This window comes from Pipistrellus kuhlii, unplaced genomic scaffold, assembly GCF_014108245.1.
Source record: "Pipistrellus kuhlii isolate mPipKuh1 unplaced genomic scaffold, mPipKuh1.p scaffold_m20_p_3, whole genome shotgun sequence".
Taxonomy (NCBI): Eukaryota; Metazoa; Chordata; class Mammalia; order Chiroptera; family Vespertilionidae; genus Pipistrellus; species Pipistrellus kuhlii.
The window spans coordinates 54,334,574-54,478,752 of NW_023425529.1; the positions used below are offsets into that span (position 1 = coordinate 54,334,574).

The 144,179-nt window shown below is 40.3% G+C and overlaps 1 protein-coding gene across 1 annotated transcript; it reads right to left on the reverse strand.

Moving 5' to 3' along the window:
- Positions 1-20,004: 20,004 nt before the first annotated feature.
- WIF1 (WNT inhibitory factor 1) lies at positions 20,005-96,327 on the reverse strand. The gene is made up of 10 exons (XM_036457458.2): positions 95,844-96,327; positions 95,224-95,363; positions 51,627-51,735; positions 40,003-40,143; positions 38,983-39,078; positions 37,883-37,978; positions 33,505-33,600; positions 25,211-25,306; positions 24,344-24,439; positions 20,005-20,852 (listed from the first exon to the last, which is right to left on the reverse strand). The coding sequence occupies exons 1-10, from the start codon at positions 95,989-95,991 to the stop codon at positions 20,731-20,733; spliced, it is 1,140 nt and encodes a 379-aa protein (XP_036313351.1). The 5' UTR covers positions 95,992-96,327; the 3' UTR covers positions 20,005-20,730.
- Positions 96,328-144,179: the final 47,852 nt, after the last annotated feature.

Sequence of the window (144,179 nt, forward strand, 5' to 3'; positions counted from 1 at the left end):
AATGTGCTGCCCATAATTTAAGGTAGTAGGGGAGAGGATTCCTTTGTATTGTGCTTCTGAAGGCTGGAATAAGTTCTGATGGATGCTTTTGCAAATAATACTGTAGTTCTTAATTTCTCAACTTGCTGGAGCTTGTCAGAGCAGTACACCTAGGATGAAGTTGGTTTGTGTCTTTCTAATTTACAAGAACAATCATGAATGAAAGAGCACCGTTTTGGGAACTGCAGATGTGGGCACCTGCCACTGATAACTTGTGTACCTGTAAGTAAATCAGATAGCATCTCTGGGTCTGCTTTCTAATCCATAAAATAAAGGTGTTGGGTTGGATGATCTTTCAAAACTCTCAATTCTATAAGTGCCTTCAAATTAAATATTCTGTAACTTTAAATTTATTTTATTCCTTCCTATGGACATAACTCTTAGTCATCCTTTCTTAAGATTCTTTTTAAAGGAAAAACCTCATGTAGAATATTTCCTACATAGTGAAATACTTCAGAATACACGACCCCAAAACATGCCGCATATTAATTAGAGAAGCATCGATCAGACCATCAAACCTAGAGGGAAGGCAGGGGAAGGTGGGGGGCAGGGGGAGAGATCAAAGGACTTGTATGCATGCATATAAGCATAACAATGGACACAGATACTAGGGGGGGTGAGGGCACGAGTGGGGAGGTGGGGGGCACTGGGAGGATAAGGACACATGTAATACCTTAATAAAGAAAAAAAAAAATAAAAGCACTTGAAAAACAGCAGATGCAAGAAGGGCCCTGTGACCATTTTTCTTTCTAAAAGCAAGAGAGGAAACTCCTATATGGAAGATGTCCTCCATATACCAAGGAGGAAAGAAACATTCTTATCACCAGGAATGAGGAGTTGAGGCCAAGAGAAATCTGTGCTAACAAACCTTGTTATACCAATTATTATCTTCCACTTCCCCATAACTAACCACCCTAGCCCAAGCACCTTGGCCTTGACACATTTTCACAATTCACTACTCTTTGTCCAACTTAGTGCATAAAAGCATTAGACTCTAGTTGCTTCTTTGGGTCTTCATTTTTCTTGTGAGGGTTCCAATGTACATATAAACAATAATTAAAACTTCGGTGCTTTCCCCTTGTCAGTCTGTTTTCTGTAAGTTTAATTCTTAGACCCATCTGGAGACCCTACGAGGGAAAAGGAGAAATTTTTCTTTCCTTACAATGGCAATAGGTGTCTCTAGTTTCTATTTGCTAAATGCATTTGGCATACATGATTGCCATTTGATGAGCATTCTCCTTTCTGCCTTTCTTTGGGGGAAAGTCCTCTTTCTTTCTGTTTTTCATATGATTGCAAGTGATGAGGCCCAAGTAGAAACTTTAAAAACTATACAGAGTGAGAGGAAAAAGGAAGGAAAGGAAGAGAAGAGTGAAAAGGAAAGTCTAGCCAACATGCGAGGAAAAGGAAGAGGACATGAGTAAGAGTTCGGTGAGGCAAGAAACTACAGCCTCTGTGAGGAATGGACTTTGTCCTGGGCAACCCTCAAAATGAGAGAGCTCAGCTTCTGGCTTCAACAGCCCCCTATTGCTCAAAATTTCCTAAAAAGAAATAACACTAAGAAACTAGAGATCTTCAACTGGCCTCATTGGAAATATACACCTATTTCCTCTTGAGCTCTATGGGTCTTCCTATTATACAAATAACAGAGCCCTTGAGCTCAACAGTCTTAGGCACAGAAGAGGAATCCATGGACACAGAGGAGCAGTGCCACCAGGAAAATTTGGGGAGCATTCTTTACAGCCTGTGAAAGAATGAGGCTGGGCTCCTTTGGATCACACAAGCTCATTAATCACCTAAAAATCACACAAGCCCATTAAAGGTCCATTGGACCCATGGATAAAGCTCACCATACCTCTCCACTCACTTTCCCAGCCCAAATAGCTCACATGCTCAGGGTTGCTACAAGGCCTTTGTGGGAGAGGGACAAAGGCAGTATCCTGCCATGTTGCACTTGCTCTGACAAAAGGGACCAGGCTGGATTTCAGCAGGGGCTCCCTCCTGGCAGCCAAACTCAGCAGCTCTGCTCAAACTCTCATGTGGGAATTATTGTCCAGCTTCATGCCAGGCAAGGCTCAAGTTGTCATCCACTAGTCAGCAACTCCAGCACTATGGGGAAGCAGACTAGCTCCCTGCACAGAAATGCTGTTAGCACTGTGTGACCCTGGTCCCCAGGATGAGAAGCTCTTCTGGAAGAACCAATAGTACTTAATTTTCCTCCTGTATTTAAACATTTTAAAATTATTTTTAAAAATTATTAATTTTTTTTCTTATTGATTAAGATATTACATATGTGTCTTTATCCTCACATTGCCCCCCCCCATACCCTCAATCCTGCCCCCTGCCTCCCCCACCACCACCGGTGTCTATGTCCAATCGTTAGGCTTATATGCATGCATACAAGTCCTTTGGTTGATCTCTCCCTTACCCCCACCCTCCCTTACCTTCCCTCTGAGGTTTGATGGTCTGATCAATGCTTCTCTGTCTCTGGATCTGTTTTTGTTCATCAGTTTATGTTGTTGATTATATTCCACAAATGAGTGAGATCATGTGAAATTTATTTTTCTCTGACTGGCTTATTTTGCTTAGCATAATGCTCTCCAGTTCCATCCATGCTGTTGAAAATGGTAAAAATTCCTTTTTTATCCTTGGCATAGTATTCCATTGTGTAGATATACACAGTTTTCTAATCCACTCATCTGCTGATGGGCACTTAAGCTGTTTCCAAATCTTAGCTATTGTAAATTGTGCTGCTATGAACATAGGAATGCATATATCCTTTATGATTGGTGTTTCTCATTTCTTGGGATATATTCCTAGAAGTGGGATCACTGGGTCAAAAGGAAGTTTCATTTTTAGTTTTTTGAGGAAACTCCATACTGTTCTCCACAATGGCTGCACCAGCAGTGCACAAGAGTTTAAATTTTTATTTTAAAATAATTTTTATTATAGTTTATACATAATATTAGATTTGTTTCAGGTGTACAACCCAGTGATTAGACATTTATAGAACTCAGGAAATGATCACCCTGATATTTTTCCTCCTTGAAATCTCCTTTGAACTTCTTCTGGCAAAACCAACCCTGGGGGTCAGAAGTAGTGGTAGTGATTGAAAATAGCAACATGGCTCCTGGGTGCTGGTTACACAGGCGTGTTGGGTTTGTGAAAATTCACTGTGTGCTTTGTGTGTGTGTATGTTACTGTTCAACTTTAAAAAGTTGTCTTTAAAAAGTTCCTTAGCTTGGCTGGTGTGGCTTAGTGGGTGAGCATCAACCTATGAACCAGGAGGTCATAGTTCTCCCAGTCAGGGCACATGCCCAGGTTGCGAGCTCAATCCCCAGTGTGGGGCATGCAGGAAGCAGCCTATCAATGATTCTCTCTCATCATTGATGTTTCTATCTCTCTCCCTCTCCCTCCTTCTCTGAAATCAATTGTAAAAAAAGACAATTTTTTTAGAAGTGTTCTTGTACCCTGGCTTGTGTGGCTCAGTTGGTTGGACATTGTCTAGGGCACCAAAAGGTCTCAGTTCAATTCCCTGTCAGGTCACATACCCAGGTTGAGGGATACCTGGTTGGTGCACCTGTGGGAGGCAACCAATCAATGTTTATCTCTGTCTCTTTCCTCCTTTCCTCTCTCTCTCAAAAAAAAAAATTTAAAAAGCGCCATGGGCTTTCCTTGAGGAGAGAGATTGTGTTTTTATTCACAACTCTATTCCCTACTCTAGATACAACATTTGCCTCATAATAAGTACTTAATATTTATTCAATCAAAAAGGAAAGAATGGCTTTCCAGCACCAACCATTTGTCGTCCTTCAGAAGTGAGAAACAGCTTCCACCCACTTCACAGATGTCAGCTGGTGGCAGCATCTCAGTGCTGCTCTGGCAGGGAAGCTCAGTGGACAAGGGCCTGGCCTTTTTGTGATTTAAGTTCTTTTAAGCATAGGATGGATTTTCAAGCCTGGGGAAACCATGCTAATAAGTGTGGCTCATCTGGGACAAAAGCTCCATGGCAGAGAGAAAATCAAACAGGTGGCTTTGGAAGAAACAAAAGATCTCCCCCCACCTCCGGGATTCTCTCTTGTCCCAGTTGATAGAACAACAGACACCCCAACGTTTCCAGGACAGCCTTCTTGTCGGGTATTTTGTTGTCACCGGAGGATGTATTTGTCCTGGCATTTAAAAAAATACTTGAAATTTCTCTTATACAATCATAAACTTACAGAAAGATAGATAGCCACTGTGCTATAAAAACATTTCTTCTGAACTATGTAAGAGTAAGTTGCCCACCTGATGCCCCTCATCACTGAATTATCCCTGTGGATTGAACACATGAGGACTTTTTCCTACATAGCCACAGAACAACCATCAGATTCAGGAAGTTAACTGAAAGGCTCCACGGCCATCGAAACTGCAGTCTCCTTCAGAGTGTCACAATCCTGTGCGGTCTCAGTAATGCTCTTTACGGGACACAGACACAGTTCACAGCCATGCTTTGCCTTTAGTTGTCATGTCTCTTCAGTTTCCTTCTGTGGGCAGCAGTTCTTCTGTCTTTCCTTGACTTCCATGGCCTTCACACTTTAAAAGATTGCAGGCCATTTATTTAGTAGACGTTCCCTCAATTTATGTTTCTCTGTTGCTTTCTCATTAGATTTTGGTTACTTGTTTTTGGCAGCGAAACCACAGAAGTGAGGCTGTGTTCCTCTCGTTGCCTCCTATCAGTTGTGTAGGACTTTAATTTGTCCCATGACTGGAAATGTTCCCTTTGATTACTTGATTAAGGTGGTGTGTGCCTGGTTTCTCCACTGTATAGTTACTTACAATTATAGTTATTTGGGGGGAAGGCAATTGGAAACTATGTAAATATTCCATTCATCATCAAACTTTTAGTTTATTCATTTATTAAGTCTGTATGGACTCATGGTTTCTTCCTCTTTATTTAGTGGGCTATGTGTGTGTTGGATTACTATCATTATTTCTTCAGATGCTCTAATTGTCCCTCAATTTGGTCAGTGGACCCCCTTCAAGTTGGCTTCTGTGTCTTATGACAAATCTTCATCATTCTTTGAGAACTTCTTTGTTTCCTGGAATAACATATTCCAGACTCATATATGCGCGCTTGCATGTGTGCACACACACAAACACACCTTTATTTCTATGACTTACTTTGTATATAGAAAACTACAAGTTCATATCCATACCTTTTACTCTTGTCCAACACCAACATCACAGGGCTTATATGTGTATCTTCCTTTTCTGATAATGAGAGACATTATTATCCCTAATATGTTTGCTTATTTGATCTATCACCTTGAACATAACTGATATCCCTTCTCTTCTCTCCCTCCCTCCCCGCCATCATCCCCTCTTCTGTAGGGCCATCCCCCCCACCCTCACACCCTCCTTTGGATGGCCCCTCCTGTGGTCTTTCCTCACCCTGATTGGACTCTGATATCCATGCTGGACTACTGCCTGTTGGGTACCCTGCTTATCTGCTCTTGTCTCTGGCCATCTGTGTTGCCCATCCTTTACAAGGCTCTGACACTCTGTGTGCTTGACTATCCCTGCACATGGCTCCCTCCTTCCCTTATCTGGACTCGTGACACCCTGTTGTTGCTGTTTCCACGTATGGACCCCTTCTTATCCTACCTGGACTCAGGCACTCTGCTCTGTGCCCTGCAGCTCCCTTCCCTCTCCTATTGCCGGTATAGAAGCCCATCTCGGTCAATCCCCAATAGGTTTAGGGTTGAATTTGGGGGGAAAGAAGGAAAAGAGAAAGGGAGGAGTGAAATAGGGGGAAGAAGAGTTTCTTTGAACTTTTGGCCCAGAAAAATGTATTTAGCATAATTTTTTAAGAATTTATGATATACAGTTAAGATATACAGTTAAGATAATTCACCTGTATCTTTAAAATTGAGAAAGGTTTATGATATACAGTTTAGATAAATCACCTGTATCTTTAAATTTAATTCACCTGTATCTTTAAAATTCAGACTAGTAAGGAGAAATATCTGATTTTTTGTATCATAGTTCTCAGGAAAGTGTTCACCATGTAAATCTTATTACAATTTCCAGTAACCCTGGGCTAATCCATAAAATTGAAGACTGGGTAACAATTTTAGTTAGAACAGAAGACTGCCTTTAAATTGTAGCTACAATAAAAAGAATCACCCTTCCTTCTACCAAAGGGATCTTGGTCTCAAGGCAATCAAGACCTGTCTACATTGTTATTGTGGAGAGGGGTGGGATGAGGGAGCACTTGGGTTCTATTTCATTAACACCAAGCTGGCCTAGAGGGCATTCCCGTGGTACTGCCTTCCCATCACACCCATATCACTGCTCTGTTTTTCCCAGGATCCTTGATCTTTTTCCACCTCAGAAAGACCCTACCCACCTGAAGGCACTCCCAGGGGTTTGAGGCCAGTTTTGGGCCTCTTTTCCTGGTTGAGATGCTTAATTCAGGATCCTAAAACACAAGCATCTGTTGCAATGTCATTATCTACATTCATCCAGAACTTGAAGTTCTCTTGGAGCTTGTGCTGGTAAACCAGAGGACCCCACTGTTTTCTGTAATTTTCTCTAAATTTAAAATAATTGCTTGTTAACCAATGTCACCCCAATAAATTTAATAAAAAATAAAATCTATTTTAAAAGATCCAGAAATAAGATAATAAGATTCTAGTATTCAATAATAACAGTCATGAAAAAACACAGGTAGAATAAGTTTATCATAATGATTTTATTAGTGCTTATTTGTTTCTTCATTTCTTTCTATTTAAGCCTAGACATAAATAAAAATGGGATTCTTAACCATTTTTCTGGATTTTACTTACACATTGCTATGGATCATCCCATCTCCGAATAAGGTTGAGTCCATCACCCTGGTCTTGTTATATAGAGCTTACCCAGTTATAGTTAATTACTCCTACAATTGTTTATTTAATTGCTGTTTTTCACTAGACTTTAGGCTCCTTGAGGACATGAATTTTATCAGGCTCAAATAACCCAGAGCTTAACACAGTGCTTAGCACATAAAGCTTAAACATATTTAAATGAATGAATTCATATTTCCTGAACACCCATTCTGATGTCATTGACCTCACATTATTTGATCTTAATAATAACCACTTTTATTGATTGGGAGACAAGATCTGAGAAATTAAGGAACTTGTGCACATATGCATAGATTTTTGTATGCATAGATTTTTAAAGGGTAGACCCTGATTTCAAACCCATATAGAGAAAGAATAACCTGTAATGGTTAAGAGCATAGGTTTTGAAGCCAACTCCCTATATTCAGGAGTTTTGTAGGCTGTTATGAGGACTGAGCAACTTCATGAAGGCAAAGCACTTAGAGTAGAACTTGTCACAAAGTCAACACTTGGGCAACATTAGGAATTAATATCTCTTATGCCTTTCAACCTGTGTCCTTTCTACACTATCATGTTGTCTCTTCTCTTATTAACTAAACATCTTCCCTCATTATCTAAAACAATGAATTAAAATTAATGTAAATTAGTGCTAGTATACCGCTGTGGATTATGATTTTAAAAATATATCGAAGTCCAGTGCAGAGCTAGAAGATGAAAGGAGAGTGGGCCCCTGAGTCACTCTATAGATGAAAGCTGCTCAGCTACAGGAAGGCACAACCAGAAATTATCTCATTTGGATAAGTCTCTAAATTTGGGGGGTTTTAGTTATAGCAGCTAGTGATACCCTAAATATCACATATTTTTTTAAAGAAAAAGCTGAGTGGGTAAACTTGACAACAGTTGCTTTTTATTTATTATATCTATCTCCTTTATCTTTGCTTCAGCTTCTTTCTCTTGGAAAACACACTTGAATATTATTTAGATTTTGGAGAAAATGGGCAAAGAAAACAAGAAGTCCTATTTAAACTTCCACATCTAAATAAGCATTTTGCTGGGGTATTGGGACTTGCATAGATACTAATAAAGTGGGATTTTGTTGCAGTTTGTCTGTTATTTCCTATGAGTACAGAAATTCTGTGATGAGAAGGGTGGTGGACAGGAAAGGATTTGGAATTCCTAGATCTGTATTAGTTACATGATTATAGTAGCCCCAAAAGCTCACCTCTGAGCTCTGCAGGGAGAGAATGTATTGTCTCTTAATTCAAAAGAGGGAATTTAATATAAAAGCTTGCTGCTTTTTGTTTCAATTAACTGTTCCTTTAAGAATCTTAGCTGTTTGAAAAAAATATGAGATGATCTTGCTTACAGGCTAAACACCCAGTTTCAGACCTTTGGAGTGTAAGATTTATTATCTCCGACTGGTGAAATACAAGAACTTCATGCTTAGCATGCATTACATTTATAATTAGAGGGAAAAGCTGTTTTCATAAAAATAAAACAACACCAATAACAATAAAAACCAGCAGTTTCAGGCTTATTTGTGGAATGTTTTATGTTAGACACTATAAAAACTATCCCATCACCCCCCTTTCCACCTGTCTAACTTGTTTAGGAATTAACTTGAGGCATTTCCTGTAGAAGGAAATTTAGCCACCCTAGCTCAGGCCTCTTCATTGTGTGCCCACAGCACCCTCTGCTCTACAGAAGGCTAATAAATTACCTGCTTTCCCTCCCAAACGATTCACTTCTTAATGTAGGGACCCATTCATCTTTACACTTGGCACATGGTAGAAACTCAGTGAATATCTGTTACATGATTAAGTAAATGAGCAACAATTTAATTCCGAAGCCACCTTTGCCGGTGAGACACGTCCGATTTGAAGATTAGATTGTATAAGGAAGGGAGTTGTACCAGTTCCTCAGGACATGGAACCTTCCCTTTAGGGAGGAAGCAAATATCTGGGAGCTTTTTAAATGTGTCTTGGGAATCCTACTTTTGGTTTTCTTTAGGACTCTTTCTTTGTTCATCACTCCATATACCTAACGAACCAATTTACCACATTTTTTCCTGGTGGTTCAATATATTCTTGGTGACAGAAGGCTGGAATCCTGCTAAAATTTGAGCCTTCTGGAACTTAAAAGGAGATAGATCTCATGGGAAACCTCTTCTTGGCTTGCCTTACCTGAGACTCAGGCATCTGAAGACATCAGACCCAGACACCCAAATGGCAAGGAGCTCCCAGGAGGGGGATGGGACTCCTCAGATCCAAATGAGCAGTCAATTGAGTCCAATGAGGGTGCTAATGAGCTGTTTTACATGGTTCTGGCAGACTCACCCCGCACCCCTAATTTTCTCTCAAGGTATCATTAAAATCAAATGATTCCCTTATTTTGGGTATCCATTTACACTGTAATTATTTTGGTCTTTTGCAGTGACTTTCATGATTAAATTAGGCAATTCTCTTGCCTGTGTAGATAATGTAATGGCTTTTTAATCATTTGTTTTTTACTGGCCAAATTGTTTCCATGATCCCATTAGAAATTCTTCTGTAGTGATTCCAATGGATTTATTGAACTACTGGTGACAGCCACACTGATGAACTGCAGGCCGCTAAATTCAGCCAACGAATATAAAATACCTTCTATTTTCCAAGAAACCCAGGAAATATCTAATAATTTTGATCAATGGACATATTTGCTGACATTTACTGTTAAGTTCACAAAGAATATTTTGTGGTTATGGAGGTATTTTAAAATTGCATTTGTTCTGATTATAAAAGTAATACATTAATATTATTATAGAAAATTCAAAAGTATAACAAATACTATTAAAACACCTATAATTTTACCACTTACTTAAAATTATTTCATATTTGATGGTATTTCATTATGGTTTTCATCTATTTCTTTTCCTATTACCTATCTATCTATCCATCTCTCTATCCAAAATGGGAGCCATAACTTTCAGGTAATTTTTTAATTATTTTCATTTGCTATGTATGATAAACATTTCCCTTCTCACTAAATATTCTTTGAAGTTATAACTTTAATAGTTGTATAATATTCCATTATATTCATTTGTTCTTTAGTAAATATTTTTTGAGCTTCTATGGTGAACAAGCACAGGATTTACTGTAATGTAATTAGATATTTCCCTATTGTTTGAACATTTGGATCCTTTAAAAATATGTCACATCATGGTCCTCTGCTCCAAAGCCTGTTTTGCTAAGAGTGAAAGCTTAAGTCCTTTGAGGCCCTTCACAACTACCCCCAAATTACCTGTGTGGTCTCTCTATTCATCTCCTATTCCTTTCAATTCTCAGGCCATTTCAGATATACTAAACTCCATATTATCATTCTAATTGCCAGGAAGATTTGTACCCCTGAGTCTTTGCACCCCTGTTCTTCCTTACTGGAATGCCCAAGGACCTTCTACCCAGATATCTCACCTCCTTCAAATCTTTACTCAAGTGTTATCTGTTTAATGAAGAAACATGCTTCTCTTCATCTTGCCTCCAGCCACTTCTGCTGTCCCATATCTTGCTTTGCTTTAATTTTTTTCCAACATCATCTGTTATTTTCTCATGCATTATTTTACATTAGTTATTTACTAAATTTTCAATTTATTTTCTCTTCTTCCCTCTATAATGTAAATTCCAGGAGGGTAGATATTTTTGTTAATTTTGTTCACCAACATATTGCAGGTCCCAAAACACTATAATAGGTACTCAACTAATATTGTCAAATGAATGGATAAATGTTTTGAATTTTTGACTATTGTGAACAATGCTGTATTGAGTCTAAATCTTTGACTAAATATTTTGTGATATTTTTTTTGATACTGATTTAAAAGAACAAATTTTAAGGCTTCCTAATAAATATCATTAAATAGCTTTTTAGAAAGTTATCTGGCAATACTGCAGAGTATAACTATGTCCACCTCATCACATTAATACATGTATTAAGTATTATTAAAAAAATATCTTTGCCAATCTGATAGATGAAAATGCTGCTCATTAAAAAACTATTTTAAAAAATTTACAACGATCTAATTAGTAAATTTGAAGATTTAAAAATCAGTACATTAGTCATTGATATCTCTTCTTTTGGGGATTAAACTGATCAAATTCTTTATTGATTTTTCTATTGTGAATTATGACTTATTTTCATTTTAACTAGAAATAATTTATACATGCCAGGAAACATATTTAGAGAAATAAACACTCCTGAACCTACCACCCAGCTTCAGAAATAGGATGCCACCATTTTTATTTTTATTTTTGAAACTCCATGGGTGCCTCCCAGTCTCATTCCTCAGCATCTTCAAAAAGGAACCATTGTCTTTTTGTGTCCCCAAATGGCATGAAAATAGAATCATACTGTGTGTAGTCTTCATTTCAACTTTGTATTTCTAAAACTCACCAATGTTCGATTTCTACAGCTGTAGTTCATTAGTTTTTACCGCTGTACAGTATCCTCTTATGTGTATCATATATACTACCATTTATTCATCTAGTGTCTGTTGGAAAGTTGGGCTGTTTCTAACATCCTGGTATTATAAACAACATTGTGACAAACATTCTTGCTCGTGATTCCTGAGACATTATATGTAACTGGGGGTGGAATTGCTGGGTCATAGAGGATGGGTATGCTCAACTTTTCAAGATAATATGAAACTCTTTTCCAACTCGGTTGTATCAGCCTATGTCCCCATAGCAGCGGTTGGGCGTCCCTGTTGCTCACATTTTTTCTAACTCTTGGTACTGTGCTGGAGTAACTAAAAAAATGGAATCCTGTTTTTTGTTTAAATTTGCATTTACCTGGGTGCTAACTAAGGAGACTGAATGTCCTTTCAAATGATTATTAGTTATTTACCTTTCCTCCTCTTTTTCTTTAAAGAGTAATAACCACCATTATCACAATCATTTATTAGGTGCTACTTGGTATGTGTCAATCCCTGCACATAACATGTTATCCCTTCATCAGTCTTATGAAATAGTTACCATCATGTTTTTGGGCCCCAGAGAGGTTGTTATCAGAGTATACCAGTATGTTACAAATGGTGTTTCTCCAAATGATGTCCTTTACTCTTTATAACATGTGACTTGAGACTCAAGACTAATCTGTAATCCTGATAAACTGCAATTTTTACATAGGTATCTAATTTCTGAAGTCTATCCTAAGGTCTTTCTGAGATTAAAAAAAAAATCACTGATAGTTGTATGAAAGAAAAATTTCTAGGGCTTATCTCCATGGCCATGTTCTTGTTACTTTAGCAGAAAGGCCAATGCCAGTGACATTCTGGCTCTTGTGAAGCCACTATGCACATGTGAGTGTCAGCTGGAGCAAGCACTCACCTTCTCGCAGAGAGGTTGTCTCCTGAAGAAACCCAGTAGCATTTGTTCAATAAATGATTTTCCCTGTTGGATTTCAGAATCCAGGAAGAGTTGGCTGGTGATTATATGAGTCTGGAATTTTAGGAAAAGGGAATGTAGTTATTAGTTTTTAGAATGAACCAATCTAATATGCATTAATTTTGAGTCTGCTTTGTACAAAACCCCAAGACACAGATTTATGAAAGAACAAGAGGATATCATTTCTGTCTCCACTCTGTTTCCTGTTAAGTTGGGAGGTTTCAAACTTTGTTTTGTGTACCCTGGTGTATGGTCATTAAGCTGGGGTTAGGTTAGAGTGCCAGATCTCTAAATACATGGAAACACCATTTTAAGAAATGTTTTCAACAATGTTAATACATAGGGGGAAAAGAGGCCAATTACCAAAAGCCAACTGACTTACTATTTAAAAACGGAAGTCTCTGCCCTTGCTGGTTTAGCTCAGTGGATAGAGCATTGGCCTGAGGACTAAAGGGGCCCAAGTTCGATTCCAGTCAAGGGCACATGCTCAGGTTGTGGGCGCGGTCCCCAGTAGGTGGCCTGCAGGAGGCAGCCAATCAATGATTCTCTCATCATTGATGTTTCAAGCTTTCTCTCCTCCCTTCCTCTCTGAAATCAATAAAAATATGTATATTTAAAAATAATAAAATGGAAGTTCTTTGTGTTGCAAATTACAAGCTCCCATTTTCCTTGAACTAGATTGCATTTAATTTTTTAAGAAAAAGAAGAAAAAAGGATGTAGTAAAGCTCCAGCTTCAGAGACCTGGTTATTCTAGGTCTATGTTCCCCAATGTGTGCTATGTGGAATTTTATTCTTGGGAAATACTTTAGGGTAAAAATTCTCTTTGATCAAGTTAGGTTTGGGGAATGCTGAATGTCAGTGCCCTCTTTGAGATATACAAGGTGCAGTCGCGTGGAAAAGGCTCTGAGTGGTGCTCCTGTGAAGACATCTTCCTCACTTAGTGTTAACTCCGTGTCTCTTAGACTTCCCAGAACCTCATTTTCATATAATACCTATTAATACCTCCAGCAACTAGTATTCTCCAGGACATGAGTTTGGAATCCCCACACCAGGGTGATTACTGCTTCTAAACTGTTTTGTGATTTCCACATCCTGTGCTGTTTCTCCTTTGAATGAACAACCCCCTCTCAGATGCTGTGACCTGGAATTTCCACAGAAGGGTTCTCTAAAAGCTTTGGGAGGCTACTTCTGTGTTGGGCTAATGCTTGCTACCGGAAAGCCACCTTCCTGGTTCTGTTACTCCCTCTGCTAGGACTCTCACTGAGGTACCTCCCTAAGGTCTCAGTTTCTGGTTGGCACACATGGAAAAGCTCGGACACTTGGCAAAGCCAGGGGAGCTACAACTTGCTTCAATTTCAACGTGATGGTCTGTTTCAAAGGTCATATTTTTCTTCTAAAGGCGCAACCGCTGTAGTAATTTCCTTTCGTATGTTTTTAGCCATTTAGCTGGAGACAAGTTGTCATGGAATAACCTGTGTTCACATCATTTCAAGGGTGGCTTACATGTGGAGCCAGGACGGCTGCAGCCTGAAGGCTTACCTCGGCTCGTTGCTCTGAAGCTGCCTTCTCAAGTCTGGTTTTGGTTTAGAAACAAAGTAGTACGTAATCCAAATAAACAAGCCAGGGCAGACCATCCAACTGACTGAGAAGCAAAGCAACTTTCAAACTCCAGTAGGGTTTACCTCTTGTGACATAAGCCAAGGATTCATTATTCACCAAGGTGCCCGGGGGATGGGGAGCTGCTGGCTAGCTGGCTTCCTCAGAGGCAGCACTTGCTCCTTCCCAAAGTGTGTTGTGTTGTGTTGTGTTGTGTTGTAGGCAAAGATGCAGACTCTGAGCAAATATTCATCTTTGCAGAATAGAAAAAAGGTAACATATTTGCTTTTTTGTTTGGGGTGTTTCCTCGAAGTGAGACAAAACTCATTTGGATTTGGGGTTTCTGGAGAGCATCGCAAGGCTCTTCATTAAATCAAGCTTCCATGGGTGGGGATAAACTTTGTTTCTGTCACAGGCTTAAGCTTCCTACTCCAGCCAGTTTCTGCCTTTCTGTCTCCTAATAAAAAACAGCAGTTATAAGTAGGAATGACCCAAGCTTATCTTTGTGGTTAAAATGGATTTTTCACAGAATTCTGAAAACTATCTCTCCCTTGTGAGCTATAAACTTAAAGCTACAAATTCTTTCTTTCTAACACAGGAATTGAGGTTCAAATGACCTGACTGGATTGAAGCAGAAGACAGTAAATTGTGTCCCCTTAATTTGCCCTCTACTTTCTCTCTTATTTTTTTGTTTGCCATGCTAAGAGCAGGAGAAATTCGGTAAATGGTCACTGACTTAGCTGGTTTGCTGGTTAATGATTCTTTCATTGTCAAAGCTTGGGTTGTGACAGTCTGCCATGAGGCTGGAATTGAGAGAGGGAAAGGCAAGGGAAGAGCTCATTTGGCCAGTGCCTGAAGAGGCAGATGTTTTTACCTGAACTTCCTTGTCCATGAACCTGAGAACATACTCCTTGACAAGGCCAACTTCATAGGTATGTGGCATGGGCAGCTGCACAGGGCCTGGCACTAGGATGACCTCCAGGCTTCGTTTGATGCTCTGTCACCTTCTTAAAATTCTTAATACATTTAGAACAAGGGCCCCACATTTAAACTTTTCTCTGGGCCCCTCAAATTATATCGCTGGTGGTTCTCCTGGGTTATAGCTGCCCAGCCATGGTCCCGATCCAGCCTCAAGACCATGCTCAAGGCTGCACTGTCTAGTGTCCTGTCCCTGGGAGCAGGGTGCAGGGTGCTGGGCATTCAGCCCACAGTGAGTCAAGTTTGATTGATCCTTCTGTGGATTTGATGGATGATTTGTCATTACAAAGTAGCTTTTTCTTGCTTTGGACTTCAAGAAATGCCTGGTAATTTCAACAGTTGTGCAAATTGAACACGATTAGGAAGGCAAATGTATTTCCAAGGAAAAACCGTGCAATGCCAATGCTTAATAAAAATTAGTTTTCATTTGTAATGTGTATACTCTTATTGACAATCAACCAGTAAACAGCTGCAAAATCCATTTACATTTGGAGTTTTCATTAGAATTTTAAGAAATCTTACTGAACACCTGAATACTTGGTTTTATGGTATCAGTTTCCTGAATGTGGTTTCCATTTTGTATAGAAATCCATATGGAGGACATTTATTCAATATGCTTATTGAAGCTTTATATTTGTACCACTTGCATAAACCATCTAAAAATTATGACGACGACACTCCTGTCCTTGAACAGTCTTTTTTTTTCCTTCTTTTTATTGCCCCACGAAATTCTCCTAAAATGGCCATGTTTCTCATTTACAACATTAAAAATTGCTCACCTCACAACATCCCTTTCCTCTCCCCAACTTTGGTAGAAATGTTTTTATTAAACTGCACTTCACTGTGATGATGTGTGCCTTCTTCAAGAACATGAGAATAGTCCTATCTGTGATTGCTCCCTGCTATGAAGAGCACTCTCAGCTCTTTCTGGGCACCCACCAGGAACACTGCTCTCTGCTCTCAATTAGAACAGAATAAAGACTTCATCTTCGGCTATGCCTCAGCATATCGGGCTAAAATTGTGTTATAAGGCTCAATGGACTTGGAATGAGATGGTAAAACAATTAGTTCCCCCAATTTTTTTTTTTTTAGAAGAAGTACTGCATATGGTTAGAGGGAATACTTTGAGAAGCCACTTGGAGGGGATGTTAAGAATTTCAAGGAGCTTGCTCAAGTAACAATATGCTTAATGAACTTCCCTCTGAGTAGCTTGGCTGGATTTAACTGGAGAGTTTTCGTTGGCTGGGTGGGGCACAGGATTTTTGAGTCAGAGACAAATTTCCTGAGATGGTGGATGAGAATCTGAACTCTGTTAGTCACATTTGTTTTTTATTTTTAACCTCTTATTCATGTAGCTCCTCTATAAATAAATGTGGAAGAGTTTATTTTGAAGGCTCTCAAATGGAAGGGATGCCAAGAAGTAGCTTTCCCGTTGACCCTTATGTCTTGATCCAGCCCAAATTTTAAGTTCTTTGTATAGTTTAACTTCTTCTGAGCAACTAGTTTTTGTGTCTATGGTCTTTGCTAACTGAAATGCGGCATGACTTCCCATTTGAGGTGGCTGGAGCAGAACTTAGAGCTAAATATTGTATGTGGTGCACATCTCACAAGTGTGCAGGGATCTCCTCTGGGCCCATTTTGTGGTCTAACCATGATTTCCTTTAGCCTCATTTTCCACTCATTTTATCTTAGCAAAGAGTATACATCTTTGTAGACTGCCTTCACTTCTTGCTACTTTAACTTTTAAATTATTATTTAGAGGTATTTTAAATATTCTCTTTCTCCTCTTTCTCATTCCTCTTCCTCCCCCTCTTCCTCTTCTGTGGTATAACTCCATATGAGTAATAATTATTTCATGTCCCAAATTAGTGGCATTTGTTTCAAGAGCTGATCTCTCACTGTTGTGATTCTACATAAAGTGATAACACAGCGAAAGGGTATATCTTGGAAAAAACTCATAATATATATGGTTATGCGGAGAGGGGAGGAATGAAGTGCTCAATGAGTTTGCCAAAGAGTGAAGTCCGCACTGTTACATAAAGATATACATAGGTAAGCAGTAAGGGATGTTTACTATATGTGGAGTCTAAAAACACAAGTAAAGCCTACTGCATTTCACCAAAGCCATTATATATATATATTTTTTTTTTTAAGTAATTCAACATATAATTAGTATTATTCATTAATAATCTAAATAATCCTTAATAAAGTATTAGCCTAACCTTCTTACTGTATTTTCAAGACACTTCCCACTAAGATGTCCTAAAGGAACATCAACATCTAAACTCAACATCTTCAAAACTGAACTCATATCTCTGGAAGCCCACACCATTCCTCCCTAGTGAATAGCATGGCTGTCCAGGTTCCTCTCTCTTCTTAACCCCTGGACTCCCAGTCATTTATTCCCCTGCTTAGATGTGAACACTCTGCTGAGTCCAAACTCTCCTCTCTGACACTAACACCATTTCAGATTCTATTATCTCTCCCCTTTACCAGAGGTCTCCTTTTGGGGGGAAGGGGGGTGTACTCCAGGGTGTACACCAAACCATCTTTTGGGTAAGTGAAGAAAATATTAGAGCTTCTATTTATATTTTTCTCTCTTCACTTTAACATTTCTGGCTCTTATACAGTATGTATACATTATATATTCATATATACATGACTTTGTGCTCAACTATTTATAATGGGTTATGTAATCAGAATGGTCTGGGGATGACCAACCTAGTCTATTACAGTTTGCCACCCTGCCTCTGGTCTAACTTCCCACCATCCTATTTTTTGTCTATGAGCTTACAACTAAAGTGCTGAGACTAAACTAAGCACTATATAAATGTTATCTCTGTTATTATTATAATTACTAGAGGCCCAGTGCATGAAATTCGTGCATGGGGTTGTGTGTTCCTCAGTCCAGCCTGCACCCTCTCCAATCTGGGACCCCTCAAGGGATGTCCAACTGCCCATTTAGGCCTGATCCAGGTTAGGGATATCCGACTGCCGTTTAGGCCCGATCCCAATCTGGATTGGGCCTAAACAGGCAGTCAGACATCCCTCTCACAATCCAAGACTGCTGTCTTCCAACTGCTTACCTGCTTGCCTTCCTGATTGCTCCTAACTGCTTCTGCCTGCCAGCCTGATTACCCCCTATCCACTACCCTGTGAGATGACTGATGCCTAACTGCTCCCCTGCCAGCCTGATTGCCCCTAACTGCCCTCCCCTGCAGGCCTGGTTACCTGTAACTGCCATCCCCTGCAGGCCTAGGTTCTCCCCCACCCCCCCAACTGCCCTTCCCTGCAGGCCTGGTTGCCCCCAACTTTCCTCCTCTGCCAGCCTGGTCACCCCTAACTTCCCTCTCTTGCAGGCTTGATCACCCCCAACTGCCCTCCCTTGCAGGCCTGGTCCCTCCCAACTACCCTCCCCTACTGGCCATCTTGTGGCAGCCATCTTTGACCACAAGGGGGCAGTCATCTTGTGTGTTGGAGTGACAGTCAATCTGCATATTACTCTTTTATTATTAATAGATAAGATAGAGGCCTGGTGCATGTGTGGGGGCCAGCTGATTTGCCCTGAAAGGTATCCCAAATCAGGGTGGGGTTCCCCTGGGATGTGGTGTGGCCTGGGCAAGGAGCCTCCCAGCAACCCAAACAGAGGCCCTAATATCTGGGATTTATTTATCTTCTATAATTGAAACTTTGTAGCCTTGAGTGGGGTTCAGGGTATGCAGAAAGCTTGGCTTCTTCCTTCGCCAGAGGAAACTCGAGCCTCCCGCTATCTTCAGTTCTGTGGCTGCTGTCATTTTTGTTGGAATTTATTTATCTTCTATCATTGAGACTCTGTAGCCTTTGGGTCAGGGTGGCAAGGAAACCTGACTTTCTCCATTGCCGGGGAAACTCAAGTCTGCTTGCTGCAGTTAGTGGCCACAGCCATCTTGGGTTAATTTGCATACTCACTCCTGGATGGCTGGTGGGCGTGGCTTGTGGGTATAGTGGAGGTATGGTCAATTTGCATATTGTTCTTTTATTAGATAGGATTATCATCCTATCCCCAAATTTAATTTTCTGCCACTTACGTCCTTATTGTCATGTAATTGGATTTTTACTTAAAAGTCTTAAATAAATAAGTTGATTCTCATGTTAGGATCCCAAGGTTAGCTTCCTGCTGCTGGTAAGCTCTGTGTGACCCCAGGCTGACACTCTGGGCTCTGGCTAGTTAGAAGAGAAAGACTGCCAAGGTCCAGTGCCATAACAAGGGATGTTCCTCTGCTGCCACCTCTGCCTGGACCACCTCTGTAACAGACGCTTCCCTAAGTCCCACAGCTGATCATTGCCACTCCCTAACATAGGAAAACTGGTAGACTTTAGAATATCTGTAAAATAAAGTTCACATTTCCTTGGGAGAATAAAATATGTTGGAAAGTTGCTACCTAGGATTTGTGGAGTTTTGCCTTTTACTGTATTTGCTGAGAGAAAGGAAGGAGAAATGACAGTAGAGTCTAAGGCTCCAGAGTCAGATGCAAGGATTGAAACCTGTCCCTATCATTTGAAACCATTTTCTACCATGTGTGATCTTGGTAAATTTCTTCTTGTCACCATGATTCGGTTTTTTTTTTAATCTGTAAAAATGCACAATGATACCTGTCCTAGGATTGTAAGATAACACACATAATGTTTGTGGGAATAACAGGTTTTTAATTATGATAGCTCTTTTCATTGATACCATTCTGACACTTTCAGAAAGGCTTCCACAGATGGATATTTGACCCATTCTAGTTGGGAAAGACCTCTTGAAAGACACAACTGAGCTGAGAACAGGCATAAGTCAGAGTGCTGCAGGCAGTGACAACAGGGTGCTGTGTAGAGAGAGCGAGTTGGGAGGGAGAGACGAGGATAGAGACTAGGACAGGGTCTGAGGATGGAATAGCATATCTCTTTTTTAAAAATTTCTTTATTGATTAAGGTGTTACCATCAAACCTTAGAGGGAAGGTAGGGGAGGATGGAGGTAAGGGGGAGAGCTTATCTTCTTAAGAGTGCTGGAGTTTCAACTACCACTCAACTGTAACCAACTTTATTTCCATAAGATAGCACATGCAAAGATCACTCCATAAAACAGTCTGAAAACTAAAGCAGCACCTTTATTTTATACATACAAACAGTATAAAATGTTTATTATGTAAGAGCTGTGTTTTGTTTACAATATATTATATTGCTTCAAGCCAATGCCAAAAGTTCATACATTATATTCCCTATTTTATTGTGTTCACAATATATTATATTGTTTAAATGCCACTCCCACAGTGTTACTTCTTTTCTTTTTTTAATAGTGAATTCTCTGGAATCATGGTAAGGTCAAATATATTGTATTGAGAGTTTAAAAAGAAGGACAATTAAAAATGACAAATGTCTAAATACATGACAGTAAAATTTGAAATGCTATAACTTCACGATTAACTGTTTCATCCAAACCCTTGTGATTTATGCTTGTTTGTTCCACTTACCTTCTCTAACATACCCCAACCCCTCCACATCATGGATGCATTGTGATTTTGGAAATTACCTGTCAACTACACACTGAAAAGACAAAATGTTAACCTGATCAACTGCCATAATATAAAATCTGTCCCAAAGCACTGAAACTAGAAAATTGATACCATTATGCTACAGATGTACTTAGAAAACTTAAAAGGAAGAGTAAATATCAGCTCAGTGATTTATAATGAAGCTAATAAAATTCAGGCCAGTATTCTTAACTGTAATGAACATTATTTGAACATTCAACACATGAAAGGTTAACAAAGGCTATGAACTTGGTGTAACTTAAAACGTTTCAGATGTCGGAGTTCACCAGATGTAATTGGATTCAGGTGGATCCTGCCGCTCCTCAGCCTTTTTAGGTGAAGGCGTGTGCTGCCTGAGCCCTGTGCCTGCTGGCCTCAGGGCATGCATGAGGTTGGCTCCGTACCCTGCAAAATTATTCACAGCTTAAAAGAAAAGAAACTATAAAAACAGGCTCTTTAGATTCATTATTAACCATTCATATGAAATTCATTTTCCCTTTTCAACACAGAATGGAAGACCACAGCAACCACAAAAAGCTACCTGAAGGAAGAGATGCTACGTGTTCAAAATCCCTGTTAAAAGAAATCGATTTTACTAACTTCATCAACTCCGGCTTCCATGGAATGTCTGACTCACTATGTATTATGGCCATGCAGAAACTCCTGATGCAAAGTTTGGATGAATATGATTGAATGGAAGGATCTTCTCCACCCAAGAGCTGGGAATGAGGTAGCACAGATCTCCAATGTAGGGAGACTTTGCAGAAGGTTTGACTATTGATTCTTTTTATGCATAAACTAGCCTAGATTATATTGTTCGACTCTTCATATTCACTAACACAAAATAGGAATTTTGTAAAAATTAAGGACTTCCGTTGCACATTTAAAGAAAGGATTGTGATTTGAACTAATTCCTTACCAGTGGGTATTTATGAGTTTAGTCAAGGTGGGCATGTATCTATTTCCAGCTCAGTTATTGTTACGTAGAGTGCAGCACTGAGTTACACAACTTGAGACCTTCCTTGCTCTTATTTGCAACTTTTAGAGGTGCTAAGCACCGGTTCGTTTCTACAGATTTCCTAAAACTGATCCAAGATAGCAATCACATTGTGAAAATCTGCCTCCATTTTCCTTTGCATTAGAGTCAAGTTCGGCATTTCATTTGTTCCTCTTGGTTTTTAAATGCAAGCATGCCATTAAATATGTTCTGCGAACAGAATACTTTGTGCCTGAATGTGTTTCTTGAATTGTCAGTATGCAGGCTAGTAGCTCTGGGACAGCCAAAACATGAGCCAACAATGTGCTGGAGGAAATCCCTACCCTGCCTCTCGCCCTGCCACCCATGAAGCCCTAACCTCCCTGCTGGTGAGGGTGAGCCTAAGCAGAGAAGTCTGTCTCCAGTATCCTCCTTCCCACCGAGATGCCTGGGTGCCGGGACCTCCCAACATGTCACCCCACTGGGAATCTGTTCACAGAAGAACTCTGCCTTACAGCTTCCTTGTTACACCCTCTAGTCGAAATAAACTTCCTTCTTTTTGCCTTGATTCTTTTAGCTAATGTATAAAATAGTTGTGTGGCCTCTCCCAAACACATATTTCATTTTAATTACCCATATTTTCTGGCGTATAAGACGACCTTTGAAACGAAAAAACGTCAACCGAAAATCGGGGGCAAAAGACCAAAATTGCACAAAAATTACCTGCAGATCTTGACGGCAAAGTAAGTCTTTTCTTTGAAATGGGGGGTAGTCTTATACAGCGAATATAGGCCTAAACCTATGTTTTAACTGTAAAATTAGGGGGTCGTCTTATACGCCAGAAAATACGGTAAGCACCAGAGCATCTTCTGGGTGTGCAGTGCCTTGCCCAGAGGAGGTAGTTTTCGGCAGCACAGTCTACAAGTGAGGTGCTATCTGAAGTTGGCAGACCTGTCAGAATTGCTCATCTGTACACCACGACGCCCCTTTTTGGAAGAGTGCCAGGAGTGTCAGCAGGACAGTGCCCCTCATGCTGTCTTCCCATCACTCAGGGGCCGCCAGGCTCCAGATGTGAATCCCAAAGGACCTTTGTAGTTGAATCCTGGGATAGGTGGCCTGACCTCATTCCTAGGACTTCTAAAAAGGTAATTTGATTTTGGGACAAGCCTCAAGGTTTGTATCCAGTTTAGGGTCGAACAAAGGGTTTGGTTTCCTCTTTCCTAAAATAGCTCTAGAAAAGGTTAGCTTTCTATAGGCCTTTTGGTCCAAAGAAGGTTTCCTTGTATGTATGTGCTAACAGGGATACCATTCAACCATTCCCACCTGGGTAAAGGGCTCTTTCCCAGAGGAGCCACATTTCTTTTTAAACTTTGCCCACTGGAAGCCAATTCAGTCTACCATCCAATCAATTCAGTAGGTGAAAAAGAGTGAAGTCAATCTATTAGTATAGCATAGACCAGACCCAACTACCTTAAAATAAACATGTGCACCTACATATTAGTGTATTACACATTCATAAGAATAATATAATGTGAGCATTTTAAAATCTGCACAAAAATAAATTTGAGGTTGAAAATAGAAATACTTATGTTACCTATTTATATTAGAATAAATAAAATAATATCAGATATATTTTTAAATGAATATATTTTTCTCAGCACCTCAGTTGATCATTTTCACATTTACTGGGCTACATGCTTCATCCTTTAGAGACCCTTGATCTAGAAAAACATCTGACCTGTAAATGATGTATTCAGTTGTATCCATTATTTTGGAGACACGATATGCTAAACCAGCGATTTTCAACCAGTGTGCCACAAGAATTTTTAAAACATGAAATATCTGACTAGTCAGGGACACTGACCTCTTTTCCCTTAGATTGTCAAATAAAAAATGACAACAGTCAACACAACTATAGCATCTGGTGTGAATGAATCAAAATTCTACCTACTTTCTTTTTTTTCTTTTTGGGCAAAATATGATGTGCTGCAGAATATTAGTAATTAGTCCGGGTGCACTATGAGATGAAAAAGGTTGGACATGGCTGTGCTAGACACATGTGGACTTCTGTTATCGCAGGGTGTCATAGGCTAAAGTCTTCCTCTCCTGGAAGCAGAGTAGACAGTGGGCACAGCTTAGGAGACTGAGCTGTAGCTGCCAACCACACTGAATCTGCATTGTTTCTGTGTTTCACTTGCAAATTGCCTATCCCTCCCACCAGAACCTGGGCTCCACCCAGCAGAGCCTCCTCTCCCTGTTCACTGGGATGTCCCCAGTGCCCAGATTCATGCTTAGCACAGGAAGATATCAACCACAATGAAACAGTTGCTTTTAGTAAGTTTCATTTTTTGTATAAAACAGGCCAATGGTTTATTATCTAAATAGCTAGTTTGTTTCTGATCATCAGTAAATTGGGGGGAAAAACCACCTCAACTCCACCATAGAATCTCTCCCATACTTCTTAACCCTTTCTCTCCCTCAAAAGAACTTCATTTAAAACATACCATACCAGTACAATTTTTAAAGATTATAAACAGCAGAACTCTCTATGTTAGCTATGCTAGTTGATAAATCTTGAATGGTAAAATCAGAGCCACGAATATACAATTCTATATTTGATTTAAAAAATCTTACTTTTACTTGTCATTGCTTCCATATTTAATAGACCCATATTTCCAAATCAACCTGTTTTACTAATTTAATAATCTAGGAAATCTTTGTGGTGATATTGTACAATGAGGCATTCCCTTTACACTCCCAAGCTTAGACTCAAGTGTAGAGAGCTGCAGGCTGCAGGAGGAAGCATGGGAGAGAAGAGGCAAAGAAGTTGCTTTAATGAGATGGAAAGCAGGCTGAGTTATGAGTTCTCTTTCAGTCTTTGAAGCCAAGGAACAGACGTAAAAGAGGCCATCTCACTCACTTTTATTGCAGTGTCTTCCATGCCAGCCTTCCTGACACTGGCATTTGTTGGGCTCATGGCAGGTTCCGTGTGTCCCACAGCCAGGCTCACAGACAGCTAGAATCAAAGGAGATAAAAAGGATGTTTCCTGAGCTTTCATTTCTCAACAGAAATACACAGCTGTTTTCCTTGCTGTGCTTTAGGATGTGTTAGTGTTGGCTTCATCCCCTCATTTCTTTTTTTTCCTGTCAATCTTCAGCTCCAAGTTGGTTTGGGACTTATTGAGAAGATCCTGAGAATGATCTTAAACTAAGTTTGACATTTCTCATTCACAAGAGACGCTCGACAAGACTCCAAAGCTGCTGGGCAATGGAAGTTTATTTCCCTTAAGAAAACTCCTCAAAGGTTAAAAAGCTCATTTGTATGTGTGAATGTGTCTAATTTCACAGGATATTTTTAGTCTACATAAAGGAAACCTATACTGAGTGGCCAGATTATTATGATCTCTGAACACATAAAAATCTGGCCACTCAGTATATGTATCTATATCTTAGCGGCCTGGTGCATGAATTTATGCATGGATGGGGTCTTGCCAGCCTGGCCAGGGGGAGGGGACATGGGCGATAGGCCAGCCTGCCTGTTGGTTGAACTCCTCCTGGTCAAAGGGACAATTTGCATATTAGCCTTTTATTATATAGGACATACACTGAGTGGCCAGAGTATTATACATTCAGAGACCATAATAATCTGGCCACTTAGTATATATATATATCAGGAAAGAAAGGCTCATGTCTAGGTAACATGCAGCAGGCACAGAAATTAATGCAGAATAAGACTAGGGTTACTTCCATAATCCCTTACCCAGACCCATGTGTACGGGGTACTCACGCTTTGAACAGAGGTCTCCTTGGTAACCTTTGGAGCACTTACATTTGCTTTTACCAATGCATTTACCTCCATTTCGACAAGGTTGTGGGCATTTGCCTGAAACAAAGAAGAATGCAAATAAGCAAGGAATTCCATATTTCGTTCAGAGGTAATTACATTTCTCAAACTGCCAGGCTTTAGGTGGATAAAGCTACTAAATGGCAGTTATTTCCATTTATTTCAGATTTAATCTGGCTTTGATTCTGTTTGAATTTCATTTTTGGAACAATCAGGCTAGTATTTTTTTTTTTTAAATCAATCTTTATTGTTCAAATTGTTACAAAGGTTCCTCATTTCTTCCCCCCTCCACCAGGTTCCCATCCCACCCTCCGCCCCCTCCCCATCCCCCATTGTCCTCATCCATAGGTGCAGTTTATGTTCAGTCTCTTCCTCCCTCCCTTTCCCCGATAGTAAATCCCTTTTCAGATAGTAAAATCAGTTACTTAGCATTTTCTCATATCAATAATACGACCACATGCCCAATGATACATTTCACACAAAAGACATTTCTAAATAGGTCAACCAGCCTCATCCAGGCCCCACCCAAGGCACTCACAGATCAACACCCCAGCCCTATATTAACTCAACACATCCAGATCTAAGCCTTCATCACTTGATTCAGCAGACCCTCAAGTTCCCACAAAAGTTTCCAGCCATGTCTGAGAGGCTGCCGTGGGGCAGGGGCAGGCGAAGAGCGAGCTGTTCCGGGCCTGGCTGTTCCGGGCCTGGCCTCTGTTGCTCTGGTTCGTTCCACAACCAGCTGCTCCGGGTCTGGTCACCGCCGCTCCCGACCTAGTTGCTCTGGACCTGGCTGCTGCTGCTCCGGGCCTGGCCGCACCAGACCCGGCTGCTCCGGGCCTGGCCGCTCCCAGCCTGGCAGCCGCTGCTCCGGGCCTGGCCGCTCCCAGCCTGGCAGCCGCTGCTCCGGGCCTGGCCGCACCAGACCCGGCTGTTCCGGGCCTGGCCGCTCCCAGCCTGGCAGCCGCTGCTCCGGGCCTGGCCACACCAGACCCGGCTGCTCTGGGCCTGGCCGCTCCCAGCCTGGCAGCCGCTGCTCCGGGCCTGGCCGCACCAGACCCGGCTGCTCCGGGCCTGGCCGCTCCCAGCCTGGCAGCCGCTGCTCTGGGCCTGGCCGCTCCCAGCCTGGCAGCCGCTGCTCCGGGCCTGGCCGCACCAGACCCGGCTGCTTCGGGCCTGGCCACTCCCAGCCTGGCAGCCGCTGCTCTGGGCCTGGCCGCACGAGACCCAGCTGCTCTGGGCCCGGCTGCCCCGGGCCCGGCCTCTCCGAGTCTGGCCGCTCCCAGCCTGGATGCTCCGGGCTTGGCTACTGCTGTTCTTGACCTGGCTGCTCTGGGCCCGGCTTCTTCAGGCCCGGCCACTCCGGGTCTTGGTGTTCCTGGACTGGCCTCCCTGGGCTTGGCTGCCTCCGCCTCAGGCCTGGCTGCCACTGCCCCAGGTCTGGCTGCTCCAGTGCTGGTTGTTGTTGCTCTGGTTCTGGCTGCTGCTGCTCTGGGGCCTGGCCGTTGCTGCTCCGGGCCCGGTTGCCATTGCTTTGTGCCTGGGCACTCTAGGCCTGGCTGCCATTGTTCCAACATTCTGTCCTTTTTTTTTTTTTTTTTTTTTAAACGCATTTATGTTGCAATGTTGGCTGGTGAGTTGAGTTCTGACTTAGTCTTTGAATTTTCAAGATCTTCTTTGTGTTCTTTCTTAAGTAATTTTACTATCTTTTGCTCTCACTTGATGTCTTCACATTGAGAACTTTGGTTTCTTCCTCCTGTCTTGGGAGCTCAGCAGGTTGGCCTGTGCCACCCCTTTGTTCTCCGCGGGCTCCTGTGCTGCTCCAGCCTGTTGCCGGGGTCAGCGCCGCCCAGGAAGCAGCCCCCGGCCTTGGCTCTGTTGCCTGCGCTCAGAGGTCGATGGCTCAGGGGCACCCCCACCCCTGGGGGCCCCGTCGCCCGGCTCCCTGCTGGCGCCCGGCTGGCTGGTGTCCGGCAGGGGCTCCTGCTCCCTGTCGCATTCCTCCAGTCTGGAGCTTTTTTTTTTCTTCCTGCTAGGGGAGTCCAGGATCAGAGTCAACAGACTGTCCTCTGCGCGCAGTGCGCGCGACTCTGGGGGCTCCGCTTTTTGCCACTCCCCTGGGATTCCGCCTCACAGCCCCGTCTCCCCCTGCTCGAGCCTGGGTCCCCAGGGTCTGGTCCAGGACTGGGGTTCAGAGCAGTCCGGACTGAGGCACAGCGCCGCCGGAGGCTTTGTTTCTTCACGTTAGGGTAATCCTGCATCAAAGTCAACATTCAGTCCTCTGCGCACAATGTGCGCGTGACTCCGGGGGCCCTGCTTTTTGCTGCTCGCTTGGGATTCCGCCTCACAGCCCCGTCTCCCCCTGCCGGAGCCTGGGTCCCCAGGGTCTGGCTCATAACTGGGGGTCAGCGCTGCCGGTTCGGGGGTTTAGCCCAGGCTGGGGGTTTTATTTCCTTCCTGCTAGGGAACGCCAGGCAGCACCCAGCCCTCTCCTCCTCTCCGGCTGCGACCTCTCAGCACGCGCGTGCGCGTGCGTACGAGCGCGCAGCATGTCTCCGTACCTTAGGCTTTTTTTCAGCTTCTCTGATTTTCCTTCTGGTTTTCTCTTTCCTTCTTGTTGTAGAATTTTCAGTCAGTCGACTACCTGTAGCTCTGGGCGATGTCCACTCTACATTTTAGTTGTATTTCATTTAAATTGTTGTGTGCTGCTGCGGTTAGGTGTCTACCCGAGCAGCCATCTTGGATCCTCTTCCAGGCTAGTATTTTTACTTATAATTTTGAATATATATCTTTTGCATTGCTCAAATACTATCTGTATATTACTTTTTCATAAACAATATTTTAATTGATTCATAAGCCCTTATAGTTCAATATATACTAACAGCTGAGATGTGATATCCTTGTAAATGATCTTTTCTTTGCGTTCTGATTTTTGAGTATCACTTTTTCTGAAAGCAGGCTGACACCTGTACTTGACAGCATCTGTCTTAGCCTAAGATTCTCCAGAAAGGAGGGCTTCCATGCTCATAGTTTACTTGGGGAAGCGATCCTAGGCAACAGGAATGGGGAAAAGGAAGAGTGAAACAGGAGGGAAAACCAACACAAAAGTATGTGTGTGAGTGGGTCATCACTATGGCAATTGGATTCTACCCTACTATATCCTGCTGAGAAGCCCTGTAGGTGGCACCTTCAAGAAGGGAGAGGGGAGCATCTATTCATCAGCACCTGTGTCCCACTGGTCAAGAGTCACCCCATAGGATAACTGCCTTGTGCTTCTATTCTGCAACTGTATGAATACAGGCCATATATTTTAGGACTCAGAGGAATGTGAGTAGAAAGCAAGAGAACTACGGAACAACTAAGATAAAGTACAATCAGGTTATTCGTGTGAAAATCAGGTTGTCTCAATAGTGGCTGGAGTGAAAGGCTGGCTGAAAAGGATGTCAGAGGTGCACAAAAGGTACCTAATACCACACCTGTGCATTTTTCTGCAATGTCTCAGATCCTAATGACACATCATTTTTTTTTAAATCTATTTGCCAAATGAGTATTGCTAAAGTTTTCACAGATCTTTGAATCACAGGATTTTAGAGCTGAATAGGGCCTTAGATGTAAAAACTACATACAATAATTTTCTTCTTATTCCAGAAGCTACTTATTATCCCTCTGCAACCTAGAATTTTCCATCCTAAGGCTGAATTCTTTGAAGAAGTACAAGAGAAAGGTTTGTCCATCCAGAGCTGAAAGCACACCCTGTAACTGGCACAATGATGTTGCAAAGAGAGCAAACAGCCAGTAGATCTTGGTAGTGGAGGAGTTTGGATAACGTATTTTTTGTTATTGTTGTTATTCTTTTCCACTTTAGCAGAATACTCACTGGAAATGCCTCAATACATACGGAGAAGAAATTAAATCTTTATCCTAAAATAACAACCCACCTTTCCTTCTCTTAAGATCTTTTATGGTCAAATGAAGCTTTGAAACAAGTGAACTACTATATTAGTTTACCGGCAAGCACTATGCTTAACAAACATGAAGTGAATTCCATTATGAAAATCATTTTGCTAAAAACACACTTTACTTTTTCTTTTATTTATCAAAAAGAACTTTTTTTTTTTACATATAAGCCAAATGAAGCAGCATTTGGTCATGGTGAGACAATATAGACTTAATGTTGAGATGTTAAAATTTCTCAAAAACCTAGGATGCCATTAGACTTTTAGATTTTTCTGATGCATGAGGTGTTCCAGAAACAGGAAAAACCTTAATTATTAAAACAACCTTAATAATAGATTACCATCTTATCAATGACCACTAAAAACCCAAAAGGGTCCTTTTTTGCTAAGCTTGGATACAAAGAATAGCACTTACTGTTTGGTTAAGATCCTAACCCTTCCCTAAAGAAAAGGAGTACCTAACTCAGAATTTCTGTTTGCATTTTTAAAAATCTGACTCTATCGTATGCACAAAATTGGATCATATCACAGTGTTCTGCAGTGCACTGGGGTTTTTCAAGAAAGCAAGATGTGGGACAATAATTATATGGCAGAAAAGATCTAGTACTTATTGTGAAATACTTGGCAAGCCCAACTTTCCCCATGTCCTATGAGAAGTGAACGTGGTCACACACAGAATGATTGGTGGAGAGAACTTTTTCATGGGCTCCTCGGGTCTTATGTTTCCTTGGCAAGAGGTCCCCTGCAGTCAGGAAGAGGACGTTCTCTCCTGGTTATCACACACCAGAAACGTGACTGCAGGCGACCGGTAGAAGGCCACTCCTAGATCAAATCTCATGAAGCCAAAATCTCATAAAGATTGATGGTTTTAAAACTCAGAGGCCATAAGTATCTTTAATATTGACTTATTTTTCCTGAAAATATTTTATAACCAAATTCTATCCATTACAGTGGAAAATTGAGTCAACTTCAGAGATTACCAAAAAGAGGCCAAGGATTGCTGGAGACAAACAGATCTGATTAAGTTTGAACAGTTAGCATTTTTAGTGGATGAGTCTGGTGAGGACAATGAAATATTAAAAAGCATTCAACGTCCTCCACCTCCACTTCACATTAGAAAGGTTTACAATAACTACCAACAGTCATCATCTCTGGGTTTTAGGATTATGGGTGATTTGTAATTATTTCATTCACTCTAAAATTTTTACAGAGAACTTTTATAATCATAAGAATCCATGAGGTTATTTTAAAAACCCATTTACCATACAGTATAAATAATTTGTGTGGTCTTTTTAATTGAAGGTTCATTAAAAAATTTAGGGAAATCTATACACCTTCAATAATAATGCTAAATATATATTACATCCTGATACCTCTACTTGTGGTCTTATTTGGTAACCTACAAATGTTTCTCATAATCAAGTCAGAATGAAATTTGAGAAGAGATCAATCCTAATAGAGGTCAGAAAAATAGAAAATATAGATAGCATCAATATATATTTTCACTTAAAAAGGACCATAAATAACAAGTATTGGCAAGGATATCGAGAAATTGAAACCCTTGTCCTTACAGAGGGAATGTAAAATGGCACAGCCTCTTTAGAAAATAGTTTGGCAGCTCCTCAAAATAAATATAGAGTTAACATACAGTCTGGCAATTCTATTCCTAGAGACCCAAAAGACCTGAAAACATACGTTACACAAAACTTATACATGAATGTTCATAGCAGCATTCTTCATAATAGCCCCAAAGAGGAAACAAACAAATGTTTATCAATTGATGAATTGGTAAACAAAATGAGGTTGGTATATCCATACAATGGAATATTATCCGCAATTAAAAGGAAGCATGATATATGCTACAGTATGGAGGAACCTTGAAAATATCATGCTAAGTGAAAGAAGTCAGACACAAATGGCCATATGTTATATGATTATACTTATATGAGTAGGAATAGAAAAATCCATACACAGAATAGGAAAATCTGAAGATGGAGAATGTAGATTAGTGGTTTCCAGGGTCTTGAGAAGAGGGAAATAAGTAGTGACTGCTAATGGGTACAGGGTTTCTTTTCAGGGTGATGGCATGTTTTGGTATTAGCTAGAAGTGCTGCATGATTTTATGAATATACCGAATTGCATACTTTACAATGGTAAATTTTATATCTCAATTAAAAAGAATACATAAAATAATAGCATTATTTAACTCAAGGAACTGTTTCATCAATGGCCCAGCTATGAGAGAATACTCCAGAATTCAAAGAATTACAAAAGATTGTAAAGCAGTTATTATAGTTGGAAGTTATTTCTTTTATTTGCTTTTAAAATTTCTCTTAATTTCTCCTTTATTTTCTGAGGTATACCATAAAACACAGGTTGTTTTTTAAAACAAAACAAAACAAACAAACAAAAAAACATAATTAAGCCGAAACTGGTTTGGCTCAGTGGATAGAGCATTGGTCTGTGGACTGAAAGGTCCCAGATTCGATTCTGGTCAAGGGCATGTACCTTGGTTGCGGGCACATCCCCAGTAAAGGGTGTGCAAGAGGCAGCTGATCGATGATTCTGTCTCATCGATGTTTCTAACTCTCCATCCCTCTCTCTTCCTCTCTGTAAAAAATCAATAAAATATATTTTTAAAAAATACATAATTAAAATTTTTGTCTCTAATGAGACCTATTTCCACCTTTTTTTTTTTAATGTGGCTCCTGTGATTGAGACAGAAATTTTCCTAAAAAGATTTGAATATGATTTATGATAGGGATAATCAGAAGCTTTCAAAAGCCCACGTTTTTGGTGCAAATAGAGGGAAAGATAAAATAAGAATAGAAAACACTGTCACTGCCAATGGAAAGGTCGTAAAGCTGAGCATATGAAAGGGAACACTTATATGAAGAGAAATGAGGCCATAAACAAAGATCCATAAACATGAACCAACTAATTATGCTAAAGCCTGAGAGTCAGTACAACGCAAAATTTAGGGGAATGAGCTCACAGATATCTGTATCAGGGCCGGGTCACTAATAAGAACAGAACCACATCCTGACAGTTAATTACATGTTCTATGGAAACTTCAGAGGTATTTCATGTGAACTCTATAAAAAATGGTTACTTCATCTAGTACTCATTAAAGTACAAAAACCCACAAATAAATCAGAGGTTGAAAGCTAAAATAGGAAGTCGGTTTTATTAAATTTGAACCCACAACTTCAGAAGCTATGACTGTACCAGGCGCGGTGGTGTTCCACAGACTTAATGCGGCTGGAAATGAAAACACCGTGTTCCAGAACCTCCAGAAAGGCAGGGACATGCTCGCCTTGCTTTTGCGTCTTCCTCAGCAGAGCTCCCACGTTACCTGCCTTATGGGCCATAAAGTCACCTAGAACGGGGGTCAGCTCATTTCTGAGTTTAATAAAAAATGTCAGTGACTTGCTGAGGGTTACATGGATGGTAGGTGGCAAAGCCAAGGACAGGCAGTTTGATATCCTGATTCCCAAAGCAATGATTATTTACCACATTCTACTTGTAAATTTTTACTTTTCTTTTTTTGTATTGGAGCAGAGCTAATACATAGTGAAGGCATAACATACCCCAATCTTAAGTTTACAGCTCAACTACTTTTTTTTTTTTTTACATAAGTAAAACACTCATGTGACACTTCATCAATCAAGATACAGTGTGTTTTTGGCAGCCCATCAAGTTTCTTTGTGCTCTAACTACTACCCTGGTTTCTTCCATCATCCATTAGTTTTGCCTGTTCTTGAACTTCATAAAAATGAAATCATGCAGTATGAATGTTTTTGTGTCTAGCTCCTTTTACTTAACATCGGTGGGATTCATTCCAGTTGTGGTGTGTGTATTGGTTTGTTCTTTATTGCTGGGCACCCTTATTTCTCCTTCTTCTTGAGTCTGCCCTTTTCTCTTAGATGGGCTACTCAGCTCGGGGACCTATCTAACTATGATAGTAGGCTGAACTACAGGCTCTGCACATGCGAGGGGGACAAAATCACCAAGAACAACGCAACATGCGGGACCACCACGCCCAGACGTAACTGAGTCAGAGAGCCTTTGCTCTGAGTCATCTGAGCTGAGCTATGTCACTCTGCTCCCTCCTTTAGCCAAGTGAATGGGGGCTGAGTACAGTGAGAATAAACCACTGGCCTGAGACCTTGGACAAGCAATTCATTGTCTCTGGGCTTCAGATTGCTCATTGATAAAAGGGTTAGATGGAGTTGCTAAGGTCCCTGAAAAGAAAAGAGAAGGCAGAAGGCCAATACTCACTTATTTCACATTGTTCTCCCTCTAGTCCTGGAGGGCAAATACACTTTCCAGGGTAGAAACAGGTCCCTCCATTAAAGCAGGTAGTTGAGCAGTTCGCTGTGAGAATGAATAACAGGGTATTGCGTTAGACGGTAGGTTAAATCTAAAGAAGAAAACACTTCACTCAGAGTTAGGTGATACTTTGGAGGCATCTGCTTCTCACCCACCACTTTTCAAACACAGGAATTGGAACCAACTGCCTGACCATATGCAGACTCCGACAGCACAATAGAACACCATGTATGCTGTGTAGTACCCACCCCAAGCGGTTACATCTTAGTGGAAAGAGGTACAGTGTGTAAAAATAATGTTTTTTATTTTCTTATAAACATCTATACCCTTAAAAGAAAACCACTATAAGTCCCCCACATTTTTTTTAGAAATGAAAACATTGCTTTTTTGTAAAATAGGCATGATTCTATATGGATATGATAGAAATTTTGCATGATGTTTAAAGGTAAAATATAACCCTTCAAAGAATCTTCAGCCTTCACCCTGCTCAAACCCAATTTATGTCACCTCCTCTCCAGTTAAGGTGACACTCAGTGGACCTTTGTAAAGCTCTTCACTTATATTCTTGAGCCAGATTTGCCTTAAAAGCTGTTTGGGATAGTGAAAGGGGAAAATACAATGTCTAAAGGGAAGTAATGTCCTGCTTCCACATAATGCTTCATGGAAACCCCCCCCCCCCTTCCTTTTTTAAGCTAAATGAAGAGGCAAATGGAGAAAATTTTCAAAGGTGAAATAGGTAAAAGAAAGTGAAGCCCTAAGTGTTCAGACCCAACAGAGGAAAAAACAACTTTTTTTTTCTCTTCAGAATAAGCACAGATTCATCTTATATAAAAGGAATTTTTTAAAAACTTGACTTTTTATGGTGTTTGGGAGAAAGGATCACTGTACTCAGGCAGAGACAGCTTGCCGGCCCTCATGAGGCCCCAAGTAGTAGCAGCATGAGCCAGGGATGAAGCGCTTGGGTATATTATTGTGGGCGTCCAGTTCACTGGGCCATCCAGGTAAAAATCGACTGTGTGGGGTTCACACTAAACCCTCTCTCAGTGTTAACATCTGAAATTTGACTGTTCACTGGCACCTAAAATAGAGGGCTGATAGAAATGGGGATAAGGGTGGAGGGGGAGGGAAGGAGCAAATATCTAAAAATACACAAGTTGGCTCATTCTATAAAAGATTAAAATAAAAGCTTGGATTCTCAGACTCTCAGCAATTCCAATTATATGGCCTATTTGTTCTTGTCCTATATAAAACAGGCCAACGTTGGCTATAGATGAACAAAAGCTGAAGTAACCTTCAGAAAGGCAATCCAAAAGTCATAAGTGTGTGCTTTCTTTGTGAAAAAAAAAAAAAAAAAGTCCAACTAGAATGTTCTATGAATATCTTAAATGAGAAGCGTTTTTGTTTCAAATCCTAAGTATCTCTCAGCTTAGGACAATGATGTACTCATTTAGGCAAAATCAAGCCTCCTGACATAGAGGCAGGAGAGGGTGGGGAGTGGGGAGAAAGGGAGCAGCAGCATTTGGGTATAGGATTCAGAATTTGGATTTAGGAGAACCAGCTCTTTGAGTTTCCCCTTTGCTACTTGGTGCTAGGATTGTTAGGGCTGCAAGTTAAGTCTGGTTCCAGTTTCTCCTGGGGATAGCACGATGTGAAAATTTTAGGATCAATGCGCAGTTGGCCGAAGCCCTCTGGGCACTGTCCCTTATTAACATGTAGAATGCAGTGAACCTGGGAGCTTATTTGAAAGTTATAGAATATGACAAAGCTGGTCACAGAGTCTGGCCGCACTCTTAGTATTTGTATAATATGCTACTGTCCTGACCAAGCTCATCTATATTTCTGCTATGCGATCATTCTTGAGCAGAAAAAGAACCTCAGACACTAAGTGACTTTCACAGGCGCAGAGTGTAAGCAGGCCAATACTTAACTACTCAGTTCCTGAAGTTTGTGCCTGACGTCCCAAGAGCCAATGAAAATTACTCTGTAATGTTTCTCTAAGTATGCGGAGCTAAGATCTAGCTCCACGCCAGCAACTACACCATTTTTCAGAAGCTCTATACTCCCTTTAAACAATAAAAGCATTTTTTGTTGAGGGAGTAAAAGAATGTTTTTTAATGTTCCCTGGTCTCTAGTGAGACCAAATGAAATTTCAACAGACTGACTTTCTAAAAGAATTTAAAAAATTATGTGGAATCTAACAAGGAGGAAAATGTTCATTTAAAGATAAAGTATTGCCAAGTGTAGAAAGTACTGGAATACAGATATTTTCCTTCAACAGTGAGCATGTAGTGTTTATGAACCCATTCCGATAGAAAAAGCAATGCCAATGTCACGCCACTGAGCAGCCGACATCAATAACAGCCGTTTCTGGGTAAGCAGGGCTTGCAGATGTTCTTGTTAAACCGGTTAATGCCTGCGTTCCTCATCCAAATCTCTGAAGGATTTGATTTATTTCCTAATAGTTTTGATATAACATGAATTTAATTCAGCTTCAAAAAAATGCCCAATTTTGAAGTAGCCGAGATGCTGAATGAAAAATTTAGACAAGTAAAAAACAACAAAGATTCACGATAAAGAATTTTACCCACTGACTGTTAATTATTATCAGTGTCATCAGTGCTTAATTTTTATGAATACAACATTTTAAAATTGTTTTGAACCCACTGCTCTGCTTTTAAAAGATTATTTAAAAATAAAAGGTAGTGACAGTCTCATATTATCTCAGTTAGCTGTGGAGTGGGGAGATCAGGGGTCAGTGATTAATTTCCAGTTTAGGAATGGGAAAAGCAGGACCCACAGAGAGACTGAGATATTTGCCCAGATCCAGAGTGACTCCTGGAGGAACCAGGACCCGAAACAGGTGGCCTGAGTGTCAACATGGTACAGTGGAAGACGGGAATCTGGACCAAGCCTTTCTACCCCTGAAAACCTCCTTTAACTGGGAATGTGATAGGTAACATTTTACATGGGTTGTTGGAAATAAAATTAGATAATTGTATGAAAGTACTCTGTACCAGAAAATAGCAGGCAATTTTTATTCTGACTCATGCTCTTTCCGTTAGTTTTTCTTTCTTTTATTATTTATTTTTGTAAAGCTGCTCATTTCAGTCTTAATTGGTGCTAACTGCATTATCACTGAAGAGACATTTCTAAAAAATAACACTAATTTTATTTTAAACATATATTTATTTTAAAAATAGTGCTCTACTCATGCAACCATCACTTTTGACACAAGGACAAGTTCATTAAATGCATACCCTTTGCAGCATATTATTTAATCTTTTTCCATAAAAGATGTGAACGGGGCAAAACAGACAGGTATCTTGTAAAGAGTATAAATAATTCAGTAATAGGACTGAGTTTGAGCTGTGATGCTGCATTATAGGAAGAGGAACCTGATCGCTCAGGGCTGTGATCTAGTAACAGAGCATTGAACTGGGGGTCAGTGGACTGCTAGGTCAGGCAATTTGGAGCAGGTTGTTTCATCTCCATCCTAAAAACTAATTAGGACCTACCAAACCCATGTGGCAGGGACAGGTAGTTGTTCCCAGAAAGCCAGCTCCCCTCCCATACAGTTGTCAGTGGAAGACAGCTGTTCTGGCAGGGATGACATTTCTCCTGCCTGCATCTAGGGAGAACCTTGGGGTTAATTCCTACCTATGGGATAGGTGTGGAACTTCTGTGGGTCACTACTGAGCCAGGTTTGTGTGTGTGTATGTTTTGTTTTTAAGCAGTGCCTGCTCCAATCTCCCTTTCTCTGCTTGTTGGCTGGATCCAAGCTCTACAGAGGACAACAGATGCAAGGCCCCCACGTCCCTGAGTCCACTGCAAGGAGCCAAGCTGCCTTGCCCACTGACCAGGTAGGTAATCCCTGCACAGGGGCATTCTGTGGGTGAAAATAAACTGTGTTAAGCTACACTAAAAGTTGGGGTTAAAGTTTTTACAGCAGCCAGCTGAGTGATACACACTGTTATTATGAGTGATGATATATTAAATATGTCTTTCATTAAACATTTAAAAAGTAAAGATAGAGGCCTGGCCAGTATGCTAAGTGGTTAGAGCATCACCCTGTGCACCGAGGGGTCAAGAGTTTGATTCCCCATTAAGGGCAACTACCTGGGTTGTAGGCTCGAGCCCCAGCCCTGTTGGGGCATGTGTGGGAAGGAACCAATTTGTGTGTCTCTCTCACATCCAGGTTTCTCTCTGTGTCTCTCACCCTCCCTCCCTCCCATTCTCTCTAAAAGTCAATGGAAAAAATATCCTTGGGTGAGGATCAACAACAAAAAGCAGAAAGGTCCTTGTTCTTAAAAGCAACAACACTTGTTACCTTTATCACAATTGACTCCGTAGAATCCAGGTGGGCAGATGCAGAAACCAGGAGTAACACAAAGCCCGCCATTCATACACCGTGGTGTGCAAAGGGCTAGTAGGGAGAGAGAGCTCTGATTAAGGCCAAGTAGGATTTGGGGGCAGCAGCATTTTAAAAATGTCAATGCCATAACAGGTCTACATTTTCAAGTTTGGTGGTTGACTAAAAATTGTCACTCTTAAGAGATGTAAGTTCTCTAAATTAAAATTTATTTTTGTGCTATAAATCAGACAATATTTTTTCACATCAGACTATTTTTTAAACCATTCTCATGGAAGAGAATTTTGGAATTATTCTCTTTTAATGATTGATGAAAATTTGCCCTAGATTACTATTTCAACTAAGATGTGGCCTTAAGACTATAAATATATTTTCCAGCTCTATTTCCTTGATTTTTCTAAAATAAAATGCAAACAAAGACAAATTCTTATTTCTTGAAAAGAAAAACATTTAGTATTTTGGTCAAATAAGCTCATAGTATTTAAGTATATTGTGGTTAATAGACATTTTCTCTTTTTTATCTCTTTTTTCATATAATTTACTTAATAGTGATTTCACTTAAATGGATGTACTCACTATACAAATGATATTCATCTTTTTTATTTTTTGCCTTATAGAAACTTCATAACTCAGGTATACACTTAATTGTTAATTAAGTTACTTTTAATTGGAGAAGAAACTTTCAAATCAATCAGAATACTAGCTTTTAAAATGCAATGTAGGTAGAGTGAAAAAAACCTCAAAACTTTTATAAGATAATGTCAAAGCACAGTGCACATAATTGTTAATATTTTTCAGAGTCGGGGCAAGGGCAGAGTGGCCACAAAACAATGTAGATGTTGTACCAGAGTTCTCTGACCCTGTCACCACATATTTGTATTCAACAGAAAACCATCCCTAGATGAAATAATTTCCAATCGCTCTTCTGTGGCTTTTTAAAGATTTTATTAACCCTTATAATGTGACCAGAAAATAATTTCAGGGGATGGTTTAAAGTCCATGTGGGGCTCCTGTGTGACCTCCATGTCCTTAGGGAGCAAGCCAGGGAAGCGCTTTACCTTTCTCACAGTGAGGGCCGTAGAACCCGTCAGGGCACTCACAGACACGCCTCTCGTTACAAAACCCTCCATTTCGGCACCCTCCTGGGCATTCAGCTTCACCAAAGAGAAAGAAACAAGATTAAGTGGACACCTTTGAAATCGTGTTGGGTGAACTACAGTGATCATGAAGAGGGAGTGGTCATTTTTCCACAGTGCACCAATGATCATAATTCAAATAATATTTCTACCCCTTTCTCTCTGTACCACTGGATTTCATCAAGTCATCTTCAAAATAAGATTGTGTACCTCTCAATCTGACTTTGAACAGTAGGGGACTCATGGAAGACGGCAAAAGAAGCCTTATTTTGCCATCATCCCCACTTATCAATCTATTGTACCTCCTTAACTTCAGGCTGAAATGGAATGAATGACTGTGCTCTCAATACTCATTTTCAGAGGGTGGAATGACCTCTTGGTGTATCTTTACAGCACGGAAAGTTTCCAGAGCATACATTCTATGCTGGAAAAGTTTGTACCAGGAAGGGAAAGGAGCCAGACCTTCGTGCTTAAGTGGGCATCCATGAGGTGCCTTTGCCTGGTGGAGATAGCTAGCATAATGGTGGCACCCTGTCCTCCATGGAAGTCAGCGGCACCAAGCTTTGGGCAGGGGAGTGGGGAGTGTTGCCTTGACAGGTGGCAGTTGCTGCTATGACTGTAAACCTTGCTATGAGGATCCAGGACAAGAAAAGGGGGAAAGTCATGACCATAGGTGAGATACCCCTGAAGACTCCCAAAGATTGCACTGGACGAGGAGAAGGAGGGAGGTAGAAGGCAGGGCATTTTGAAGGAGGTGTTCGAGTTCCTAAGATATGAGTAGGGTCGAAGCAGGTACTGTTATTGGCCCCTGTGTGTATCCCCTCTCCTCCCATTGGTCTGATTACAATTACACAAACACATCTACCTACCTACCTATAATTTTGACCCAAACCACATGTGGAAGCCTTATGAGCTTTCTCTTAAATCACCATCACTGATTACCTTGTTGACACGTTTTAAAGAAGATAGCATTCTGAGGCGTTTGTAGGATGGTGTTGCCTTCAGAATTCATTACAATCACATTCACTTCAAATGCTGCCACTCCGTCTTGTTTTCCAAGGCATGGGAAACCAACTTGAACAACTAAAAAAAAAGAAAGTATTGAGAAGTTGTTTATCCATTCCGTTCCAGTTTCACAGAAATCCTGGTAAGAGAGACAGAGAACAAGGCAATAATGATCACATTTCATTATTTGACAACCTTGTACCTCCACTGGCGTAGGGAGTGCATTTTGATCATCTGGACATTCTCCACAGACCTTGTACATGATGCTGGGTGGAGAAAGAATGAATTACCCTACTAAAAATATCCTTGGGGATATTTTGTTTGTAGTCTGGCAAGTACTATCCCAAAAAGATTTTAACTGAAAAGTAAAGGTACAGATAGGCAGCATAAATTAATTAGTCAGGGGGAGAAATTTTGTGGGTATCTTCACCAGCTTCCATATAATCCAAAAATACAACTAAGACAGTATTTCAGAATCCATTAAATAAATCTTTATAAGCAATACCCCACTAGTTTACTCTGTGTGCTTGAAAGTGACAAAGTACTTTCTTTGGAAATATTCTGTAAATCAGACTAGACTCCAATCATTGGAGTGAGTTAATGAAGTTAATGTTTTCTCAGGCTATCCTATTAAATAAAGAAGTAATATGCAAATTGACCATCACTCCCTTATGTGGATACAAGATGGCCGCCACAAGATGTCAGCAGAGGAGGGCAGTTGGGGGCAACTGGGTCTGCAGGGGACCAGGCCTGCAGGGGAGGGCAGTTGGGGGTGACCAGGCTGGCAGAAGAGGGCAGTTAGGGGCAATGGGCCTGCAGGGGAGGGCAGTTGCGGGGGGACCAGACCTGCAGAGGAGAGCAGTTGCAGGGGGGACCAGGCCTGCAGGGGAGGGTAGTTAGGGGTCTAGGGAAGGGCAGTTAGGGCTAACCAGGCCTGCAGGGGAAGGCAGTTGGGAGGGGGGGTGGGCACCAGGCCTGCAGGGGAGGGCAGTTGGGGGTGACACCAGGCCAGAAGGGAAGGGCAGTTAGGGGCAATTGGGCCAGCAAGGGAGCAGTTAGGCATCAATCAGGCTGCAGGGGAGTGGTTAGGGGGTGATCAGGCTGGCAGGAAGAAGTGGTTAGGAGCAGGCAGGCAGGCAGGCAAGTGGTTAAGAGCCAGCAGTCCTGGATTGTGAGAGCGATGTTGGCTATTCAACTTGAGGGGTCCCAGATTGGAGAAGGTGCAGGCTGGGCTGATGGACCACCCCCCACCCCCATGCACAAATTTTGTGCATCAGGCCTTTAGTCCTATTTAATAATCAGGGAATATGCTAATTGACCATCACCCCCCCCCCCCAAAGATGGCAGCACCCACAGCCAATAAGGAGGGAATATGCTAATGGATTGCCATGCCCTCAAAGATGGCAGCACCCAGTCCCTTTAGTCCTCCAGCCACCCAGGGCTGGACTGAGGGGCAACCAAAAGACTGAACAAGCAGGCTGTGTGGGGCAACCAGGCCGGCAGGGGGGCCATGAGGGGTGACCAAGCTGGCAGAGTGGGCAATTGGGGGGTGACCAGGCCCAGCAGGGTGTGCTTTTGGGGGCGACCAGGCTGGTGGGGGTGGGGGTGGGGCAGTGAGGGGTGATTTGGCCAGTGGGGGGGGAGGGCAGTTGGGGGTGACCTAGCCAGCAGGGTGGGGCAGTTAGGGGTGACCAGGCCGGCAGAGGGAGGTAATTGGGGGTGACTAGGCTGATGGTGGGGAGACAGGAGCAACCAGGCCAGCAGGGAGGGGGCAGTTAGAGGCAATCAGGCCAGCAGAGGGTGGCAGTTAGACCAGGCAGGCAGGCATGTGAGCAATTAGGAGCCAGCGGTCCAGGATTGTGAGAGGGATGTTCCATTTTGGAGAGGGTGCAGGCTGGGCTAAGGGGATTCCCTCTCCCTCGTGCAAGAATTTTATGCACCTGGCCTCTAGTTGGTTAATATTAAGAAGTGCCCATATCTTGGGGAATCTAGAAGAGAGGTTGGTGTGATTAAAATAATCTCACGATAGTTTTATTTCTAATGGTTTAGATTCCTAAAGAGGAAGCCACTTCCATTTTGTGAGTCTAGTTATCATTTAGGGTATGTATGTGCTGACCTAGGAACAAATGATGCTGTACAGAGAGGGCGAGAAGGCCACCAATGGTGGGAAATGGCTCAAGTCACTGGCTGAGAGACTGATCATGTAAACTTCTAAAAGCCACCTGATTTTCATAACATATCTACTGGGACTGATCTAGCTGATCCATTAGACCTGAGTTCTTCCTTAGAAATAGGGGAAAATATGGCTGAGAGATATATATATGAAATTTTGCTTCACTTTGTTTTTGTGTGGCAGGTAATAGCTACTGCCAAGTTTGGGAAAGGTATACCAAGCCAAGAAAAATCCTTTCCCTTTAGAGTTTTCATAAGCCTTTCCCTTAAGTTTATAAGAAAAAATGCACTGGAAATTGGTCTCTCTTTTCCATACGGCACTGCACACAAGCTGGTCATACAATCTTCTTAACGTGCTTTGGCAACCAACACTCCTCGCAAGGTTTTGGCATTGTCAGTGTTCATTACTGTGCCAATCTCACAATAACAGGGATTCCAGTTCTTCTGAACCTTAAGATGTTAGCATTGCAAATAATCAATTATGTGATGAAAGGATATACAAACATTTTAACAGAAATAAAGAGAGAAAAAGCTAAAGGTGCGTCTGAAGTTCTAAAGTAAAATTGTCCCCATTGAAAGCCTTGGTTTCATAGAAACATAAACAGACTGTGAACCTCAGAGGGAGGGTGGGTGAGAAGAGGTCAATCAATGAACTTGTATGCATATATGCATAACCTGTGGACACAGACAATATGTTGGTGAGGGCGAGGGGGGGGCAGGCGGAAGCAGGCTGGAAGAGGTTAATGGGAAGAAAAGGAGAACTATGTAATACTTTCAACAGTAAAGATAGGAAGAAGGGAGGGAGGGAGAGAGGGTGCGAAGCTTTGGTTTAATGAAATCTTATATATGAAAACGCCAGTTTACAAAACATAAAAATCCATTGTGGGTATTTTCACTTCAGAGGGAAGAAAAGGAGCTTATGAAGGATTTCTTTTACCTGTTAACTGCTATAATTTTCATTTTGTTCAATTATAAACTTTTATTTATCTTGCTCATGAATATTTTTGCTTGTTTATTATTATTAATTAAATATATTGGGATAACATTGGCTAATAAAGTTACATAGGTTTCAAGTGTACACTTCTATAATACATCATTTGTATAGGACATTGTGTGCCCACCACCAAAGTCAAACCTTCCATCACCTTCAACTAGCTTTAGCTTAGTGGATCCTTTGAGTCAAGTCTATTCTCATGAATCCTCAGCATGGATAGGCAGGCCAATAATTACCTCAAGGGTAAAAATAAAAGGGGGGGGGGGGTGGAAGAACCTGAAAGGAAACTTAAAGATAGAACTTTTAGAATCTTCCTCACCACATGTCATTATCCACACTATTGTGTTCCAGGTGTATCTTTTTCCTGGACCTTATTCAGCCTCCACTTTGCAGCCCTCCCAATTCTTTCAAAGAGGCTTTCAAGTTTTATTTTAGCTTTCAGAATATTGGTATGCAAGAGATGTTTGTAAGTAAATGCTTCATTTCTGTTTATCAGCACTATTAAGAACTATTAGTTTGTCCATATTTTCAGATGTGCTAAAAGCAAACCATTTTCAAATCGGGATAAGGTATGATTGCATGTTCACACGCTCCCATCACCTGAGGGTGCTTCATCTAGAGGGTTTAGAGTGCTCGCGTGAAAGTGTGTGGTTTGCTAACCTGGCCTCTAAGTCCGTCAAAGTGAAGAGATGTACAGAGAGCTCCGGCCTGGGGTTCTAAAACATATGAATCACCCCAGGGGAGAAAAACCAGGATGTAAAATCCAATAGAAACTTCAGGGAGGAAGACACCACAAGTAATTTTTTTTAGGGTTTTCAAGATGAATTTTCCCTCTATGGTTAAATACAGGTTTGAGTCAAAATACATACCAATTCATTGAACAGATGGAGCTTTACTGGATAATTACTATAATTGGTATGCCAGTCACTGTTCTAAACACTGAGGATACTTTAGTGGGAAAGACAAATGAAAACCCCTGCTCTTTTCGGTGATTATGTTTCAGTGATTTATTTTGAAGACATTTTATGATAGTAAAATATTTTAATCATTTAAAAACTCTGGAGAAATCTCTATTCATTGATAGACACTTAGGTTTCTATGGCTTGGCTATTGTAAATAATGCTGCTTTAAACCTTATAGTTTATTTTCAGGTGTGCTAAAAGCAACGTGTGGGTGTAGATATCTTTTTGAGTTAATGTCTTCATTTCCTTTGGGTATTTCCTAGAAGTCGAATTGCTGGATCCTATAGTAGTTTATTTTTTTTATTTTTGAGGAACCTCCATACTGTTTTTGCCTAGTAGCTGCACCAAATTACTTTCCCACCAACAGGGCAGAAATGAGCCCTTTCTCCACATCCATGCCATCATTTGTTGTCTGTTGTCTTTCGATAATAGCCATTCTAACAGGCATGAGGTGATGTCTCATTGTCATTATTTTTTTTTCTTTTTAATTTATCTTTATTGTTGAAAGTACTAGTATTACAGATGTCCCCCTCTTTTTCCACCTTGACTCTCTCTACCCAGCACCTACCCCTCCCAGGCTTTCACCACACCATTGCATATATGTATGTAAGTTCCCTGGTTAATCTCTCCCTACCCATCCACTCCCCACCCCTGCCTTCCTTCTGAGATTTGTGAAAGAGTCTGTACCATGCTTCTATGTCTCTGGATCTATTTTGTTCATCAGTTTATTTGGTTCATAAAATTCCACATATGAGTGAGATTATGTGATACTTATCTTCCTCTGACTGGTTTATTTTGCTTTCATTGTGGTTTTAATTTGCATTCATCTAATGATTCATAATGTTGAGCATCTTTTCATGTACCTGTTGGCCTTTCATATTTCTTTGGAGAAATGTCTACTCAGGTTCTTGGCATTTTTAAATTATTTTCTTTCTGCTATTGAATTGTATGAGTTCTTTATATATTTTGGATATTAAACCTTATCAGGTATGTGGTTTGCAAATACTTATTCCCATGCCATAGGTTTTCTTTTCACTTTGTTGATAGTTTCCTTTGCTAAGCAGAAGCGTTTTAGTTTGATGTAGTCCCACTTGTTTCTTGTTTATATTTTTGCTTGTGCTTTAGGTGTCATATCCAAAAGTTACTACCAAGACCTATGTCAGGGAGCTTTATGCCTATGTTTTCTTCTAGGAGTTTCATGGTTTTAGGTTGTACATTTAAGTCTTTAATCCATTTTGAGTTCCTTTTTGTGAGTGGTGGATATGTTAGCCTCATCTCAGCAACTGACTCTACCCAGGCTAGATCACTTTCAGTTCCCAAAGATGTGGGCAGGGGCCCTGACTGCACGCCCACCTGCTACGTGGAGTGTTCTTTCTCCTCTTTTCTATTTAAAAATATATATATATTTTATTGAGTTTTTTACAGAGAGGAAGGGAGAGGGGTAGAGAGTTAGAAACATCGATAACTGCCTCCTGCACACCTCCTACTGGGGATGTGCCAGCAACCAAGGTATCTACATGCCTTTGACTGGAATCGAACCCGGGACCTTTCAGTCCGCAGGCCAACACTCTATCCACTGAGCCAAACCGGTCAGGACTCTTCTCCTCTTTTCCGCCCAGTGTCCTTCCACTCACCTTTCAAGATGCAAATTAAACTGCACCTGCTCTCTGTAGCCTTTCCAAATACCCCCTGCCTATGTCACACCTCTCTCCATGATTGCATGACTTAATTATGCGGCATGATAATTATTAAATCATTACATCATGATTTAGTTATGATCTGCATCCTTTGCTAGATCTGAGATCCTCAAAGGCAAGGACCATATCTTATTTGTAATCTAAGCATCAAGTATTTGTCTGTCACAAACTAGCACTGACAGACACAAAGATATATCTCATGGGAGACACACCAATATACTTTTATACACACAGGCATACACTTTCACATATACACATGCACACTCACACTGCCCAGAAAAAGACAAGAATTCACCACAGACAATGGGAGATAGAATATTAACAATGTGGACCCTGAAAAACACATGTACAAAGAGAACGAGACATTGAAAGCAGAAAAATCATAGTCTCCACTTCCAAAGAACAGTAGAAATGTGAAAATTACGTTGTGCTTTTACAACAATAATGAACAGAGAGCCATTTTTACTAAAAGCTAGATGGAATTAGACCAGATGTTGTAAAATCCAATGTGGTCTAGGTCAGTGTTTTTCAACCTTTTTTGGGCAAAGGCACACTTGTTTCATGAAAAAAATCACGAGGCACACCTCCATTAGAAAATGTTAAAAAATTTAACTCTGTGCCTATATTGACTATATATAAAGTAATTCTCTTGAATAGGAATCAAATAAACACAAAGAAAGTATTTTATAATTACTTTATTATGAAATATTAAGTAAACAAAATAGTGAAAAATTATAAAATTCTTGTCTTGTCTGCACCTACGGCACACCAGGCAACATCTCTAGTGTGCCGCGGAACAGCGGTTGAAAAACGCTGGTCTAGGTTGTATAAATGAAACTGAGGCAAATGAAAACAACTCAGAAAAACTAAAGCAGATTGAACATAACTCACATGGCTTCAAGAACACACTGATGTGCGATTGATTGCATGTAAACAACCTCTTTTACAGAAGTAAACAACAAACGTGTTCTGATGAAATTCCTCTTCCACGCTGAAATGAGCCTGGTGCTCATGCAGCCTCAGCCTCCAGCCACAGGAGCCACTGCCCTCACAGGGGTGAAGGGGAGAAAGGGGGAAGAGAGCTCGTTCTCAGCACCATGTGAGTATACGCTGCTCCGGGATTATAAACCATCCACACAAACAGTCCTCGGTGCTCGGAGCTGTGCTGACAGCCATTCATTCTCTCAACAAATACTGAGCATCTCCTCTGGACTTCACTTTCTGCTAAGGACTGGGCCACCAAGAAGATGGTCCTCCCAGCCTCAGCACCTATTAAAAAGTTTCTAGACATTGGATTCCTGAAAGTCTTGATTGAGAAACGCCACTGCTCTCTTGGTTTCCTGGTACGACACAGACAGGGTGTTCAAAGAGGCAAAGCCTGGACTTTATGGAAACTTCATGTTTTTTGTTATTCAACTCCGTTATTTTACGGAACCACCCTGCAGTTTGTATTTCCTGTTTTTGATCCCTGCAGATGCCAGAGGCAGGCACTTCATAACTGTTAAAGATCAAGAGTTTTCTTTTTCAATGGGTAGGCATATAAGGAATCAGTGGGATAAAAGAATGGCTTAGCAGCTTGAGGGTATAAAATAGGCCAGTAGAATAATGAACACTACCTGAATGCTTGGGAGCAAAGACACGCTGATTTGGTTACTTTTTAATAATTCAAGGTACCCTCACCGCTCCTACTGTGGGGACTGGGCTAATGAGGCTAATGAATAACTGCCCTGCAATGGACTGAAATTCCCATAAACTTCTTGCACCTGCGTTTTTTGCAAACAAATCCTACATCTGCCTCCAAACCTATTGTGTGGGGGAGTTGTACATGCAAAGTGTGTGTGTGTGTGTGTGTGTGTGTGTGTGTGTGTACAGGTCACCTGGTCCTAGAAGGTTTGTTCTTTTTCAAGTCTCCTTGCCCAAAGCATCATCCATTTCCCCCCCTCTAAACTTTATTACGTACAAAGATTCTAAATTATTAGAACATGATGTTGTATCTAAACATGATCTATTAAAATATTCTCACATCATATGTTCAAACTCTTACTGTTTCAATATCCCAAGAAGTAGAATTTCAGTAAGCTTTTTTTACTACAAAAAGTGAATAAAGCTGGGATGATTTAAGATTCAAGCATTAAATTATAAATTATAAATTAAAAAAATTAAGACTTATTGGAATTGAGCAGGTGTAACTGTGTAATTAATGTAATTATGCATTTTAGGCTTGGCTGGCGTAGCTCAGTGGTTGAGCTTTGCCCTATGAACCAGGAGGTCATGGTTCGATTCCCAGTCAGGGCACAAGCCCGGGTTGCAGGCTCCATCCCCAGTTGAGGACGTGCAGGAAGCAGCCAATCAATGATTACCATCATTGATGTTTCTATCTCTCTAATCCTCTCTGAAATCAATAAAAAAATCTATTTAAAATAACATGATATGAGACACATGACATGGCCAAATTCCAGAGTGTCTTCTGTGTCTCCATGAAATAGTAAAGCCCCAGAAATGCCATTTGAGTGGAATTAGGATATCCTTGTCTCTGGGGTGGGCTATCCCTGCCCCTGCAGCTGCATATCACAGGCTAATGAATCTCCGGAACCCAGGCCACATTCGTTCAGATGGGCTTTCGAGAACCTCAAGCCCATTAGACTGGAAGCAGATCCTTTGGGTGGGCTGCTTGTCACGCTGCAGCACTGGGATGACCCAAGAGAAACACAAATTCACTCTTCCTGTCTACACTCACACTGGCACTATGCCAGGAAATTAGTCCCCAGCTCTTATGCTGGGATATGGCAATACTGAGCCATTGGAAATAGTAGATAACTGTAAATGGATTTCCCAATTATTTAATTGATTTAAATTATCTCCTAATGAGATCTTCATTTGACATATGAAAAAGTCTAACATCTCTAGAAGAAGAGTAATTAAAAAGGTTATGTTATCAATTATTTTAAAAATATTATTAAACTACAAATAATACCATATTAGAATAAACAGTATGCTCTAAAACAACCCCTATGTATAAAAGAAATTAATCCTATGTAATAAAGAGGTAATATGCAAAATGATCATCACGACCTCATAAGATGGCTGCCTCTGACCAGACTGGCAGGGGGGTTAGTGAGGGATGACCAAATGACTGAACAGTTTATGTGGGGTGACCAGGTCTGCAGGGGCGGGGGGGGGGGGCGCATGAGGGGCAACCAGGCCGGTGAGGGAGCAGTGGGGACAGCCAGCATCGGGGGGGCAGTTGGGGCAATCAGGCCAGCAGGGGGGGCAGTGAAGGGAAAACAGGCCATGGGGGGGGGAGAGGCAGTTAGGGGCAACCAGGCAGGCAGGCAGGGATTGGGCCTAAACCGGCAATCAGACATCCTCCAAGGGGTCCTGGATTGGAGAGGGTTCAGGCTGAGCTGAGGGGACACCCTATGCATGAATTTCGTGCACTGGGCCTCTAGTATAAAATAAAGAGGATATCATGAATTCAACATCTCAAATTGGTAAAGTTGATGACTCAGAAAAATAATTCAGGTGGCAGCCTTACCTCATAAATTGCCAAAATAAATTTATATAAAACATTAGAAGCACGTCAAGTTATCACTTACCTGCTCTTTAGAAGAATTAATTTCCAAGCATAAAAGTAATTTTAAAAACCACAAAGAAAAGATAGGTTTGACCACGTAGAGTTTTAAAAACCCTGAAAACTCTACCTCCCTCAAAAAATATAAAAATAATATATTAAATAAGTATTGCACTAATTTGAAAGAATATACACACCCTTACTATGTTCATTGTAGTGTTGTTTACAATAGCCACGCTATAGAAGGAATCCAAGTGTCCATCAGTAGATGAATGGATACAAAAGCTGTAGTACATATTTACACAATGGGATACTACTCAGCCATAAAAATAAAAAATAAAAAGAAGGATCTCTTTATGACAGCATAGAGGAACCTGGAGATGATTATGCTAAGCGAAATAAGCCAGTCAGAGAAAGATAAGTGCCATATGATCTCACTCATATATGGAGTCAAATGCACAAAATAAACTAACAGCCTGGTCAGTGTTGCTCAGTGGTTGAGTGTCGATCTATGAACCAAAAGGTCACAGTTCGATTCCACACCAGGGCACATGCCTGGGTTGCAGGCTTGATCCCCAGTGTGGGTTGTGCAGGAGGCAGCCAGTCAATGGTTCTCTCTCATCTTTGATATTTCTATCTCTCTCCCCTCTCTCTTCCTCTCTGAAATAAAAAAAAAAAATGTATTTAAACCAACTAACAAACAAAATAGAGATAGACTTATAGATAGAGAACAGACTGGAGTCATAGGGGAGGGGCATGGTGAACAAAGGTGAAGGGATTAAGAAAAACAACTCATAGACAAAGATAACAGTATAGTGATTACCAGAGGGAAAAGGGGAGATAAATGGTGATGAAAGGAGACATGATTTGAGTTGGTGAACACACAATACAATATACAGATGATGTAGTGTAGAATTGTACACCTGAAACCTATATAATTTTATTAACCAATGTCACTCCAATACATTCAGTAAAAAAGAAAAGAATTGCATTAAAGGATAAATATAGTTAGCATATAGGGAGCTTTGCAAACCAATAAGAACGCTTATCGTTTCAGTGTAAAAATGAGGATGTAAAATTCAGTGTAAAATTGTCTGTTAGACAAATGTCTAATAGATAAAAATAAATGTTCTACCTCAGTAAGAATTTTTAAAAGTCAAATTAAAAGAACACTGAGAAACCACTTTTCACTTTTTTTAAGTCAGCCAAGCAGTTAAGATGATTAATAACCCATGTTGAGAGGTTACATGCAGTAAGCCAGGCACTCTCCCACGCTGTTAGCCAGGGTACAAATGGGGGCAATCTTGGTGGAAAGTAATTGCATTTTGACAATTTGTTCTAAGAGTCTTTTAAAAAGTGCATAGTTCATATCCTTTGACATAATAATTCTACTTCTAAGAATCTATTTTACCAAAATAATGAGACGAGCACCAAGATTTTGACACGCACATTAATCAATGAGTGTTTTCTGAATGCACACTCTGTGCTGGGCCCTGTGTTGGCAGTTGCAGTGAATAAAACACAACTCCTGCCCAGTGACTGTCTGCGACTTAGAAGGATGTGTATTGTGATATTTCTAGATGCAGACCCTGATAACAATCTAAGTAGCACATAATAAAGGAATGAGTAAATAAATAATGTCAGTTTCATTAAATGGAATATTATAAGGGCATTAAAAACAACTTTTGGGGAAATCCATGAAACAGGAAAATGCTTATGTTAAAATGTTAAAAGAAAAAAAAGTATTGATGTAAAACCAAAGTTATAATTTTACTACAACTATGAAAATATGCTCATAGCCGAGACCGGTTTGGCTCAGTGGATAGAGCATCGGCCTGCGGACTGATAGGTCCCGGGTTCGATTCTGGTCAAGGGCATGTACCTCGGTTGCAGGCACATCCCCAGTGGGGGGTGTGCAAGAGGCAGCTGGTCGGTGTTTCTCTCTCATCGATGTTTCTAACTCTCTATCTCTCTTAATTCCTCTCTGTGTAAAATTAATAAAATATATTTTAAAAAAAAGAAAATATGCTCATAGAAAAAAGATTGGAAGAAAATATTTGAACATGTTAACATAAGTGATCTGTATTTTTCTAAAAGTCATAAAACCTGGGTTCTAGTCTCAGTTCCATTGCTTATTACCAATATATGATTTTGAGACCACCCACCTGAGGCCTTGTGCGGCACTGTTCCCAGCAGCGGGACATTGACGGTTGGATCTGCCATGATGCCTTTATCCAGAGAGCGCAAGGACAGGAATTCATAGAAGTATTCTGCCTACAAAAAAAAATAAAAAATAAAATAAAAGGCATGACAGCACCATGAAAACCACAGAGAATGAGAAGGCATTTCTCAACTCATCCCCGGAGGGAGAGTGACATTTTCTCTACAGGATCTCGGAGCACACAGCCACTTAAAATTGCGTATCATGAATTACTTCTCCCATCTACACTTCCCTTACACTTTACTGATAATGTTTATCACTTAACATTTTGTTCCTAAACGTATTTTCGTTGGTTTTATGAACAGATTGAGTGCTGGATGCACTAATATTTAATAACTTTGGATTATTTATATTTCCAAGTACAATAATAACAACTACTGACAATGACAATGATACAACAAACGTTCTTGTATGCATACCATGTGCCATGACTTATTCTAAACATTTGTATTAACAGTACATATAACAATGGAAAAAGATTGCATGGATGGAGTACAAACACTCTGGGGGGAAAAAAGCATTTCAGTGGCTATATTGTTTCCAATACCCTCTAATAAATTATCATTTGCTGCTCCATAATTATATATACTCTAGCTTTATCACATTCAAAATTAAATCTATGTTTATATGGCTGGTATATTTAAAATTACAATTATAAAAACATAATTTCAATAAGTTTTAAAAACTAATGGGGTGACATTTATTAATAAGATTATATGAGTTTCAAGTGTATGATTCTATAAATACATCACTGTATATTACTTCTGTGCTCACCACCCAATGTGACCATATATCTGACCCTTTTAACCTTCTTCACCCTCCCCTCAGCCCCCTTCCCCTCTGGTAACCTTCATACTGTTGTCTGTGCCTATGAGCTTTTTGTTTCGTCTGTTCATTTGTTGCTTTCCGTTTTATATCCCACATGAGTGAAATCATATGGCTCTTGTCCTTTTCCATCTGACTTATTTCACTTAGCATGATATTCTCAAGCGGAATCCATATTGTTGCAAATGGAAGTATTTCATTTTTTCTTATGGCTGAGTAGTATTCCAGTGTATATTTGTACCCAGTAATTTATAAAAATCATTCAATGTGTTAATAAGAAAAAGGATGGAAAATTAGATAAACGTTAAAACAATGATAGTGTATGATAAATAACTTTTTTTTCCTTCTCTCTATTTTTAAATTTTTTTACATGAAGTTCCATACCTTTTTTAGTGAAATAAATACATTTATTTAAAAGCAAACATTAATCATGTACCCATCTGATCATCGATTAAATATTCTTCTTGGACTTCTATTTAGTGTGGCTGTGCTCACATAACAATCTCATTTAAAACTCTTGCATGTCTCTTTGAAAGTGTGCTTCAAGAAAACAATACTCACTTAAAAAATATTTATTCTTGGAAGTATTTACATATGTCCCCTTGCTCCCCGCATTGATCCCTTCTAGCCCACCCCAACCCTTCACTCACTATTAAAGTCGCTTCTGAATGTCTATTCCAGAAACTGCTGATGATGTTCAAAGAATGCGGAACTGAAAGAATTTCACTCAGAGTCCAGAAACAACTCCGTTAGAGCAGTGATTTTCAACCTTTCTCATATCATAACACATAAACTACTAAAATTCTGCGGCAGACCAAAAAATATATTTTTTGCCAACCTGGCAAAAAAGGGTATAATTTTAATTTATTCACACCAGACAGCTATTGTGATGGCTGTTGTCATCTTTATATGACATAAATAAAATGGTATCATAAATTACTTCTCCCAGCTACACTTCCCTTTACACTTTACTGATAATGTTTGGGGTAAAAGAAAACCTAACTTCTATGCCAAAGAGAATAGAGCCAGCCTTAAAGTTTGGGAACAAGCTGCACAAATTCTAGGGAAAAGAGGTCAGTGCCTCTGACTAAATAGATATTGCATGTTTTAAAAATTCTTTCAGCATACCAGTGTGTTGTGGCACACTGGTTGAAAATCACTGCATAGAGCATTTGGGTCTCCTGTTGTAGCTTTTGAGTACGGCCACATTAGGAGGCTGAGAAGCATGGAACCCACTGTATTCAATATCAGGGAGTTGGCATGACCATTCAACATGATGCATTTAGGCTTGAGATGGGCTTCTCTGGACTGCCAATACTCTGATCTTATCAATAACAAATTTCACACTACAAAGGCTTTAGGGTGATTTCTTTGAGAATCCGTCTATGTGCTAAGACTTATCACAGGTCAAGAACTGATTCAAACAATTTCTTACTTGGATCTTATCAGCAAAGGCATTTGCCAGAGTCAACATTTTTGTTTGTTTGTCTGTCTTGTAGAAGATGATAGTGTTTCATAATCTCTGAAATATATAATTTTCTTTATACTTAGCATATTTTTTTAAAAAGTGGTTTGCTTGTGTATTGTTTTCATTGCCTTATTAAGAATTCTAACTTGAAAACCACTTAGAGATTGACTAACCCTTTGTCTCTGATTTTGACACTGATTTCTTTTAAAGTTTCACTTTGTCATTATAAAGAGATCTATCTACCAAAACCACCAATACCATATAAATATTTCCACACACAATCATCACCATGAGGCAGAGATGAAATATATTACTCATTTAACTTACTCATTCCCTCAATGTTATAGAAAATGGTCGATGAAATAAGCAATAGATTTGTTATGTCATATTCTAACTTCTGGACAGAACTTTGTTTATAATATAATAAATATTCTTAATCCCAAATCTCTTCACTGGAAAAACGATTTGGGGTCAAAGAAAACCTACGTAACTTCTATGCCAAAGAGAACAGAGAGCCAGCCTTAAAGTTTAGGAACAAGTTTCACAAATTGTAGATTTACTACTTAGATAAAAGGAAGTCAGAGCAGGAACTGTAATAGGGAGGTGGCATATTGGAGAGCATGAAACTTCTTTTAGGAAAAAGTACATTTTGTTTCATTAAATGACACTAGTGGAAACTCAGGTAGAGGCATGGAGAGTGCTTATTTGGGAAACACATGAAAGATTGCCTTATATTCAAACGAAGAATGGGCCTATTGAAGAGAATAATTCACTTCTAAATTAAATGGCTGAAAAATCATGCTGGCCTGGTTTGCATGCAGTAAATTTTCTTTTCATGAAGAAATATAAAAGACACACAAACTTTATCAAGAGAGGAATGCAGGAGGCCATTTAACTTGTTCCTAAGAGACTTGGCTGAATATTGGGGCTGTTCTTTTCAGAAGTGATAAAGATATCATTTAAACAGCAAAATGGGACAACTCACACAACCTTCATTCTGGCGCGCTTTCTTTGGGTAGACAAAGAGAACAGAGAATTGCATTAACCATTGGGAGGAATGGAGAAAACCAGTATTTCTTTTCCACCTTTGAAGTTCTGAGTTTATGGTGTATATTTAATCTAATAAGCACAATAATTGCAGGATCCTCCAAGTTAAGAATCAAAGTTTCTTCATAAAACCATGAAGGCTCTCAAAGAGGCGCTCAAACCTCTTTTAATTTCATGCATCCTGATGCTGAGCTAAGTGCTCATGGGAAAACACCAAAACAATTTGTCCCAAATAAACTTTTTGTCCCCCAAAAAAATATTTGTCCCAAAGAAACTTTCAGGTAGTTTAGAGATACAAAACATAGAGATGCCTTAAGGTTTAAAATGTGAGAACTAATTTTTATTGAGTCTCTCTTCATTTCATTCTCACAGCAGCCTATTATTTTTATAGCATAGATGTATGTCCAGATTAGCAGCACAGGGAGTTTGAGAATTATTAAAAGGTTATGGAATAGCTCCTACAATGTGTGTGAAAGGCAAGAAGAAATCTACCAAAATGACGAAGAGAGGAAAATAGTTCAATGTGAAAGTCTCAAACGTATAAGCATGCCCAATGCTTAAAATAACCTGACGCCTGAATGTCTAGACCAGAAATTTTCAGATCTCACATTCTCCCTCAGCATTCTTCTTGTCACCTCTCTGTAAAATTTCGTCCTGCAAACTCAAAACGCATTCTCCTTGGATTCTGTGACACTCAGCTGACTCTCCTCCCAGGTCCCACGTTTCCGACATTTCCTCATTAACTCTTCTCCTCTCATCTCTTGATCACAGAAAATCACTAAGACTCGGGCCTCGGCTCCTCTCTCTTTATATTCTCTCATAAAATTCATGCACTCTCACAATTGGAACTATTTCCTTTCAGGCAGTGATGCTGGATGTGAACCGTTGGCACTGCCTTGTGGCCATGCTTGCCTCGTGGAGTCTAATTATTGTCATCCCAAACCAGCTTCCCCTCCTGATTTCTTTAAGTCTGTCAAGAGTATTATCGTTTTCCCTATCACAGACTTGTCATTGTTTCTTGCCTCTACTTCATCTCCTGATAGCCAGACATCAAAATCTTATCCTTTCTCATTATCTAGCTTTTGTTTTTGTCCCTTCCTTTCATTCCCATGGTTTCCATCTTAACCCAGTCTTTATTTCTTCTTTGGCATTATCATAACATTTTCTGAAATATCTATCTTGTCTTCCTCTTTAACATATATGCCATAATATAAACCAAGATATCTAATTAAAACATAACTTTTTAAAAACATGTCATAATCCTTTCCTGTCTCCCTTATCTCCAAGATAAGGCCTTTGGCCTAAGGGTCCTCCAAATTTTATTTCTTTATTTTTTTTACTTTAATTTATCAATAACAGTTTACTTTCAATACTATTTTGTATTGGTTTCAGGTATGCAGCATAGTGGTTAGAGACAATCATTTCCCCCTTCTCCCCCCCCCCCCAATATTCCCAGTACCCACCTGGCACCATACATGGTTATTACAATATTATTGACTATATTCCCTCTGCTGTACTTTACATCCCTGTGACCATGTTAAACTACCAATCTGTACTTCTCAATTTTTTCACCTCTTTCACCCAGTTCCCCTCTCCCCTTCCCTCTGGCAACCACAAGTCCACTCGTGGTGTCTGAGTCTGTTTCAATTGCGTTTGTTTGCTAATTTTCTTCATTAGATTACTACTCTCCAACAGGGGTCTTCTGCAACCCACCTGGCTTGCTCTGAATATAACACAGCCATGTTCTCTATCTCAGTGTTTGCATCTGTACTGACCAGTGATAGGACTTAAATCAGCTCAGCCTTTAAACATATCCCACCATGCATTATTATTAAAATTTTCACAGGTATAGGTCATGTATCATCATATACATTTTGAATTATCTGTGGTTAACAATGAGGGTGCATTTTCCCCCAGCATTCTATCGGCAGTTATGCAGCATTGTGCACAAGCAAGGTATTTAATGAGTATGTGCTGGGTGAATGAATGATCTACTGAGAAGTATCCAGATGCATAAGCCAGGGCATCCCTGAATACCTTGTTGTGATGAAATGACATTAGCCTCTGATTCCACTGACAAGCAGCAGCTTTTCTGTTCTGAAAATTGCTAAATTACTTTTACGGGTCAAAAGATTATCTTTTTACACATCTATTGAACTTATTGGGGTGATATTGGTTAATAAAACCATACAGGTTTCAAGCGTACAACTCTATAACACATCATCTGAATGCTTCGTCATGCGTTCACCACCCTAAGTCTCTTTCTGTCACCATTTATCCACCCTTTACCCTCTTTCACCTACCTCACTCCCTTTTCCCTCTTGTAATCACCATACTGTTGACTGTATCTATGTGTGCTTTTTTATTAATCCCTTCATCTTTTTCACCCAGCCCCCACAAACCACTTCCTTTCTGACAGTTGTCAGTCTATCCTATGTATCTCTGATGCTATTTTGTTTGTTAGCTTATTTTGTTCATTAGATTCCACATGTAAGTGAAGTCATACGTTATTTGTCTTTCTCTGACTGGCTTATTTCACTTAGCATAATACCCTCCAGGTGTCTCCATGTTGTAACAAAAGGTAAATTTCCTTCTTTTTTATAGCCTGGTAGTATTCCATTGTATAAATGTGCCACAGCTTTTTTTAATCCACTCATCCACTGATGGGCTCTTGGGTCCAGATCTTGGCTATTGTAAATAATGCTGCAATGAAGAACAGAGGGGCTCATATATTCTTTCTGATTGGTGTTTTGGAAATCTTAGGATACATTCCCAGAAGTGGAATTGCTGGGTCTTAAGGCAGTTCCATCTCTTTTACTTTGCTGTATGGCTAGTCACCACAGCATACATAGAGAACATTTTTGAGAAAAATAGCAATCGAAGGAACATTGACATTTGAGATCCAGCCAGTCTGTGTGTAGTTTATAATTGTTTTATAGTTGTTATGGGACAAAACCTAGGCAATGGGGCCCCCAGAAAGAATGTGAGCAAACAAGGCCCAGTTCTGAAACTGACTTTGTCCAATGAAGTTTATGTTTTGTAAAACTTTATAAGTTTTGCCTTCTATAAATTACAATAATTACAACATCATGCAGAAATTGAAATATCAATAACTTTTTTCCTGACTTCTTTGAAACTGGCTCTAAGAAGAACTTGTTTCAGAAGCAAAAAGGAACGGTCCCTTCTCTTGCAGAGTAGTTAATTTTTTCACTGGTCTTGGCTTAAACTGACATTTAAATGAACATTGTTTAAAGAGAGAATCTCAATCTATCCTGGTAATCATCTTTATACACATTAGACCACAGTCAGAGGGCTGGGTGGAGGGAGTAAAGTTATTGGAATATAATGGTAATGTTAAAACTTTAAGTCCAAGTAAACACATCCAGGATGAGAGTTTTGTAAACTAAAACTGGCAGGAGATCACACAGTTTGGCTTCACATAAATCTGAAATATCTAAAACATTTCCATTTTTTTCCTCCTTCAGTTTGGAATCACCATTGCTCATGCAAACCAGAAACAGACCAGGATATCTGACAAATCATTGGCTAGTCATTCTCTTTTAAGATATAAAAGCAATGTATTCATATTAGATATGAATTCAAAATTAGATAAAACCCAAAGCTACAGTGTTTTATTTGTTAATGTGGAGGGAGAGGTAAAAAAAAAAAAAAAAAAAAAAAAAAAAGAAAGAAAGAAAGAAAATAGAAAACCAGAGCATTGGGGAATGGAAAAGTTTTATTTTTACGTTCTTAAAGACTGGGGTGGGGGAAAGGTATATCAGTATAAACACATAGTAAGCTCTAAACAGTACAATGCTTTCCATAGAAAGGGCAATGTAGGCAGCAGTGGAGCTTCTGAAAACTTCATTCCTCATTATTTCTCAAGGTTTCTGGGATAGTGGCCTGCCCTAATTCAAGCATTTCACAGTTATGGGTCAATGCCAACCTAACAATTGGGCACCGAGAAGAATGATAGTCAGTATTGGGCAATCGTGGGTGGGGTAACGTAAGGGACCAAAGGAGAAAAGGGTTCATTACAAGTGGCACAGCTGGGGACAATCCAACTAGAAGGTGTGGGAAAGGAAACAGTGTGGAGGCCCTTGGGAGCACGACTCTAAGTTTCTTCTGGATACTAAGATGGAATAATTATTGAAAAATATGAATGAGCTAATGAATGCAGGTGTTCTGGAAGAGATGAGAGAAGGAGGTTTCATTTCTGAAAAAAGAAATGGGATTACCTTTTCTATTTTTTCTTGTCATATCAAGATTTATCTTTTTTAGTTTTTTAACATGTTTTTATTGATTTTTATATATAAAGGGAGAGGGAGAGATAGAAACATTGATTAGAAACACTGATTGGCTGTCTCCCACATGCCCCCTACTGGGGACTGCAACCCAGGCATGTGCCCTGACTGAGAATCAAACCAATGACCTCTTAGTGCCTCGGACAGCACTCAATCCACTGGGCCACACTGGCTAGACAAGATTTATATTTGAATATTTCTTTTTTTTTTTTAATATATTTCATTGATTTTTTTACAGAGAGGAAGGGAGAGAGAGAGAGAGCCAGAAACGTCGATGAGAGAGAAACATTGACCAGCTGCCTTCTGCACACCCCCTACCGGAGATGTGCCCGCAACCAACGTACATACCCCTGACCGGAATCAAACCTGGGACCTTTCAGTCCACAGACCAATGCTCTACCACTGAGCCAAACCGGTTTCGGCTGAATATTTCTTATATCTTCAAAAGCAGTAGTCATTGGATATTTGTTTATAAGGGGGAGAGAGAGAATTTCCAAGAGTTATTTCTTGAACAATAATTTTAAAACTGAACCATTATTCTTACAGCTCATGAGGTACATTTATTCTTCATCAGCATCTCATCCCCTTGTTATCTTTTCTTCATGCAAGTAACATGGCAATGTATTTCAACACACTACATTTTAAAACACAGAACAGCATTTATAAAATATACAAACAAATTTGGGTAGCACAGACACGTAGCTCAAAGGAGGCAAAATTAATGTCCCATTTCTTTCAGAGTTCTGTATAATGTATCATTATCTCTAGGGCTATAATTTTACTTTACTGATAAAAGGTGAGTGAAAATTTTTAGCTGTCATAGAAATGTCAGGAGATATTCCCAATGATGGCTTTCAAATGATTTAACATTAGGCCATATTTTTCTTAGTTTTAGCCTTAGGTAGTTTTCTGAAATTCCTTGGTGTATTTTTTCATTGAATCCACATGGACATTATTAACTTACTTTTTTATGAAAACCAGGAAAAAAACCCAGACTTTTCTCTTTAACTTTATGTTTTGGAAAAAGGCATTAAACTACTTTGGTAAAGGTTATGAAATATGCCTTAATTTGACTTCTTTGTTCATATAGTTGCAATTTCATGTATCAGAATACTGCATTACAAGATACATCTAGTTGTTCCATTCCAATCCAAGAGCCAAACAGGAAAAAAAAAAAAAAAAAAAAAAAAAAAAAAAAAAAAAAAAGTCTGTAACTTCAATGTTACAGATTTTCAAAGTCCAAAATTTAGGGAATAAGTCTTGATAACACAAGATTCAACTCATAGTTATCACTATAAGTTTTTCCATAGGCCCTAGATCATGCAGCATAGCCTTTTTAATTTTCTAAGCTCCTCTGTATATTTGCACCATTCAACCTCCTCAAGAAAAAGAGAAACTGAGGCAGAACAGAAGCAATTTTCTGGATAACACTGATGATGAAAATCCATAATCTGAGGACTGGTTAAATCTATGTGGCCAACTTCAATTGCCCCCTAAAACCCCTGAGCAATTCTTTTTAACATTACTAGTCTCTCCTTTCTCCTACACATAACAATTCCATAGATTCACCAAAGTCCTCCACCCCATTCCTGCTATCTTCACTCAACTGATTACCTCAAAGAAAAGATTTTGCTAGTGGTGAATTCTCTCAAGTTTTTCTCCATCCACCTACAAAAAGACTACAGCCACATTCATTCCTGCTTCCTTCCCATATCCTTTGAGATTGGTTCCCTAAAGAATGTCATCTTTCCTCATATATATTAATGTGTGAAAAGATTAAGAACCAAACACTGTCTCTACCAAGCTATCTTCCTTCCTTCCTGACATTACAATGCGTCTATAATCATGGCCTCAGTTTTCTTGCCCATAATCTTCAGCTTCCTACAGTATGGCTTTTGCCCCCATTACTATTGAAATGTTTTGATGAAAGGTCACTGATGATGTCCAAGTTATATATCCATTGAACACTTTTCCACCTTAATCTCTCCTGTATTTTCTGAAATTTTTATTACAATTAACTTCTCTTTCTCTTCTTTTTTGACCTATATATAGCAACAACCGTGTCTCTGAGTTTTCCTATTCCTTCTATGATCAGTCTATCGCATCTTTTTATATAACTGCACCTTGCAAAGCATTCTGGATGTGGGCTCAATGCACCCTTAGGAAGCCACAGCTTTTGTGTTCATATGTATATGACTCAGGGGACAGCAGAACTCAGCTCTTCCATCTCATTCTCAGAGTCCATAACTCTCAGGGTTCTTATCTGTTTCCATAACTTCAATTCACACTTTCATTTCAGTGACCTCCCATTTGTATTTCCAGTTTCACCCTTCTTCCGAGCTCTAGATTCATATCAATAGCTGTCTACCAGATATCTCCACCTTGGACTTAACATGTCTGAACCAAACTCATTACCTTCCCAATGAACCTGTTTACTTATCTTCTTTAAACAGCAAGCACTATGTACCTGACTGCCCAAGAAATAAACTTGGCAATCTTTCTAGACTAACTTTTCTTTTATCAAACATCTCCATAAGCTTTCATTGATTTCTCAGATCTATTTTATTCTCTTGCTTTCTATTGTTACAAAATTCAGACATTTCTCACTGGTTCTGCCCATTTACCTGCCTCTTCTCTCATGTCTTCCTTTCCAGTCCTTGACCCAGCCACAACAAGCTTTGAGTCCACCCATCCACCACACTTTCTTACTTTATGCATGGAATGTCTACTTCTTGCAAAACTGACTTCCTGCTCCAGGCTCAGGTGAAATGTCACCTCTTTGTAAAGCTTTCCTGCTCCATATGCTTATTTCCTGTACTTTCCCTTATATTTACTATTATACTTCCTTGAGGCCCAGGGCATGGATTTGTGCACATTGAAAGTTAATTAGAAGGTGGCCCATGGGGCAAAATTGGGCAAGATGGGCCAGACACACCCTGGAGCCAACCTTCCAGGGTCTCTCTTGGCCCGGCTGCACGTAAGGCAGTTTCCCGTGGCTCAAAGAGCATCTGCAGAGTAAGTGGGATCCCTCCAGCAGGTGAGGTCCCCTGGCCTGGCCTGGCCTGACCTGGCCTGCAGGGATCAGGCCAAAACTGGCAGTCCAATATCTCAAGGGTCCCAGAGTGCAAGAGGGCGCTCTGCTAAGTTGCTGTTGCTCAGCAGCTCCTGCGTTGAGTGTCTTCCCCCTGGTGGTCATTGTGCATCATAGCTAACCAACAGTTGGTGGTCATTGGTTGGCTGGTTGGTGGTCACTTAGGCTTTTATATATATAGATAGTAACAACCTATTTACTTCTCTTTCCCATTAAACTTTCATCTCCGGAGGGGACTCGTTGTTTATTTGAATCCCCAGGGACTAGCATATTCTTTGTGGCTCAAAAACTGTTTATAAAAAATGAATATAAGTGTTAAGACAAATTAGTGATAGCCGCTCAAAAAATAGGTGAATCATGTCTTACTGTGTCTACCATGGCTACTCCAACTCATGAAATTTCTGACATTAAATGAAAAAGAAACCCAAGTATACGAGTAAAGCCTTGACTGAGAGAGGTAAACATTGGCATCCCAATCACAGGTCAGCAAGAAATGGATGATACCCAGCCATGCACAGGAGACTAACTAAGCTGGCCCTGATCTGGCTCTCCACAGAGTCACCTAACAGTCCAAACAACAGCACGCACGGGCAGGGTGAACTGAGGTAAAATCAGGGCTACAGTCAGACCAAGTTGGCTTGAATTCTAATTCCACTACTTACCAGCTGGCCTTGGGCAAAGCCTTTGCCTTTTATTCATTGAGTGTGTCAAGCACTAGGCATTGTGTATGCCCACAATTGCAAGGTTGAATAAAAAGAGATCTAATATTTGTCATTATGGAGAAATCTGTCTAACTTGTAGGCTGGACAAAAGTTGATCATTAATCAAATAATTATAAAATTAATACTGTGGTAAAGTGCTTCAGAGGAGAAGTATGTTGTACTTGGGAGAATATGTAATTGGATTTAGCTAGGGGATCAAAAAAGGCTTGCCTGAGAAAGAAGGCAAAACTGAGATCTGCTAGATAAAGTTAGCCAGGTGAAAGAGAGGGAAGCATTTTCAGCAGAAGGAAGGTCAGGGTATAAGCTCTGACATGACTTCAGCAAGCTTAAAGCACTAAAGAGAGGCCAGCACCTACTTGATAGCATTGCTGAGAGGATTAAAGAACGTGTAAAGGCCAGGACCGGTTTGGCTCAGTGGATAGAGCATCGGCCTGCGGAATTGAAGGGTCCCGGGTTCGATTCTGGTCAAGGGCATGTACCTTGGTTGCAGGCACATCCCCAGTGGGGGATGTGCAGGAGGCAGCTGGTCGATGTTTCTCTCTCATCGATGTTTCTAACTCTCTGTCCCTCTCAATTCCTCTCTGTGTGAAATCAATAAAATATATTAAATTTAAAAAAAAGAACGTGTAAAGTAGGTAGCAAATGTTGATACACAATAAGCATTGAACAAATTGTGGTCATTATTAACAGGACTAGAGGCCTGATGTATGAAGATTCATGCAAGAATGGGACTTCCTTCCTCTGGGTGCTGGCACCACTTTTGCTCAGGCCCTAGAGCTGCCTTTCTGCCTTCCCATGCTGCCCAGAGGCCCAGAGTGTCTGAGGCAGTGCAGAACACCTGTGTCATTGCCATGGCAACAATGCAAGCACCTTGCCCCTGGCTGCTGGGTCCTGTGTATTCAAATTAACCCACCATATTTATTGGGTTAATTTGCATACTCATGCCTGATTGGCTGGTGGGCATTGTGAAGGTACAGTCAATTTGCATCTTTCTCTTTTATTAGCGTAGATTAATGCACAAGTAGAACACCCACTCTTGTTGGAGGAATGTGGCAGAAGTTTCTAGACAGTGGGGGAACCTGTAAGTAGGAAGGAGCAGTCTTTGTATTTCTGGGTGTTTGGGGCTGGAGGAGGGTGATCAAGGGCACTCTCACATTCCTGAAGGATATCAGCCATGTGCTGTGTGTATTGGGAGAAGAGTTCAAAGAGGAGTAGGGGCTATGAAAACAGTCTAAAAATTCTCTTCCTTTTCTGCTTATGGCAGATGTGAGTTTACAGTTCAGGTTAGTATATATAGTTGAAATTACAATTATCTTATTTCTTTTTTAAAAAAAATATGTTTTTATTGATTTCTTAAAGAGAGAGAGGAAGGGAGAGGACAGAAAGATAGAAACATCAGTGAGAGAGGAACATTATTAATTGGCTTCCTCTTGCATGGCCCCTTCTGGGGAATAAGCCTGCAACCATGGTCCATGCCCTTGACTGGAATTAGAACTTGGGACCCTTCAGTCTGCAGGCTGATGCTCTATCCAATGAGCAAAACGAGCTTGGGCACCTTATTTATTTATTTTTTTTAGATTGAAAACAAATTAGAAATGTCTTACTGAACTATTAATTTACAGGAAATTTAAAGGACAGAAAACAAGAAAACTACCCTATGAAGATGTAATCAGCAAAATCGAGGCAAGGAAAGTTTGTAGGCCAAAACCGTTTACTCAACAAAAAATTGTAGGAATGAAAAATGCGAGGTGGATGGGAAACCCACAGACTAAAAGACCTAAAGACCGATCAACCAGTCATAACGTGCGAACCTTTCCTGGGCTCTCAGTCAGATACACAGACCTTTTAAAGTATGTGACATTAAAATATTTGTTAAAAAGTATGACATTTATGAGAGACAGTTGACAATTTAACTGGATATTCAATTATATTAAATAATTTCTAATTGGTTTAAGGGTATTTTAAAAATATATATATATTTTTTATTGATTTCAGAGAGGAAGGGAGAAGGAGAGAGAAAGATTAGTATCAATGATGACAGAGATTCGTCAATCTGCTGCCTCCTGTATGCCCCCTATTGGGGATCATACCCACAACCTAGGCATGTGCCCTGACCAGGAATTGAACCAGACCTCCAGGTTCATAGGTCAGTGTGGCTGAGCCACACTGGCAGGACTGAGGTTTTTTTAAAGTTATCTTTTATACAATAGATACATAAGAGTTTCTCAAAGATAAGGACAGACTGTGGCACCCACCTTACCTAACACTGTACTAGACAATATAGGCAATAAATATTATTGACTTGAAACCAGTATTTCTTAAAAACATATTATGTGTTTTTGTCTTCATCAGAAAAGTTTCTATAGCCATTCAGATAGAGGGATATGAGTGTTAGAAAACTTGTAAATAGCCGAAACCGGTTTGGCTCAGTGGATAGAGCGTCGGCCTGTGGACTGAAAGGTCCCAGGTTCTATTCCGGTCAAAGACATGTTCCTTGGTTGCGGGCACATCCCCAGAAGGGGGTGTGCAAGAGGCAGCTAATTGATGTTTCTCTCTCATAGATATTTCTAACTCTCTATCCCTCTCTCTTCCTCTCTGTAAAAAAAAATCAATAAAATATATTTTAAAAAAGGAAAAAGAAAACTTGTAAATAACTGAACAAATACCAGGGACTAAACCACTACAGTAGAAGGAATAGTTGGTGTCAAGTACCCCAGATGGGATGGCCCCTGCAATGATCAGGAAATAGAAGGGAGGCCAGTGTGGCAAGACCAGAGTGCGTGAGGCCCTGTGGTTCTCAATATGTGGCCAGAGGGGAAGCACTGCCCTGTGACAGGCAAAGGATCAGATGCTCCTAGCACAGGAGCCCTGGAAAGGACCCGTAATAACAAGATCTAGCTCCACACATCCTCTGAGGCGAGAGGTAAACCCTGCGGGCAATCTCAACGCCCTGCTTCTTACCTCTTGTCTCTCTCTATCCCAAGCCCCCTACCTGCACACTGGCCTTCAGCCCTGCAGGAGCTGGAGGTACAATCTAGGGAGAAAAGGCAGCCATAGTGCCTTCTAGGCCGCAGCTAAGGATGGGGAGGAGTTTTAACTATTATATGAATAAAAATCAGAATTTTAGCTACTACAGAGGGGTAGGTATTTTAATTACTGAGATGAGAATAAGCTTAGCACTAAAGTCATCAGAAGACAATTTATTACCTCTGGCTGTCTAGAGAAGTCCAGGGAGGAAGGAACCTGCATGGTAGGTCTGTGGGGCTTTGTGAGAAAGTAAAGATGCTGATTTGTATAATAGCTTTAGGCTCTTAGATCCTTATTAGGATTTGAAGAGCCAAGGAGGGAGGGCAGCATATTTTCCATTGAAACCAACTTCACTTAAAGCATCCCTGAATATTAGGACAAATCCGAACTCTCCTTTATTACTTTTTAATTACTGTCTGTTACATACAGCTTTCTCATTTCTAAGAATTATTTTCAGTACATGTTTGAGTGCTTGCCATTCCCCTTCCTAGATGTAAACCTAGTTAATGGCCATCGGTCTGTGCCGCGAGCACTGTGAATGACAGGACTTTATAGTTAAAATAAATGGTTACGGAGCAGATGTGAGCAGACACCATGGTTAGTCAGGCTGATTCATTTTTTTTAAAGGCACATTAAAGCTGAATCAACTGTCATCTTTTAGTGATGACTGTTGATCTGATGTGATGAGAGGAAGTCCACGCACGTGGATGGGCTGATTCAGCTCCCGGATGGTTGGGACGTCGTTAACTCATACGGACTGATCCTGCTCCTGCTTCAAACTTCTAAGCCTTTGTTCTCCGGGCTCAGAGGACAGCTTTGAAGTTCGGGATAAAGCTCTTCTAACACACCATTACCAAAGAATAACCTTTTGATTATGATCTCATGAAAGTATAATCAATAACTTACATACGTTAAAACCATGGCAAACAGTGACGGTCCTGTAATTGGACCTCTATGAATCCCATATGTAACAATCTCTGTACTCGCTAGCAGTCTTGCATAATACATAGAGCTCTTCCCCAAACATAGCCGTTGAACTTTCTCAAAAGGCTATGAAACTTTTCACAGCTACTGTCAGCCTCGAACTGTTCATGCCCTTAAGTTAATGTGTAGGGACCTAATGGACAGAATTTTTGGAAAGCTTAAAAAAAATATTTCCCCCCGAATCCATTTGATGCTCATTTGTGTAAAGCAATTTAATAGAAGCCAGTAACTTTTTGCTTAACTGCATGGCTTGTGTGCTTTAAAAATATACAGCATCCTGGAAAAGAAAAGACTTTTCCAACAAATCATTGTTAAAAGCATAAGTGGAACGTATATTCATTTAGCAAAGGCATGTTCTCGTGTCAAGTTCTCAAATGACTGGGACCTGGTTAGGAAGCCATTATGTCATTACCTACATTACCTAACATTTATATTTCCCTCCCTCCCTTTCTCCCTCCCCCGCTCCATCCCTCCCTCCATCCCTCCATCTCTTCCTCCCTCTCTCCCTCCCCCGCTCCATCCCTCCCTTCCTCCATCCCTCCCTTCCTCCATCCCTCCCTCCCTCCATCTCTCCCTCCCTCCCTTGCTTCCCTCCCTCCCAGTTAAATTATATTATTACTCAATTTAAAAACGTAGGTGTTCAATGTAACTTAATTGGCTTCATTTTGGGAATAAAGGCAGTAAGCTTACAGAGAATATTTGGGAGGAAAAATACCCAACCCAGCCCATAGCAGTTAAGAAACAAGACAAAAACCCCAGAGTTTTCTGATCTAAGAGGACAAAGAAGTCTGAATTGAAGGGACACTTAACGACAGAATAAGCGATGTCCAAAAAAGATTAGTCTCATCTTTTCGGACTAAACACCCAATCTTTAAGTGAGATGCGTTGACAAAGACAAAACCAATAAGCAGTAAAGGGGCTCCTGAAAGCAGTATTTTTGCATGCTGCCTCCTTCCTCACAACCATACCACCCACGCCATTGTCACCTGATTGTTTTGTTAGCTGTATCAGGATTGTTTTTCTTTTGGAACATATTCAAAAGTTGTCAAAGCTAATTTCCAGCAAATTGATGTACATTTAGATTTTTTTAGTTCAAAATATCACTGTTAAAGTAATCTTTGTGACACTACTGCTGCTATATAGAACTTCTTCACATGAAAATAGCTTTCAAATTAAAATTTTAATTATAACTGACTCCATTCATTGTAATTATCTACATTTTTTTAAAGTGATATTTGGCCCCATATCTCCTCTATTCAATTATAATTCCTAAAGACAGAGACATATACATTGGTAAATAACAATTTGCCCATCTGTTTTCAGTTGTCCAATTTTATCTTATAAAAGTAATCTCAAATGAATTGCACACACACCAAAGAAGGGATGATGATCAAAGAAGACCAGTAACACCAATGGGGAGAAGGCTCAGCTTAACTAATTGTTCTTTAAGAAAATATCAGTGAACTGGTTTTGGTCTCCTGTTGTGACGGAGGATAACAGACTACATAAAGTGGAAAAGAAATAGGCCAATGGGAAAACTGGGTGTGTGCAAATGAGCAGGGCTAATATCAGCTAAATCATGATTTGTGTGAATGTATGGAAGCTCAAAGGCACTGGGAATTTTTCTTTATTTTATTTTTTTTGCACGCACACACACACACACACACACACACAAAGATAGATGGCTCTGGAAATTGTAGACCAGACAGCATCAGCATCTGTTTTCATGTCTTTTTTAATACCTAGAGGAATAACCTAGACAGCAATATAGGGTCACAAGAAGCAAACAGTGCCTGACAGAACTGTTCTTACTGAGAAGAGAGAATAAGAAGCAATAGAAAGAGACTACCTCTATTTCAAAATCACTACTGACTCCTTCCCTCAATGAGAATTCCCATCTTTACCATTCTATGGATGGCTAAACAAGGCACTTAAGAGCCACACCCAAAGCATAAACCTGTGTCAGCCTGGAATACATACTGGGTGGTGTTTCATTCAGATTGGTCTTGAGAACCAATCTATTAGATATTCTGATTAGTGACTTTTATAAACAAAATGTGAGGATACCCACAAAAGCTGCAGACTTTTTAAAACTAATCAGGTTTTAATTCTCTGAAAGAATTATCCAAAAATTCTTAACTAATTAAATATGACAACATTAAAACTAGAATTAAAATTTTCAGGCTTAAAAAGTCAACCACAGAATGGGTTGCATAATGGGAAGCATAATGAGACAACTGAGACTAGGCAAATCGGATTTGGAAAATCATAGTTTACCGTAAGATGAATATGAGTTAGAAATATTATGTTATATGAAAAAAGTGAACTTGTCTGTAAAATTCTTCCTTTATTCTGGCCAGCATGGCTTCGTGGTTGAATGTTGACCCATGCACCAAGAGGTCCCTGGTTAGGGCACATGCCTGGGTCGGGGGCTCTATCCCCAGTGGGTAGTACGCAGGAGGCAGCTGATCAATGTTTTTCTCTCATTGATGTTTCTATCTCTGTCTCCCTTCCTCTCTCTCTAAAGTCAATAAAAAATATTTTTTAAAAATTCTTCCTCCATCTATGCATTAGATATAATACTAGTATCTATTTTAAATTATATGAATGAATTAGATTCAGAAAAACATATCAAAATTTATGAAACTATTTAAAAAGTCTTATGAAGAACTTTTTTTTTAAATTAAGTATTCAGATTAATCACTTTACCAAGTTAATTGTTGTCTATAGTTCTTGAATTTCTGTCTATTGTTCTAAAGCCCTGAAAGGTATAACAAAAAGAATTAAGACTTCATTGTACCAAGGAAGATTCTCGATGGAGATAAAGTGTAGGCAATCAAAATATTGAAACTCCAACCCAGTGGCTCAGTGGTTGAGCATTGACATATGAACTAGGAAGTCAAGGTTCGATTCCTGGTCAGGATACCTGGGGTGTGCAGGAGGCAGCTGACCAATGATTGTCTCTTATCAGTGATGTTTCTATCTCTCTCTTCTCCTCTGAAATCAATTTAAAAAATTCTTTTTAAATGTTGAAACTCTGAATAGCCAAAGTTATGGCTGGGTTCTTATGGAAGGTAGTTAAAGGTCTGCCCTATATGCTTCCTGTTAGCAGAGATCCCTTCCTACTCTGCTAATCTATTGTTGATCTTCAAAAACTGTTGTGGTTGCTGTTTTGTTTTGTTTATTTGTTCAGTTTATTTTTGAACAAACTGATGGTTGCCAGAGGGAAGGGCAGTGGGGGAAATGGTGAGAAAGTGAGGGGGACTGAAAGGCACAAACTTCTAGTTATAAAATAAATAAGTCACAGGGATGTAAAGTACAGCATATAGAATACAGTCAGTAATATTGTAATAACTTAGTATGGTGACAGATGGCTATTAGACTTACCATGGTAATCATTTTGTAAGGTATATAGTAGTTAAGTCACTGTGTTGTATACCTGAAAATAATATGATGTTGTATGGCAACTATTTTTTTTTTTTTAAATACTTGAATTCACAAGTGGTCTTCCTGCCAACAATCCCTCCTCACTTTTCTGCTCTGTACTGGTCCACTGTCTACTTCTTTTTCTACTTTTACCACTCCCAAGTTTTATCATTTGCTTATGCTATTCTATACTACTCTTCCAAATCCAAAATTACTTTGTTCCAAAAAGTCAAATTCTTCCCTAACAATTATTTCTAAACTAGAGGCCCAGTGCACAAAATTTGTGCATGGGGTGTGTGTGTGGGTGGGGGTGGGGGGGTATCTCAGCCTGGCCTGCACCCTCTCCAATCTGAGATCTCTCTCATAATCCAGGACTGCTGGCTCCCAACTGCTCGCCTGCCTGCCTTCATGATTGCCCCTAACCACTTCTGCCTGCCAGCCTGATCACCTCCTAACCACTCCCATGCCAGCCTGATTGATGTCTAACTACTCCCCTATCAGCCTCTTTGCCCCCAACTTTCCTCCTCTGCCAGCCTGGTCACCCCTAACTGCCCTCCCCTGCAGGGTTGATCACCCCCAACTGCCCTCCCTTGCAGACCTGGTCCCCCCCCAACTGCCCTCCCCTGCAGGCCTGATCCCCCGTAACTGCTCTCCCTTGCAGACCTGGTCCCTCTCAACTGCCCTCCCTTGCAGGCCTGGTCCCTCCCAATTGCCCTCCGCTACTGGCCATCTTGTGGTGGCCATCTTGTGTCCACATGGGGCAGGATGTTTAACCACATGGGGGCAGCCATCCTGTGTGTTGGAGTGATGGTCAATCTGCATATAACTCTTTTATTAGATAGGATTATCTTCTTCCTAGAGAGTAAATATTTACATAGAGCTCTTTCTTTTTTAACATTTTGTTTTTTAATAACAGTTTATATCCAGTATTATTTTGTACTAGAGGCCTGATGCACGAAATTCTGCAAGAATAGGCCTTTGCAGCCACAGTGGCTACTTCAATCCCTCCCTCACAGCTACAGCAGCTGCCTCAGTCCCTCCTGTGGCTGAAGTCCTGGCTTCCTCCAGAAGGTCCTTTGAAGGACATCTGGGAAGTTGTTCAGCTGATTTGCATATTAAGCTTTTATTATTATAGATTACTTTCAGGGGTACAGCATAGTGGTTAGATAATCATGTACTTTACACAATAGCCCCCCTGATATTTCACTAGCTCCATATATAGTTATTACAATGTTATTGTCTATATTCCCTATACTGTACTTTACATCCCCATGACTATTTTGTGACCACAAATCTGTCACAAAATAATATTAATCCCTTAACTATCTTTACCCAGTCCCCAACCTGCCTCCCCTCTGGCAACCATCAGTCTGATGTCTGTGTCTATGAGTCTGTTTTTGTTTTGTTTACTTTGCTTTTTAGATTCCACATATAAGTAAAATCATATGGTATTTGTATATCTCTCTCTGACTTATTTCACTTGGCATAATACCATTTAGGTCCACTCATGCCGTTACAAATACTATGGTTTCATTCTTTTTTATGGCTAAGTAATATTTCATTGTATGGGTGTACCACCACTTTTTTATCCACTTGTATACTGAAGGGCACTTGTGTTGCTTCCATATCTTGACTATTGTAAATAGCACTACAGTAAATATAGGGGTGCATATAGTCTTTCAAAATAGTGTTTTGATTTCTTCAGATAGATACCCAGAAGTGGAATTGCTGGGTCATAAGGAAGTTTCATTTTTAATATTTTGAGGAACCTCCATACTATTTTCCAAAATGTTTGCACCAATCTGCATTCCCACCACAGTGCATGAGGGTTCTCTTTTCTCCACATCCTCACCAACATTTGTTGTTTGTTAATTTATTGATGATTTCCCCATCAGCCTTTTTTAGAATCAACTTGAAATTATCTCTCATGTATTTCTGTCCTTATTGGTTTTCCTCAGTTTTCTTTTGTGCCACATCAGCCACATCACTTTGGGTAAAATTATTAAAGGAAATAAAAGTAACAGAAATTCTAGTACCATGGGGGGTGGGAGGGAATCATGCTTATTAAATGAAAGAAGGAAGGAAAGGGAGAAGGGTTATAATGCTAGTTTGGTGGATTCTGAGGTAAAGAATTCATTTCCAAAAAAGAGCCAACATTCTAACATGAATCAAGAAAAGGACAACAGAACATAAGACACATTGTGTCTTTCTTCCTCCATCAGCAGTGGATAAAAGACAAAGTCAATCTATGAACTCTGCTCTTAGAAACAGGTTAGCACAGAGTCAGGACAACTTTTCAAAGTTATTTAAAAACAATGTTATTTTAAAATATATATAGTCTCTGACTATTAAATACTTTCCAGCTTTTGTAGAAAAATCTGTATATGTAGTTCCTTATGATGCTCCTGAAATTTCCACCATAAGGGATCTCAGAGAGCTCTGTGAATAAGTTAGTCTTCCCAAAGATCCTCCAAGCTAAAATGGCCAAACAAGACACTTTCAAGCTGGAAAAATTCTAGGAGAGCATGTGGGGGACCTGCAGGCCAGGGAGGTGGTTATATTCCAAGTCCCATCCATCAGGACTGGTTCAGCGCGCTTTTCATGATACCATATTGCCACCCTACCAGCCATTTCCATTGTGCTAATGCTGAAGTTAAAGGGAGGAACCCAACACTGACATTAGCCTGAGATGTAGGGACCACTATTGTCAAATATCTACCATGTCCTAGGGACAAACCAGGTGAAATGCATCAAGCAGAACTGCAATGCCTTAATCACCCCTCTAGCTATTTGAGAGAGGGAGGGGGGAGGGGAGGAGAGAGAGAAGAGGAGGAGGAGAAGGAAGGAGGGTAGGAGGGTGGAAGGGAGGGAGGGAGAGAGAGACAGATTATTAGACTGGATAACGGACTTCGTTACACTCCATTCTGGGAGAAAAATTGTAGGCAGTTCTTCCGTTCCACTTTATGGGACCTTTGAATTGTGATGTAGTGGTGATGTGGAGAGCTCGGCTCTGGCTGCGAGAAGATACTCGCTCTTTTGTCAGCTCTGTTGCCAGTTCTCTCTGTGATCCTCAGAGAGTTGGTCATTATCTCAGGTCCTCAGTTCTCCCATCTGAAAAATTAGGTGGTTGAAGGAATAAGATTCCTTCTATTCTAAGAGTTTATGATTCTAAGTGGAGGCCCTTGACAAATTCATCTAAGGGTTAACATACAGTCCTGAGTATCTGTGAAGAATACAATTCATTCTGCTTAGATAACTAGGTGGAGGATCCGGCTCAGTAAAGAGTTAGTTCTTAATATAATATTAAAGTCTCAGTATATTAGTTCAGTGCTTTTAATGATCTAAGACCTAATAAGTAACCTTTTCCAATACATACACACCTGGAAATTGCTGCACAGATATCCTTGGGTGCACATTTTGCCTTTATCAGATTTCTGGTGTTTTAGAAATGCAGAGATACATTTTAATAACCAGTTGATGAGATCACTCAGACTGAGCCAACAGTGTGCTTGAGAATGACTTCCCTCCATCAGACCTGCCTGTTTCCCTTCTGTTTGCCTTGTGTTCACCACGGGAGATTTTGCTCAAAGAAGCACACAAGGGCTGCCGGCTTTGAAGTGGCTGCGGAAGATGCTCTGCAACCGAGAAGCCAGCAGTTTATAAACAATAATCTGTGTCTACCTACCAGGCTCTTGTTACTCCCTGAAACAGTCTATTCCACAGAGAGCAAATTCAGCAGAAGTTAATAGACACTTCAAAGGCTAACATGCGGAGTATTTACTAAGATACCAGAACTGCTGATTCAAGTGAAACCAGCCCATAGTCTGCTGAGTGCTTTCTCTTAGAAACTTCCCTGTATAGCTCTACTCTTTGCCCTCCCTGCACTTGTCTGACTCGCAAATAAATGTGTCTTCCCTTTTACAGAACACCCATAAGAGTACATTAATTTGCTTGGAGTGCCCTTATTTTGATAAATGTAGCAAACACACCATTCTTCCTCTTAGAGCATGCTATGTTCTAGCCACTGATGACAATAACTCTACTTGCTAATGCCCTATGAAAACTGAGGATATTATACCACTGAGCGTTGGGGAAATAAATTACTAAACACAGAAAAAGTTAAAGAACATATGTGCAAAAATAAATGTTCCAATCATTGTTATTTCAAAATATTTCTGGATAAAAATATCTACATATGTGCAGAGAAACTTGTATAAATGTTTATTCATATTCACTTAAAATTACTAGAAAATGTGTTTCCTTGCTATGTTAAAAAAAAAACACCATTGTATTTTTTAGAAATCACCCATTAGTTTTATATATGTAGCCTAGAAGTATAGTTTATAATTAATATCTATTTGAAGAGTCCTATGTTCACAATTAATAATCAACCTCATGTAGAACTTTTTACCATAATGGGCCTTATCCCTGTACCGAAAGGGAGAAGCCGCTTCCTGATCCCCCACTACCCCCTACAGTATGAGATTCCCACTGAGATAAACCTGTCGGAACTTCAAAAAGCAGGCACAAATCAACAATCACCAGTACCATTTGGAAAGTTTCACCTGGAGGCTTAGAAATAAGCCACAAAAGGACACTAAAAGTGACATCCTGGTATAATGCTGTTGGGGTATGGAGTAGCCGTTACAAGCCAGTCAGCAGTCACATACGTGCCAAGAGCCTGTGCAACGATCAGATGCTTTGACTCAGAAATTCCACTTGTGGAACTCGGTCCTAAGGAAGTAGTAAAGCTAATGTGGCAAAAGTTTTATGCATCAAGTTGCTGTTCACAGTGTTATTTATAACAGTGAAAAGGTATCCAAAGACATCATCTGCATAAGAGAATGTTTAAATAAATTACAAGATATTGTGAGGCCATTAAAAAAATAATTTATAGAATGTGTAACAACATGGGAAACTGCCCCACTATCTTTAAGCAAACAACAAACCAAAAAAAGGGACACAAATTGGTACTCCAATGGAAAAATACTAGATGGGAAAACACCAAAATATTAAAATTTTCTTACATGAGTTTACTATACATGAATTACCCTCTCCCAGTCCGCTTTCTCTTTTTCTGTAGTTTTAGAGGGTATACTAGTTTATGATGGAAAAAAGTAATGAACTTAAAATAAAACTCTGTAAGGATTCATAAAAAGAAATAGTTATACCCAGGAAATTAAGTATTGCAAACTCTAATGAAGTCCAGTTCATGTTCCCAAGTGAGTAACGAGTTTTGCAAGTTATAATTACTACAAAGACAGCTCGAAATGTGAACAACCTCAATTTGCAACAGACAGAAATCTCAGAGTTGATTCCTCAGTTCTTTGTAAAGAACCATGCCAGGAATAACTGTTCTCGGTATCTAAAAGGAGCTACTGTTTGGGGAAGGTCTTAAAGGGGAAATAGTAGTAATACAGCTGTTTACCAGCCTCAGAATATAACTCCCCAAGTCAGTTTATTAGTCAAATGAAATGGTCTGAAATCAAGATAGTAGGGAAACGAGATAAAAGTTACCTAACATAGATTTTAGTAGCCTTTATTAGCATTATTTGGGCAAATGGTCTTTTGAAAAGTTAATTCTGCCCCAAAAGTGTGTTTTATTCTTTTGTTACAATTAACCCCATTGTCCAAACCATTTTTCTTTCTGTGATTTGAATTCAAACACGAAACCAAGAACAATGCAGAAATGATAATGACCAATAATAAATCACAGACATTTTAGACCCAAAAGGAACCCCATTATTTTACAGATGAGAAAATGAAATATTGTCTGAGGTCCCAGAGAGATGGTGTGGGAGTGGGCCAGAAGCCAGGTCTCCTCAGGCCAGCTCAGTGTGACACTGAGTTCAGAGAGCTGGACGCCATCACTTAGCGTGGAATGTGGGCATCCTGCCAGCGCACTCCCCAGCCTGGGCTCTGGGAGACTCCCTTTCTTTGGCCTCCTGGCTCCCACTTAGCACTCACAGCTCACTAATACAAAGGGAAGAAAGGACCCTACTTTTTCAGGGTCTACTATGAGTCAAGTATCTTGTACACATTATGCAACTGTATTTTGCTGCTGCTGTAAACGACAAATTAATTATTTCCTTTTAATACTTGAAATCATGGTCCCCAAGAGTTTAAGTTGATCAAGATTTGACCCTTTGCTGCTGTTTGCCTCTTTGATAGTAACTTCTCCCACAGTGAAGACAGAAAAGATGGTATGTTAGAGTTCTCCAAAGAAAAGGAACCAATAGGATTTAGAGAAAAATAGATAGATAGATAGATAGATAGATAGATAGATAGATAGATAGATAGATAGGTAAAATTTATTATAAGGTATTATTTCATGTGATCATAGAGGCTGACAAGTCTCCCTGGATCTGTAGTTGGCAAGCTAGACATGAGGACCAGTGGTTTAGTTCGATCTGAGTCCGAAGGCCTGGGAATGAGGAGAGCAAATGGTGTAAGTTCCAGTCTGAGAGCAGGCAGGCTCAGACCCAAGAGGAGCCAGTGTTCCAGTTCACAGGAGGTCAGACACGAGTTCTCCCTTATTTCTGGGAGAGTCTGCCTTTTTGTTTCATTCAGGTGTTTCGTTGATTGGATGAGGCCCACCCAAGTCAAATATTAATCGTTTCCAAAATGCCTTCAAAGATACATCAATAATAATGTTTGACCAAATGTCCGGACACATACAATCACCCATCACACATTGTGTCCTCTCGTATGTTCAGGGCCTGGACTAGGGGGAGGCAAGCAAGGCACTCAGAGCACAAATTTACAGAGGTGCTTCTTTGATAGGAACTTCTCTCACTGTGAGGCAGGAAGACAGAAAATACGGTATATAAATACCATTCTAGAAGAACCTTGCATATGCACAATTTCTCAAGGAACTGATGGCAAAAAAAAATATCGGAAATACTGAGTATGAAAACAGACTAAGGGTAATTATTTGTATGCTTAATATAAAATGGAATGGTAATTCATTTACATTTTCCAATGAAAGTTTCCTTATAATTTATATAGTATTTATTGAATGGGTCCTTATTTATTTTTATTGAAAGGCAAAAACATTTCTATAAAAGCATAAGCACACAAATCTTTTGTACATTAAAGAAAAATGCACAGCTAGTAAAGATCAGGTTTGAATTATTTTACTTTTGGCAATGGGCCACTCACTGCAAATTACTAGTATATAGAATATTCCTCATATTGAGTTATCTGCAGTTTCATTACTGCAGGATTTTTCACAGTCATTGTGAGGATTAAATTAACCTTATGAGGTGATATAAATAAAAGAATGTTTTAAACTATTACGTGCAATACAGAAAGGTGTCACTGCTATTAGCAAAATATAGAACAACTCTTACTTCAATTCAAGAGAGCCATACCAATTTATACGCTCTCCTTCAGTTCATGAGTAAATGTTCCTTCAAGTCCTGGATAACATAGGACTCCAACTCAAGTCCGCAGATACCCAAGAAACCAGGTAAGTGTAGAAATCCAACTTTGGGAACCAAAGACATCAGCCAGTCTGGAGGCAAGTGGGATTTTGCATTCATTCTCTCTGGCTCCTGAACTGTGTCTTGACTTAGATGATTTGATATTTACCTTGTAAGATGGCTCTCTGTAAATGAAAGTATTCTTTAAAACGTGATTTAGATAGACAGATTAGCTACTCATTTATAACATAGAGATGAAAAACTATATACATATATATGCCTACTTTGCCATACGTCTGCCAGGGTTGACACCCAGGCTCTACAGGTGACTAAGATATGACCTTGGGCAAGTTACTTCATTCCTCTACATCTCAGTCTTCTTACGTGTTTTACTGGAAATGAAAATAGTACCTTCGGCTCATAGACTAGGTCCCAATATGAAATGAGATAATCTATGTCAAATACTGAGGAGAACTGAGTGCATACAGTGAATGTCCAATAAGGTTCAGTCTTATTAGGTTAAATCAGATGAAATTTAACCATTTTGAACAACTAAAAATGACAACTTCAAGTGCATCAACCTAATATTTAGTAAAGTGATGCTATTTTAACCTCCTTGAATAATGTAAGGGTTTTACTGGTCAGGGTTCTTACCTAACTCATGCTCCACAGCATGCAATATAGATGAAATAAAATGTCTCAATAATATAGCTGCAGGTTCCGGAAAATCTCAGTTTCCAAGGGTTCAAATTGCAGTTTCATTGCAGATTCTGGAGTCAGACCACCTGAGTTTAAATCCTGGCCCCATTATCCCTTTGTTGAGTGATCTTAGGCAAGTTGCTTAACTTTTTTGTGACCTAGTTGCCATTTTTGTAAAATGAGAATATTAGTAGTGCTTATCTCAAAGGGTTGCTGTGAGCATTAAACTAGAAGAAAAGTGATTTTTACAATGATGGCAAGTAAAATATACTTAATAAGTGTTAGCTCTTCCCCTCTTTTTATCTTCTCTTCCTTTCTTCTTTTCCTTATCACACAAGATTTACAGACCAGTAACTGATTTCACAATTCCAGAACTAATAAAGTTAATCTCTAATTTAGCAATGAACTCTTCTTACCAGAGTATAAAGAGTAAAGTACCAGTTAATTTCATCTCTGACAATTTTACACTTTTGATAAGTATTTAGATGTCAAGGTTGAAGAAATACAGAACTGCTTATGTGAAGTAGCTGAAGAAATTGGGGATGTTGGCCAAGAGAACAGATGATGTGAGCTGTCCTCAAATGCCTGTGGGTTGGTTGCCAATCAAAAAGAGGTTAAAACATACTCCCTCAGGGTCCAGAGGTCAGGCAGAGGACGAAGGCCAGGAATTATAGATGTGAGAGGCATTCCAGTGGAGTCTCAATTGGGATTTGGGGTTCAGCTGTGCCTGGTGGTTGCGGCACCCGTTGGCATGCATGAGAATCAGGGGACCTGATAACAGGGACATTTCTTTATGCAGTTGCCAGGGGCTTAAGGGGACAGGAGGCACCCGGGCATATTTTTTCCTATGATTTTTAGAGAGAGTGGAAGGCACGGAGGGTTGGGGGGAAAGAGAGAGAGAAACATTGATATGAGAGAGACACATCGATCAATTGGTTGCCTTCCACACACACTCTGGGGCCAGGGATCAAACCAGCAACCCACCATGTACTCTTGACCAGAATCGAACCCGAGATCCTGTAGTACACTGACAACACTCTTACCACTGAGCTACACTGGCCAGTGCAAGATGCACATTTAGACTGAGAGATTCTAAGGCCTGTTGCTAAGGACAAGGCCTAACTTCTATGGGGACTTGGGCTGTAGGAAATGAACGTTTGTGTCTTCAGTTGGGGTCAGGGTATTAAGCCATGCTGCTTTGGGTACCAAGTGACAATGTGCAATGCCAAACGGAGGAGAGGGCTAGATTCCTCATTTCTCCAGAAAATGCCAAGCTGTTCTGAGGCCATAAGGCCTGTGGGGAGCATAGGCCAGCCCCTTGAGTCCTTATAGCTTAGGAGCTTGGAGAGGCTGTACCTCTCCCAGACCCCACTGCAGCGGCAGAGGTCAAGACATCTCCCTCCCGGATGGCCTGTGAGCATCCTTTCTAAGGACTCAGAAATAGCTGCTCTTTAGCTAAAGTAGCAGGAGTAAATGAACCCGAGGCCCTATATCAGCAATGGAGGTGACCAATCAGCCTTCTTTAGGATATAAATGTAAGATAGGACTCTCCAAATGGGAGTCCAGAGACCGGTGGTCTTGCGATATTCAGGTTACACCTGGATGCAGGTTTTGACCCATGATAGAGAATAACTTCCTATGGTCACCACAGTCAAAATGATAAAATAAATTCTGCTTTAGTAAGTACCCTGCCCCTGAGCATGTTCAACTAGAGATTGAGAGACCATAACTCATGGGTGCTTCAGAGAGAGGTTGGGCTTGATGGGTTAGATGAACTCTGGGAACTCTTCCAACTCTGCCATCCTATCTAAAGGTACAGCCAGAGAAAGCGAAGGAAAATATTGGATGAACATACAAAGATGATAACTCAAAACTTGATTCCTAGATGAAAATGGGGAATTATTTAATAGAAAGGGAGAGGTGATCCGTGTATAGTGAAATCATTCACATTTTCAGTTATTTAGGATGAGCTCTCAAACATATGATGAGTTGTAATGCTTTCAGTGACATTGAATTTGAGAAAGCATTTTTCGGACTTATTGGATGTATTAATGGTCTATTGAAATTAACTGCCTAAAGATTACAGTACCCCACAAACGGACCTCTTAGAGCCTTAGAAAATGTTGAGTTGGAAAATTTTACAAAGAAGCAACTTTTTACATTGCCACCTGCTGGCTACTGCTGTAAGTGACAGAAACATAAATGTAATCTCACATCCTAGTGAAGATCCAACTGGAAATACGAATATTGACTGAATTTACAAATGATAAGAATCAAGTTACTTCACTAAGTACTCAAAAACCAAATAGCAGAGTAATTTTACAAGTCTACTGGGGATCCATCTGGTTATTGCCTTAAGCAGGAGAGGTCCTACTCGGACTTCACTTCCAATGTGAATCCTCCCAATGGTGCATCCATGACTAACACTGAAACAGCCCTTGGAAATTAGACAACCTAACAAGCCATACAATGTGGTTTATTCAAGCCTATCTTCAGCTCCCACAGACTGTTTTCTCAAGTGTAGTTCTACTAGTAGATATTTAATTTGGGAGAGCTGATATGCTCTCTCACCTAGTTGTATTCATTTCCAGAAAATGCAAGTAAAAGGCAGAATACATTAGGCCAAACTATCTCAAGTACATAAAGGCCCTGAGTTAAGCAAAGAGGGTGTTCCAGATGTGCATGTTGTAGGTATACATTGCTCAAGATATGTTCTGAACAACACCAGGAACCCTGTGCAGATAATTCACTCCTCTTCCAACAATTAATGCTCCCTCCTCAATACTTTCACAGCACCTTGTTCATATTGCAATGATAACACATTTAACATTGTATTATTGTAATCTCCTGTAAGCAAGGGCCATACACAATTTACATTTCTTTTTTTAATATATTTTTATTGGCCAAAACCGGTTTGGCTCAGTGGTTAGAGTGTCGGCCTGCAGACTGAAAGGTCCCAGATTCAATTCTGGTCAAGGGCATGTACCTTGGTTGCGGGCACATCCCCAGTGGGGGGTGTGCAGGAGGCAGCTGATTGATGATTCTCTCTCATCGATGTTTCTAACTATCCCTCTCTCTTCCTCTCTGTAAAAAAAAATCAATAAAATATATATTAAAAAAAATATATATATATATATATATATATATATATATATATATATATATATATTATTGATTTCTGAAAGGAAAAGAGAGATAGAAACATCAATGAGGAAAGAGAATCATTGATTGGCTGCCCCCTGCACACCCCGCACTGGGGATCAAAGCCACAACCCAGGCATGTGCCCCGATGGGGAATCAAACCAAGACCTTTTGGTTCATAGGCCAATGTTTCAACCACTGAGCCACACCAGCCAGGCTACTTGTGGGGCGGGGGGGGGAGGAGGTTAGCATTCAGCACAAGCTTTGGCATTAGGTAGGCGCTCAATAAATATTTGTTGAGTTGAAGTCAAAAGAAGAGAGGAAGGAAGAGAAGGATCCATAGTTTCCAAAATCAGCACTTCTATTTTACACCTCATGTCTTAGCTCTAGATTAGGGGTGTCGAACTCAATCAGAGAAGGGGCCAAAATCTAAAATCCAGCCTAAATCGCGGGCCGAATGGTTTACTGAACAGTCATAAACTGTCATTGTGATGGAAATGCAGCGGAGTGCAGTGATGACAGCGCGGTGCGGGCCACATTGCAAGGCCTGACGGGACGGATTTGGCCCGCGGGCCTTGTGTTTGACACATGTGCTCTAGATCATTTTCAAATGCATAGGAGACTTTTTCATCTGAATTCTGAGCAGAAATTTATGTTTAGCAATTTCCAAATGGACTCCACTGTCTTTGAACCTCAAATTGTCCACCTATTTCCTGTATCATTTCTCAATTAAGACATAACCATCTCAGAGTCATCCTCTACTCTCTCATTTCCATAACACCTACGTTCGCTAAGTCCTGTCAACTCCACTGACAGCTAGCTCTAGATTCTGTTCCTTCTCTCCTTAATTCACACCTTTGTCATCTCTTGTGGTGTCTTAACTTCCTATTTGGCGCCTAGAACTCAGCCAGGCACCTCCTCCTTACCCTCCATCTGCCACCAAGGTTACCTTTCACACAGATATGATACTGTTATCTACTTTTAAACTTTCAATGCCTTTCCATTTTCTATAAGTCTATGGCATACAGAAATCCTCATAACTTCCCAGACTTACTGTTTTAGATCTATATTACTCAGATATATTCCATATATCCCAACTGTTCTGAACTGTCATTTTCCAATTACACCAATGGTTCTGAATCCTGTGTACCTTCCTGTGGGTCATTCAGCAAACCTAGAATGCCCATCTCATTCCCACCTGCTGTAGCCACTGTCTGCCTACTGGCCATCTTTTGTGGGTAGATGTTATCTCTTCTGTGGTATCTTCTTCAGGACAAAGGAAATTCTAAATTTACCCAATCAATGCCAAATCTTCTGGCTTTATGCTCCCGTAGTACTTTTCATAGGGTATTTAATGGGGCCACAGCTAGCGCACATGAAGGCTCTCTGCAAACTAAATAGAAGTGTCCCTGCTGGGCTGTGAGACTCTGTGTCCAGCTAACAGACTTGACAAATGATTTCAACGTGGTTGAGTTGAACTTGCTGGTTTGGTCAGGTTCCCTTATGCAATGGAAAACCTTATTCAACTGCGCATGTTGGTCCTGAGAACTTATCACAATTATTATGATTGCCTTGTTGATGCCACAGTCTTTGCCACCAGCTAGTGAATTCCCAGAAGGCAGTTGGATCAATTAAAGTGTATATACTCATGCGGAAACTGGTTTGGCTCAGTGGTAGAGCGTCAGTCTGCAGACTGAAAGGTCCTAGGTTCGATTCCGGTCAGGGGCATGTACGTTGGTTGCAGGCACATCCTTGATACGGGGTGTGTAAGAGGTCGATGTTTCTCTCTCATCGATGTTTCTAGCTCTCTATCTCTCTCCCTTCCTCTCTGTGGAAAATCAATAAAATAAAATAAAAAAATAAATTTTAAAAAGTGTATATACTCAGAACCTAGGACACAGTTGCACTGATAAATGTTTTTGTATTGTTATTTTTTGAAATGAGAAGATATTTAAAAAGTTATCAAAGGAAGATCTCCAAAGTGTATAATAAACTGTACCTAAGTGTTCTTAGCTATGGAATTTTGGGCAAGTAACCTGACTTTCTAATGTTCTAGTTTCCTCATCTATAGGGACAATAATGGTGCCTACCTCAGGGTAATTGTGACGAAGGGATAGTAAGTGCTTAGAAGAGTGCCCAGCCTGCATTATGTAGATGGTGTTCATTATTATTAACATAGAATAAATAGAATATTCTGAGGTGAATTCTTTTTTAAGTTTGACATCAAGATAATTTTGGAGGAAGAATATTTCTCCCTTGGTTTTTAAAAACATATAAACAGATATCCAATTTGTATAAAGATATGACCATACATGTTAAATAATGGAAGATGTTTTACTTAAGAAATAGAATAAAAATATTTTAGAATTTAGCCCAGCCAGCGTTGCTCAGTGGTTGGGCATCAACTTTGAACCAGGAGGTCACAGTTCGATTCCTGGTCAGGATACATGCCCATGTTGCAGGCTCCATTCCCAATAGGTGGCAAGTTGATTGATGATTCTCTCTCATCATTGATGTTCTATACCTATCTCCCTCTCCATTCCTCTCTCTAAAATCCATAAGAACATTATGTATATAGTAGAATTTAGAAGGAGTTTGGAGGCAATCCAAACTGCTTTTCTAATAGATAAAAAGAATAGAGTTACATGATCTTTCAGTATTTTGGCTTCTAGTATTTTTATATCTGGCCTCATCTTTCCCCACCCTAGCCCCCAGTATTCTTCCTTCCACACATCAATCCCAGACTTGGACACCATTAGCATCTCCCAGAATGCACTCTCATAACTCCCTTGCCTCTGCCTTTGATGGCCCACCTACTGTGCCCCACTCCCACCTCCGATGATTAAAGTGTATTTTCAGAACCTAGGACATGGTAGCATTGGCTATGCTTCAAGTGTGTCTTTCAAATCTTCCTTAGCCAAAATTCACTGCTCTCTTCTCTGTGTTCCAGAGCTCACTCTGTATTCACACCTCTATTTAGCTCTTATCAGAGCAAGAGTTAGTTTGAATCCCAGCTGCCTAGGTTTAAATCCCAGCTCTGCCACTTACTACCTATCAAATGGAAATAATAATGAGACCTACCTCATGCCTTCATTATTCAACAAATAGTTATCAACTGTTTATTAGTGTGTCAGGAGTTGTTTCAGGGGCTGGAGTTATATGTTTAACAGGACAAAGTCCTTGCTTTCATGAGCTTACATTGAATGGGAGAGTCAAACAATTAAAATCCTATATAATAAAAGCCTAATGTGCTAAGTGTCCAGTTGGCTGTTCAACCAATTCAAAGTATAATATGCTAATGATATGCTAAAGTTGCTCAAATGCTCGCTATGACATGCACTGACCACCAGGGGGCAGACACTCTGACCAGTAGGTTAGCTTGCTGCGAGGGTCTGGCTGATAGGGACTGAGCTAGATGGGCCAGACATGCCCTGGAGCCCTCCTCTGGTACCTCCCCACCTGACCAACCTCCCACATCCCTCCCTGGCCCCAATCATGCACCAGTGGGGTCCCTTGGCCCGTCCTGTGCCCTCTTGTGATCTGGGACCCTTTGGGGCATGTCAGAGAGCCAATTTTGGCCCAACAGCTAGGACCAGTCACTATGATGCTCACTGACCACCAGGGGGCAGATGCTTAATGCAGGAGCTGCCCCCTGGTGGTCAGTGTGCTCTCACAGGGGGAGCACGGCTCAGCCAGAAGCCAGGCTCACAGCTGGTGAGCACAGCAGCAGTTGCAGGAGCCTCTCCTGCCTCCATGCAGCACTAAGGATATCCAACTGCCAGCGTAGGCCCACTCCCCACAAGGATCGGACTTAAACCATCAGTCAGACATCCCTAAGGGCTCCTAGTCTGCAAGAGGGCACAGGCTGGGCTGAGGGCCCCTCCCCTCAAGTTCATGAATTCCATGCACCAGGTCTCTAGTAAAATATAATCAAGTATCATTATACTAAAGGCCATCAAAAAAAAAATATAGATTGTAGAGAGAGACTCAGAGTGACTGGGAGGAGTGGGAGCATGTTGTTTTAGAGAGGGGAAGTCAGGAAAAAGTCTTTGAAAGGGTGTAACATTTTATCAGACTTGGGGGAAACACAGAAGCAAGCCCCACAGAAATCATGCAGGAATGCATTTAAGTGGAGGAAAGTTCATGTGCAAAGGCCTAAGAAAGGAAGGATGAGCTTGATGATTGGGGGGACAGAAAGGCTAACAGAACTACTGCCAAGTTAGCAAAGCAGGGAGTGGAAGAAATGAGGTGCTCCTTCCTAGCCCCAAGACTTTCGGATTGTTATCTCCTAAATGCTCCCCAATCTATGTTTCCTTTCCCATCTTCGCTGATTTTGTATCTCGTTATCTCTGATTTCTCCTCTTACAGTTAACTCCCCTCGAAGCTATTTTCCATCCTGCTGACAAGATGATCTAAAATTTTTAAATAGTTAACTTGGACCCAATTGTTCTCTGTTGTAGACTTTTCCATGGGTTGACCTCATATTGCTTGTAGAGTAAGTCCCACATGCTTTAGTGCTGGACAAAGCCCTTTAGGACCTAGCCCCTGTCTACCTCTCCACTTCCTGCCTTTTACAAAAACTCCAGCCACACCAAAGTACTAATTCCCCAAGTAAAGCCATTTCTAAGCCCTATGCCTTACTTCAAACCATTTCCCTTCCCTAGAAATCATCCCATTCCAGGCTTTGCTTGGCTAACTCAAATCAGATGGCTCAGATTACTTCTCTCTGCGGTCATTATAACCTAGGAACACCCAGCACTTCCACAGTATCACGGAACAGGAATTGTTAAGGTGATGTGTTTATTTTTTTATTTTTAAATATATTTTATTGAATTTTTACAGAGAGGAAGGGAGAGAGATAGAGAGCTAGAAACGTCGATGAGAGAGAAACATCAGCTGCCTCTTGCACACCCCCTACTGGGGATGTGCCCGCAACCAAGGTACATGCCCTTGACCGGAATCGAACCCGGGACCTTTCAGTCCGCAGATCGACGCTCTACCACTGAGCCAAACCGGTTTCGGCAAGGTGATGTGTTTAGATATGTCTGCCTCTCCTGATAGCTTCAAATTTTCTCAAGGTCAAGGACTTGGTTCTAAACCATGTTTTCCCACCAGGGCATGATCTGAGTTCTGGCCCCAAGTGGTGAAGCCAGTTTAGCTCCTTTCCAGTGTGGCCAGCGAAGAACTCCTCCCTAACCTGTCCTTTGTCCCAGGTCCAATATGCTTCAGGGTGTCCCTCAGGTCCTTCAAAGGACAGCTGCTCTGTGACATTTTGTTCAGGTGAATGAGTTTCAAAAGATGCCAGACAATTTCCAAGAGCTTTTAATCATATTCATCCATAACATTTAAAAAGAAGACAAAGCCTACAGCTCAGGAGGCTAGATATCCATAGGTCTATCTGAGAAAAACAGGGAAGAACAGAAATTGTCCCGTGACTTTTGAATTTGAATTAATAAGTTTAAAGTGGACATAGAACACTTGAAGAAGCAGGTTTGTTTTAAATAAACCCATTTCTAGTGTTCATCCTCTCATTCTTTTAACTAAAGGATATCCAAACAAATGTAATTTCTATACGTTTATTATACTTCTCATGATACTTTAACGAGTAATATAGAAGTTGAGAATAGATGCTAGATCGATTCTTTTTCAAATTAACATTATTTTTCTTCTTTACGCATTGTTTTACATTAAGTTCAAAGTCCTAGGTTGCATTAGAAAATTAAATTGATTTTTAAAAAGTCCTTTGAACTAAAAATAATTCCAAAAAAGCAATTGTTTATAGTTCCTTCCTACTTACCTAAAAAAATTAATCTGGAGCTGATACTAATTATCACAAACTTTCCCAAAGTTAAGTGAAAAAGAAGAGCTGAATCATGGTGTGGAAAAACCACTGTCCTCCCAGCACATAGACCAAAGATTGACTTAATACCGCCCTGGGACAAACTTACAAAATGTCGAGTCTATTCTCTTCACAGCAGAGAAGAGAGAAACCTCCTGAACTGTTTGTATCTTTTTGTCCTCCCCAGAATCTTTCTCCATCATTTGAGCTTGACGTCCCCTTCACTGAATTCCCATTACCTCTCAGATACGAGGCCCCTCATGCTTACTTAGAACAAGGTGGCACCCACAGGCCATGTAAAGACTGAGAACACATTTGGTCGGGCCCTGCCAAGGCATTAGGGGTGAGTTAATTAAATGGTTGACCAAATAGAGCAGGCTAATTTTTAAGTTGACAATTTTGTCTATATCCCGAAAATGATGTTATAAATATAAATATCCACATGGCCTTTGGCAGAAATAAGGTTCCCCACCCCTGATAGAACCTGCCTTCCCCTTTAAGACCTCCAGGCCTTTGAACAGCCCAAGCTCACCACTCTGGAAGGCATTTGCCCCCCTTGCTGGTCTGATGAATGCTTTTGACCTTCAGGAATCACTTTAGACAACACCTGCTCGGGTGGGCGAGCTCAGGGGGCGGGCTCCTGGCTGGCTTCCTCCCTCCCCCACACAGGGAAAGAGTGGATTTTTTTGGTGAGAAGCCAGCCCCATACTTTCCAACCTCATTTCAATGAGTGTGATGAATATTTGTTTCCCAGACTATGAGCTCCCTGAGGGCAAGGACCATGTTTATTTCTCTTGGTGTGATCTGTGACTAACTCAGTGCCTGTGTTTATTGATTGAGTGAGTGCTTGAGGCATACAGAAAAACATGCTTGGGGGGAAAAAACCGCCCCATCCTAAGGAAATGTGGCCAAACTGCTCCCATGTTGTCCAGTGGGGCATGCTGGTTTAATCACCGCATCAAAAGAAGCCCTGACCCGAAGCATTTTCACTGAACTCTCAATCCTCAGAGTTTCCCCTTCATAGCACCCCTCCTATTCATTCATCAGGGACATTTAAGTTCAATGAATTTAATCCAAAACAAAATGCTTTATTGAATATCATACCTTTCACTTCACCACGACCACTTAAGAGGTTTTTTATTTGTGCAAGCTTTGTGAAGTTAGGAATAAACACGGAGGATAGCGGGGGTGGAAGGGGCTGTTTATGCGCCTTTATGCCACTGTGTAAGGAAGACATAGTGGAGTTTACATTTATGCCATGTATAATAAATCGCTGCAGAACCAGATGTTGTTTACAAGGTACCTTGTAACTCATCTCCTCAAAGCAATAAAGTCTCTCTCTCTCTCTTTTTTTTTTTTCTCTGGCAAAAGTTTGAGAAACTTACTGCTGTTTTCTATCAGCAGATACAACAGATGGCTGGCACATGCCTACTTTGCTAACTGAAATGGGCCCTCTGCAGAATTATTCTTTGATCCCTTGTGGCATATCCACAACACCACCATGCGAAACACCACAGCAGAGCAGTATCTAAACATTAAAGGGTTAAAGCTGTGCTTCCGATATGAGTACCTTCTTTAAAAAAAAAAAAAAAAAATCATGCCCGCAGTATGTAAACATATTCACATTCCCACTTTGAAACCATGGAACAGGGGTCACACTATGAGGCATTTCCTCCACTCGGTGATATAAAACCACCGCGAAGGTATGACGGCAAACCCCAGGAGGGCAGAGGTATGCGGCCACTTGGATTGTAACTAGCAAAACAATCATAACTCCATTAGGAAAAAATGCGGACAGTATACATTAAAGGATTTAAATAATACTGCTACTAATGAGGGTTACCGTAACTTCAGAGTTGAAAGGAGGTGTGTAGGGGAATTTGGCAATTCCTTTGAAGAGGGGGAGGAGGTACTTGAATTTAAATTCACTATTGTTTTTCTTTGATTTTTGTCATGGGGAGAAAGGAAGGGAGGAAAGTATTTTAATACAGTGCTCCTTAACCCAGCCAGCCTAATAGGAAATTTGAGATTGCAAACTGTAGCCAGTTTAATGGGACCAGTATTACATCATATCAAACCCTACATGGCAAAAACAAGCTATCCGGAGCTTTATGGGCATTTTAATAACAGAATTGGGTTATCCAGTTGATATTACAGAAACATGTCCAGTTGATATTACAGAAACAATAGAGTGATTCTATTTTTTTAAAATAGCCTGTTTATGGCTTCTTTTTATTTTTTCCCAATGGAATTTTCCTCATTTTAAAGCTGAATTTGGGTGTTATTGATAGGGATCATTCACAAAGACACCACTATCCAGGCAAAGTTATCAAGCTTTCTTTAGACTTGATTTTGAATTATTTTTATTCTTATTTGGAACAGTTTTCAATAATTCAAGAAGTTTTGTTTTTCATTGATAGGGAGCTAGCAAGTGTTATGAACATGTTTACAAATAACCTTTCATGTTGGAAAATATCTCATGGATACTTTGTATCTTCAGCATATCTAATAGTTCCCATTTTCAATGGTTATACATAAAACAGCGGAACACATTTCTGCAGTTTAACCCCAAAAAACCAATCCTTCTACAATATACACATGGCCACCCCGCTCCCCAGGACAACAGACAAAATTCTGCAATTCCTATCCTGTACCCACAGTAGCACTTTTCAGTTTTGTTTTTAAACATCTTGAAATTAAGTAAAATAAATCTATATCACTGACTTCTAGTGGTTATAAGAATTGTGATCCCACCCTAACCAGTTTGGCTCAGTGGATAGAGCATTGGCCTGCGGACTGTATGTTTGTTGCAGGCACATCCCCAGAAGGAGGTGTGCAGCAGGCAGCTGATTGATGTTTCTAACTCTCTATCCCTTTCCCTCTCCCTTCCTCTCTGTAAAAAAAATCAATAAAATATTTTTTAAAAGAATTGTGATCCCTATACACGATAGAAAGCTTATTCTAAGATCTGGATCTGTTGGTACAGTTATTAGAACTTGCTAGTAATCCCAGTGGTAGGTTTAGAGTTAATATTAACTATTTATCTTCACCCAGAGAATTTCTGTTCCAGAGACATCAATTTCAGCCCAGCCCTTATCAACCATCTCAGAAAACCAGGCATTTGGTCACAGGAAGGCTGGAAAAGTAATATAGAGATGGCTCAGCATAAATCCATTACCACTGCTAAAAAAGCCAACCTAAAAGAGATGTCCTATTAACTAGGCTCTCGATTCATAGTGCCTTAGCATTGTAATGCAGGTGATAGAATATATTAGAGTTATTAAAATCAAGCCTATACGATCTTTACAAATTTTATAAGACTGTATTAAACACACATTTATTGTATGGTCTACATAAATGGAAAAAACTTGGCCTTATACTAAATTGGTTCCTATGGAAATGAGCAGCGGTGTCCTAATATAAGAATTCAGATTTGTCTAACAAACTTCTCATTAAAATTTTATTTGAAAGCCATTAGGTTTAGAAAGGGGTGATTTTCCAAATAAAATGTTTAATTAGTGCATAGTTTAGAAAACTAAGGTGGTTGCCCATGACCTCTACCTGTCTCAAATTCAGGGAAAGGTTAGAAAAAGGAATGCTTTCTTGAAAAAAAAAAAATACCAACTATTAAAAGTTATATACAGTAACAAAGGGTATTTTCCTCAATTACTAAAAATCCTTTAAGCCTAAAGCTTCTTTTGTAGAAATTCTTTTCTCACCTAAAAACCTTGAAAAGGGGCATGACAGAAAATGAGTATTTTAAATGGATGATACAGTGGACACAGGGTTTTCCATGGAAAATGAGGATTTCAGGAAGAGGAAGAGGTCAGGCCATTTGATTTCAGGCAGGAAAGCCTTCCAAGGCAGATTTTCAGGGACCTCAAAAGATACTAGTGACCATCCAATAAGTGCTAGGGTATTCTTTTGGATCCATAGTTATGATCAGCTATGAAAACCGTTTGTTTTACCATTTTGTAATGTGTAGTGTAAAAATTACACTAGATAATAAACATCCATAAACTGTAAGACAAACATCGTATAACTTTAAACTCTAAAGTACACCTTTTTACACACATGTAATATAAAATAATTTTTAATTCTAAATCAATGCACATTCATTGCAGAATAAAACCAAAATACAACATGCAGATGTAACAGTGTTTACACCATGGAAGATCAGGCATTTATCAAATGTTTTTTTCTAATGTCTGCCCACATATTTTGTAATGCAATCAAACAGAATATGCTGTTATGGACTACTGACAATTTGTCATGAATATCTTTCCATGGCTTTGAGTAGAAGTCTAGAATGTTCTCATTAATGCTTTATTGCATTCTCCTGCCACTATCAGTGGACTCCTAAGTTCCACCCATTTTTAAATTTTTATAAAAAGTATGATGAGGAATAGTCTTGCACTAAAATTTTTTACTCAAATCCATGATTATATCTTTAGGATGAACCTCTGGAAGTAAAGTTGCCCAGTCAAAGGATCTAGATCAAACCTTTTGCCATCAGATTCTAATTGCCTTGCAAAAGGGCATCAGCCACATATGAATATGTACAATTCTCCACATACTAAAAACACTAAAAAATAAGTAAATAAACTTGACCAACTTGATGTAGAGAAAGGAATATCACTGTAATTTTTATTTGTATTTGCTTGAAAAACATAAACGTTATTTTAAATTGTCTAAGAACACCTTGGGTTATTGGACTGACCATTTATTGGAAGTAGATAACACCTATTGCCTCTATTAGCTCTTCAGATGTTGCCAAACACTTACATAGTAAGTTTAAATTTTCATTAATCAGTTATGTGTTTTGCTTGTGTTGAAATCCCTAAATGTTTGCTATTATTTGGATGAAATAACTAGATCATGGAATGAACTTTACATTTTCCATGTAGATGTTTTGATGTGGTTTGGCTTTAGCTAGAGATGCCTTTCAAAATATTTAATTAGTATTGAAGTCATTATTTTTCCCACCTTCAAAATTTCCACACATTTCAAAAATTATGGTGCTAAGATTACGTAACTTTATGGAGTAAAATGGGTCAAATTTAAATAATATATTCAAACACCTTGCTGTTTGGCATTGTAAAGATCCTACCCTGACCCTACCCTCCTCCTAAGAAGAACAGACACCAGATTTCACAGTTACCTATGGTAGCCTGTCCAGAGCAGACCGGGCACACAGAGGGAGATAATTTAATTGAGGTGCTAGCATTGTCCTGCATAACGAGATAATCCACATGGGTAATCAACACTCAAACAGGAGAGAAAAAGATGCTGGAAGCTTCATCTCCATGCCAGTTCTACCATCTTCTCTAATCCCCTACAAAAAAAATTTTCCTGGTTTGATAGGTATTCCATTTTGTACTCAACAATGTGCCAATGTTTGCAAACACACACTATGCCATAAAGTAGGGGTGTCGAACTCAATCAGAGAAGGGGCCAAAATCTAAAATCCAGCCTAAATCGCGGGCCGAATGGTTTACTGAACAGTCATAAACTGTCATTGTGATGGAAACGCAGCGGAGTGCAGTGATGACAGCTCGGTGCGGGCCACATTGCAAGGCCTGGCGGGACGGATTTGGCCAGAGGGCCTTGTGTTTGACACATGTGCATAAAGCAACAGGGGAAATAGCATGAAATTTAAGCCATTGCTTCAAATTCTGTACTTTGGAAGACAAACTCAGATGAAAAATAAATAAGTTAAATAGATAATAAATAGATTAGAGCTATTGATATTTTCTGCTGCTTCTACAGTTACCAAACCCTTTCAGCTACGCAGGGATATAAGTCAAGCTACTTTCTGATAGTTCTTATGAATCCATAAAAGTATAGGTAAGGAAAATGCTTTTTTAAAAAACACAGAATTAATATTGACCCCATTTGATACAAGTCAAACACAAGTAAACAGATTCAGGTGAAACAAAATGATAATAAAAAGGTCATTTATTGATTTATTACTGATTTTACAATATCCCAGAATTAACTGTCCATTAAGTATCTATAAAGAGGGAATTGTAGGAAGAAAAGCAATAATCTTTCTAGAGAGCAGTAAGAGCCTCAGTGAATTCAAATGCAAAATGAGGATATCAGAATAGATGGCCTTCTGGCTATGAACTTCAGTGGGTACAAAACATCTCTCTCATTTATCTTGTTGTTGCAACAATGAAGTGTCAAAGGATTTAGGTTTGATCTACTTTGGAAAAGAAAAATGAGAGAATAGATCTGAGGGAAAAGAGACAGCTAAAATGGTTATGCCCATACTATAACAAGTAATTAAGGGGAACCAATGTGGTTTCTCAATTTAAAATAGTTACTTTTTATAAAGAGGATTGTTGTTGTTTTTCTGGATCACGGTCTTCATGAAAATATTCATTTAATTATTTTAGAATTTTAAAAAAGGCCTGAAAATGTGATTTTAATTAGAATTACAATGATTTTCATATTAGACACATTTTACCAACCAATTAAAAAAAGACCTGAAAATGTGATTTTAATTAAAATTACAATGACTTTTATATTAGACACATTTTACCAACCAATGAGCAAAATAACTTATTACTTACCATTTGTCATTAGAGGTAATTTATGTGATACTGAAACTGTACAAACGGTAACATATAAAAGATGCTAATGTGCTAGGAAATAAAAGAAATACTTATTTATAAAAATATATTGCAGTTTTCTTTTTCCATATAAAATTATTTAAATGGTAACTTTAAAAAGTCAATAGCCTGCAATATTTTACAATTGTTCATATATATATATATATATATATATATATATATATATATAAAATTGATTTCAGAGAGAAAGGGAGAGGGAGAGAGAGATAGAAACACCAATGATTAGAGACAATCATTGATCGCTACCTCCTGCACCCCAATCCCCAGGGGATTGAGCCCACAACCCGGGCATGTGCCCTCGTCCAGAATAGAACCCAGGACCCTTCGGACTGACGCTTTATCCACTGAGCCAAACTGGCCAGGGCCAAATGTTCTTATATGACACTTTTTGAATCTGTGAGCTTCTACCAGAAATATATAGCATTCACATCACTCCAGTAACATTCAACATACCAATTTTTTTCAAGTGCACAATGTCAAAAATATGTATAGGCTTTAAAAACAGACTGTAAAGTATAAATGCCATAAATAATCAGTATATGCTATTGGGGGGGGTATAGCCTTTTAAATATATGTTAAATTTTAATGTCAATAATTACAGAAATAAGTGATGTTGGTATTTGAGGTCTTTATATTCCAGCAGTCTGAAGACACCCCGTCTTATCAAAATGGTGAATTTTTAGGCACGTTACTTGCTCTTTTCCTTGGGGAATCCTTAATTTATGAAGCATGTTTAAATAAAAGGGGTTCATTCTTTTTTTGTCTTGGAGATCAGATGAGAAACCATTCTTAAACATTGTAAAATACACCAGACTACACACTTTACAGTCATTATGTACACTGTCGTTAAGCAGGGGAAATGTTAAAGGGTCCTTTTCTCCGCCCTTTCTGGTTACCAGCACTTACCTTGCCTGCAGCTTGCCAGGTAAAATTCATGGAGTGGATATTGACAGGAATAGCTGGCATTCTCTGTTGTGCTTTTCTGAAATCATGTGTGAAGGGGGCCATTTTCCCTTCTGAAACAATCAGGATGTCTTCTTCAAACCCTGGTGTTAGAAAAAGAAGCAAAACTATTAAAACTAGGTGGACTTAGAAGAATCAAAATCAGCACCGCGTGCCAGAAAGAACACCCAGGAATCAGTAGGGTTCATTGCTTTCCACAAAGCACCTGCCTTGGGACCGATTCATTCTCCTCTGTTCTGTGATCAGAATGATGCCAACAGGCACACGCTTTCAGGGAGAAGGAGCGCTAGCTGGCGGTACCCAGTGCTGGGTCCACCTAACCACGGAGGGTTGTAGGATCTAGCAACAGCAAGATCCGAATGTTAGATGAGCCTAAGTTTCACGAGAAAGAAGTTTCTATGCTTTCCGATGGCATAGCTCGTGAGAAGGGGGAGCAACCTCCCTTGGAAATTAAGTTTTAAAAGCATCCTAAAAGTCATGCATCACTCCTCCGTTAATGAGAGCGTTGGAAAGAGCGGAGATACAGGCAGGGGAAGGTCGCTGGGCTCTGGGGCCTTCCTTACCTATGAGCACTCTTGCCTGGTGAGCGTCGATCCACAGGTATAGGCTTTCCTCGCGCGGCTGCCCGACCTCCGCGCGCAGCCCCAGCAGGCACGGGAGGATGCTCCAGAGCCCGAGCGCGGCGGCGGGGAGGGCGCTCCTCCGGGCCATGCTCGTGCGGACCCCTCGCCGGCGGTGGCTCCCGCCGCTGGAACTCCTCCGACCTCACCCACCCGGACCTGCGGCGGCGAGGCTGTCCCCGCTGTCCCCGCGGAGTCGTCCGCGCTCGTGGCGTCCCGCTGGGGACGAGTGAGCCCTGGAGGAGCAGAGGAGGAGGAGGGGGGAGAGCGCAGCGCGAGCCGGGCTGCAGGCGAGGGCGCAGGAGCGAGGGGGACAGCGGAGACGCGAGGCTGGCAGAGCCGCAGATGCCAGCACGCCCAGCGAGACCCACAGCCAGAGGGTTAAATACGCGGAGAGAGGGAGCGCGGGAAGGGAGGGCGCCAGGGGGTGCGTGTGAGCAGTGACGAGGCCCGGCGAGCCGCCGCTGGGGGGCGCTGCGGAGCGCGCGGGGCGGGGCGGCGCGGGGCCCGGAGGCGGCGGGCCCAGAGGGAAGGCGTGCACAGGGGGCGCGTGGTGGAGGTGGCTGCGAAAGGGGAGTTGGGAGGCACCCCTAGGACTGCCCTAGCCTGTGGCTCCAGCCAGGCGAGGCACGGGCCTAGGGAAGTAGAGTGAGCTGAGCTCTCAGGGATGGATTGAGCGCCGATGATGATGATGATGATGGAGACGAGTCCCATTTCTACCCTGGTGCTAAGCGAAGGCGCGTTTTCTCCCACGTCTCCCTTTCCGACTATCATTCCTCTCTCTCCGCAAAGCCATCCTCTCTGATCCGCGCTATGCTGACAGGTTGCGCGTTGCCCTGCCCTTAAAACCCGAGTCTCCAGCGCCCCGCGCTGCCCCGGCCGCAGGCCCCGGGCTCCGCGGGGCGCGGGCTTTCACGCCGCACTGGCCAGGCACCTGGACGCGGCTTGCACACATGGGGGGGCCCTTCTCTCCGCTGACCCGGCAGCGCCAGGAATTGTTCCCAGGCGTCCCTGACCCCGCATGTGTAGGGCTCCCAAAAGTTGTGACTATCTTCATATGGACTGGTGTTTCAAAACAAACAAAAACTTGGAGGCGTGCTCTGGTCCTGAAATCACAGGCGCCGGAGGACAAGCCCGAGGCGCCGGTCTTGCCGTGGGAAGAGTAGGTGACTGGCAGTGACCTAAGGCCTCCCCCACCCACCGTCCCCAGCAGAAAGGACTTCACTTCCCCCTCACCCAGCCCCTGGGATGCGCAAAGAAAACAGAAGCAAAAGGTTGGGGTTATTATTATTTTTTTTTTAAAGAACGATTTCAGGCTCAGAAGAGGGTTGTTTACTTCTCTTTGTTCTTTAGTGCCCAGATGCCGCGACAAACGCCCAAGGACTGGGTGTCTGGGCCGTGGCGGTGTTTCACTCGGTGGCTCCGTGGACAGTTCAAGAAGGAAAACCAAACAGAAACAACAGAGGAGGCGCTGAACATGTGCACACGTTGAGTTCAACAAACGTTGGGTCACGAGAGGTTATTCACTGTCAGGTCGTGAGAAGTTACTGAAAAGAGCAGAGGATGTAGTTCCAGTTACGAAATATTTCCAGTTGTACCATTGTTGGTCTTTGAAGAGATTTAGATAAGCCCGTGACTATTTGAACTTACAGTGTCTTAATTTTAAAAGGATTTTTTTTTTATTTGAAGTGCTTACTTAATCCTCACAACTCTTTTAAGCAGGTACTATAATTATTTCCATTTTATTGATGGGGAAACAAGGCTCAGCAAGGTCCAGTAAGTTGACTGTGGTTACCTAGCTGGTAAATGGCAGAGTCAGGGTTCAAAACCCACGCATGGTGATTTCAAAGCCCATGCTCTTCACTGCTATACTTCATACTGGTGAGTAAATCGCATTTAAGTCTGTTTGTATCCGAAACTTCACATTGTTCTCCCTTTAAAATAAAAACAGTTAACCTCTTTTCAAAAATTTTCAGAGAATATTCATTTATGTAATGTATTCATATGCATTGGGCAATCTTTAAAGCACTTTAGCATTGCAATGCCAATTATCTCCTAGTTAAAGATAATTTCACAAGACAATGGACATTTTCTTTGACTCCCAGAAAGTGTGATTTTAATTGAAATGTTTTGCTTAGTATTACTCAAGCCTCAATGGCTCTTGGTGCAAGGACGCCCTCTACAGGTTGTTCTAATCAAACACCAGTAATTAAAAAAATCCATGAAATGTCCTTTTTGGTAGAGAAAAAGAGGTACTACTCAGTTTCCTAGTTCAGATTCCTCAAAGTGGGATTTTTCTGCAGCAGCGGTGTAGTTTGGTGTTGGTGATAATGGGAATATATTTTGCTCTAAAGAATTATTTTCCCTTCCAGAATGGATGGTCTCTGTTCACTTCTCCCCAACAGTGGACAATTAGAAATTTCATATTTTATTATAGAGGAAAAGGTTATTTAAAAAAATCTTGGAGTTGAACTTTTTTCGTCTTTAAAGGGAAGGAAGAAACATATGTTATACATAGGTCAGATATTTTCAAGAGTAACCGAGTATGTCTTTTGAGGGGAAGGTCCATCTAAGAGCTAAATCAGGCTTGACTTTCTGTTGTTAAGGAGCTGTGACAGTGGCTTTTGTTTTCATTCAGAATGCAGTGATGTTTTTAAGTTTCTCCACTCAAATAAAAATACAACAACATCTATTTGCACATGATAAAAATTCGGAAATAATGTGCTAGGACACAATGTATTACCAATCAACTTTATTTAGTTTGTAAATTCTACCATTGATTTTCCAGTCCATTATCCTTTCTTTTCTTGTGTAATTTATTCTCATCAATTACATTTGCATGCAGGTTCATTTGTTTGTTCATTAACTCATTCACTCATTCCAAAAAGATTTATGAAGTACCCATTTTGTGCAAGACACTGACCTAGAAAGTACAGGAAAGACAAAGGCAGTAAGAAACATCATGAAACTACATGAAAAACAAAAAAAATGACCTCAGCCATTGAAGACCATTGGAGTTACAATGAATAAGACAAGCGCCTAAGCAACCATAATGGGAGATAGAATATAGTGATTGTTGACAAGACAGAGGACTGGAAATTCAAAGAAAAATCTTATATCTGGGATTCTGGAAGCTTTTTAATTCATTCATTCAAGTGTCAGATGTGTGCCCTGTACAGGCACAGGGGAAAGGCAACTGAAAAGACGGCCCCTGTTCTCAGATACTCAGTCTAACAGGCAAGGGTGTTAAGAATAAGCAATAGGAATGAACACCATGATGGAGACGTAAAAGCGGGGATTGGGGTGGAGGGGAGTCTCTTGATGTGTTCTGGGAGAACTTCCTAGAGTGCAGCGAACTTGAGGCGCCTTAAAGGTTAAAGGGCAATTGAACATGCAAGGGAGGAGGGGTGTCCATGCACAGAGAGTGGCCATAGATAGCAAAGACGAGACTAGAGAAGGAATAGTGCTATCAAGGATCTGCCAGTAGCACTCTGCAGTGTGTTGAACCTGGAGTGAGGGGAAGAGGGAGTGTCTGGATGAAGCTAAAAAAAGGTAGGAGATGGTTATGGAAGATTTTGTGCTGAGAAGAATCCCCCGAAATTTATGGAGAGACATTGTCCTTAAGGAGGTGAAGTATAACTGCCCACTCCTTAACTATGAGAGACTTCCTTTCATAGAGTTCAGTATGGAAAAGGGGAGGGAGGTAACTACAATGGAGAGACCTGGCAACTATTACCTCATCTAAGTGATCAAGGTCAACACCAACAGGGATGCTCTGTTGACAGTATGTACCCTTGATGTGGAATGATAAGAACGGCACTTTTGTGGCATTCTCCTGAAAACCCATAGGCTCAGTCTAATCATGAGAAAAGTATCAGAAAAGCCAAATTGAGAGACATTCTACAAAATACCTGATGAGTTATCCTCCAAAATGTCAAGGTCATTAAAAACAAGGGAAGTCTGAGAAACTGTCACAGCCAAGAGAAGCCTGAGACACATGACAACTAAATGTAACATGCTATCCTGGATGGAACCCTGGAACAGAATAGGGACATCAGATAAAAACTAAAGAAATCTGAATAAACTGTTAATAACAATGTGTTAATATTGACTGATTAGTTATAGCAAATATACCACACTTAATGTAAAATGTTAATAATAGGGAAAACAGAGTATGGGGTAGATAGGAATTCTCTATACTATCTTTGCCATTTTTCGGTAAAGCTATTCTAAAAAAATAAAGTTTAGTTTTAAAATAAAAGGTAAGTCACTTAGCTGCTGACATTTGAAAATCAGATTTCTCATAAAACTTAGGATTTCTAGCTTCTTAAGGCCTTTTCTGGCTTCTCGTGGCTTTTTCCAGGAAAATGTAGGCCTCTGTCAATGTTCACTCCTTACAAGGGATGTGTGTGAGTAGGGACTGCCATTCAAACAGGGCTAGCGCTCTCTACTTCTTACGGTTAAAGTATTCCTCTGTGGAGCCTTTTTCACTCATCTGCTTGACTTGCTGGGTTTCGTTAGGCATCTGAGTTGTGGCCTGGAGGAGAGGCTATGGGACAGGCAGGGAGAGAGTACCTCAGGGCTAAGGGGGCTGGAAGAGTGGTTGTGTGGGAACAAGGGCAAAGCCTGCTGTAGGGGGGATCTTGTCAGTGCCATTTCTGCCAGCCACTCTGCATCATGGTCTTAGCCAAGGCTGTCTGGGTCACTACAGGCTTTGAGACTGAGATTGAGGCATGTCTGCAGCACCTTGAGCTGGGTTTTGAGAAAGATGGAAGCAGGCCCCCTTTCAGCACACTGGCATAGAAAGGAGGACATAGATAGAAATCGAATAGAGAAAGTAAGTATTTATTTATTTATTTATTTATTTATTTATTTATTTATGTTAATCCTCACTGAGGATATTTTTCCATTGACTTTTAGAGAGTGGGAGGAAGGTGGGGAGACAGAGAGAGAGAAACACTGATGTAAATGAGACACATTGATTGGTTGCCTCCTGAACACACTCTGACCAAGTCTGCAGTGGAGGTACATGCCCTTGACTGGAATAGAACCCAAGACCCTTCAGTCCATAGGCCAATGCTGTATCTATTAAGCCAAACTGGCTAGGGCGCCAAGCATTATTTTTAATGCAGTCCTGTTTTTAAAAGACAAACTGTGTGTGTGTGTGTGTGTGTGTGTGTGTGTGTGTGTGTGTGTGTAGTTAATCTATCTATATAAAAGCCTAATTTGCAAAGTGTCTCCTCAGGATTTCGACTGACCAAGAGTTCAATCACTTGCTATGATGTATGCTGACCATCAGTGGAACAAAGGAAGGCCCTGGCCAATGGCCAGCAGCCAGGGAAGGAAGGCCCTGGATAGCAGCTAGCAACTGCTAGGGACCCTACCTGTGCACAGATTTCATGCACTGGACCTCTAGTATGTATATAAAACTATGCATAGAAAATATCTAAAAGGTTACATGCCAAAATAGTTCGAGGAAGTTATCTATGGGAAGTAGAACCTGAGACTATGGATTAAATTTCACTTTAAGCACAAATATTTTCTGATGTTTAAAAAAATGTAATCAAAAGCCATTTTTAAGAAGAGAAAGATCCTTTTCTTTCCTCCTTCAGTCAGTTTCTCCCAAAGTAGGCAGCTGTCACCAGCCTGAGCCAGCACCTCTTGCCGTGCTGCCTGCATACTTTATCACTTAAGAACTGTACATCACAACACATGACAGCTCATTACTGAAGCACAGCACCACTGAGCATTCCTCATCATCCCGGGCAGCGCTCTAGCTTTTCTCTCCTCACGTGAGGGCATTGCCAAGCAACCTGCCACATACCTTTTCTTCCACAAACCATACCCGTTATTTTCTGTTCCTCCATGCTGCTGCATCCCTGTGACACTTAACAGAAGTATTTCTTTTATGGTGGAGGAAAAGGGAAATAATTTTATTGCACAATAATAGAGAAATGGAAAACAAAGTACAGTACCTGCATAGGATGAAATATTAGTGAACTATTAAAAATGACGTTTCAACATATGTTTTTAACCATGAAATTATCATTACACCAAGATGATGTACATCAAGCACGTCAAACTCGCAGCCTACAAGCTTCATGCAACCCACAATGAATATTTTTGCAGCCCAGCAAGACATTTTAATAAAAATTTCATAACTTAGCTCTTTTTGGTTCAGTGGATAGAGCGTCGGCCTGTGGACTGAAAGGTCCCGGATTCAATTCCGGTCAAGGGCACGTACCTTGGTTGCGGGCAACATCCTCAGTGGGGGGTGTGCAAGAGGCAGCTGATTGATGACTCTCTCTCATCAATGTTTCTAATTCTATCTCTCTGCCTTCCTCTGTAAAAAATCAATAAAATTATTTTTTAAAATATAATGAACTACAACGTTCACTCATGACTGATTATTATAATTGTGTTGCATTCATTTCCATTAATGTGCCTTACACACAGGTGCACCACTTCTCTCCACTAATACTAGCAGCAAATATTTTAGCAGCCAATGGCCACGTAGTCTTGGACTGACTTGTCTGGTGTGTGCAACAGGAAATATTTTGCTTTTGGAGAACAAGAAAAATAGGTTTATTTGCATTACACTTATTAATTTATACAGTTATTCGGTGCCTGGTAAGTTAATGTTTAAGAAAAAATATTAATTTTTATTAAAATGTTCTATTATTTTATGTTAATGGTGACTCATTTATTTTAGCCCTTTGTATTCAGCATGTCTCTATCAAAATAAACCTACATTTCTATGAAAATTAAAGCTTTTGGTTTTTGGTTTTTTTTGGCCCACATAAACTTAAACCTTGTTTTTTGGCCCATGTTAGCCTTTTAGTTTGACATGCTTGATGTACACGGTCCATCACTCCCAAAAGGTTAAAAAATCGTACACTTTAAATATGTGCAGTTTACTATGTGTCAACTGTATTTCACTAATTTTTTAAAAAAATTTTTAAAGAAATAAAAAAAAATTGATGTTTCATTGGGACGTAAAAAGCACTCTCCATAAAAGAAAGAATTGGTAAATTGGATTATATTAAAATTAAAAAACCTCATTTTATCAAAAGATAGCATTTAGAGTGAAAAGGGAAGCCATAGAGTAGAAGATACTTGAGATATATGACTCTTATTTGGAATATATAAAGAAATTACAAATTTATAAGAAAAAGGAACTCAGAACCCAAATGTGTCATTTCAATAATAACTACATAATTCATCTGAAACTGCAAAGCCTCACCAGTAGCTGCTATTTTATGAGTTCTAGAAGCAGTGGTCTGAAGAGATGACTCAAGGCCGGGATATGAAGCTGCTTGCTCACCTGTGGATCTGAGGCCGTCCTCAAAACAACAGCAGGAGGGGATTCTTAATCATTGATCTCTGAAGTCTACAGAGCATTGTGAACCTTCCCCCAATTCTTCTCTCCAATTTACCTGCTAATCTGGGTTCTAGTCCTTCACCCATTCCTACATCCAGAAAGTCATCACAGACACAGATATCTCAGGACACAGACGCCAGAAGCACTGGAAAATCCCAGGAGTACTGCGTGGAGGAGCTTCATTCAGAATGAGCCTCAAAACAGCAGCAGGACGCTGTTGACATAGCTTTGAGAAGGCCATTTTGCCTCAAGCAGGAGCAGGCACACCTGCTCACCCATCATTTTGAGAAGGTTGTTTTGGTGTCTATGTGACTCCTACCTTCACAAAATAACTCTCACTCCTTCCTTTTCTGACTCTTTCTCTCGTGAGGCTGAGGAATGGCAAAGACCTGAGAGGTGAGGTGAAGACATTTATTTTGTATATCAGTTGGGAAAAGAAACATTCTAGAAAATAATTTAGGTGAGCATCTGACCATTTTTCTAAGAAAAATACCAAGGACATATTGATATGTTTGCTAACTTTCTTTCTTTCTTTCTTTCTTTCTTTCTTTCTTTCTTTCTTTCTTTCTTTCTTTCTTTTCTCCTCTATCTTTATATGGTCTCTATACATATAGCTACATATCTATATATGTGTTTCTATATATCTATATTCTATATGTTCAGAGATATAAGAAATAACATTAAAAGATAAATATGTTGAGGGGATAGATCCAAGATGGCGATAGAGTATGTAGAAGTTACCTCCTCCCAGGACCAAACTGAAATACAACTAAATGTAGAACAATCAACCCGAATAACCAACTGAAGACGAGCTAAACAGAAGTCTTACAACCAAGGATTTACCCCCCCCCCCAAAAAAAAAAAAAAAAAAAAAAAAAAAAAAAAAAAAAAAAAAGCCACACTGAGACTGGTAGGGAGGGTGAGGACACAAAAATGGCTTGCCTCACTCCCATGGGTGGTGGCTGAGAATCGGGGGTATCGCAGATGCAAAGGTTTCCCCTGAGGAGTGTGAGGTCTCAACCCTATATAACATCTGGCTGTGAAAGTCAGTGAGGATTCTCCCCATCAGGGAGAGATGGGAGTCCACTAGACACTCAGGCGGCCGCTTAAAGGGCCAGCATACAAAATCTCACACAAGGCTCTGGAAAAGGGAGGGTGGAACAGACTAGAGTTGTGTGAGGAGAGACTGGGGTTTATAGCTCCAGAGAGAAAGAGCTGAAGGGACAGCCATGGGAGGGTCCCTGAGCTGAGTCCCTCTCTCACACTGCAGATGGCATCTTTCTTGGATGGAGCATTCCCTCTTCATACAGCATAAATCTGGGATAGTGGTCGGCACACTGCGGCTCGAGAGCCATGTATGGCTCAGAGAGAAAGAGCTGAAGGGACAGCCATGGGAGGGTCCCTGAGCTGAGTCCCTCTCTCACACTGCAGATGGCATCTTTCTTGGATGGAGCATTCCCCCTTCATACAGCATAAGTCTGGGATAGTGGTCGGCAAACTGCGGCTCGAGAGCCACATGTGGCTCTTTGGCCCCTTGAGTGTGGCTCGTCCACAAAATACCACTGCCTGGGCAAGCCTATTTTGAAGAAATGGCGTTAGAAGCAGTTTAAGTTTAAAAATTTGGCTCTCACTGAGGCCGGTTTGGCTCAGTGGATAGAGCATTGGTCTGTGGACAGAGGGGTCCCAGGTTCAATTCAGGTCAAGGGCATGTACCTTGGTTGCGGGCACATCCCTGATGGGGGGGTGTGAAGAAAGCAGCTGGTCGATGTTTCTCTTTCATCAATGTTTCTGGCTCTCTATCCCTTTCCCTTCCTCTCTGTGGAAAGTCAATAAAATATATATATATAAAATAAATTAAAAACTTGGCTCTCAAAAGAAATTTCAATCATTGTACTGTTGATATTTGGCTCTGTTGACTAATGAGTTTGCCCACCACTGGTGGGGGACTGCAAGAGCCCCACCACCCTCTGGACTCCGTGTCACCCCACCCTGTGGAGCTCAGTCCCCAGGGAGGAGTTAGCTGTCTGGGCCCAGGGTGTGGAGGTCTGGGCGGATTTAGGAAAGGTCAGTAGCTGAATTCTGTGCTCTGTGGTGGGCTCTATTTCTCCCACCTTCCCATGAGGCTCACAAGCACCTCCCCCTCCCAGAAGACCCACCAGGCCCTGGACTCCCAGTGGCCCTACACTCCCAACTCCTGGCAGCCCACCCTGAAGAGCTTGGATTCACCAGGAGGTCTGGGTAAAATCTGGGACAGACTGAGTTGTGTGGCTCTGGGGTAGTGACCATTCCTCTACCCACCCTTAGGTCTTATGGGTGGGGTGACTCACTAGCCCCACCTTCTGGATCCTATTGCTCTGCCCTGCCAGCTCAGGCTCTCCAGGAGGTCCAGGCAGAATCCCGGGCAGGCTGAGCTGAATGGCTCTAGGACCATTATTCCTTCGCTCACCCAACCAGAACAGAGCCCTCCCTTTACAGGGCCAAATCTTGGTCAGCTTGGGCCTGAGAAACTCTGCTGGCCTCACCCTGATGACTCGTGTAGTGGGCTGCCTGGGAAGGCACATGGGCATTTTCCTTAAATTGTTAGCTGAGTCCGAGACAGCTGGCAGAGCTGAGGCTCAGATACACATTTCCCCAAGATGGCAGAAAGTGTAATCAGCTTGGCCTTCATATCAAGGCAGAGGTGGGTCTAGATATGTAAATCCAGACAAGCAACAGGAATGCTAGGGCCTACTTAAGAATGCAAATAAGCTCCCTTGATCCTAAGTTTTAGTGTTACTTCCTGGTATTGGGGGTATAAAATAAATGTGCTGGGAGGGGTCATGTTGTCATCTTCCTGTCTTTCCATCAGAAATGATGGTGGCCAACCCAGCTCCCAGCTTTAAATCTATTTCTGCTTCTTTCTTCCTTCCTTCCTTCCTTCCTTCCTTCCTTCCTTCCTTCCTTCCTTCCTTCCTTCCTTCCTTCCCTCCCTCCCTCCCTCCCTCCCTCCCTCCCTCCCTCCCTCCCTCCCTCTTTCTCTCTCTCTCTTTCTTTCTTTCTTTCTTTCTTTCTTTCTTTCTTTCTTTCTTTCTTTCTTTCTTTCTTTCTTTCTTTCTTTCTATTTTTCTCAATCCCTGGCCACCTCCACTTACAACCGGTTCATTCATCTCTCTTTCCACACTGGACACGGAAAAGGGAGATCCCCACCATGTCTGGCCCCCACTGCATCAGGCCCCTGCAACTCCGTGAGACCCTGCCTTACCACAGGGATTTGCAGGCATCCTGAAGGTGGCAGCTAATGTTGGTGCCACCTTGGGACATCTCCCGAGTGTCCTCAGACCCATCACTGACAGTAAATTTGAACCTGTATTAATTTGGTAAACACCCCTTTGCCCCTACCAGGTGACTCATGGAGAACCTCTCATGAAATTCAAGTACCACCAGAGGCTCTTTCAGTGACTGAGGCTAACAGGCAGCTGACAGGTGAAGGCAGGTGGAGGTAGGTAGAGACAGATCTTGAGGTGTTTTGGGTTGACCTGCCCCTGGGTTTGTTGCTGGTGGAAGCAGGCCTTGATCCTTCTCACACATACCCAGTCCAGCAGAGGCAACCACAAATGGTGGGTACAACTTGATCCTTTTCACACATACCCAGTCCCAGCAGAGGCAGCCACAAATGGTGGGTAGATTTTTAGCTCCACACAGGTTTCCAGGGCAAGTCACAGGCACGAGAGTTCCTCCCAAGAGGCCCCAGAACCAATAGACTAGAGGCAAACTTCAGACAACATCAGAGTAGGATCCAATTAGTTTCACAAATGGCACATCCAAAGGGAGATCTCAGCAGTCTACAGAATGTGCTGAGCCAAATTCCACCTGCACAGCAGCTAATGCATGATGGTTAGGGTCAATCCAACAGTCAGCCTGCCTGAGGGTAAACCTCATGCACAAATGGTCAACAACAAATAACTCAATTACAACACGAGGGTTCACATAACCCACACAAAGGACATTCCGGGTGCACCCAGCTCAGGTGATCAAGGAGACAGCACTACTGGGTCCCACAGGACACCTCTTATAATACAAAGACCACTCTACCAAGCAGATCTACCTAATACACAGAAACAAACACAAAGAGGCAGCCAAAATGTGAACACAGAGAAACATGCCTCAAATGAAAAAAACAGGAAAAGTCTCCAGAAAAGGAGCTAAAGGAAATGGAAGCAAGCAATCTACCAGATATAGAGTTCAAAGCAATGTTTATAAGGCTGTTCAAGGAACTTAGGAAAAGAATGAATGAAATGAGTGAGAATTTAAACAAAGATATAGTAAGCATGAAAAAATAACACATAGAAACCGTAAAGAAAAAAATACAGAAAGGAAGAATATAATATCTTAAATGCAGATATTGTAGAAGGGATAAACAGTAGGTTAGAAGAAGCAGAAGATAGAATAAGTGTTTTGAAGACAAGGTAGCAGAAAACACCCAATCAGAGCAGCAAAAAGAAGAAAAAAAATTTAAAAAACATGAGACTAGTTTAAGGGACATTTGGGACAACAGCAAAGGAGTACCAGAAGAAGAGCGAGCACAAGAAGTTGAGATCTATTTAAAGAAATAATGACTGAAAAGTTCCCTAACCTGGTGAAGGAAAAAGACACATAAATCCAGACAGTCTAAAAAGATGAACTCAAAGAAGACCATACCAAGAGACACATTATAATTAAAATGGCAAAGGTTAAAGATAAAAAAGAAAAATCTTAAAGGCTATAAGAGACCTACAAGGGAGCTACCATAAAATTATCAGCTGATTTTGCAACAAAAATATTTCAGGCCCAAAGGGGTTGGCATGAAATATTCAAAGTGACAAAAAAACAAGGATCTGCAGGTGGGAGAGGGGTGGGTAAGAGATCAACCAAAGGACTTGTATGCATGTATATAAGCACAACTAATGGACACAGACAGTAGTGGGGTGAAGGCATGTGTTGGGGTGGGAGTGGCCAGGGAGAGGTCAATGGGGGGGAGGGGGGGAAGACATATGTATATTTTAAATAATAATGAATTTAAAATTTTTTTAAAATAAATCTTTATTGTTCAGTTTATTACAGGTGTTCCTCTTTCCCCCCTCTTCCCCATAGTTCCCCTCCACCTGATTCCCAACTCCACCCCATGCCCTTTCCCCCCGCCCCTATCTTCATCCATAGGTGTAAGATTTTTGTCCAATTTCTTCCTTCACCCCTCAGACCCCCTTCCCCTGAGAATTGTTAGTCCAATCCCTTTCTATGTCCCTGATTCTATTATGTTCACCAGTCCATTTTCTTCTTCAGATTTTTTATTCACTTGATTTTTATTTTATTATTTTTTTAAATATATTTTATTGATTTTTTACAGAGAGGAAGAGAGATAGTTAGAAACATCGATGAGAGAGAATCATTGATCAGTTGCCTCTTGCACACCTCCTACTGAGGATGTGCCCACAACCAAGGTACATGCCCTTGACCAGAATCTAACCCGGGACCTTTCAGTCCCGAGGCTGACGCTCTATCCACTGAGCCAAACCAGTTTCAGCAGATTTTTTATTCACTTGATTTTTAGATTCACTTATTGGTAGGTATGTATTTTATGTCTTTTTGTTGTTTGTAATTTTTACCTTTACTTTTCTTCTTCTTCTTCCTCTCCTTAAAGAATACCCTTCAGCATTTTATGTAATCCTGGTTTGGTGTTGATGAACTCCTTTAACTTTTTCTTGTCTGTGAAGCTCTTTATCTGACCTTGAATTCTGAATGATAGCTTTGCTGGATAGAGTAATCTTGGTTGTAAGTTCTTGTTGTTCATCATTTTGAATATTTCTTGCCACTCCCTTCTGGCCTGCATAGTTTCTGTTGAGAAATCAGCTGACAGTCATATGGGTACTCCCTTGTAGGTAACTAGCTGTTTTTCTCTTGCTGCTTGTAAGATTCTCTCTTTGTCTTTTGCCCTTGGCATTTTAATTATGATGTGTCTTGGTGTATTCCTCTTTGGATTCCTCTTGTTTGGGGTTTTGTATGCTTCCTGAACTTTTTTTTTTTTTAACTTTATTTTTTTTATTTATTTATTTTTTTATATATATTTTATTGATTTTTTTTGCCCCCTCCCTCCTTCCCTCCCACACATCCCCTCCCTCCCCAGAGTTTTGTGTCCATTGGTTGTACTTATATGCATGTATAAAAGTCCTTCGGTTGATCTATTATCTCCCCCAGATCTTCCTCCCCTCCCCGCTGTAATTTGACAGTCTACTTGTTGATATACTGTCTCTATATCTATCTTTTGGTTCATCAGTTTATAATGCTCTTTATTATCCACAAATGAGTGAGGTCATGTGGTGTTTCTCTTTCATTGATTGGCTTATTTCACTCAGCATGATGTTCTCCAATTCCATCCAGGTTGCTGCAAATGATGAGAATTCCTTCTTTTTTATGGCAGCATAGTATTCCATTGTGTAGATGTACCATAGTTTTTGGATCCAATCATCTGCTGCCGGGCACCTAGGCTGTTTCCAAATTCTAGCTATTGTAGATTGTGCTGCTATGAACATAGGGGTGCATATATCCTTTCTGATTGGTGTTTCTAGTTTCTTGGGATATATTCCTAGGAGTGGGATTACTGGGTCAAATGGGAGTTCCATTTTCAGTTTTTTGAGGAAACTCCACAGTGGTTGCACCAGTCTACATTCCCACCAGCAGTGCATGAGGGTTCCTTTTTCTCCGCAACCTCGCCAACACTTGTCGTTTGTTGATTTGTTGATGTTAGACATTCTGACAGGTGTAAGATGGTACCGCATTGTTGATTTGATTTGCATCTCTCTATAGTTGAGTTTCTGTATATTGTTTATTTCAGAGATTGTATGCTTAATTTATGACTGGTCCTTTTCCATTTTTTTGGTATTCTCTTTAAGGTCCTTGAAGGTCTCACCAAGCTTCTTGGAGGTCTCATCAAGTTTCTCAAAGATTTTTAGAAGATTCTTGAGTAATCTTATAAATGTGACTCTGAACTCTGTGTTGTCCAGTAGTTTACTTTCTTCCATCTCTCCTGTTCTTGACATGTTCCTCCCTGTGTTGATGGAGTGGCTTTGTGTGGTAGGTGACCTATCAGCTTCCCCAGTCACCTGGGGTGGTTGCTTTTGATATATCCCTTTGTGGGCTGAGTGCAAAGTCTTGGTGTAATTAAGCCTTGTTTGTTGTTGGTACTCTGGGAGGAATTGATCTCCAGGCCAATTGTCTGTGAAGACTCGCTCTGTCTATAAAGGAAGGACTGCTGCACTGGAGACATGGTTTGTTTCAGTGGGGCTTTGGTGCTCACTAAGTCTGTCTCCCGAATGCGTCACTTATGGGTGTGAGTGGTTGAAATTGGAACACTGGCTTCTGGATCTCCAATGGGATTCAGTTCAGTTACTGTCTGAAGCCACACTGCAGGAGCTACAGCAAGAACTACAGTTTTTTCCTGTTTACTTGGGACTTGGTGGTTTTGTTGCTGGAGCTGCAGTTTATATCTAGTTAAGCTGCCTCAATGCAGGCCATTCATATGTAAAAGTAGCTTTGTGGTGCCTGGGCAGGTCTGTAGAATGTGTGGGCGGAGCCTCAGGGCAGGGTCTCAGGGCAGGGCCTCAGAATGGGGCAGGGTCTCAGGACATCACTAGGTTGGGGTGTGGCTAACAGCAATGGCTGCCATCAGCTGTTCCTGTCCTTCCAAGTCCCAGCTTCCCTTTGATCCAGCTCAGTAAACAATGATTGCTATTCACACCTCTGCAAGAGTCGCCCTCACTTCGAACCTAATGGCCGACAGACCAGCTTCTCCCCGTAGGCGTCTGGGTCTCCCACGTGACCCCAGAAAATGGATTTCAAAGTGATAGGGAGCTTTTTTCCTTTCGGGTTGAAAGGAAAAGCTGTGCTGAGCGCCCAGTCGCCTGCCACCAGCCCGATTCGCGTGCCTCCGTACTAGGCACCTCAGCTTTTCAGCGCTTGCACTGCTTTCTCTTTCAGCCAGCCTTCCTGTGGTTTTGGATGATAGATGTTCTTTGTATTAGTTTTAATTTTTTAAATTGTTGTGCGAGCGACAGACCAGTTGTTTACCTACACCGCCATCTTGGTTTCTCCGAATTAAAATTTTAAAAAGCAAAGACCCACAACTAAAACTACTTTACCCACAAAGGTTATCATTTAAAATTGAAGGAGAAATAAAGAGCTTCCTAGACAAGTGCTCATCAATAACTGAGGGATAAAAAAAAAGCTGTGCTAAAAAAAAAAAAAGCTGTGGTACATATGCTAGTATATATGATGGAATATTACTCCACCATAAAAAACAATAAAACTTTACTATTTCCTTCCTGTTGACCCAGATCTAGAATCCCCTGCCATCAGCAGTCCTGCTGACCTCCTTTCCAGTCAGACGCTGTGCCTGTCCCAAGGGACATGGCTCGGTTTCCCTCTGACCCTCTGGGCTTAGGTGTCTGGCTAATCTCTCCAGCCAGATCCTTGATTTTACCTTTCTCCAGGGGTCTTCTGCCCTTCCCAGCTGCAAATTATCTCACCAGCTGAGTCTCCTTCACCAATTTAGGATGGATGTTATTTGTTCCAACTGCTCATTCCATCTACTCCGGGACAAGGCTCAGGACACATCCGTCTATTTTGCAGCCATTTTGTCCTCCCCATTCCTCCAGTCCTCATTATTTTAAAATTTTTAAAAAAAGAGCTGCAAAACAGCATGAATGATTGTGGTATAATTACAATATAAATACACTATGGATTAAAATATGTCTGGCCCTAACCAGTTTGGCTCAGTGGATAGAATGTCAAACTGTGGACTAAAAAGTTTTGGGGTTGATTCCAGTCAAGGGCACATGCCCCAGGGTTGCAGGCTCGATCCCCAGTGGGGGACATGCAGAAGGCAGCCAATCAATGATTTATCTCTCATCATTGATGTTTCTATCTCTCTCCCCCTTTCTCTCTGAAATCAATTAAAATATATTAAAGTAGTAGTAATTAAAAATAAAATAAAATCAAGCATTCAATGAAAACTAAATAAATACATAAAATATGTTTGTATTTTTACATATTTGGTGTATATCTAGACACTACTTGAGTGAATAGTTATTAATATTACATTAGATGGTTACGTTTCTCCAGATTTTCACTTTCTTCTTTATATCATTTGGTTGTGTTACTTAAATCTTTTATAATAAATACGTATTAATAAGAAAGAATAGTAAAGTTATTTCCCTTTGTTTGAAAGATATTTAATAGTTTGGGGTTTTTTTTCAAGCAAAGAGATTGAATCAAAATGTCATGCTCCCCATGAATGATGACTGTCTGGGAATCTGCAATAGCATTATTAAAGGTTAGCTATCAATGAGCTTGATAAAATCAGGTTTTACAAAAACCTTTCTCATTTTGCAAGAATACCAAGGAATTGCATGCTGTTTGGAGCCTTGTTTACTATGTTTTTACTGTCTCCACAAAATGTCTCCTTTTATTTAGGCTTTTAGCACTACTAATATTTGGGAAGGAATGTACAGTAATGGAAAGAATGCAGATTGTGGACTCAGGATAGCACCCTGCTGCCCCCAATAAATGAGTACATGTATTTAAGGACACTTGGATTGATTGGCTACTTCAACTCAGATTCAGTGTAAGTATTACTTCTGGATTTAAAGAGCCTAAAATATAAAAGGAACTTTATGAGTGCCTATTAGATATATATTAAAAGACAATGCAATATTTGAATCCAAATAGCTATGGTTGGCTCCCTCTTATAAGTTACTAGCTTCTTCCAACTTACTACAGTCAGTCTAAAAAATTTACTCTTAACTCAGACTGTTCTAATGACATGAATGCCTTGGACATCTATCACTAATATAATTTATTCCCAGGAGGAAATTTTGCCTTGCCCTCTAGATATTGCAATAAAACCATTGTCATATAATAGACGATAAGGTCATAGGTCTATCTGTGTTATCCTTGCAGTAACAACTAGAATCTCAGAAAGCACTGTGACTCTAAAAACTCTTATCATGTACAGATAAACAAAAACTTCATAATTTTAAACTTTTACCAAGGACTTTATAATATACTAGAGGCCTGGTGCATGAAATTCATGTGTAGGTAGGGTCCTAGGCCTGGCTGGTGATCAGTGCTAATCAGCCTTCCAGCTGCCAGCTGGCACCTCCCTTCTCTGGCTGCTGGCTGCAGCCTGCTGGCCAGGACATCATTTCATTCTGTGCCACCCTCTGGTGGTCAGCGTACATCATAGTGAGCGATAGAACTGGTTGAACTCCTGTGGGACACTTTGTTTATTAGTCTTTTATATATATAAATATTGTGGAAGTTACCTTATTGATAATTGATAACCATAAAAAGAGTTGAGTTCTATCTTGTACTCATTCTTTTTTTTTTAAATGTGTTGTTGACAGTATTACAGGTATTCCCCACTTCCCACCCTTAATTCCCCTCCACCCAGCCCCTGCAACCTCCCCCACAAGGCCTTCTCCAGACTATTGACTGTGTTCATGGGTTATGCATATATGTTCTTTTGTTAATCTTTCCCCATCCCTTCCACCCCCTTCCCTATTTTGCACTCATTCTTGAGAATTCTCAAGTTTCCTTGGGCCATCTCAATATGACATATTTTCTTTCTGCTTATGGTAATAATCAAGAAATTTTAATGCCAGATTATGTGACTGGCTTCATTTATGTAAAATACTGAATACCATTTGTGCCTTCATGAATATTGGCCTGTAATTCTCTTTCATTGAGTTGTCTTTATCTGGTTTTGGTATTAGGGTGATGCTGGCTTCATAGAAGGAGTTTGGAAGTGTTCCTTCCTCTTGGATTTTTTGGAATAGTCTGAGGAGGATAGGTTTTAGTTCTTCCTTGAATGTTTGATAAAACTCTCCTGTGAAGCCATCTGGCCCTGGGCTTTTGTTTGCTGGAAGCTTTTTGATGACTGTTTCAATTTCTTCACAAGACACTGGTCTATTGAGATTTTTAGATTCTTCCTGATTGAGTTTTGGAAGTTTGTATATTTCTAGGAATATGTCCATTTCCTCCAGGTTGTTCAGTTTGTTGGAGTAGAGTTGTTCGTAGTGTTTTGTAACAATCTGTTGTATTTCGGTGGGGTCTGTTGTTATTTCACCTCTTTCATTTCTAATTTTGTTTATTTGGGTCCTCTCTCTTTGTTTCTTGGTTAGCCTGGCTACAGGTCCATCTATCTTGTTTATTCTTTCAAAGAACCAGCTCTTGGTTTTGTTGATCTTATGTATTGTTTTTTTGGTCTCTATGTCGTTTATCTGTGCTCTGATTTTTGTTATTTCCTTCCTTCTGCTTACACTGGGCTTTTCTTGTTGCTCCTTTTCTAACTCTTTGAGTTGTAGAGTTAGATCATCTGTTACCTTTTTTTTCTAGTTTTTTGCAATAGGCTTGTAAGGATATGAACTTCCCTCTCAAAACTGCTTTTGCTGTGTCCCATAGATTTTGGATTGTTGTGTTTTCATTGTCACTTGTTTCCAGGTTTTTAATTTCTTCCTTGATTTCTCTGGTAACCCAGTCCTTGTTTAATAGCATGCTGTTTAGTCTCCATGTGTTTGATTTCTTTGGATTATTTTTATTGTAGTTAATTTCCAGTTTTATGCCATTATGGTCTGAGAAGATACTTGATATGATTTCTATCTTCTTGAATTTGAAGAGACTTTGCCTATATCCCAAAATGTGGTCTATCTTTGAGAATGTCCCATGTGCACTTGAGAAGAATGTATATTCTGTGGCTTTGGGGTGCAGTGTTCTGAAGATGTCAATTAATTCCATCTGGTCTAGTGAGTCATTTAGGATTGATATTTCTTTGCTGATTTTTTGTTTAGATGATTTGTCGAAAGGTGACAGTGGGGTATTAAAATCTCCTACTATGATTGTATTTCTATTATAATAATCTCTCTCTTAATGTCCTCCAGTAGTTTTTTAATGTATTTGGTTGCTGCTGTATTGGGTGCATATATATTTACCAGGGTTATTTCTTCTTGTTGGATTGTTCCCTTTAGTATTATGAAGTGGCCTTCATTATCTCTTATTATGTCCTTCACTCTGAGATCTAATTTGTCAGATATAAGTATTGCTACCCCAGCTTTTTTTTTTTCATTTCTATTTGCCTGGAAAACTTTTTTCCATCCCTTCACCCTCAGTCTGTGTGCATCTTTTTTTCTGAGGTGGGTTTCTTGTAGACAACAGATGTATGGGTCTTGTTTTCTTATCCAATCTGTTACCCTATGTCTTTTGATTGGAGCATTTAATCCATTTACATTTAAGGTTATTATTGATAGGTACTCATTTGATGCCATTTTTATTCTATACCCGTGTTCCTTCTTCACTTCTTATTTCTTTATTTTTACAGTAGACCCTTTAGCATTTCTTGCATTGCTGGTTTGGTGGAGATAAATTCCTTCAGTCTTTTTTTGTCTGTGAAGCTCCTGATTTCCCCTTCAGTTTTGATTGATAGCTTTGCTGGGTACAGTATTCTTGGATTCAGACCCTTCCTTTGCATGACTTTGTATATTTCATCCCATTCCCTTCTGGCCTGATAAGTTTCTGTTGAGAAATCAGTTGCTAGTCTGATGGGGGTTCCTTTGTATGTAACTTTCTGTCTCTCTCTGGCTGCTTTTAAGATTCTTACTTTGTCGATATTGTTTGCCAATTTAATTATAATGTGCCTTGGAGTCTGTCTTCTGGGATTCATTTTGCTTGGGACTCTGCGAGAATCTTGGATTTGTGTGGTTTTTTTCTTCTCTATTTCAGGAAAGTTTTCTGTCATTATTTCTTGAAATACTTTTTCCATGTCTACCTCAGTTTCCTTTCCTTCTGGAACCCCTATTATTCAAATATTATTTTGTTTTGTATTGTCCCAAAGCTCCCGTAGGCTCTCCTCCTGCTTTTTAATCTTTTTTTCTAGAAGTTGCTCTACTTGGGTATTTTTTCCATCTTATCTTCTAGCTCACTGATGCGGTCCTCTGCTTCATCTAGTCTACTCTTGATGCTTTCTATTGAGTTCTTCATGGTAGCGATGTCATTTTTCATTTCTTCTTGGTTCTTCTTCAGTTCCTCATGGCTTTTCTTCAGTTCCTCATGGTTCTTCCTCATTTCTTCTTGGCTATTGTCAAATTTCTCTTCCATTCTTTTTAGCCATCCTATGATCATTACTCTGAATTCTTGCTCTGGTACGCTGCTTGCCTCTGACTCATTTACTTCCTTTTCTGGTGATGCCTGCTTTTCTTTCACGTGCGGACTATGTTTTTGTCTCCCCATGGCCTCTCTTTTCAGGATGTCTGGTTATGTGGTGTTCCTTCTCCTGTTGTCCGTGGCCAATGTGCCGTTCTCGCGTCGCTCGGAGTCCTTGGTTTACACATCAAGGCTGCTCTGCTATTGGGAATGCTGGGGAGTGTGTGTGTGTGTGTGTGTGTGGTGAGGAGGAGGCAGTCTGCGTGGCTGTCAGCTACTATTGCCAGTGCAGCTCAGAGAAGAAGGAGACAGGGAGACAGTGCTTTCCAGCGATGGAACTCGTGTTTGGTTTTTTTGGATCTGTACCAAGAAATATTCACATTTTGGAAAAAATCACATCACACCTCTGCTCTTTTCCTGTACTTTTTATCATATTAGCTTCTGATCTTCTTACTTCCCTTAAAACCAATTTTTTTTCATTAAAGTAGATGCAGGCATCTGATTACTTGATTAGGTCAAGAATAGCCATGCTCAACCATTTTCATTTCAAATACCTATTATTTTATAGTTGATTTTTTAACTTCCCTTATATATAGTAGAGCATTATATTTATTATTTTGAGATTTTGTGTCAGTGTAGATAGTACTAGTATTATCTTTGAATTCTATTTAAGGAGAGTAAAGTGGGAATAACAGAATACCTATTGTTTTTAAAAAGGCAGTTTTTGGTCTGTCTATAAAGTCTATATACTGTGTGATTCAATTTATGTGACATTCTGGAAAATCATTATAGAACAGGGGACACGTCCATGTTTGCCAGAGACTAGTGGTTCCCAAGAAGGTTTATTGCTAAGGGACAGCATGAGGGATTTGGGGTGTAGGGAAGGGGTGTGGTGGGAGAAATGTTAACTGCTCAGAATCTTGACTGTGATAGGGATTACACAACTCAATGCATTTGTCAAACTTATAGACATGCCCACTGCAAAAATAAATTTTACTGTTTATAAAATTTTAAATGTTTAAAAACACAGGAAACACACACACAAATAAAACACAGAAAATGAGACAACCAAAATGGTAGTGTTGTGAGACCCACTGAGACCCACTGAGCTAGGTAGGCATAGAAGCCACTGACGACATTCATGCCTCCACAGAATTGTTTCTATCTCTAGAGACTGAATGACTCATTCTCGCAATTCTCCTGTAAATACCTTAGTGTCCGATATGTACAGAGAAAAACATTTTTTATAGAATTTGTGACAATAAATGAACTACATCTCAACCAGTGAGTTAGTGGCAGTTAAGATTAAAACCTCAACACTTATTCTACTGATTTATTATTATTATTATTACAACAACTGCCTTACTAGTTTTGTGCTAACTGGAAGAAGTCTGCAAATTTTTAAGTTTTTTCATTCATTGCTGGTATTATACCTTTAAAGTAAAGTAAAATAAAATAAAATACCAGGGCTCATATTATACTACGTCTGAATTTACTAAGAAAGAAAAAAAAAATGTTTTCTTAATAACATCACTTACATTTCTAGAAGAAAAATGTACTTCTATTGACAGAAAATACATCTCATGTTTTTTATAAGGTGTTTACAATAGTTCAGTGTTTTGGCTAGGGTGTTAAAGGCTTTTTGCCATTAATAGTATTTATTCTGCAGCCTTCTGAACCTACTTTGGGAAATTTTAACGTGTAGAAATGTTTAGTTCACTTACTGTAGGCAATTAAAATGGTTAACAGAGAACATTAACTAATAAATGCCTTACTTTGGGTGATACCCAAATAATAGGTGTCAAAATGATTATTAGTTCCTTAAATTTTCTTGCCTAACAGCCATTCAACCAATTAAGCTACATGAATAAATAACATCAATATAACATTTAGATAATCATTAATTGATACCTATGCTAAGAATCTGTAATTCATATCCAGTGTGCTGGCTTTCTTAAAGAACCAAATAAATATCACTTCAATAAATTGCTTCACAGCCTAGCCATTATGGCTCAGTGGTTGAATGTCAACTTATGAATCATGGTTCAATTACCAGTTAGGGCACATGCCCAGGCTGTGGGCTTGATCCACAGTGGGGGATGTGCAGGAGGCAGCCAATCAGTGATTCTCTCTCATCATTGATATTTCCATCTCTCTTTCTCTAGCCCTTCCTCTCTGAAATCAATAAATATATATATTAAAAATAAATAAATTGTTTCACTGTGAATTCAAACTATTTAAAAAAAAAATTTTAAGAACCTTTATTAACTGTCAGCTGAACTATAGATTAGAAGGCAAGATGAAGAAGATACTGATGCCCAAACTGCAGATTCTAGCATCTGTGGCACACAATCTACTTTCAAGTGGTACTCCTTCAACTAGGTACTCGTAATTGAGTTTATAATCATTCCACTCACTGTTAACTTAAAATTGGTAGTTTCTGTGGCATATTTAGAAAAAGTTGGATAGAACTGGAGGTATAGATGACATAAGATTGTCCATGAGTAGTAGATAATTACTGAAACTGAAATTTTCTCTGCTGGCTATGATGAAGTAACTGAACTCACCCTCCCATTGCATCCTATGTAATAAAACCCTAATATGCAAATCCACCAAAAAGTGGATTAACTGGTAGCTATGATGCGAACTGACCACCAGGGGGCAGTTCAATGCAGGGGTCGCTCCTTGGTGGTTAGTGCGCTCCCACATGGGGAGCACCACTTAGCCAGAAGCTTGGCTCATGGCTGGCGAGCACAGCAGCTGTGGCAGGAGCCTCTCTTGCCTATGCAGCTACACAAAGGGGCAGCAAGCCTAGCAGTAAGGAGCAGCGAGTAGGTGGGCAGTAAGGAGTGAGGGGTCCCAGACTGGGAAAGGAATGTCTTTTTGCTGACTTAGGCCCACTCCCTGCACTGGCATGGTTTGGTTCCCAGTGCACATCACTGGGTTTCGGGCTTGATCACCAGTAGATGGCATGTAAGAGGCAGCTAATCAATGATTCTCTCTCATCATTAATGTTTCTTTTTTAATATATATTTTATTGATTTTTTACAGAGATTTTTTCCTTTCCTTTCTAAAATAAATTATAGACACACACACACACACACACACACACACACACACACACACACTAGAGGCCTGGTGCACGAATTTGTACACTGGTGGGGGTCCCTTGGTGTGGCCTGCAGGGATTGGGCCAAAACTGGCTCTCTAACATTCCCCAAGGGGCCCCAAGTTGCAAGAGGATGCAGGCCAGGCTGGGGGATCCCACCGGTGCACAATCGGGGTCAGGGAGGGCTTCAGGGCCTGTCCAGCCCATCTCACTCAGTCCCTATCAGCCGGACCCCAGCAGCAAGCTCACCTACTGATCAGAGTGTCTGCCCCCTGGTGGTCAGTGTGCTTCATAGTTACTGGTAGAGTGGTTGAATGAACAGTTGGACACATAGCACATCAGGCTTTAATATATTATATTATATTATATTATATTATATTATATTATATTATATTATATTATAATCTATCTATCTATCTCCTGGAAAACTATAAGCTGTAAAAAGAACTACTGGCAAACTGTAAGCTGAAAATTTTCTAGAACTCACACAGTTAGGAGACATTTGGGTTCCAATCAATCAAAGTGATGAGACCTTGTTGAACACTGAGACACTTGGTAGAGACCCAAGGATAACCCTTTAATGGTAGAGTTAAACATGTTCTAGACTCTACTACCCTAGATGTACTCTAATAAAGCTTAAAAACAAGATTCAAAAGGATCCAGCTAATATGCAAGTAAGTTAATTCCCTTCAAAACAAGATTCAACAGTATTTAAAGAAAAGATTTTAAATCCAGACATTTAAAACCTAAATTTATAATGTCTAATTTCCAGGCATGTGAAGAAGAAAGATAACACATTAATTAGAAGACAAATAAATAAAAAGAAAAAGACCAAGAAATGTTGGACTTCACAGATAAGGACTTATAAGCACCTACTTTAAATATGCTCAAGGGCATAAAGGGAAACATGAATATACTGAGGAGAGAGATGGCAGCTATAAAGAAAGATACAATTGTACCTGCACACTGAAAAGTGCTATCTCTGAAATGAAAAGTTGATTGGGCTTAAGAGCAGAATTAGATATAATAGAAAAAACTTGAAGTCATAACGTTAGAAATTTTCTAAGCCAAAACCACAGAGAATGAAAAAAAGATGGAAAAAAACAGACCTTCAGTGATCTTTGGAACAATATTAAGCAGATTTATATAAATATGTAATTAGAATTATAGAAAGAGGGAGGGAGATGGGGAAGAAAAGAATATTTGAAAAAAGAATGTATGAATACCTCAAGATGAAAACTATAAAGTCATAGACCCAATAAACTCAATAAACTGAATTTTGTGCACCGGGCCTCTAGTATCAGATAAAAATCCAAAATGCTAACTATGTGGATAAATATAAAAATAATGTTTGTCTTAAAATTTTTTTTTTCTTTAAAGAGAATTGACTTTTGCCTAGCTGGAGTGGCTTAGTGCTTGAGTGTGGACCTATGAACCAGGAGATCACAGTTCAATTCCCAGTCAGGGTGTTGCCTGGGTGTTGGGCTTGATCCCCAGTATGGGGCATGCAGGAGGCAGTCAATCAATGATTGTCTCTCATCATTGATGTTTCTTTTTTTCTTTTTCTTTTTTTAATATATTTTATTGATTTTGTACAGAGAGGAATGGAGAAAGATAGAGAGTTAGAAACATCGATGAGAGAGAGTCATCAATCAGCTGCCTCTTGCACACCCCCTACTGGGGATATGCTCGCAACCAAGGTACATGCCCTTGATCGGAATCGAACCCGGGACCCTTCAGTCCCCAAGCCGACGCTCTATCCATTGAGCCAAACCGGTCTCGGCATCATTGATGTTTCTATCTCTCTTTCTCTTCCTTCCTCTGTGAAATCAATAAAATTATATTTTTTAAAATTGGCTTTTTAAAGCTAAAATAATAATGTATTGTGAAATTTAAAGTAAAAGATATAAGAGCAATAGCACAAAGAATAAGGAGGAAACAGAAGTATCCTATATAATAAAGAGGTAATATGCAAATTGATCTACACTCCAACACACAAGACAGCTGCCCCCATGTGGTCAAAGATGGTCATCCCCATGGGGTCAAATATGGCCACCCCTATGAGGACACAAGATGGCTGCCACAAGATTGGGGGAAGGGGGGGGACCCAGGCCTGCAGGGGAAGGAGTTAGGGGTGACCAGGCCTGCTTGGGAGGGCAGTTAGGGGCAATCAGGGCAGCAGGGTAGGAGAGTTGGGGGCAACCAGGCCTGCAGAGTAGGGCAGTTGGGGAGGACCCAGGCCTGCAAGAGAGGACAGTTGGGAGGGACCAGGCCTGCAGGGGAGGGCAGTTGGGGAAGACCCAGGCCTGCAAGAGAGGACAGTTGGGAGTGACCATGCTGGCAGGGAAAAGCAGTTAGGGGCAATCAGACCAGCAGGGAGCAGTTAGGTATTGATCAGGCTGGCAGGGGAGTGGTTAGGGGGTGATTAGGTAGGCAGCCAGGCAAGCAGTTGGGAGCCAGTAGTCCTGGATTGTGAGAGGGATGTCCCAGATTGAGAGGGTGCAGGCTGGGCTGAGGGACACCCACTTCCCTCTCCCCCCTGCACGAATTTTATGCACTGGGCCTCTAGTACTATAATAAGATTCTTAATTATATATGCTTAGTAGAGTGTTATTTGAAAGTAGACTATACTAAGTTAAAGATAAATATTTTAAATCCTAGGGAGGAAAACACTAAAATATAAAATAAAGAGGTATAGTTAACAAACTAGTAATGGAGATAAAAATGAATATACAATATGAAAGATTAACTTGGTGGGGTGCGAGGGCAGACTAAATAGCCATCTCAGACAGTGATTTAGGAAAAATTGAATCTATTTAGGGAAAAGGGATGGGTGATAGGATATCCAAAGGGAAGGACAGCACAGCCCTGAGCCAAGGGGACACTGGGTCAATGATGGCAGCAAAAATCTAGTTAGGCAACAGGAAAGCCTGGGCTGGGCTGCTTTAGCTCTCTTGGAGACAGGTTCAGGGATGTGCTGCCACTGCCATTGCTCCTCTGGTTGCAAGTTTCAGGGTGTCCCTGGGAGGTAAAGGGATACGTACCTCTGAGTGAATAGCATACTCCTTGGAGGGAGAGTGTGCACTAGGTCCTTTGTCCTGGGTGTATTTATCTGTAACTTACCGGTGGAAATCTTAGGAAAGGTCCCAGGCAAGGGTCTTAGTAGAAAATTCACCAGCTTTCCAGGTGTGCGCTTTCAGGATCGTGGTCTCCACTGATTGGTCGGTGCCAGGGCAGGGGGTCATTAGTCAATGTAGCTGGTCCTGAGGCAGCCACAGTGCTGCTCCTCTGGTTTTGCTGCTTTTCTGGGCTTGGAGCTGGAATACAACAAAGGCCCAGATGTTATCTTTATGAAGGAAAGGTCAGGGCGCCTAACCACATGACCAGCGAGATGCTAGGGGAGGATAGGTTACCCTGGGGGTGAGATTCTTGTTTTCCCAGTTTTTCGAGGCATCTGGAGCTTTCTGCACTGGTGAGTTTCTGTGCCTGGCCCTTCATTCTTGCTCTGGAGGTCTGTGTAGCACAAAAGAAGTGGGAAAGGAATGTAACAAGTAGAAAACAAAGGGCAAAATTGTACCTTTAAAGCCAACCATATCTTTGATTACATTAACTATAAATGTCTAAATATTCTATTTCAATAGCAGAGATTGTCAAATTGGATTTTTGAAAAGGAAGACTCAACAGTCTATTTTTTTTTAAAGTATTTTAAATATGAAAATTCAGGTGAGTGAAAAGTAAAAGGGTAGCAGACACTACTCATAATAAAGCTGGAGAAGCTTTATTAATATCAGAGAAAATTTATATAACACTTACACAAAGTAATATGTTAATGACAAGGAATATTACCAGAGATCCTTGTTGAAACTGGATTATAGTTATATGGCAGTTTGTTATACTATGCTCTCTACTTTTGTAGATGCCTGATATTTTTCATAATGGAACATTACACATTGAAATAGGAGAAAGATTGGTTAAACCTTTTTTTTTTCTGTATTAGACTGAATATGCCCATCACTTATTTCAGGTACTCATTTTATAACAAAAATACATTTTGTTGTGGATTTGTATTACCAATCTCATACTACCTTGATTTACTTTTTCCAATCTCATACTATCTTGATTTACTTTTTCCATTTTCTTTTCATCCAATTTCTCTTATGATTAGAATACATACATTTAAAAAAATGATACCTATGGGTAATAAAAAAGGTTAACTATTCCACTGGTGAATGTAGATATTAGGTTCTTGAAAGTTGTGGTTGGATTTCAGTTTTATAGAGTTCCAAAAGTTACTACATATTTGAAACACTGTATTGAAATTCACATTTTGTAACTATTTTTCAAATACTCCAGAACAGAAAAGAATGTTTTCCATTATTAACAGAATATTTTCTTCTTCTTCTTCTTCTTCTTCTTCTTCTTCTTCTTCTTCTTCTTCTTCTCTCTCTCTCTCTCTCTCTCTGTCTCTCTCTTCTTGGAAAAAAAAAAGAGAAGTAATTTGTACACTGCCAGATTGAGAATGACATATAATTTACATGACAATAAAACATTTCACAGGGAATTGCTATAAATGGCATTTAGCCCAGCAGAGAAAAAATTTTGTCATTTAACTTTTGTCCTCATAAATAACAAGGGCAATCATTATTTATCACCCTTACAGGAGTTTCATACAGTTTATCACAGATAGGTAGTATTTACAATCCCAGGCAAGGTTTTGTGGATAAGCATAAAGCTATTATTCTCATATTCAGAAATCAGAAATAAAATACATCTATGTATAATCTTTTCTAAATTCACTAGATGTCATTCAATAAATTTCCATCAGAAAATGGAGGATAATATTAAACAGAATTTTACCAAAAATACTGTAAGCCTACAACATTTTTGTTACAACTTTGATGTCATCTTTTCTGAAACCATAACAAAACACTTACACAAGGAAATATGTTAATGTTCATTTAGCGACTGTAGAGTGTCAAGTACTTTTATGAGCTCGAAACAGTAATATATGTTTAAATTTTTACCATGGGTGTTTCAAGAGAGATTTTAAAGTGATTTAAGAGATACATTCAATATAACTGGATGGCATACGTTTTCAAGTGTTAACATAAGAAAACGTTCAAACATGTAAAGAATTTTTGTGAGTTTATTTGAGCCAAACTGTCAACAATTGCCAGGAAGCAAAAATCTCAATGTATTGGGATAATACTCTGGAGAATGACCGTTTTCCACCTATTTTTATAAATTACTATCAAAGGAGGAGAAGTAAGGGAGTTACGTGAAACCCATGGGTGATATCAGAGGGAATTTGTGGTCTGTGCCCTACCCTGTTTCCCCGAAAATAAGACATCCTCTGAAAATAAGACCTACTTACAGGTTTCCTTCTGAGTGAAATATAAGGCATCCCCCCGAAAATAAGGCCCCCCTAGGCTAAACATGAGAGATTTGGTCCACTGATTCTGAAAGAAATGGAGTCTCAAGAAATTCACCAGGAAATTCAGGAATTGGATTGTTATGATGATGTTGCAGAAGATGATGACATGATTGTCATTGAATAAATGAGTAAATTCTTGATACTGTAGGATTCACAGTTTGTCTGGTTTGTGTTGACAACTACCGTACTACCGTACCGTATACATATAATAAATTTCCTTTATTTTCATTTAACAACAAATGTGTACCGTATTCTTCTTCATGGAAAAATAAGACATCCCCTGAAAATAAGACCTAGCGCATCTTTGAGAGCAAAAATTAATATAAGACATTGTCTTAGTTTCGGGGAAACAAGGTAGCAACTTCGGTTGTGCCCTGAGGGATCCAGGAAAAGCAAAGTTTCTGTTACCCTCTCATTCCACGGGTCTGTTATCTTAGATGCAAAAAAACAAGAGGCTCAGTAAAGATTGAAGTTGATCTTTGTCAAGAAAGATACTGGCCCAGGACAAGACTACCCACTATAAACTGCTTTTTAATGAAAAGGTTTTAACTCCAGACCATCCTTTGTGGTTACTGTAGGTCTCTGAATTTGTAAGACTGCCACACGGGCTTTCCCTGAGCTCGTCAGGGTAGCATGTGGCCTCTTTTCATTCACACATGCCAGGGAGGTAAACCCTAAATCAGAACAGATAATTCACTTCTCTGCTTCGAACTGTGCAGAAGCCTCCCCTCCTTCCCTGGGAGCAGCTCTCCAGGTGCTCTCACGGCTCCCTTGAGGGGTTGTCAATCCTGGCTGCATACCAGAATCACAGGGGCCTCCTTTAAAACCTACTGTTAACATAAGACACATTCAAACCCAATTAGAAATTTTGTGAGTTTATTTGGCCCAAACTGTAGACAATTTGCCAGGAAGCAAAATCTCAACTCATTGGGGAGAGATCAACCAAAGGACTTGTATGCATGCATATAAGGCTAACCAGTGGTCATGGACAACAGGGGGGTGGGGGCATATGTGGGGAGGGATTTGGGATGGAAATAGGGGGATGAGGACAATTATGTGATACCATAATCAATAAAGAAATTTAAAAAAAAAGAATCTCAACTCATTGAGCCAATGCTCCAGAGAATGGCGGTTTTCATCTATTTTTATAAATTACCATCAAAGGAGGAGATGTAAGTGGGTTACATGAAACCCACTGGGGATAGGTTAGGGAGGTGGGAGAAAATACAGTGGGGAAACCTCTGGGTTTGGACAAAAAGTAAAAGATAGACACATGCTTCTTTTACATCGGTGGGGGTACGGATATTTCACAGTCAACAATTATCATAGGAACGACAACAATGAGGGAATTTGTGGTCTGTGCCCTGGCGCCATTGTTTGCATCCTGAGAGATCCGAAAAAGGGAAGTTCCCAGTTACCCGGGCATTCCGCAACTCAGGGTTCAGACACTGTCTGTGCAATCGTGCTTCCTCAGCACAACGCCCTCTACCTCTCTGACTGTCTACCACTTTCCCAGAGCTTCCTTCCTTCCCTCCAGCCACACTGGCTCCACACTGATCTTCCACCCCATTGGTCATAATCTAGCTCAAGATAAGAGCATCTTATTTCCTCTTCCCGAAATGTTTTTCTCTCAGACTTCCACAAGTCTTACTCCCTCATCTTCTTCAGGTCTTTGCTCAAATTCATTTTTGTGGTGGGAGTTTTCTGTTCCTCCCTGTTTTACAGGAAATCAGCCCCTCTCTCCACCTTGTTCTCCATCTCTCTCTTCCCTTCTTTCTTTTGATTTGTAGGAGGTATCACCATCTGTGTGTGTGTGTGTGTGTGTGTGTGTGTGTGTGTGTGTTTGTTGTTGTTGTTGATCCTCACCTGAGGATATTTTTTCCATTGCTTTTCAGAGAGAGTAGAAGGGAAGAAAGGAGAGGGAGAGAGAGAAAAAAACATTAATGTGAGAAAGACACATCGACTGGTTGCCTCCCCCACAAGCCCTGATTGAGTATGTGTCCGTGACCAGAAATTGAATTGAACCCGTGACCTTTTGGAAAGCAGACACACCAGCCAGGGCTGAAAGAGTCTTAGGCACGAAATAGTCTCTCTTCTCCCCATCTTAGCACTCCCTGAAACTAAGGCCTGTCTGTTCTGCTTACTGCTGTGGCCCTAGGATCAAGGATAGTGCCTAACCCCTATTTGGCACTCTGTGCATCTTTGTTAAATCAAGTAAGAGCAAAAAACAAACAAACCAAAAAACCCACACAACCCTGTATAGGAAACCCTATATTTGAGATATTTCACAAGTACCACACAGTAGGAAATAAGGAAATTGCAGCTTTTTCTCAGCCTCTTAGGGTCACCCCTTCTATATGGTGGAGAAGAGATGCTTCTCAGGACCACCTTGCATTCTGCTTCTCGTTGCCACCCCAGATCCCAAATCTGTCGTCATTCTCATACCATGTCCTTAGACTCACACAGTGTCAGGAAGAAGTGAGTGTGGGGAAGGCCACACTGCTCACTGCTGGCTTTTTATTCCCCACCTACACACACACACACACACACACACACACACACACACACACACACGTGCAGATACATCAGACTGCAGTAGCGTCTTGGGAAGGAAATTTGGGGTTACATCGTAGAAATGCAAGCATAGACTTGAATATTAGACATGCCTTTTCCTACAAGTTCTTTATTCACTTTAAATTTCTCCTGGCTAGCTTTCTCCCAGACTCCAGCCTCCTGCCATGTTCTAATGCCCCTTTTATCCTCTCTTCCTTCTTTCATGTTCTCCCTCATCCCTGATTTCTGTTTTATTTCTCCATTAAGCATAGTTTAGTTGAAATTCCCCCTTTAATACTCTTAGGTCCCACTTCCATTTCAACTCACTGTTAAGATGCTTTCCTAGATTAAAACAGTTCTCCACCTCCCACCTCCACCCCCTTAGGAAGACTACGATGCAGGCTATAGAAATCGCTTTTCTCCATTTAAATACATTCATATTTACTCACACAAGGTAATCAGGAAAACACATTAGTATCACAGAAAACCGGGTTTAAATCCAGTGATCAGGATTTAAACCCGGTTTTCTGTGATACTAATGTGTTGATGATAAAAGAATCCAGGGTTAGGCAGAGAATCGTGTTGCTATTTCATGGAGGAGGACACCAGCTCACAGGAGTAGTGCTTTGTTCAGTCTTGCTTAAAAATGTGGGTCAACCCAAGACACTGGTGTCTTCATAATATCACACTGTACGAGAAGCTGAAATACCTTATGTTGAGAAACTATACATTTAGTTAATGAAATTAATATAACTATTAGTTAACTAGAGGCTTGATGCACGAAATTCCTGCAAGAGTAGGCCTTCCTTCCCCTGCCTGCCAGCACCAGCTTCCCTCCAGCACCCGGGACCCTCATAGAGGGAGGCCCCGCCCACCTGCCACAGCTGCCTGTTAGTAGGCCTGAGCCTCCCTCTTTGGGGAGGTCAGGGAGGGCCCTTTTCCCCCCACTCCCACCATTGATTGCCCTGCGTCCCTCTGTTGGGCAATCATGGGGCTATCACTAGGCCCCCAAACAATGGCATTGCACCTGCCTTGGCTGGCCTGGCACCAGTGGGTGTCATAGCATGGTCCTGGATGGTTGTCTGGGTGGTCATCTGTCCGGAAGGTGGTTCTACTGCTCAGCCATTCGGTCAATTTGCACATTATGTTTTTATTATATTATAGGCTATAACTAATACCCTATTTTGAGGAACTATGGCAAGTAAAATTAATATAACTGTATCAGTTAATATAACTAATACCCTATGTTGAGGAACTATAGTTTAGGGAGATATGTAACTCAACAATTATATGGCATTTACCAGTTGATAGCCGCTCTTCTGAGCATGCTACATGTGTTAGAGTATATAATTTATATACTCTTTGTGGTGACTCTAATAACAATAATTATTACTATCCCCACCTTATAGTCAAGGTCACATAGCCAGTAAATGGCAGAGTTGGGATTTAAAACCAAGCAGCCTGGCTATAGAGTGTGTGCTATTCATTTTTCTGCAATATAAGGAAACCACCTCTGCTTTGCATTCTGACTTCACCCACACATTTTAGGATTGACTATATGCCAGGCTACTAGTATTCCAAGTGTTTTCACTTATGTTACCTATTTAATACTTACAAAGTCCCAGTGAGGTAGGTACTCTCACTCTCATTTTACAGATCTGTAAACTAAGGCTCATAGAAGTTAATTATTCAAATAAGAAGCAAATAAGTGGTAGAACCAAGATTTGAGCCAATATGATAATGATATTATTGTAAACTCACTATATACCACATTATCTTTTCAGAATATGTAGTGCATCTATAAACAGGCATATACAAATACACATACCAGACACTAATTCTAAGTTCTCGATGAGTTTACATGTCAATAAAAAAGGCAAAATATGAACTTATTTAATTTTTATTTGAAAACATATGCCAAAGGTAATTGGAATCATGTTTTCCCTTTGACCTTGAGGACCTAAAAGATGATGTCCTCTTTTTCTTTATTTCCCCATCACTAAGCAGTGTTGATGACTGAAAAAGTAAATGTTCATTCCAATGAATAGGGATATACTTCTTAAATCATGAATATTGAAATATCATGAACTCTAAAATTGAGGTTTCATGCTTTGAGTGTGATACAAACTGGAAGTTACCATAAGTATAAGAGGTAGTGTGACATTTGACAGATATTGAGCTTCACAAGTAAATTTGCTGTAGGTATGCAAAAATAGGTCATGGGATTCAACCAAATGCTATGTGAAAGGAAAACAAGCTATGAACGTGGGGAATTTGGTCACAGAAGCTCTCTTTGGGCTATGGGGGAAATTATCAGAGTCAACAGAATCCTTTACTGTTCTGTGGGCGATTTTTAAAAGAAAGGGGATGATAAAATGGTCCTTAACAAAAGGTAATGTAAACCTGGAGAGGGTGTCTGGAATACATCTCTTGGAAGAGGCAAATATATCTCTTGGAAGACGCTCTACAGCAGCAGCTCTCAACCTGTGGGTGGCAACCCACAGGTTGAGAACTGCCAGCAGGGTCACCTAAGACCTTCGGAAAACACAGATATTTACATTATGATTCATAACAGTAGCAAAATTAGTTATGAAGTAGCAATGAAAATAATTTTATGGTTGGGGGTCACCACAACATGAGGAACTGTATTAAAGGATCGAGGCATTAGAAAGGTTGAGAACCACTGCTCTAGAGCCTCCAGATGGTACACAGACCTGCCTGCACCTTGATTTTAATCCAGTGAGACCCATTTTGGACTTTTGATCCCCCAGAACTATAAGATAATAAATTTGTATCATTTTTGAGGCACAAATTGTGAGGCAATTTGTCACAATAATAGGAAACTGATACAGAAGCCAAGTTATGAATCATCATCACAGTCCAAAGAAATATTTTTTAAAGAAGAAAAGGCTAACCAAGTAAAAGGATGCATCACGAAGAATAAGAATAATAAATTTGATGATGCAAAATTTCATACACCCAAAATAAAAGACAAGTGACAATCTGAGAAAAATACCTATGACAAATAAGACAGAGAAGAAATCATCTTAATATCGAAAAAGCTCTTTCAAATTAGGAAAAAAATAGCATCCCAATGGAAAAATGGGCAAAGAACATAAATAGATAATACCCAAAAAGAATTCAAGTGTCAGTAAACATATTTTTAAAAATCATTTCATATGTAAATTACTAAGATTGAGATATCATTTTAAAAAAATATATTTTGTTGATTTTTTACAGAGGGGAGAGGGATAGAGAGTTAGAAACATCAATGAGAGACAAATATCGATCAGCTGCCTCCTGGGGGTGTGCCCACAACCGAGGTACATGTCCTTGAACAGAATCGAACCTGGGACCCTTCAGTAGGTAGGCCGACACTCTATCCACTGAGCCAAATTGGTTAGGGAGAGATACCATTTTTAATTCACAAAGTCAGAATGGACGTTTTTAAAAACTTATATTCAAAGTTAGCAAGAATGACATCAGACTAGTCACCTTAGCCACTGCTGGTAAAAGTGTGTATTTATGAGGTTGTGAAAAACAACTTGCTAATATTTATTAAAATGTATAAACATGTATAAACCTAGCTTCTGACTGGGTTTAGCCAATGAAGATACTGAAAGGAGAGAGAGGGCAGATGAAGAGATATTTGGGGACATTTACTTCCTGCCACCTGTTACCTCTCTGCTTCCATGGTTTGACGAATGGCTTTGTTCTTTGAATCCAGTGGTTCTCAAACTTCAGCACGTCAGAATCACCCAGGTGTGTTGTTTCTGATTCATTTGGATGGGGTAGGGCCTGAGGATTTGTATTTCTAATAGGTTTCCAGGTGCTGATGATGCTGCTGGAATAAGGACCAGCTTTGAGAAGCACAACTTTCAGGCCACAGTTCCCCATGGGGCAGCAGGTATGCTCAGCTGAGGCTCTCTCTGTGCCCCACAAATACCTTATCTCCCACACCCCTCCTTCTGCCTCAGGTCTAGGAATGGTAAGGGCTTTTTGCCAATCCCCCAGTGCTTCACCATTCCTTGTTGATTCCCTTAACCCTGACCACACCACTTGTTGTTAATCAGCCCTTTATTAAATGAAAAAATGTGCATTAAATTGAACACTTTGAATATGCCATCAATTTCCTGCTAAAATCTTGGCTGATGCGGAATTTATCCCAGGGAAATTATCAAAGATACAGACACAGACTTAGGTGCAAGAGTGTTCCTTGTAGAATAATTTACAATAGCAAAAACATTAGAAACCTGGTACATGTTTAACAATAGGGGAAGAAGACTACTACACACTTATAAATGACTAAGTGCATAGTTACATTGACCCAGGGAATGCTAATGATATAATGTTTGAGTGAGAACAAGATACAAAACGGTCATTAGAGAATGTTTCCAATATTGTAATTGCGTGTGGATGTGCCTGGAATAGGGTTCAAATTGAGGTGACAAATGGAAAGAAAGAGTAGTTCAAGTGATAATGAATACTTACATAGTTTATTGGAGGAGGATTTGATTTACTAGTATATTATATTTATCTGAGAGGACGTTTTGAATCACAGGTGTAATTCCAATTCAAAAATTTCCTCCTTTATTTCCAGTGGGTTTCAGTATTACTCCCACATTTAATATTATATGTATGTATATGATTTGTATTATAGTTAATTAATTTAAATTCTATTATATTTAATAAAATAAAATGTGCTTAAATATAAAGGAATAAGAGTTATATTCTAGCAATGGAATTAATTCTTCATATTTCAACTTCTTTCACATAAGTCCTTTTACACACATGGACTTAGGCAAATTTAAACCACGAATATGGTTAGTGCCTGCCCTCAGGAAGTTATAGTCCCAGAGGACACACAAGACACAAATGAAGAGGCAATGTGGGACAGTAGAAAGGACACAATTTAGAATTTAAACACCAGAGTTTGAGTCTGGGATTTGTCACAACCACAGTGAAGCAGTTCATGAAATTTTAGCAGAGTTTGTAGTAGGACACAAATTATAAAGCCCAATTATATAATCAGGAAATCATGAAGAACTTTTTCATCATTTTGAATGCTCTGTGGCATGCATAATAAGTCTGTGTTTACCAAGTTGAAGTAACATTAGTCTATCCTTTTAACTCTTCTCTGCTTCAGAACAGACACACACATTGTTCTCCTGCATATGCATAATTACAAAACTTTTTTTGTTATATTGGATACATTGAGAATGGAAATTTTAAAACCAGAGTTGACGGTTAAAACAGAGGTGGCATTATTCTTAGAGGGGAAATTGGGTATCTTATCCCTGACTCTTAATTAGGGTAGGAGATAGAAAGCTCAAAAGTTAGTTTAGAAACCTAACTTATGTAAAATAAGCAACAAATACATTTATAAGAGCCAGGGGAAAAGTGATTTTTAAAATTATACAATAAAAAGAAAGATAACCCGCCGAAACCGGTTTGGCTCAGTGGTAGAGCATCGGCCTGCGGACTGAAGGGTCCCAGGTTCGATTCCGGTCAGGGGCATGTACGTTGGTTGCGGGCACATCCCTGATAGGGGGTGTGCAAGAGGCAGCTGATCGATGTTTCTCTCTCATCGACCTTTCTAGCTCTCTGTCTCTCTCCCTTTCTCTCTGTGAAAAATCAGTAAAATATATTAAAAAAAAAAAAAAAAAAAGATAACCCAATAATGGACCAATGGCATCAAACTGATAATGACTGTAACATTCAAGTAAAACATAGGATAAGCTTGAAACATTGAATTGAGGATATGAACAACTAAAATGCAACGAGATTTTTAATTCTGAAATTTCCCCTTCTTGTCACAGTATCTCATTGAATCTAGCTGTTTTTGTCAGATAACAAATTCAATTCTTACATTTTCCTGTTCTTCTTGATTACCTTCCTGCTGCAACTTCATTTACCTTCCTGACCAGTGTGACTCTGTACAGTTCAGTAGTGCTCTTGTTTGAACACTAGACTGAACTCTCTCACCAGTATGTAAATTTGTGCCCTAGTCTATCTACCAGGCTTCAAGCTTAGGGAACCACTTACATCCATTTTCTTTGCTCATGCTTGGAAGCTGCCAAACCCAGCTGTAGAATCACAGAACTACTCACACCTTCTGCTTAAAGTGGTGACAAAGAACACAATTTAAAAAATACATCTGTCAAATTCCCTCCTAATTAACTAAGAAAATATATTAAATAATGAAAGTCTTCTATGAACATATACTAATATATAAAAACCCAGGTTCCATAACATCCAAAATGACTGAAGGCTCGACCAACCAGAAGTCAGTGCTGGGTTGCCATGGTGAACCACCACTGACTGCCAAGGGGGCTTCAGATCAGGCCCAGACAGAGGCCTGGAGAGAGAAGTAGGGTCTGATCCGTAGCCTCCCATGGCAGCTGTTGATCAGCACTTGCCTCTCTCTTTTGCTACAGGCCTGGCCAGCAGCCATGCCTCTCTTTCTCTTGGACTTCAGCTGGGGCTGCTGATCAGCCCTCCCTCTCTGATCAGGCCTGTTGATATGCCCAGAGATGCTGACTGGCATAGAAACTGGCCAATCAGAACCAAATCTGGGTGAAGCGTGAGGAGCCAATGGCTGCCTAGGAGGCAGAGCTTTTGATGCCAACTGACATAGAAACTCACCAATCAAAACCTAATCTGGGTGAACTGCAAAGGCAGAACCTAAGGTGGGGGCTGAGGAGGGGTTTTAATGACAACAGCTGTTTGGTGTAAGATGTAAGAAAGCGATTCAACTTTTTAATGACTGGTTTGGTAGTATAGTGCATATGATTGACTATCAGTCCAGATATAGGGATTATGTATTTTTGTCTGCCAAGAGCATCTCCTCCTGATAAAAAAGTCACCCCCCTCCCATTTGAGCAATCTTATCCTATATTATCTATCTATACAACTAAAAGGGTAATATGCTAATTAGACATGGTAAACCAGCCATCTTCTAGATGTCTGACTTCCTTTTGTACAAAGCCATGGTGGTGGGGGCTGAGGCAGAGGCTGTTAGTGGCGATAAGGCCGGCAGGGGAGGGCAGTTAGGGGCAAGATCATGTTGGCAGGGGAGGGTAGTTAAGGGCAAATCAGGCAGGCAGGCAGAGGCAGTTAGGGATGATCAGGCAGGCAGACAGATGAGCAGTTAGGAGCCAGCAGTCCCAGGTTGTGAGAGAGATGTCCAACCAGTAATTGGACATCCCCAAGAGGTCCCCAATTGGAGAGGGTTCAGGCTGGGCTGAGGGAATCCCCCCTTCATGCACAAATTTCATGCACAGGACCACTAGCAGTACAATAAAAAAATGTAGTCAGATATTATTAAAAAACAAAATAATCCTGCCTGTCTGTGAAGTAAGATTAAAATACAAGAACCTTGTTCTTGCTCATTACCTGTTGCCACAGTGACCATGACTCAGTAACCAAGGCACTGAGTCCCACCCATTCTGAGCTATGGAGGCCATTTATCATCCAGTAGAAAAGCCCTAGCATGGCATTTTTAGGTCTCCAAGGACTCATATTATCTCCCCAGATAAATGCCTTCTTCAGGTTCCCAACATATTAATAAGCATTTAGATTCAAGAAAGCAAAAGTAGTAGCTGAAGTGAATAAGTTAAATATGTAGAGATAAAAATAATTTATAAAAAAAAGTGTATACATTTGAAATAAAGTTACTTGAAACAAATGATTTAGCACAAAGACAATGATCAGTTTATGCCTACATTCTAAATGAAATAGAAAAATAAACACAGAAGAGAAAGGAGAAGTTTCACCAAAGGAAACCAAAGTCCTGGGTTCCACGTCCTTCATAAAGGGGAGTAAAGTTCTTAGGTTGCTCTCAATTTTAATAACTAGAAGGCAAAATTCTGAGAATCATTTCATCGAAAAAGGATGCTTTCCTTCTTAATTATTACAGAGAATAAGAACAAACTGAACAGACCACATCTAAGACGAGGAAAGAGATTAAAAAACACAGATAGTATTAAATGAGACATTTTATTTGTGTAACAATTAAAATGGTCATTTTCATCTTTTTCTGCCCAGTACTCCTGCATTTTTCTGGGCAAAGTCCCATGCCTCCATCCCGGCTCTAACCATAGCCTTCAAGTGGAGATACCATCCTTGGACATGATCTTACAGACCTAGCCTACCTAGTTTATCTGGAAGTGAATATCTGAGGTAAGCTACAATACATCAATCCCAGAACCTCATCATCCTCACCCTTCACCACCCAGCCCTGGAAATTGCACAGGCACAGAGACATCTGACACAAACTATGAACATCATACCTCTCCTCTGGGTTTGTTCAGTTAGAGCCATGTGCAAGTTTTTGTTCACTTTGAAGATAAAGCTGTGAGTGTGTGTGTGTGTGTGTGTGTGTGTGTGTGTGTGATTAAAATTAGTTAGAGAGAATTAAAGAAGGGAAGCTGAGCAAAAGAATCGGTTTCAAGTGTCAAGGCTCTGGCTCAGTGGGTCTCCAGCTGCACTCTTGCCTTTTCTGAATGCAAGAGCCATTGAATTTCCATTTTGCCAAAGCTAGTTCAAGACGAATTTCTACATCTTCCAACCCAATGCGTAACTGTAAGAATTGTGATTGCAAATGTAAATGAATTTAATTCTCTTAGTAGCCGGGACCGGTTTGGCTCAATGGATAGAGCGTCGGCTTGGGGACTGAAGGGTCCCGGGTTCGATTCCGGTCAGGGGCATGTACCTTGGTTGCGGGCATATCCCCGGTAGGGGGTGTGCAAGAGGCAGCTGATCGATGACTCTCTCATCGATGTTTCTACCTCTCTATCTCTCTCCCTTTCTCTCTGTATAAAAATCAATAAAATATATATTTAAAAAAAATTCTCTTAGTAAAAAGTAAAAACTCAGATTGGAATGTAAAAATAAAATCAGGTTATTTAAAAGGAAGATATGTAAAATAATCCATTTGCAAATATAAACCAGATAATTACAGGACATATAATTTAAAGCTGAGCTCATTAAATAGGAATAATGTCCCTTTGTGTTGATAAATAGCCTGATCCACAGGGAAGACCCAGCAGGACTGATGCAGCTGCTCAGTAATGTCTTCCAGGAATGCCTCTGGTTCTGTCTCATTCTCCAGTGGTTCTCATTCTGGTTACAAGGTGGATGCTTCGGAGCCAGACGTCACTTCTGAGTTCCAGGCAGGAGAAAAAAGGGAGAAAAAGAAGGGAGAAAAAAAGATGGCATTTAAATTCAGAAAGCAAAACTTCATAGGAATCACTGTCGACTCTGGTTTCCCTCTCCTAGGTAAGAAATGTATAACATATCCATCTCCGGTTGCAAGGGAGGTTGTGCATTTACAAGCAGGGCACAGTGCCATTCTCAAACCATAATCTGTTACAAAGAAAAGAAGGAAAGGGAAATCGCATAGACACCGTGCAGTGGCTGGCACACCTCTGTCTTTAGTAGTTACTACATATTATTTGGTCAAATCCTGTTGGAAGTGTATATCCCACAGAGTCTCCACATCCTTTGATCCAGTTAGTTGGGCTATCCATCCTCTAAACTCCTCTGATTTTCATGAGAATGATTTTTTTCTATGCATCCTGTTCCTTTACACAGCTCCTCAAACTTCCCCAAGGACTTCTCTGCTTGGGGTAAGAAATGGACATATGTAGTATAGTTGTCCCTTCTTCCCTCTTGAGAGCCTTCTCCTTACAGGAAGCACACATTTTGGTCGGCTTCCTTGTGCCATCGATGTTTTACAGCATTAGGTCCATTGTGAGGAGGCCCTGGTTATCCAGGTTCTGTTTCAGGCTGCCAGACACATAAGCCACTTCCTCCAGCCCAGCCTTCTTTTGTAAGACAGCTCCCACAATGATTGTGGGTTTGTAAGTATCTCTTTATTTCTAATAGTTCATAAATATGGTTTGAAGCTATGTTGTTAAATTGTAAAGATTTATAACTGTAAATACCTTTACAGGCACTTGTTTTTTACATTCGATTTTTCCTTCCAATGACTAGATGGCATACTGTATCCCTTCAACACTTTTTAATTCACTTTTTCTATTTTACTAGCCAACAGCTGGAGTGAATCAGCATCCTCTGAAGAAGACATTAAACTTTGGTGCTCTGTCCCTACCCCGCTAAGGCCCCCTCCTCACTACTTGACATCTTGAAATCACCTGGGATTCTACTTCTAAAAATTAATTTTTTACATTATGTATTAATAATTAATTAGTCATAATGATAGCTTTCACAGATTCCTTTATTGCAATAATTTGATGAGCTAAAACATAAGAAGTGTTTGGCATGATGCTACTCGTTGAGTAGTGTTTTAATGATGCTGAGAATTATCAATATTATTATCAATCAGCACAGAGCCCTTCTCTCTCCACATGCTCTCCTTTGGTGATCTTATCCTCCGCTTTCGCTATCACTACTTCCTGGATGATTTCCAAGCCTGAATCACCTGCCTGGACACCGATCCTTAGCTCCCTTGTATTATGTTCCATTTCTATTAAAGATCATCACCAGCACATTAAACTCAACACATCCAAACTAAACTGCCACTTAATCTCTCAATTTCTCTTCATGGAACAAACATTCTCTCCATCCCTTAATCTGGAAACCTTGGAGACGTCTTAGCTCTCCCAATTCCCTCAAAAGACATTGGAGCCCAGTGCCTGTATCATGTAGCTGCACGAAGTGAGTCTTCCTTCTCTCCCTTTAATGCATTGCTCTGCCCCATAAAAGCTTAAAAAATGCCACTTCAATTTACCTTCCTCTCCTCAATGTATTACTTCATCCAGTGTTGAGTTTTATTCCTTAGTTTCTGATTTCTTCTCCCGTCTTCTATGCGTACAGGTTAACCTTCCTTAAACCTTGTGCCAATCATGCATTTATTATGTACGACCTAACAGGCTCCTTGCTCTGGATTTAAGTCTACACCCCTCAGCCTGCCACTCCAGGCTTTCTACGAACAGAGTTCTAACTTATATCACTAACTTCCCCCTTTAGGGACAGTATGGGCCCGTCAGCCTGGCACACTTGTTCCTCCCTGAAAACCCCAAACACTTTCTGAACTATCCCTTCTGCCTAGAAAGCTTTCCTGAACATCTCCGCCTATCCTTCCTTGACAAAGGTCTTGTCCAAAAGCCTTCATTGACACACCAGATGTGACTTGGCTTTTCTTTAAGCCACTAGAGCATCCTATTTGCCTCTAGTAGCAATGAAAACTTTTTTACTTTCAGTTAGAGAGTTCCAGGATTTATTATCTTGACCTTTTACCAGATTGCAAGATGTTTTAAAGGGCTTGGCCCTACTCATCTTTTCATTTTCTGTAGGCCCTTATTAGTACAGCATACTTCAGAGTTTGTCTCCAATTAATATTTGTTTAACATAATACAGGTTGTATTATTTAAGACAAAGAAAAAGATTATTCTGAAAGCGTAACCAAGGTTCCTTAGAATATGTAAAATAAGGATTTGTTCAAGTTCAAAAGGCTGTTTTCTAAATATGAATTTTGGTGTAGAAAATGGACTAGCTAAATATGTCTCCAAATAACACAGAAAGGGTACATGCCATTTTAATGGGGGAGACCTGAAGGAAACATGTACTTTGCAAGAAAACCAGACCACAGAAACATCTGTGGCATATGAATGAGGCCTTTCTGAATATTTGATGAGGTGCCAGGGGTTTCTCTGCATACAGCTCATTTAAAAACATTTGGCTTTCCATGTTGCTTTTGTTAATGCAGAGATAATAATAACAACGTTCAGCCACTACACTGCACAGACTGAGTAGATATAAAAAAAAATAATGGAATGTAAGTCTAGGAATGCAGATTGCAGCCTAATTCTGGAGTATCTTCCATGCTGGTATTGGGATTTTATTTAGTAAGCAGCCCCTTGACATTTTTTGTTGTTTTTTTCTTGTTGGTTTTTTATTCTGTAAGCATCATCATAGAGGCATCCTTCAAGAAAATTAGTTATGGAGAGAAGAGAAGGTTGGATTGGACAAGGAACCTAGAGGTAAGGACTTAGCTGGTCTGTTAATAATAGAATAAAAAGAGGGCAAAGAACTAAAGAGGCAGAAGTAATGGAGACGATGAAAATGATGCTGATACAAGAACTATTACAAAGGACTTACCAATTGACCTGTAAATGATTATGCTGATCAGGGTAAGGAACAACCAAAAATAGCTTAGAGAGAGGAGAGAAACAGTAACAACAGGGGAGAGAGAGAGAGAGAATGAGAGAGAGAGAGAGAGAGAAGGAGAGAAGGAAGAGATGGGGAAATCAACCTAAGCTGGTCTACTTTGGCTCACAAAGAGGAAAAGGGGACTTGAAGACAGGTTCAGGGGGTTTGCCTGGCTTGAACTGCCCATTGCTGCCCTAGTTGCAAGCCTCCTGGGTCCCTTAGAGTTTTAGGAGATGCAGCTTGTGGAGAAGGAAAGGGATGGGGGAAAGTGAGGGCATGCTCCTGGGAAGAAGAGCTCTTACTTTAGCCCCTTTAAAAGTTAGCATTTAAAAAAAAAAAAAAAAAAGTTAGCATTTCTGCCCTCGCTGGTTGCTCATTGGAGCATCAGCCTGAGCAGGATTTGATTACGGTCAAGAGCATATGCCTTGATTGCAAGCTGGATCCCTTGCCCAGTCAGGACGCGTGCAGAAGGCAACCAATTGTCTCACATTGACCTCTCTCTCTCTCTCTCTCTCTCTCTCTCTCTCTCTCTCTCACTCACTCACTTTCTCTCTCTTTCTCTTTCCTCCTCCTCCTCCCTTCCATTCTCTCTGAAAAATCAATGAAAAAAATATCCTCCGGTGAGGATTAGCAACAACAAAATAATAAGTTAGCATTTCAGACAAGTCATTAATATCTGGGAAATACAAGTCAATTAGATAGCATAACAAAATGGTACAAAATTTTAAAAGATTTAACATCTCCAGTGTTATTAACAGTGTGGGGGGGCGGAAAGACATGATGATATGCTCTTGGGAGGGAATATAAACTGGGAATTAGTTTTATGATCAGAAGTACATATAATATGTAATTTAGGTTTTTTACAGTTTAAATAAACTCTATGACATATTATTTACATATAATAAAACACACCCTTTTAAGTGTACTGTTAAGTAAGTTTTAACAAAAATATAAAAATTTTCGTCACCCAAGAAAATTTACTTATGTTCCTTTGTTGTCATTCTCTCTTCATCCTCCACTGAAGGCAAATGTTATTATGCTTTCTTTTACAATGGATTACTTTTTTCTGTTTTAAAAAATTAAGTAAATGGAGTTATATACTGCATACTCTTCTGTGTCTAGCTTTTTAAGTAAAAAAAAAAAAAAAAGTTTTGAAATGTGTCCAGATTGATGTGTATTAGTAGTTCATTCCTTATTATTACAGAGTAGCTCCAAAATAGTTCAATTTTAGTAGTTCCACTTTTAGTTGTTAACAGTCACCTGTTGATAGATTCTGGTTGTAGATTTCTGCTCATTGTGAATAGAGTTTTTATTATTCACATTCATATTTAATCTTTGTATAGATATATATTTCATTTCTCCTGGACAAATACCTAGGAATGGAATTGCTAGATAATATGGTAAATGTATATTTAACCTTATATGAATCTGTCAAATTGTTATCCAAAGTGGGCATGCCATGTGAGGAAGGGAAAAAAAAATCCCTTTTCCCTCTTCTGGTTCTTTTTGGATGACCAAATAATCCAATCAACAGGAGGCAGATTGGCAAGAGAAAATCAAATATAATATTATGCGTATAGGAACCCCACATACATGAGAGAGTCAGAGTCCCCACATACACAAGAGCTTCAGAGATAGAAAGGGGGATGGAAGTATGTAAGACATCTGAGCGAGGGATGAGGTAATGTACCTTGGGAACTTCAAAAGGTCATTGTAGGATGCTAAGAAGAACAGACATTTAGTAAATGGAAGTATTCCCTGTCTTATAAATAGGTCAAAGGAAGTTAACTCTGATAATCTATTATTGTGGTCAAAACCTTTCTTTCATTTAATTTCTTCTAAATAGATACTGGCTATATATTGATGACAAGCTCAGTCATGAAGTTTCTCAAAATAATCTGCATACCACTGAGGCGCATCTTGGGGTGGTTCAGTCTGAACCCCACAGCGATTTTACAATCCCACCAGCAAAGTATGAAAGTAATGGTTGCTTCACATTCTTGCCAATACTTGGTATGGTCATCCTTTTGAATTTCAGACTTTGTAGTATCAATAAATAAAAATAAAAATAAAATAACCCAATTGCTTATTTTATTAAATACTAGAAGCCTGGTGCATGAAATTTGTGCAGGGGTGGGGTAAGGTGTGTCCCTCAGTCCGCCTACACCCTCCCGCAATCAGGGACCCCTTCCGGTAGGGTCCCTAGGCCTGGACAGTGATTAGGGCCTATAGGGGCTTTCCTTCCCCTGGCTGCCAGCAGCTGGCCCCGCCCCCACCACTGCCACTGTTTGCCATCTGTGTGGTGCTGCCTCCCATCCCCTGCTACCAGTCACCTCCATCTGTGGGCAACTGGCATGGGGTGCAATTGCTTGGCTGGCCTGGGCTTCCCTCTGAGGGGTAATTGTGGGGAAATGGTTTGTGTGGGAGGGTGACCAATGGCATCGCACCTGCGTTGGCTGGCCTGGTGCCAGTGCGTGCTGTAGCGTGGTTGTCTGGAAGGTCGTCTCGGCGGTCGTTCTGCTATTCAGTTATTTGATTGATTTGCATATTATGCTTTTATTATTATAGATTGTTCTCAAAGAGCAGAAGTTTTTAGTTTTAATAACATCCAATTTATTATTATTTTTTTAGTGACCAGAACTTTAGGAACTTCAGCTTAAGGAATGTAACCCTCAGTTTCACCTTTTTACCTTGCTGTTACTCACTGGAATGCTTTAAAATTGCAGAATTGGTCTAAAATTTAGGCAAATCTGCCGGAACCAGTTTGGCTCGAGCGTCAGCCTGCGGACTGAAAGGTTCCGGGTTCGATTCCGGTCAAGGGCATGTACCTTGGTTGCGGGCACATCCCCATTGGGGGTGTGCAAGAGACAGCTGGTCGATGTTTCTCTCTCATCGACATTTCTAACTCTCTGTCCCTCTCAATTCCTCTCTGTGTAAAATCAATAAAATATATTTTAAAAAAAAATTTTTAAAATACAATTTAGGCAAATCTTATAAAAGTCCATGTATGTGACAGTTACCTTTGTTTATATTAATAGTTATCATTTTGTGGGTCTATACTATGAAATAAGCAGTGTTCTAAATACTTAATATATATTTCACTTAATTTTTATGAAAAGCCCAACTGAAAAGGAAACTTGGACTAAAGTGGTAAAATAAGGAGACTATAAGCTTAAATATCATCAGTGCCAGAACTAGAGTCTATTTGACTCCAAAGCCCTTTGAATCTTAAAAACTATGCAGCTTTCTAAGAAATCTTTATATATGTCAAAATCATAAAGATTTCCCTTGTTTTCTTCTAGAAGTGTTCTGTTTTAGCTTTATGTGTGTTCGTAATCCATTCGAGTTCATTTTTGTATATGATATGAAGGAGAATTAAATTTCATTTCCCCCCTATAGAAATCCTAGTTGTTGGCACTGTTTGTTGAAAAGATTATCCTTTCCTTCACTTAATTACCTGGACAACTTTGTGGAGAATCAATTGAACGTGTGTGTGAGTCTATCTTGGGAATCACTGTTCTGTTCCATTGATCTGTACCTCTGTTTTTATACTGATTCCACACTATATTGATTACTGTAACTTTAGAATATGCCTTTGTGATAGTTATTTATTGTTACATATATTTCTTATTTATTCTTCATCCCTGTTATGCCCAGACTTCGTGATCCCCAAGGACGACCAGGGAGCTGAGTCCGATGCAATAAACAAAAGAGCCTTCTCCATGCTAGTGTGGGCTCCTCCCACTCACGCTGCAGAGTGCGAATTTCGCCCAGTCCAGGAGTTTACTCTGGTAGGTGGTGATGTCACTGCCTCGGCTAACCCTGATTGGTTGGGTGAGGGCCAGGGATAACTCAGCCCTGCAGGGCTGAGTCGGGAGCTCATCCTCGCCCTGCCCTGCCCTCTCAATCCCCATTTCTGTCACAAAGCTCCTAAAACACTTAGAATTTCTTAAGTGATGAGAATCATGAAGGTGTCTTTGGTTATGTTAATGAGGTGATTCAGGAATACCCCCAGATTACCAAAGGGTGGGGCTGATACCCAGAGGAATCAAGCACTCCAGTGATTAGAGGGGAAATTGTTCATTTCCTCAGGAAGGGCGGGGTTGGGGGGGGGGCGGTGGTGGTGAGAGGGCTGGAGGCAGAATCAATCAACAATGATTTAATCAATGATGCCTTCGTAAAAATTTAATCAATGATGCCTCCATAAAAATCCCAAAGGATGAGATGTGGAGAGCCTCCTGGTTGGGGAACGCATGGAGGTCCTGGGAAAGTCGCCCCCCTTGAGAGGGCATGGAAGTTGCTCGCCCTTTCCCCATACCTTACTCTGTACGTCTCTTTCGTCTAGCTGTTACTGAGTTATATACTATTATAATTCTAAATGGATAGCCCAGTAAGTAAAATGTATTTCTGACTTCTGTGAAC

Coding starts and splice junctions, on each gene's coding strand:
- WIF1 (XM_036457458.2), bottom strand. CDS start 95,991: ATGGCCCGGAGGAGCGCCCTCCCCGCCGCCGCGCTCGGGCTCTGGAGC. Junction 39,079..40,002: donor CTTTAAAACGTGTCAACAAG/GTAATCAGTGAT, acceptor TCTTTGGTGAAG/CTGAATGCCCAGGAGGGTGC. Junction 25,307..33,504: donor GGGAGAACAATGTGAAATAA/GTGAGTATTGGC, acceptor TCTTTGTTTCAG/GCAAATGCCCACAACCTTGT.